The following is a 118,280-nucleotide window of genomic DNA, read 5'->3' as shown; positions in this document are numbered from 1 at the left end:
TTTTTAAATAATTTTAATAGACTCTATCATAAGAAAATCTGTCTCCTAGTTCAACTCTCTTGCTCCATGAGAACTGGGAAAAGAGTTTATGTAAACCAAGACTGTTCCACAAAACAAATATCCTAGTAAATGATACAGAAATTTCACTGATACAGTTTGCACAACACTAGCTCCAAGGGTCCTACAGAGACTATTTTGTTATGCAATTCAGAAAATGAGTTATCTTTAATTTAGCCTGAAATAAAAGGCAATGACAATGGCTTAGAAATATCTTAGTTATACAGAGATAGTCAAGGTGACGGTATTTATTATTGTCAAATTATACTATTTCATTGTGAATTTTTTTCTTCCCTATATCTTTAAATTATAAAAGACTACTAGTTATTTTATTCTGTGGAGCTGATGGAAGCTACAAAAAACAGTATACTTTTCCTTTCATATCCAAGTCCATAGGTTTAGAATTAAGGAAAAGATTCCTCAGGATGAAAGTAAAACATCAGCAATAACCACTCACACGATCTTTTTTCAACTGGGATTTTCCTATGATTTGTTCATTACTGAATTCCCAGCACCTACAGCTATTTGGAACAAAGAGATAGTCAAATAAATGTTAGGCGAATTTCTGAGTTACAATTCTCACATTCATGCTAGTCACCACAATGCCAATGAAAATGAATACAATAAATTCTGGACTGTTGGCTAATGAAAAGTCTCCGAAAAAATAAAAATAAAAACATAGCCAAACAACTTTCCTAAGATAATGGTGTTTCTTTTGTTTGTTAGAGGTGAAATGTGGCCACAGAAACAGACATGAAATGGTTAACAGCAAAATTCTAGGCTGCTACAATTAGGAATGGCTTTGATCACTCAGAAAAGGAAGTCACCTGGAGTCAATGACCCACGCAAAATCGGTCATCACATGACCCAAAATTTTTTACTCAATGCTCGACACATAAATTATTGTTCAGAAACCACCATGGAGGAGAAGGAGTATCTTTAAGTTCTAGACCTTGAAAGGGGCAAAATAAAAAAGCATTATAAGCTTAGAAATTTTGTTGATAAAGGCCTTTAAATCAACTTAAATCAATTTTAGACCAAAAGACTATGAAATCTCTACCATTCATATTATAACTCTGATATGAGTAAGAAATGATGATGCAACTCAGATTGATATTGGCTGTAAGTGTGGAACCCAGTAGATTAAATGAGGCAGAATTTCTATACATTCCTAGCGACTTCAGCTGTTCCTCAAATCATGTGATTTCCAGCTGCTTCACCATCGTGGGGCTGTAATGCTTTAAATAGGCTTCATTGTCTTAAAATATGACATTGAAGTAGGACATAATTGCGATGGTTAATTATGTCAACTTGCCTGGGCCATGGTGCCCAGATAGGTAGTCGCACATTATTCAAAATGTTTCTGTGAGGGTGTTTGGGGTGAGGTTAACATTTAAATTGATGAACTCTGAGTAAAGCAGATTGCCCTCTATCATCCGAGTAAGGCCTTATCCAGCTAGCTGAAGATCTGAATAGAACAGAAGACTGACCTCCATCAAGAAAGAGGGCCATCTACCAGCAGATAGCCTTCAGACTTAAACTGCAGCATTAGCTTTTCCTTGGTCTCCAGCTTGCCAGTCTACCCTGTATACTTTCATTTGCCAGCCACCTAAATCACATGAGCCAATTCCTTAAAATAAATTTCCTTCTAAAGATACATATACCCATCTTATTGGTTCCGCTTCCCTGAAAGACCATAATATGAGAAATATGCAGATATTTGTCCCATAAGCTTGGACTACCACAGAGAGACTATCCCTAGTCTCAGATACAATGAAATAAACAATTATTAACACAAGATAAAAGACAAAATCCAAATGTAAACCTGGAGTGGCAGATAAAGGAACAAAACCAGAGGATTACATTTGTTTTTAGCCGGCACATCATTCAACTCATATTTGAGCTTATTTTAAAACAAACAAACAAAAACCTTCCATGAAGTCAAGTTAAAAAAAAAAAAAAAAATCCACCTCCCTGCTTCTGAAGTATCTAATCACCATGCTGCCTGAACCTGTCTAGAAAGCACTTTTATTTCAGGTTTGACCTGCAACATGGGCTACTTTTTTGTTATATTACCCTTTGCCAGTTGCTATAATACCCAATGACATGTTTTGTTTACCATAAATACCTCCAAGCCAACAGATGGTCCCATTGCCCAGAACTGAAGTTTATTTCCAGTCCCCCACTTCCATCCAACCTGGTTAACTAAGTCTTTCTCACCCACATATTTGACATACTATGACCCATCCATTACTCTGAGTGTGATTTTTACACATAAATATTTGTACATAGTCATTCATTCATTCAAACGCATTTATTTAGTATCTGCTATGTGCCAGGCACTGAGCACAGAGCCATGATGTATGGAGTACAGAGCCATGAACAAGACTGATATGGCCCTGCCTTCATGAATCTTATATTTTAGTGGGGAATACAGACAATCAATAAGGAAATAAATTATGATAAATGTATGCTAGAAATAAATGGAGTGCTGTGAGAAAGAAGTACCCTTAAGTTGAGAACTGAAGATAAAGAGAAATTAAAGTGAGGGAAGAGTGTTTTAAAAAACAAGTACAAAAAATAAAATAAAATAAAATAAAAAGAGAAAAAACAAGTACAAAAGCTATGAGGTGGGGAAAATTTGGTGTATTTAGAAAATACCAGAAAATCTATGTGGTTGAATTCTGATGATTGATGAAAAGGGTTGAAAATGAAAATGAGTTAGGAAACATAGACAGAGACAAGATCATGGAGGGCTTTATAATGAGTTTACTTGGGCAAAGAATGGAGCCCTCCTGAACTTAGAAATAAAATTACTTTCTGAGAAAGTGAAACCATGAAAGATCAAAGTATAATGAATAAGAAACACCATCTGTGGAAATGACTACAGTCAGAAAAGAAAGTGTATGTGTGTAGAATTTGAGAAGTGTACAGTTCTTTTTTCTACGTCTAGGACTGCCATCTAGACATAGAGAATACTTTAGTGACTAAAGTATAGCCATAGAAAACATTGATTAGTATATTATTATAACTTAAGCTGAAACCTAATCAATGATATAGAATCCTGCCAGAAGAACTAACCTGTTAAAAAGTCTGAGATATTCCTTAAAGCAGGAGTCTCCAGCCCCGAGACCACGGACAGGTACCAGTCGATGGCCTGTTAGGAATCAGGCCACACAGCAGGGGGTAAGCAGCAGGCAAGAGAGCGAAGCTTCATATATTTTTACAGCCACTCCCCATCGCTCACATTAGCGCCTGAACTCCACCTCCTGTCAGATGAGCCGCAGCAATAGATTCTTATAGGAGTGAATACCCTACTGTGAACTGCACATGCAAGGGATCTAGGTTGCACACTCCTTATGAGCATCTAATGCTTGATAATCTGTCACTGTCTCCCATCATCCCCAGACGGGACCATCTAGCTGCAGGAAAATAAGCTCAGGGCTCCTATTGATTCCACATTATGGTGAGTTGTATAATTATTTCATCGTATATTACAATGTAATAGTAACAGAAAAAAGAGCACAATAAATGTAACGCACTCGAATCATCCCAAAACCATCCCCACTGCCCCAGTCCATAGAAAAATTGTCTTCAATGAAATCAGTCCCTGGTGCCAAAAAGGTTGGGGATCGAGGATCGCTGACTTAAAGGTAACCTCTCCAGCCATCATTTGCTGTGTGTGAGGGAGAGGGGGTTGGAGACAAAAAGGAAAATATATTACTCAGCTGAGTTCTCAGTATGTTACTGTCTCTTTTATATATTGGGCTTCCATTTTAAGAAAGTTAAAACAAAATTGAAAGCAGTTTTCAAATATAGACATAGTAGCAGTCATATTCCCAATATATTTGCTATTAATCAGTTATATATATAGCACATGTATACATGTATATTTTATATATTATATACAAGTGTGTGTGTGTGTGTGTGTAAAAGATTAAAGAGAGAAAGAAAAGGATGCCAGGCAACCACAGTTTTTGATTGTCTTAGAAGAAATACACATGCAGAGGAAACGAATGCATAAGATTACATAGTTTGATTAAAAACACCCAACAGGCTGCTTTTGTTCTTATTTTGGGCTCACAAACAAGCTTCTGACTGAAGTTGGCTTTCCACAGGAGAATATATTGATACTCAATATGAGTTTCTGATTCACATAACATTTATAGTTCACCCTTAATACATTGTCAATGTGATTTGTAAGTCAGTGTTTAGTTTGGTTAGTGTGTATCAGTATGTCGAGCCTTACTTGAATTTCTGCACTTGAAAAACTTATGATCACTATCCAAAACTCAATCTACCTCATGGAACTGCCACACTGAGACTTCCAAACAGTGATTAGCCAGTCTCTGCCTGTGACTTCTGTGGCTGGTCCCTTTTCTAACTACAACTAAAGGAACTGTAAAGAATTTGATTCATTTAAAGAGACCAGCCACAGTAGGAATCCACACTTACCAGTACTGCAATACAATAGGAAAATAACTTCATACTGATTTCATAGAAAAAGAAGCACACTGGCTTAAAGGGAGACATGCAGTTTTAGCACCTGAACTGTTTTCATCATAGAACAGTGAATGTTAAGGGTTAGATCTCAAAGTTCATCTCATCCAACCCCTTAGTTTTAAAGGTGGCAAGAGAGGCATGGAAGATTAGATTATTTACCCAAAATACAGCTGGGACTTCTGGGCTAAGCTCTTTCCACTGTGATAACTCCCTATTTCACAATAGTTGCTCACACTCTTTATTTATTTATTTATTTTTTGAGACAGAGTCTCGCTGTGGTTTCCCAGGCTGGAGTGCAACGGTGCCATCTTGGCTCACTGAAATCTCCACCTCCTGGGTTCAAGCGATTCTTCCTGCGTTCAAGCGATTCTCCTGCCTCAGCTTTCTGAGTAGCTGGGATTACACGCATGCGCCATCATGCCCAGCTAATTTTGCATTTTTATTAGTGACGGGATTTCTTCATGTTGGTCAGTCTGGTCTCAAACTCCTGATCTCAAGTGATCCGCCCACTTCAGCCTCCCAAACTGCTGGGATGACAGGCATGAGCCAATGTGCCCGGCCCTAAACTCTTAATCTTCTTGTAGCTTTTAAAACTTCATATTCTTATTCTATGCATTGACAGGTAAATTTTAAAATGAAATTATGTTTCCTAAGAAATAAAAAGACATCCTATAAAACTTTCTCCATTTTATTATGAGCAATAGGTATTTAATCAATTCCTGCCTAGATAACAGCCAAAGTGATACTCTTATAATGAAAGGCATAATATGCCCTCCTCCTTAAAACCCTGAAGCTGCTCCCAACCACTAGCAGTAAAAGCCAAGTTCTTGCAATGGCCTACAATGCCCCACACCTCCATCCTCCATGCTCATTCTGTTCCTGCCACACTGTCTTCCTTGCTCTTTCTCAAATACATCAAATACCTTCCTGTCTCAGGACACTTGCATTGGCTGTTCCCTCTGCCTGGAACTCTTTTCCCTCAAACAAGTTGAATGACTGACTCCTCATCTACTTCAAATCTTCGCTCAAATGTCACCTTCTTAATTACATCTGCTATAACTAATCAAAACTACTACACCCATCCCCCTGTACTTCCAATGCCCCTTACCCTGACTTACTTCTTTCTCTATAGGATCTATCACCTTCTAATACATGCACTATATCATTTACTTACTTATTATGTTTGTTACTCATTATATGTCTCCCTCCAGAATATAAACTCCAGAGAGGAAGGAAGGTTGGTATATTTTTTTCACTATTATATCCCTAACATCTAAAATACAGCCTAAGCCTCAAATATTTATTAAATGAATAAATTAATGCATTTGGCAATTTGACCATTATGTCTACAGATAATCAAAGGCTATATCTAAATGTGGCCCAGATTAAGGTTAAATCATTGCCCTGATATCCTGGATCTTCCAATGAATTCCATTAAGAAGGGCAATATACTAAGCCAGTAATATATCTCTACTCTCTGAAATTCTCCTTTAGTGCTGCCATCAATAAAATAAAAAAGAATTAGTGTTTAAAAATTAGAAGATGACCAATTGCTTTCATTTAAAGGAATATCTAAATTGCATTTTAAAAATCAAAGCAATCCAGAATGTATTGACAAAGAATACTATTTATTTAGCATTAAACTTTCAATTCTTTTGATGATAATCCTGACATGTTCTCTGACATAGCATTCTGAGAAATTGCTACAAGAATCTAAGAATCTAAGAGGGGTGTGTGTGTGTGTGTATGTGTGTGTGTCTTTAGGAACAGTCATGACCAAGAACCTGATGATAAGCATCTTAACCTATTCCTTATCAGTATTACATACATCTTTCGACTTTTCTTCTAACAATCATGATAGATTTAATCTGAAATACCTTCATTCTATTTCTTCATCCTTTTTGTAAACAAAGACAAACATGAAAGAAATGCTAGCTGAGACTAGCACTGCAGATGGTCACTACAGCTGGTCTAAAGTTGCACATCTCCAGGAATGCCCCATACATTGAACATGGATTATAATGTAACTGTATCACTACTCTGGCCCCTTGTCCTGGATTTGTGCAATATTCACCTCTGGGTCTGTTTAGAACCATGTTGAATTGAAATTGAAATCAGTAATCTTTCTTCTTAGAAAAAAATAACTCAAGATTACTAAGTTAATCAATTCTAATGAGATATGAACTGATTTAAATTAAAATAATATCCTCAAAACATTTATCAGTCACTAAAAGGTGGAGACAGTGTTAGAGATACAATGATCTCAAAATGACTGTATATAATAGGGTTACAGTTCCCCATCCCTAAATCCTTGTTTAGTTAGCAGGTTTTCTGGTGGAGGATATAAAACTGGATACCATGATGATCTTATAGCACCCTCAAGTGGATTAGACTGACAATGTTTTTCTTCTTGAAGAAAGGTGTTGGCCTGTGATATGAAAAAGAAATAAAAGCTGGGAGAATCTTTTCAAGCATAAACTACTGGAATGAATGAAGATGTGCCAACATTTATCAGAAGGGCTTGCAGTTTGAATTATTCCTCTAACAATGGGGATAGATATTTGGCTGAGTTAGCCATATCTTCCATTTAGTATTCCTCATTCTTTCTTGAGTCACTTAAGGACAGCTTTGAATAGTGTTGAACATAGACAGCTACCTTATATGGTAGCAAATCTGTAATCTAAACCTTTTACACCATGTGCTTAGAAATGAAATCAAGTGGCCCCATCATGGGAATGAAAGAGTTCATGGTGATCTTTAGATAATAACATAACGATGGATATTTGTATTAGAGTTCACCAGAGAAACAGACAACAGGAGATATACACACACACACACACACACACACACAATGAAGACTTAGCTCATACAATTATAGAGGATTATGGAGGCTGAGAAGTCTTGTGATCAGTCATCTGCAAGCTGGAGACCCAGGAAGACTGCTGGCATAATTTAGTCTGAGTCCAAAGGTCAACCAGAACCAATGATATAAATCCTACTCTGAGGGCAAAAGAAGATGAAATGAGATGTCCCAGCTCAAACAGTGAGGCCAAAAAGGGGCAAGTTTTCCCTACTTTTGCCTTTTGTTCTATTCAGGCCCTGAATTTTTTTTTTTTTTTTTTTGAGACACTCTCACTCTGTCGCCCAGGCTGGGAAAGGTTCAGTGCAGCCTCAACTTCCCAGGCTCAGATGATCCTCCCACCTCAGCCTCCTGGGTAGCTGGAACTACAGGCATGTGACACCGCACCTGGCTAATTTTTGTATTTTTGGTGGAGGCAGGGTTTTGCCATGTTGCCAAGGCTGGTCTCAAACTCCTGGGTTCAAGCAATCTGCCCTCCTGGCCCTCCCGAAGTGCTGGGATTACAGGATAAGCCACTGATCCTGGCCCCTCAATGAATATGCTGATGACCAACTACACTGCAGAGGACAATCTACATTACTGAGTCCACCAATTCAAATGCTAATGTCATCTAAAAACACTGTCACAGACACACCCAAAAACAGTTTTTAACCAACTATCTGGACATCCCCTGATCCCGTGAAGATGACACATAAAATTAACTACAGGTTGAGCATCCCTACTCCAAAAATCCAAAATCCAAAATGCTCCAAAGTTGGAAACTTTTTGAGCACTCACATGATGCCACAAGCGGAAAATTCCACATCTGACCTTATGTGGTAGATCCCAGCCAAAATGTAGGAACACGACACCATGTTTACTCAGCGTCCCAAGGGGAAAATAAAATTACCTTCAAGTTATGGGTATAAGGTGCATATAAAACATAAATGAATTTTTTGTTTAGACTTGAGTCCCCAAGGTATCTCATTATATATATGCAATTATTCTAAAATCTCAAATTCAAAACACTCTGGTCCCAACCAGTTCAGATAAGGGATACCTGACCTATGTCATAATTTTTTTTAATAAAATAAGTTCCATACAATATTTTAAAGCTACATCCTTAAAGAGCATGGTTTCACTGACCTTCTAAATGGCATGGTATGGTAGAAAGAGTACTAGAAACACAGCTAGACAACATGTATTCTAAAGTTACTTTTTGAAAAATGAAAGCATTTATTAACCTCTCCATATTTGTTTCTTCATTTTTAAAATGGCAGAGTAGAAAAAGCAAAGGCTACTAGTTGGTCGTTTCTTAGTGTATTAGTCAACATCCTTGGTTCCAAACTACAAATTTCCTCATCTTGCTTAAGCAACAAAAAGGGACTATTTTCAGGAAAATAAAGAGAGTAATTGGAGAAGAACAAAGTTGGAGAACTGGCACCACTTGACTTCAACACTTACTATAAAGCTATAGTACTTAAGACAGTATGGTATTGGCAAAAGAATAGATGAATAGATCAATGGAACGGAATAAAGAGCCCAGAAATAGACCTACATAATACATAAGTACCGTCAACTGATCTTTAACAAAAGTAAAAAGGCACTACAATGGAGAAAAGAGATACTCTTTTCAGGCAGTAGTGCTGGAACAACTGGACATCCATATGCAAAAAATGAATCTATAAACAGGTCTTACATCCTTCACAAAATTAAATCAAAATGGATTATAGATCTAAATGTAAAATGCAAAACTGTAAAACTCTTAGAAGATAACATAGAAGAAAATCTAGATGACTTTGGATTTGGTGATGACTTTGGATTTGGTGATGACTTTTTAGATACAATACCAAAGTCATGATCCATAAAAGAAAAAAAAACTGATAAGCTGGATTTCACTAAAATTAAAACTTTCTACTCTGCAAAAGATACCACTGGGAGAATATAAAGACAATTCACAGGCCAAGAGAAAATATTTTCAAATATATATATACACACACACATACAAAAAATCTCTTAAAACTCAACAATAAGAAAACATACAACCCAATTAAAAAATGGGCCAAAGACCTTAACAGACACCACACCAAAGAAGATATACAGATGGCAAATAAGCATATAAAAAGATGTTCCACATCATATATCATCAGGGGAATGCAAATGGAAATAACAATGAGATACCACTACACATCTATTAGAATGGCCAAATTTCAGCATCCTGACATCAAACACCAGTGATGATGTGGAGCAACAGGAACTCTTATTAATTGCTGATGGGAATATAAAACGGTACAGCCACTTTGGAAGACAGTTTGGTGCTTTCTCACAAAATTGAACATACTCTTACCACACAACCCAGAAACTGTACTCCTTGCTATTTATGCAAAAGAGTTGAAAACTTATGTTCACCAACAACATGCACATGTATGTTTATAGCAGCTTTGTTCATAATTGCCAAAACTTGGAAGAAACCAGTATGTCCTTCAATAGGACAATGGATAAATTGTTTTATAAATCCAGCAAATTGAATACTATTCAGCACTAAAGATAAATGAGCTATCAAGCCATGAAAAGACATGGAGGAAACTGAAATGCATATTACCAAGAAACCAGTCTGAAAAGGCTATATACTATATGATCTCAAACATATAACATTCTGGAAAAGGCAAAAATACGGACACAGTAAAAAAAAATCAGTGGTTGTCAGGGGTTCCAAGAAGAAAAAGAAAAACAGAGCACAGGGGATTTTTAGGGTGGCAAAACCACTTTATAATACATCATAATGGTATATATGTCATTACACATTTGCCCAAATCCACAGAATGTATGACATCAAGAATGAAACCTAAGATAAACTATGGACTTTGGATGATAAAGAGGTGTCAGTGTAGGTTCATCAGTTTAACAAATGTACCACTCAGGCGGGGGATGTTGATAATAAGGGAGGCTACACATGTGTGGGGGCAGGGGATACATGGGAAACTTTTTACTTTCTCCTCACTTTTGCTTTTAACCCAAAATTGCTCTAAAAAATAAAGTCCATTTTTTTCTAAAAAGAAGACAGCCGTTAAAAGATACTGAAAAATTAAAGTTAGAAGTATCGTAATAGACTTCTAGGACCTTATTTGGTACCCACCATCCCTGACAGACACACACTCCAACCTTAACCACAGCTAAAGGTGAGGCCTTGTTGAAACTGTTGGCGTCAGGATCAAGAACCAGAAACAATCTATCTACAAATATTTCTCATAAAGTCATGGATTATTTGTATATCCTTAACAATTGGTTATAAAAGTTTCTGAGATGTTAAAAAAAAAAAAAAAAAAGACTTTATCTTTTGCAGATGATGTCACTAGCTGCACAAGTTATTTGTGGAAACTTGGGAGATCCAAGAAAAGCTAAAATGAGATATGCTGCTTCTCCCACTTCTTTATGTGGCTACCTTGCTTCCCCTAAGTTTCTGTGTTCTTTGCTAAAGAAATCAGGAATTTACTCTGTGTGTGGGGGTGTATGTGTGTGCGTTGTACGCACAGAGAGGCACCAGGGGTTTCTTCCCACCAATCTATAGCCTACCTGAAATGACACACTTACATAACCAAATGTCTATAATTAAAATATCCCTACCTACCTCCATTTCACACTTGCTGTCTCCAGAATGCATCTTGCTTCTTCACACCTCTACTTCTTTAATTATATTGCCCTCTGTGCCTGGACTGCACATAGTTGCCTCCCCCTCTCTCTTCTTACCCCCAGCAACTCCCACTACCTCATTTCACAGAAAAGAGGGATCTATGCAGACACCCTAGTAGGCGTCCACGATAGCACTTACCACTGTGCCATTATGTGTTTCTTCTTATGTCTAATCCTGTGTTGGACTGTGAACCACTCAAGAACCAGAATTGTTTTCTTCACCTTTATATCTCTAGGGTCTAGAGTGTTTATTAAAGAATGTACCTATGTGTTTATTTAGAAATGGAATTTAACACTTACAATAAAAATAGGCAAAGGAACCAGACATCAAAGATCTGACTGCTTTAAATGTCCTGTCTTCTTCCCCCAACCCCATCCCACACTTTCCCCTGTCCCTCTCCTCAACATATTCATTTAGTTATTCATATTGCTTAATCTGGAAACATTTCTCGAAAAAGATATTTTTTAAGGTAAAGCAAGAAGTAAAAAAGAAAAACAGTATTTTCTTCCTCACCCACTTGAGAAGGCCCATATGTGGGACTGGTTTTTCTAAAATGAGAAGCAAAGCTAGTCCCATTTCCTTTCCTCACCCCCTCCAGTCCTATGTCAAAGATCCAGTGCTCTGTCCCCTTCTAAGGCAAAGGGGTGTCTGTCTCAAAAGAAAATTCAAATACACCTGTAACCGTAAAAGGCTTTATCCTCTGCGATGGGAGTGATATTCCGGAAGTAAAGAATAAGACTGCCTTTGGCACCCAACTAATGGGGCTACTTTCACATAAGGAACTAACCAAAGACAGAAAATCCCACCCTGAGTTTTGAGTACATTTGCTTAAAGTTCGTTTCTTCTGTCACTACTATACGAAAAATATCACTCCAGATAAATGCTGCATACCCCCTAAAAGGAGCTGCTTTCTATGTTCATGGCCATTTTAGGTGTTCAAGATATGAGGTGGGGGAGGGTTATCCTAGTCTTGGAATTAGGAAGAAGTATAGACAGATCCCATAGTGATAAAACCATGTGCTACTAAAGAATGGCCTCAGAAGGTGACATTCCCAGGCTAAGTAACACTGTTTGGCATCCGGTTCTCAGACACTGGTTTCTTAGTCCCTCCAAAAAATGAGGTCCTCGATCACAGATTGACTCTAACACAAATCACGTATTTACCAAGCTGTCTATAATCATTTTTAGTGGTCAGCTTTCCTTTTCAGTGACAGCACTCTTTCCTAAAAACAACCATTCTCTAGAGTTATGGCTTAAAACCAGTCTGTACCATTTATTAAAGTTGATATGCCTATAGAAGCTTGAAATTTATTTATTTATTTTTTTTGAGATGGAGTCTCCCTCCGGCACCCAGGCTGGACTGCAGTGGTACGATCTCAGTTCATTACAACCTCTGACCGCCGGGTTCAAGCGATTCTCGTGCCTCCGCCTCCCGAGTAGCTGGGACTACAAGCATGAGCCAGCACGCCCGGCTAATTGTTGTATTTTTAGTAGAGATGGGGTTTCGCCAGGGTGGCCAGGTTGGTCTCTGAACTCCTGACCTCAAGTGATCTGCCCTCGGCCTCCCAAAGTGCTGGGATTACAGGTGTGAGCCACCGCGCCCAGCCCAAATTTATCTTTTACAGTTGCATTCTTGTTTGTTGCATTTTCTCAAATTTCAATAAACTGTTTACCTATTTGCCTAGGTTTTCCACAAAACAGTGTGTCACTATCGATTATGTTCTGGACTAGATTTCCTATACAAAAGTGGTAACACAGTGAAGGGCAAGTTGATTTCCTCAAAGACACATGGTGGGAAGCAAGGAGACTAACTGCCACCGTTTGTTTCTGCTCAAGAGGACTATAGTGAACTATTTGCACTGCACATATTTAAATGGTACAAATTTTTTACTGGAATAAAATGAAGCTACATGATCTCAAAATTAGGGTTGAGGCCTTCTATATGATAAAGTACTCAATCCAGCAACTCTGCCTGAGAAGATCAATTAATACTTCATTTGGAACCCTAACTCTAGCCTCTTACTATCTGTGTGACATTGAGCAATTTACTGAGACTCTCTGAGCATGTTTCCTCGTCTTCTAAAATGAAAAAGTATAACAGCTATCGTAGTGGTTGGGTTCTCAAGTCAATAAGCAAGGGGATGGAGGACCTAAGTTGAAATTCCCTTTGAAAATCACTTCAATTGTCCATAAGTACAGTATATTGACTTTTGCGTACACATCACTATACAGTAAGTCCTACAGACACTAAATTTTGAGCAACCATTGAGATAAACTAAATAAGAAATGAATGTATACATTACAGTTACTGTAACACTTGAATGGCATATGCACATGTCGAGACATTAAAGCCATCCTAGTTTTAGAACTCACAATCACTAACAGTACTTGGGGTATGGATGGAGAATACCACTCCAGGTGCTTAACAAATGTCCGTGTCCTTCCTTCCTTCTGCACGTTAAAAGACCTGGAAACGTTCCCGGAGCAGCCGGCTGAATGCGGTTACGTCAGAGACATAGGTATTGATTTACACAGAGTACTTCGAGGGAAGAAGCTTGTGCGACTCGTTTGGGGTTCTTACCCTGGTATTGGCACTTAGAAGCACCTTGATGAATACGAAAAGGAATTATTGTTTACCCTAGGTTAGCGCTCGAGCTATTTCGACGCAATAGCGACTCCACGTACATTTGAAAAATGAAACTTCTCACATACATCACTTCCTGGAAGCCCTATTCAGACTTTAGCCCAAGCAATGCTGAGCGCAATCCTTCGGCCTTCCGTAGTCTCGCTCGGTTTCGCGAGACCGAGGCTGAGCTCCGCGCCGCCGCCGTGGGGGCGGCCCCAGAACACTTCCGGGTGTAACTGGTTGTGCTCTCTGTGTACTTCCGGCAGCCTCTAGACGGTTTCTTCTGCTTCCCGTACCACCCGGCTCAAGTAGAGGACACGGAACCGGGGACCATCAGCCCGTCAGCCTCCGGGCCCTGCAGTCTCTAGCCATGGACCGGGACCTTCTGCGGCAGTCGCTAAATTGCCATGGGTCTTCTTTGCTCTCTCTACTCCGGAGCGAACAGCAGGATAATCCACACTTCCGAAGCCTCCTGGGGTCGGCCGCCGAGCCAACCCGGGGCCCGCCGCCCCAGCAGCCGTTGCAGGGCAGGTAATGCGACGTTGGTGCCACTGCGTCACGGGAGAGGGGACGCAGCTCTGGCAGCCACTACCGCAGCCCCGAGTCTGCGTCTGGAGGAAGTGGAGCCGCGGCCGTGAGCACAGGAGGATCGCGCGCTGGTGCCTTGGGCTGGGTGGAGGGAGGGCGCTCTTGAGGTGTGCAATGCGGTTTGCGGGGTGAACTTTTTCTATGGCACTGCTTGCTAGAGGCGCAGATTCCTTAGCTAAAATCCCTTGAGCTTTCGTATCTGGGTTGGAGGCGTCATTTTTTAAGTTTCCCGGTTCTCCACCTCCAGGTTAGTTAATGAGAGAATGCCTAGTTAAAACTTTTTCTCTGAGATTGCATGATCTGGAGCTTGGGATGGAGAGGAATGGCCGATGAAAGCCGTAAGCAGAAGGTTAGAGTTTGTAAAAAGGCTTTGCAGATAAACCAATTTTCGTATTTTTTTTTTTTCTTTTTAAGAAAAGAGAAGAGAGTTGACAACATCGAGATACAGAAATTCATCTCCAAAAAAGCAGATCTGCTTTTTGCACTTTCCTGGAAATCAGATGCACCTGCAACTTCTGAAATTAATGAAGATAGTGAAGGTGAGTTTAGCCTTAAAACCTTTAAGATTGCCGTTCTATTTAACAGTACTTCAGGTGAAACGGAACTCAAAACTATCGTTAGTGATTTTGTTAATTTTTTTTTTTTTTAAGATCATTATGCAGTCATGCCACCTTTAGAGCAATTCATGGAGATACCTAGTATGGATCGAAGAGAGCTGTTTTTCCGAGATATTGAGCGTGGTGATATAGTGATTGGAAGAATTAGTTCTATTCGGGAATTCGGTTTTTTCATGGTGTTGATCTGTTTAGGAAGTGGTATCATGAGAGATATAGCCCACTTAGAAATCACAGTAAGTTATTTTTGTTATTTGGATTGCTTCTGTTTTTGTTAATTCACCTCAATGCAAGAATTATATCTTTGCATGCAGTTGTGCTCAAGTATACCTGCCAAGATACTTTTGGAAATTAAATGTTAATTGGAGAAAAATCGTTAACAAAAATTAGTGAAAGTTACTTACCCAGTTTGTCCCTCCAATTCTGGTTTTGGGGATTTTTTAGATTTAAACTCTGGTTGGCAGGCACAGTGTCCTTTTTTAAGTGCTCAAAGAGGTATTAGTGGACATAGTGAGGTTGATTGGTATTCAGACTTATTTCTTGTAGTTGAACATATGTATTCTTAATTAGTTAATATTTGGCATTGTATATTTTCATGTGGATAATTTAGAAATTTCTGTCATTTATATATTTACAATAATACTTTGCCCAAGATGGATAGTCCTGAATTTGAACTAATGTGTCATGATAAAAGATTGGGTATTTGCCATCTATCCAGGCGGATAAAAAGGAAGAAAAGCAGAAGGTATTACAGACTGGATAACAGACAAAAACTTTGGAGAATTCACATTTCATTTTCACTGGAATCCTTATACCTTTTAGACAAATTTTAGTTTGCTTTTGATGCGTGTAGTATACTGTCATAAGCCATCATATTTGGTTCCTAAACTAATGGAAAGTTTCATGAGATTTTAGTTTTTTAACCGAACCAGCAAACATATTTTACTGTGTTTGGACACAAAAATTACTTTTAACTAAATCGTTATTTAAATTTTTACTTTAGGTTGTTCATCTACTAGCTGTTTCATACCAAATAGCGAAGATAAAAGAAGACACTGTTCTTACCAAAGCTTGAAATGTCTAGTGTTTTAAAATACTTCTCATTACAGGCTCTTTGTCCCTTAAGAGATGTGCCGTCTCACAGTAACCATGGGGATCCTTTATCATATTACCAAACTGGTGACATCATCCGAGGTGATTAGTTTCATCATACTAATAAAAAAGTAATGATTGTTGAATTTTTGTTTTTATTAATTTTAAAAAATACAGTCTAAGTGGGTAGTGTTTGGGAAAGTTTATATTTTTTATGTTAGTTTACGTTTTCTTACTAATAAGCTTAGTTCTCTTTTTTTTTCTTAAGCTGGAATCAAGGATATTGACAGATACCATGAAAAGCTGGCAGTATCTCTATATAGCTCTTCTCTTCCACCACACCTATCTGGTATTAAATTAGGTGTAATTAGCTCTGAAGAGCTTCCTTTGTACTACAGGTAATTTATATTATTTCAACAACAGTTCATTACGAAAGTCTCTTGCATTGAGGAATACCAAATTTTGTGAAACTTTTGACAACAAAGGGGAATTTTAATTTCTCTTATTGCAAAATGTGTTCATGTTATTTTTATAACAGTTAAACTACTTCAGACTTGGGAAAAGGTAACCATATCATGATATTGCCACACCATCTTATGCAAAAAATGGTATTAATATTTAAACCTCAAATGATACTATTTCTTTATTCTTTACTATTTGTCTGAAATGGAGTGTCAGATTAGTCATTTTACAATTTTTGTGTTTGTATTTTCTTTTTTTAAGGAGAAGTGTTGAACTAAATAGCAATTCTTTGGAGTCCTATGAAAATATCATGCAGAGTTCCTTAGGATTTGTTAATCCAGGAGTAGTTGAATTCCTTCTAGAAAAACTAGGAATAGATGAATCTAATCCACCATCTTTAATGAGAGGCCTACAAAGGTATAGTAAATCAGTATTATTCTCTTAGGTGGTGAGGGGAGTGGTGGTAAGCTCAGAAGCTGCATAGCTGAAGGACATATTTGACCGTCCTAAGCCACCTAGTAGCAGGCATATGCCAAAGGTTGAATGAACCAGGTGATCCCATCTTCTGGACTGGACTGTCTTATCAGTGATTAAGATGTATACCATGTAAACAAGTAGAGAAGGATGCAGAAACTTTTTATAAGAATTTTATGTGTATGCTAAAGAAAAATACTGTTTTTTTTGTTTTGTGAGACAGAGTCTCGCTTTGTCACCCAAGCTGGAGTGCAGTGGTGCAATCTTGGCTCACTGCAAGCTCTGCCTCCCGGGTTCACGCCATTCTCCTGCCTCAGCCTCCTGAGTAGCTGGGACTACAGGTGCCCGCCACCATGCCTGGCTAATTTTTTTTTTTAATTTTTAGTAGAGACAGGGTTTCACCGTGTTAGCCAGGATGGTCTCAGTCTCCTGACCTCATGATCTGCCCGCTTCGGCCTCCCAGAGTGCTGGGATTACAGGCATGAGCCACTGCACCCAGCCAAGAAAAATACTGTTTAACAATAATAATCATTTCGAAAGTTCAAAGATTTTGGTATGTAAATAGAATGCAAATTTCTTGCTTGGGATTCATACTTTCAGTGTTGAGTGCCTGTCAAGCAGAATTAAGTATAGTTACTTAAAAAATATTTGTGGTTTAACTTTTTAATTTTTATTTTCTTTAATAGCAAAAATTTCTCTGAAGATGATTTTGCTTCTGCATTGAGAAAAAAACAGTCTGCGTCTTGGGCTTTAAAATGGTATGAAGACTGTCTTTCAACAGTTGCATTATATCTAGTCTAAAAGCTTAGGGCAAAGCAAGCATGCTTATGTCATCAATAAGACAAATTTGAGATGAATTAAAGTGATGCCTTTTTGACATGAGCTTTTCTTTTATAGATGTAAGTAGTCTTACATATTACACTTACCAGGTTTTACACTTAACAGATAAGTTTTATTCAGCGTTTCTGTTTTCTCAAAAGGAATTAGTATATTGATATCTGGGTTTCACCAATATTTATTGTGAAAATGTCCAAAGGCAGAAGAATGCTCCTTAGGTATATTGTGAGTATTCTGAAAAATAAATATTTGCCAAGTTTGATGACATTTGCTTTTAAAACTTAGTCACGCTAACATTTTATTTAGATAGTGTTTGAAGTGTTTGTGATGCTTTACAAATGTCTGTCTTAGTGTGAAGATTGGAGTTGATTATTTTAAAGTTGGACGCCATGTGGATGCTATGAATGAATACAATAAAGCTTTGGAAATAGACAAACAAAACGTGGAAGCTTTGGTAGCTCGTGGAGCACTGTAAGTGAATCATACTTGGATTTTAAGGAATGTTTACCAGGTAAATGCAAACAAGATTTATGAAGAGCTTGTGAGATACAGCCCTCTAATTTTGTTTCATGTCTCTAGATATGCGACAAAAGGAAGTTTGAACAAAGCAATAGAAGATTTTGAGCTTGCATTAGAAAACTGTCCAACTCACAGAAATGCAAGAAAATACCTCTGCCAGACACTTGTAGAGAGAGGAGGACAGTAAGTGTCAGATTTTGTTTAATAGTAGAGGTCTTATGTTCAACCAACTACTAAAAAATTTTGAACTTAACATAAGGAAATAGTTTCTTAAGCACTTAATTTAGAACACTCTTGGTTTCAATAAATAAATGGAAAAGTACAAGAGATTAGGCAAATACTCCTTCCCTGGATAATATACTCAGATTTTTTGGTTTAATGGCTGTACTATTTGTATAGTCATTCCTGTTTGTGATCACAAATTCCAAGTTAGTTAAATTTTGCAATATTCGTTGATAATTCATAGGAACTTCTATTTAATGATTGGAGCAACTTTTTACATTCTTACTAGGTAGAAAACTAGTACCTATTTGTATGTGGTTGTCTTATAGCCTTGTATTGGTGTCTTTTAGCTGAGTGAATAGCAATACCTTGCAGTTACTTAAGCCAGAGATATTGCTCATCTTTGACTTGTCCTTTGTTTCCCATATCCAGTCTACTGACACAAAAGTGATCCCCTTGTATTTGTTTTACAGTAATTTCTTTTTCCTTCTAAGAACCAAAAGCACTTTGCAACGTCCTTTGACTGCTCTGTGTCTAAACTTTCTCATTCTGGTGTTTCACAACCCACACTTGTGAGTTTCATTTAATGATTATGCTATTTACAGGCTCGTTGTGATATATGTGTATGTTGGTATTTCCAAAGATTTCCAAAATTTTCTATAGATAATTTTTCATAAACTGCTAGGGAAAAGGAGCCTGCTGCTATAATTACGTGCTACAGTTCAAGATTATACTAAATTTGTGGACACCTATTTATCATGGGCTTTCATGTATTACTGCCAAAATGTGCCAATATTGGATATTAGTTACTAGTAATGGATTTCTGTTTATGTGGTCTTTGAAATAAATTACAGTAAAAAGCATATTATTTTGGTATTTTATTTTGGAAAATAATTTACTAAATGTGGCTTTTCCCTAGTAAGCTCTCTCTTATAAGCCTCTGACCTGTATGCATATTTGGATAGTTTTGTTGTTTTTACAAAAAAGCTAAATCTTTCTTTTAAATTTAGGTTAGAAGAAGAAGAAAAGTTTTTAAATGCTGAAAGTTACTATAAGAAAGCTTTGGCTTTGGATGAGACTTTTAAAGATGCAGAGGATGCTTTGCAGAAACTTCATAAATATATGCAGGTGATTCCTTATTTCCTCTTGGAAAAATTTAGTGATATTTGAAATAATGCCCAAACTTAATTTTCTTCTAAGGGAAACTTCTAGATTACTTAAGTAAGGCATTATGAAAAGTTTCTTTTTAGGTACGGTTCTTCCTAATTGGGTTTGACATTGCTTCGTAGTGCCTCTGTATTTGTCCGTAATTGAAAGTAAAAATAGCTATGAGAAAACTATTACCTAAATTTGGTATGTTGTTTTGAGAAATGTCTTTGTAGTGAGCTTACCTGGTGGTTGTTAAATTACCATTGTTGCTACTATAATTGAGTTAATTATAAAAACCTTTATGAGACATATTTTAAATTGTCTTTTCCTGTAATACTGATGATGATGTTTTCTCATGCATTTTCTTCTGAATTGGACCATTGCTGCTGTGTCTGTGACATCTGGTGCTGCTCATCCCCATCCACAAACTGGAAAATGATTTCCTATGTAATCATGCATCCAACTGGGCTGTGCTATTTTTTTAAATGGTTTGTATTTGAACATGGTGATTCCTCCTTCAATTCACCTTAATGGAATGTCTTTATTTGAATTTTATTTGTAAAATGTGTCCTGTTTAAATTTTTCAATTTTTAAAAATAATTTTTATGTACTTTTTTTTTTTAACCTTTCTTGCACTCTGGGTCATGGGTACCACTGCAATGGCTTCCCCTTTTTTTATGGGATACCAACTGCAATATGGTCCTCAATGCTGTCCTGGCCATTTCAATGACTAATGCCAAACATCTGTATGACTAATTTTTTTATGTTAAAAAAATACTGTTCAATGCTGGCTCTATGGTGATTTGGTTTTACTAAATTGGGTTTCTGGCTGGGGGTGGTCTTTTGAATACTGGGTTTTATATATGCTGCTATTTTTAACGTGTGGTTTTTTTCGATATCTGGGTTCTAAAAGAAATCTTTGGAATTAAGAGAAAAACAAGCTGAAAAGGAAGAAAAGCAGAAAACAAAGAAAATAGAAACAAGTGCAGAAAAGTTGCGTAAGCTCTTAAAAGAAGAGAAGAGGTAAACTATAATATTCAGTATTTTTAAACTTAAGGCAACTACTGAATTGAACCCAAAGTGCCATACTGGAGGTAAAATAAATAAAAATATAGAAGTATTTCAAGTGATAATCAATGACTGTTAAGAATCTTTAGCAAATATGTGTTCCATGTATTTTCCTATTAAAGAGATGAAGTGGAATTTGAGGCTAGAATTCTACCAAAAAAATGTATCTTAGAATTAAAATATAGAATAAGTTACTTTAATTATATTTTAGGAAGAAATGTTTTAGAACTAGAGCAGTGGTTCTGAACTAGGGGGGGATTTATTCCCCCGGGGACATTTGACAAGATCTGGAGACGTTTTTGATTGCCATAACTGAGGGTGCTACTGCATCTAGTGTATAATGGTCAGGGATGCTATTAAACTTTCTGTAATGCACAAGTCAGCTCCCACCCCCACCCCCAACAAAGAATTATTTGGCTGAATATACCAGTAATCAGGTGAAGAAACCATGAACTAGAGGTAGCCAAATAAAAAACTTGAGTTCTCCTTTATGTGTTCAGTAGTCTTAAGTTTTTAAGGTAGTGTTGAAAAAGTCTGTCTTTCAGAAATGATGGATTTGCTTACAATGATACCTGTCTGCAAGCATTTTTCCCCCAAAAGTGCTTAATAGTAAAATCAGATCTTGTAATAGCCGAGATTATTGTATCATTTATCTGAACCACAGCTTTTATAAAATCTTGAAAGGAAACAAATCGGGCCCACATCTTTATGAATAATTTAGAAACATTTTTGTACATATATGACAGGTTAACTGTTTTTTTTAGGCTAAAGAAGAAAAGAAGAAAATCAACTTCTTCCTCTTCAAGTGTTTCTTCTGCTGATGAATCAGTGTCTTCATCATCATCCTCTTCCTCTTCTGGTCACAAAAGGCATAAGAAACATAAGAGGAACCGTTCAGAGTCTTCTCGCAGTTCCAGAAGGCATTCATCTAGGGCATCCTCAAGTCAGATAGATCAGAATAGGAAAGATGAGTGCTACCCAGTTCCAGCTAATACTTCAGCGTCTTTTCTTAACCATAAACAAGAAGTGGAGAAACTACTGGGGAAGCAGGATAGGTTACAGTATGAAAAGACACAGATAAAAGAGAAAGATAGATGCCCTCTCTCTTCATCTTCACTTGAAATACCGGATGATTTTGGAGGTAGGTCTGAAGATCCAAGAGATTTTTATAATAGCTATAGAACCCAAGCAGGTAGTAGCAAAACAGAAAAGCCATATAAATCAGAAAGACATTTTTCTAGTAGAAGAAATTCCTCAGATTCCTTCTGTAGGAATTCAGAGGACAAGATTTATGGTTATAGGAGATTTGAAAAGGATATAGAGGGAAGAAAAGAGCACTATAGAAGGTGGGAACCAGGTTCTGTGAGGCATTCTACCTCGCCAGCAAGCTCAGACTACTCGTGGAAGTCAGTTGAGAAATACAAAAAATATACTCACTCTGGATCACGTGATTTCAGTAGACATGAGCAAAGATACCGATTAAATACAAATCAAGGAGAATATGAAAGAGAGGACAATTATGGGGAGGATATCAAAACAGAGGTTCCAGAAGAAGATGCACTAAATAGCAAAGAACACTCAGAAAGCAGTGTTAAAAAAAATTTACCTCAGAATTTACTGAATATATTTAATCAGATAGCTGAATTTGAAAAAGAAAAAGGAAATAAGTCAAAAAATTAATACACCAAGGATATCAGCACCATTACACAAAATGCCATTAAGTTTTTGGGTGTTTTAGTCATAACAGTTCAGTGCAGAAATCTCTGCTCCTAAAATTATTTGTAGAGATTACAGGAAACAAATGCTTTTAAGCTTTTCTCAAATTTTGTTTCAGTTGTAGGTCCCTTGTCACAGCCTGGTTTTTAGAGTTTTTATGTATATGTTTATGTACAGTATATTACTCTGACAATTTGAATTTCTTCACTTAAAGATAATTCTCTGAAAGTACTGTTTCTTCATTCGATTACGGTATATGAGAATTCCTGGGTCCATCTTATCCTGCTGTTTGAGAGAAAAATTTGTGCATTGAACACTTGGATCATTTTTATAAAAATTGATTTTTCTGTTAAATTAAAAATCGTCAGCTTTTGAAAGATTATATGTTCGAATGTTTCTTGAACACTTTTATATTTATCAGTTTAAATATTACATTTTTTGCCCAATTTTTTTTTAATTTTTAAATGGTAGATTATATGTCTTAATTTTCCTCTAAAGCCTGATTTGATTAAAAGTGGTTTGTGAACAGTCATTGGCTTCCACCCAGCATAAGTGCCTTAGGAATAAGATCATAAAAGTTGAATAGAAGCCCATTTTGCTTATTTCTCCGTTATTATTTTTTACCTCATTGCTAGCATAGCCATAAAACGCTTTTTAACTTTAAATATTTGCAAGGCCCTTAAGGCCTGTATTCCACGCAAGGGTAAATCAGAAAAGAAAAAGAATCCTTTTAGCAAAAACATAGCAGTAGCAGACAAGCACATTGTAAATCTGCCTTTTTTGTAGTGAAAGAAAATTGGGAAACTGTCCTCATATTGCAGATGTTCAGTCCAGAGGGCATTAGGCATGTTTTTAAATCTGACCTGCATTTCTCCTTACCGCCTCCTGTGCCTTGATGCTTCTCTGATGACCCCTTTCTCAGAGTCTGAATAAATAAATAGACAAACTAGAGCCTGGTTTTACTCAGAATAAATTCCAGCAGCTACAGCTGACGAACAAAGAGACTTGGATTATAAAGATCCTCCCGAAATTGTGAAAATAGGGTAGTATATTCTTTGGGAGATAGAGATAGGAATCATAAGTACTGGGTTTATGATGTCATTGGAGTCTTTGCAGTTTAAGATTCTCAAGGCTGTAAATTATAATGAGCTTTAGATACTGTCACAGTGACACTAGATAAGTGGATGGGTAGCTGGGTATCTGCAGAGGTCTAAGTGAGGGAGAATAATAGAGGAAGAAGAGACTTATTCCTTGTTCTGTCTTGCAGTTCTTGCCAACAGTAAAATGTCTAGGCCTTAAGTACTGAGTGTGTATTATTTGTGTCTACCAAACTCCAGTGATGAGAGCCTAGTGAGAAATCTGAAATTTGTTTTACAAATGGAACAGTGAAAAGAAACCCTGCTCAAGAGCAATAGATAATGGTGGTAGAAATCGGCTAGTCACTCAAAGCATTAGTCTTTGCATCAAGAAGAAGATTCTTTAAGAAATTCGTCTTAAATGAGTCCTTAATTCTATGTATTAATAGCTCCAGTATCATCTTTACATAGTGTCCTACATTGTGGTGTTTATAATGAGTGAAAACTACCTCTTGGCATAGCCTTTGACATTTTGGAATCCCTAGTACAGCCTAAAATTTTAAACACAACATTTAAAAACATTTTTTTTTCCTTAATTCATATAAATTTAAGGGGTACAAGTACATTTTTGTTACATGGATATATCGTATAGTGGTGAAGTCTAGGTTTCTAGTGTAACCATCACCCAAATGATGTACATTGTAAACCCATTTCATAATTTCTCATCCCTCACCCCCTGCCAACCTACCAACATTGGTATAGGCACATTCATAATTCATACCTCAAAAGTGCAAGCAAGAGGGGCTGAGTACAGTGACTCATGCCTGTAATCCCAGCACTTGAGGCTGAGGGAGGAGGACTGCTGGAGGCTAGAAGTTTGAGACTGGTCTGGGCAACGCAGCATGACTCCATCTCTACAAAAAATTTACAAATAAGTTGGGTGTAGTGGTGCATGCCTATAGTCCCAGCTATGCGGGAGGATCGCTTGAGCCCAGGAGTTCAAGGCTGCAGTGAGCTCTGATTGTGCCACTGCACTCCAGCTTGGGTGACAGCCAGACTGGTTTCTTAAACACAACAAAAACAAAATGGGACTTAAGTAACCTACGAAGTTCTTGCACAGCAAAAGAACACAAGTGAACAGACAACCTGCAGAATGGGACAAAATACGCAAACTATGCATCAGGCAGGGGACTCATCCAGAATTTACAAGGAATTCAACAACCAAAAAACCCTATCCAAAAGTGAGCAGAAAACATGAATATTTTTCAAAAGAAGACATAAAAATGGCCAAGAAGCATATAAAATAATGCTCAGCATCACTAATTAGAGAAATGCAAGTTAAAACCAAATGAGATATCTCGCATCAGTCTGAATGGCTATTACACCCCATTCAGTGTAAGAGAATAGTACCTTATCCTATACGCTACCTGAATTTATTAGGTAGGTGCAAAAGTAATTGCAGTTTTTGCCATGTTAAGCAGAGTAGACAAACCAATTTCTAAGGAAGCTCATCACAGCAAAAATTACTGGGGATTTACATTGTCAAGAATCCCTAGCGACATCTTCAGTAATTTTTCTCAAGATCATATCTTGGTCTCCATAAGCAAATGAAGCGTGACTTTTGGATATGAGGATAAGTGTCCAGATTTGGAGATAGGTTGATCCCCTGTTGCACCATTTATCATTAGTACACTGAAGTTAGAACTGTTATTTAAGGATTAAATGTAGATTTGTATGCTGGCCTAAGAACCAAACCATTCCACAAATACTGTGCTAAGCTCCAGGTGGCAACTCGGTAAGTAGAGGTTGTTAGTGCAATTTCTGTGTGTCAAGCCCTGTGGATTTTTTTAATATCCAATTCAATAAACTTGTAGGTAACTTTCTGTGTCTATAGTACAAATGAGGAAAACAGGGAAGTAACTATCCAAGGTTACAGAGGCAGTAAGATACAACCTCTGCCTTCATAGAACAGTGTTTAATATTATTTCAAGTTTTAAGTAATTCCCAAACTAGCATAGGGCTGAGAATAAGAACTTTGATGAGCAAAGTGACTTTAATCAGTTTTTAGGTCTTATAAATCTCATGCATTAGAGCAGTAGTTTAGCCAGAAATTTTATTACCTAGTGTTTTTTTCTGCCCACCTTATTCTTTGGACTTTGCTATGCCTTTTCCTATTTCTAAAACAAAACAAAAAATAATCAGGAGAACTATTCACTACCACTACTGCTTTTCAGAAAGAAATACAAACAACAGTTCTAAAATAATGACAGTTGTAATGAGTATTTTTTCCCCAGGTTTGAAGGAGACAACATTTACATTCATGAATTCTAATACATTTATTTAAAATCCAGTTTTCTAATATTCCACACCATTCCAAGAGTACAAAGTGTTGGGCACATGTTATAATAAAGTATTAACTGGAAAAACTACTATATTTGGCAGTCTACCTCACACTAAATGAAATTTCTATTGCAAATCATGTCCTATCTAGCTTTCATTAAATTGTTTATTAAGAAAATTTCAAAATTATATTCTTTATACTTGGTTGGCAAATCTTTAATGCATATGATTTCCTTCAAGGTCAGAAGTGATTTTTATAAATTTAAGCTGCATTTTAAAATTGATATACAGTGTTTCTCTTATCAGTTGGTTTTTTGGGGGGGTGTGGGGGGTTGATGCTATTTTTTGGTTAAAAATTACAGCAAAAGAAGAAACTGCCTTTAACAAATTTCCTCCCCCAAAAGTCTGAGAAATAGTTACTTTGAATAAAGAAAACCTAATTTTGGTGTCTTGTAGGGTAATTGAGATTTTCACATTGTAATAAGCTCATAATAGTACAGTAAATTTTTAGACATTTCTTCTTGAAAGATTGTTACATTAGAAATGAGTGTAGTTTCGTGAAATAATGAAGCAAACTATTTTCTAACACTACGAACATCAAAATTACAGTGAAATACAGCATTTTTTCTATGCTTGTATAATATGTAGCCTTGTTAAGAATCTGCTATTAATGTTTTTCTTCAGTATGGAGAAAATGAGAACGTTCCTTTTTTTTTTTAACAAGTTTTACATTTACCACTAAGTTTTTACACTTTCCACTATCTAGTGGATAACACATTTTATCTAAAATGTGTTGGGTCGTTTTGTATTTTAAAGTATACTTTTGTTTTTGTGTTTACAACTTTTTCAGAAGAGATTAAAATGTTTATTTGCTGCTCTTTTTGCTCTTACCATTACTAGAGCTACTTCTACCACTAGTTGGCCTAGAAGGGCTGCCTATTAGTGAAGAAGAGGCCGGGAAGTTAAGCTCCAGTACTTTAATTGAAGACTGAGAAGTAGATGTACTTGTACTCCTAGATGACCTAGAAGAAAAACCAGAATTATAAATTTAATGCAAAGTTTGTATTTCAGTATAGACTCTATCATTATTGGCAAAATAATGATTCCATAAGTAAAGAGATCAAAAAAGTGCATATTAGTAGTGTTAATACGTTTTTAAATGACCATCAATAGATAAAAGTTTAAAGAGGAAAAGAAAGATGAACATACATGAGTTTCAAACCAGTAGAAAAGTAGTTCAGTAAGTATGTTCCTACATGGTAAAAATGCTTTGAACTATAATCAGTTTTTTAGAGTTGGAATCATTAAGCATTGAAAGTTTCCAAGACAGAGGAAAGAGGGCCAAGAGGATTTGGTGCTGGCAAAAATTATAAAATGATACCTTTTTTAATTTAAGCTGAAGAGAAGAGTGAGGCATATTGATGAATAAAATGGTGGGGTCATTTGAAAAACAACTAGCTATATAATTCTGAAATAAGTTTTAAATATGTATTTTATGAAAGTACAGGGATGTTCAATTATATAGAAACAGTTTTTTTACTTAAATGAAACACTGTTTATAGGGGCCTCTTCATGAAATTTTTACCTGGACTAAGGAATAGTAATTTAATAAGTAGCTGCTGAATGCAGGAGATTGTGAATTCTAAAATCAGGATCATTATTAATAAACTTTTGTCAGCAAAGCACAAGAATGTTGCTTTAAGCATCTGGTGATAGAACTGTGGATAACAACTGCAGAAGAAAAAAAAAGTTTCCTTTTTAGCAAAATAAAGCTTCATAAAGTCAAATCCTGATTATGTAAAATACCACAATGTGGTTTTAATCACAGAAATCGTGTCTTATATGTCTTTACATCTAAGCGGCCCTTATATGTTTTTTAAAAATTTCCCCCAACTTGGGGTTCACCCCCAAATGCTAGATGTAGCCCCCAAATTTATTTCTGTTTTATCCTACTGAAATAACTGATAGTCACAGAGCACTTGGGCTATACTAGAAATAGTGACACCAGCAGAAGTCAGAAGGAAATTCTTTTTTTTTTTTTTTTTTTTTTTGAGACGGAGTCTCGCTCTGTTCTGTTGGCTGTTTCTGCATCTAATCTACCTGATGCTGACTAGTGAGATGTCTGAGGGTGAAAAGAGCACTGGCCTTGAGTCCATGGGCCTGTCCAACAGCTGCGGTAATGTAGAAGTGGCTGGGATCACTTAGTGTACAGCTGTGAGAGTTAAGCAGATTTTTTTTAACCTTCCACTTACCTTGCTGATAGTAGTGAAGTATGTGAAGGAGATCTAGAACTCTGACGACTGCCTTTAATACTAGCCGTAGGTAGTTCTAACCCACTCTGGAGGAATATTCAATAGCAATCATTAGTACTACTTACTGTTTTTTAGAAGAGAAATATTTTTAATTAGCTTTCACTTCATGATGAATGTCATAAAAGTTTTTATTTTCATGAAGTGTTTAAGAAATATATTTAATAGAAGGTGCTGTATTACCTGTTGAAAGTATGTTTGAAGGATAATACGGATCTCAGCATTTTCTTCTATGATATCAACTAACATTTCATCAATAACCTTGTGAAACTGTTTGACCTCACGAAGTCTGATGTCTTGTTCTTCCAGTGTTTCATCTTTTGTGTCTTTCAAAAGACGGATTTCCTTTGTGAGTTTTGCACACTGTTGGTAAATAATAGTCAATTATTCTATAAACCTGTTTTCCAGAATTTAATATTTTTAATAGATGAAGGAGGATTTGGGACTTCAAAAATGTAAATATGAAAGGTCAGTTTTTAAAAGATGTCAATACCTGCTTGGTCACTCTTTCTAATTTTGGCTTCTGCTCCTCCGTTTCTTTACTTAGTTGAAATGAATAAGCCTGCTTCTCTGATAACTTTTCTTTGACATTATTTGCTAAATGTTCTATAACATTTAATGTATTTTCCATGCTCTGTAGAAAAAGTATTAACATGTATTTTTTAGAATCAGAAATTGACTTTTATATAACTTGTCATTTATCAAGTATTTGTTTAATTTTAATTCATTTATTTTTGTACATAATATACATTATTTCTGTTGGTGAGTAATAAGTACAGTGATGTATCTCTTAATGACATCTCGGTCAATGATGGACTGCATATATGATGGTGGTCCCATAAGATTATAATGGAGCTGAAAAATTCCTGTTACCTAGCGACGTTGTAATGTTGTGGCACAATACATTACTCATGAGTTTGTGGTGATGCCTGGTGTAAACAAACCTGCATTGCCAGTCATATAAAAGTCTAGCACATACAATTATGTTTAGTGCATAATACTTGATAGTGATAATAAAACATATTACTGATTTATGTATTTACTATACAATATACTTTCATTATTTTACAGTGTACTCCTATTTATTTAAAAAATTACCTATAAAACAGCCTCAGGCAGGTCCTTCAGGAGGTATTCCAGAAGAGGGCATTGTTATCATAGATGACAGCTCCATTCATGTTACTGACCCTGAAGACCTTCAAGTGGGACAAGATATGGAGGTGGAAGACAGTAGTATTGATGATCCTGACCACGGGTAGGCTTAGGTTTATGTGTGTGTATGTGTCTTAGTTTTTAACAAAACAAGTTAAAAAGTAAAAAAAAAAAATAGAAAAATGCTTAGAGAATAAGGATATAAAGAAAATTTTTGTGCAGTTGAACAATGTGTGCTTAAGCTAAGTGTTACCACAAGAGTCAAAAAATTTTACAAAATTAAAAATGTTTGAAGTTAAAAAGCTCTAGTAAGCTAAGGTCAGTTTATTATTGGAGAACTAAAATTATTTTATGAATTTACTGTAGCCTAAGTGTACATGGTTTATCATGTCTACAGTAGTGTACAGCAATTAGGTCTTCACATTCTCTCACCACTCACTCACTGACTCACCCAGAGCAGCTCCCAGTCCTGCAAGCTCCATTTATGGTAAGTGCCCTGTACAGGTGTACTGTTTTTTTAATCCATTATACCATATTTTTATTGTACCTTTTCTCTGTTTAGATTTGTTTAGATACACAAGTACCATTGTGTTACAGTTGCCTGTAGTACTCAGTACAGTAACACACTTTACAAGCTTACAGCCTAGCAACAATAGGCTATACCATCTATGTTTGTGTAAGTACACTCTTAATGAAGTTCACACAGTGACAAAATCACCCAAGGATGCATTCATCAGAACGCATTCCCATTGCAGTGCATGACTGTATAATGGTTTTGTGGATTAAATTTTGTATGTAATTTAACTGGAAAGTATTTTTATAGTATTTTGGAAAAAATAAAACAACAATGACAACTGAAATCATGGAATTTGCAAAGATTCACAGTATCTCTTCTTTAGCTTTATTAGTAAAGTCAATGTTTAGCACCTGCTTACAAGGCACATTCTTTTATCTTTCAGTGATTTGCTTTAGTAACTACTTTCTACTATATTATTATTTTTTCTTTCAAACTTTTTTGTTTTAAGGAGCAATCTTAATGTGATCTTTAAGAAATTAAAATTCATTAAAGGGTTAATGGGTAGATCATAATAACCATTATCTACCAACTAATAACAAGTAATTGTCAGGGCTTAGCACTGGGATTTTAACTAATTTACCTAAGACTTTGAGCACTTGTTTTTGTCTCCTTTAAATAGAGACTGTTATCTCTTACTATCTGCTTCCCTAAAAGAGATTCTAAATAACTGTCTTCTTGGTGGAAGAGCAAGAGAATAGAAGTAGCAGTAATGATAGTTGACTTTTATTGAAGGCATATTACTAAAATGTCTGTAGAATTTACCTGGATGTCTTCTTGAAGTTCCCTGATTTGTCTTTGTTTGTATCTGTATTTTTCATCAACAGCTCTTTTTTGTTCTTCTAGTTGAATTTTTAGCTCATACTCATCACCTGAAATGTAGAACATTTTTAGTTTAAAATTTCAACATGCTATGTAGAAATCAAATTTTAAAGTGTTATGTAAATTGCACCAATATTTTTGTTAAGAAAGGTTAAATCTTTTATATCCACTTGTAGAAAAACACTATGGGCATGTAGTAGCCATTTCTTGTTTTGTCAACATAGAGGAGCAATATGCTGCCATTTTTTTCAGTTTTTGAATTAATTACCCTAGAGAGGTGATATGCCATACAGAACCTGAACTAATAATGGAAGTAACACCCTAGAAAACCACATAGCAAAAAAACGGCATGGGGGGAGCAAAGAAAAGGGATTAGTTTTTCTGACCCAATCAAACATAGTATACTTTTGTTCTTCATGTCTCACAGTATTCCTTTTAACCATGCACTTGTCACTGTATATATGTATAAAAAATTTTAACTCCTACATACTAGATGGAGTCACTTTTTTAAAAGATTGCTTGTAATTGTTGTTACAGCTATTCAGCACTTGCAGGGTATTTTCTAGAGCGTAGATTTCTTTTTCAGCTTTGTTGATCTTAGCATCCAAACAGTCACCTTCCCTTTGAAGTTCTTCTTTTTCTTGAGCAGCCTATGAAGTACAGAATAGAACTGGTTGAATAAAAGCATTTACTAGGAGAAGAAATGCCTAATGGCTGTCTTTGGGGCAGAAAATGGTTAACTTGTGACAATAACAGTTTATCTTGTGGCCTACATACAGCACCAAGCATTTATTTCTTGCACTTGATTTACAGTGGAAGCCCAAATTATCAGGCCTTCAAAATATGGCACATAGGATACAGAATTCAAAACCATCATGGAAATGTAGTAAGTAACCAAGGCTTACATAAAATTTTCCAGCAAAAATTGCCAAAGAGTTAATCAAATATAAATATTACTGGGAAGAGAGGGAGAGAGGTTTGATACTAGATATTAAACCAGAAGAATGTTTCTGGCCTGAAGGAGGTTCAGGAACACTTTATTTCAAAATTTAGGAGTAAAAGATATTTTGCCACAATTTTAAAAATAATTTTAAAAAAAAAAGATCATTGTAATAAATGTGGCTGAAAAAGATGAAGTCTATGAATTGCTAAAGACCAAAATTATTTCCTCTAAGAGTGGACATACTCGGTGACTTTCTACCAGGTTAGGGTAATGCTGTCACTGGGCTAGGTTCTGTAGAGCTGTACCTAAACAGTTCCAAAGAACGTCCTAAAGGCTGACATAGATAGTATGCATATATATACATATATGTGTGTATATATATGCAAGAAAATTTTTAGTCAAAATCACTAATAATTTCATTTTAATTTATTCAGTTCTGAGATGTATGTATTTAAACTTGAATGTAGTCAATTAAAAATATAAAGTTTTCTCCGATTATTTTTATTTGTAAAAAATTATGGAGTACAAGTATATTTTGTTACATGGATATATTGTGTAGTGTTGACTAGTGTACTACCCATCATTGGAATACTGTACATCATACACATTAAGTAATTTCTCATTATCCGTGTCCCTCTGATACCCCCACCATGCTTCTGAGTCTTCCATGTCTATCACTCCACACTCTACCTCCATGTGTGCGCATTATTTAGCTCCCACATATAAGTGAGAACATATGGTATTTGTTTTTCTGTGTCTGAGTTGTTTCTCTTAAGATAATGGCCTCCAGTTACATTGTGTTGCCGCAAAAGACAGGATTTCATTCATTTTTCTATTTGGATAGTATTTCATTGTACCTATATACCACCTTTTCTTGATCCAGTCATCCATCAATGGACACTTCCGTTGAATCCACATCTTTGCTATTGTAAACAGTGCTGCAATAAACATAGAGTGCAATAAACATAAATTACATACAAAATTTTCTGTCTTTTAATGGCCATTCTGATTGTTGGCTTTAATTTACATTTCTCTAATGATTAGTGATGATGAGAAACAACTCAGACACAGAAAGACAAATACCAGAATTCTGTTATGTTGCCAGTGATTCCTTTCTCTCCCTCTTTTGTTTATTTGTTTTATAAGACCTTTGAGTCCTATACTTTTGTGTGTTTTCATGATGGTGAATACTGACATTTTGTTTCCATTTTAAAACTCCTTTGAGCATTTCTTAGAGGACTGGTCTAGTGGTGAAGAATTCCCTTAGTGTTTGCTTGGCTGGGTATTTCTTCTTCCTTTATGAAGCTTATTCTTGCTGGATATAAAATTGGGGGCTGACAGATGTGTTTTTGTTTTGTTTTGTTTTTGTTTTTGTTTTCCTTTTAGTGCTTTGAAAATTCTGTCCCATTCTTTTCTGTCCTGTAAGATTTCTGCTGAGAAGTCTGCTGTTACTCTGATGGGGTTTCCTTTATAGGTGACTAGATGCTTTTCTCTTGCGAATTTTAACTTCCCTCTTGCAGTTTCACTTTGACTTTAGACATTCTGATTACAATACACCATGATGAGGTATTATTTTGAAATGTATTTTCCTGGGGATTGCTGGGCCTCTTGTATCTGGATGTCTAACTCTCTCACTAGACTTGAGATGTTTTCATCAATTATTTCCTTAAATGGGCTTTCTAAGCTTTTTTCTCTCTCTTACCCCTCAGGCATAACTGATAATTTGTAAGTTCAGTCACTTTACTAGTTTGAAATATCTTGAAGGCCTTGTTCATTCTTTTTTATTCTTTTTTTTTTTTTTTAATTTGTCTGACTGGATTATTTTAAAAGACCTGTCTTCAAGGTCTGAGATTCTCTCTGTTGCTTGTCTTATCTATTATTGACTCTTTCTTTTGCTTGTGTAGTCTATTATTGAAGTGTCCAGTGTGTACTGTAGTTCTTTCAGTTTTTCAGTTCTACTTTGTTTTTTTGTTTTGTTTTGTTTTTTTAGATATCTCCCTGGTAAATTTTTTGCTCATACCCTGAATTGATTTCTGATTTCTTTGTGTTGGTTTTCAGATTTCTTTTGCATCTAATTGAGTTTCTATTAATATTTTGAATTTTTCATCTGGCATTTCAAGGATTTCTTTTTGAGTGGGATCTGTTGCTGAACAGTTGTCATATGGTGGTTCACATTTCCTTGCTTTTTCATGGTTCCTGTGTCCTTCCATTGATAGATGCATATCTCATGTAACAGTTGCTTCTGCTCATTTGTTTGAAATTGCTTTCCTAGGGGAGGATTTTCTCCTGAAGATGTACATATGTAGTTGATGCTTTGATATGGGGTGCCTGTGGTAGTGTGGTCTTTGTATGATTTCTTAGGCAGTACACAACGTCAGTGGTATCTGTGATTTCCTCAGTGACTTAAGGTATGGTTATTAGTTGACCTTTGTTGAAGTTTTGCTGCAGTCTAGGATGCCAGGTAAGCCTGTCTTTGGGCCCCATTGGTGGCAGTGGTGGGCTGAGTGTATCTATTCTTAGGCCCGAGAGTAGCTTGTGCTGTCACTGGTGTTAGTGGGTCCTGGAAAGCTGATTCCTGGGCCTCTGGGTAGCTTGCTCAGATGTTGGTAGTGGGAATGATGGGCCAGACATGTAGGTGGGTTTTCAGGCCCCTGGGCAGCTGGTGTGATGCAGGTAATGGCAGTAGTGGTGGTAAAGCAACTCACTGGAACCCAGAAGGTCCACACTGGTGTTGCTGGTAGCTGCAATGGGTTGGACATGCTGGTCCTCTGGCCTGTTGGTAGTGCACGTGAGTGGGTGTCAGCTGTGGTGGTATTGGTAGGTTAAGTTGCCCCAACAGACTATAGCAGGACTGATCATGTGCCAGCAGTGATGCACTGGGCTGGTAACTATCTGGGCCCCTGGATGGCATACCTTAGGACTTGGGGGATGGGTTTGGGCCAGCAGACTAGTCCTCAGGCCCCTTTGTAGTACCTTTAGGTGCTGGCTGTGACAGTCAGAGATGGGGTGGTTCCTGAGACACTGGCAGAATACTCAGGTATGGGCTGTGGTGGCTGTGCTGTAGGCCTGCCACCAGGGAGGGTGCAACCTTTCTCAAAGGTGCAACAGCATGAGTAAGAAGCTGTAGGAAGTCCCACAGCAGCCATCGTGGAGTGGCAGGAATTGTCACCAGAGTACGTGGGCGTGCCTGGTCTCTTTTCTCCCTCCTTGGATCGGAGACAGCTGCAGCAAGTCAGCCTGCACTTGGCCCAAATGGGCACAGTGTAGCATTAAACGCTCCAAATGGTGCTGGCTGTGGCCTTGCAACCAGAGAGTGCAGGGTCCCTCTTAGGTGAGGTGTGCAGGTGGGTAAGAAGTTGTGAGGAGTGCAGTCTTCTCACACCTCCGTCTCACAACAGCCAGTAGCAAGGTCGTGGGAATTGTCTTAGGGGTGGACTGGAGTGCCTGGTCACCCCTCTCCCACCTTGGACAGGTGGTAGCTGCAGTAGTGTTTTAAGGCACAGCCCAGCATTAAATTCTCAAAATGGCACCAGCTATGGGCCCAGGGCCAGAGAAGTTGTGGTTCCTCAGGTGATTTACATGGGTAGGAAGCTGTGGGGAGTGCCGTCTGCTTATATGTCAGTTTCACAGCAGCCTGCAGCAGGGCAGGGGGAATTGTAAAGATAAGTTTTATTAGTAATATTTCCATTCTTAACATTTTCACTGGCATTTGTTTTATTGTGCTTCAGATCATTAGTTACACATACTTTGTGATAAGTATTACATAATTTTAAAAAGTTTAGCAAAAAAAATTATAGAAGTTATATCTAATTTCTGTGAGTCTCAAATTGGTAACCCTATTTCATTTGAAATATAATAGTATAGTGGGAGACCGAGCTGGAATGAGCCAAACAGATTTTAGTTGTGGACTACTGGGTCAGTTTCTTCATTTTTCAAATGAAGGAGTTGAATTTGTTGATTATGCCAATTCCTGATATAATTCCATGTATAGCTTGAAGTTCTAAAATTCTGATTCCATTCACTTGTAAATCAGAGATGATATATCTTTCAAAAGTTTCTGTCCAACATTTTCAAGTAACTTTAATTGGACAGTTTCATTAAATTGTGGTCAGAACTAGACTGTTTCCTTGCAAAGACTAAGAGAAACTTGGAAATGAGGTTTGAAAAATACTAGTCCTTCATTGGTTACTAATTATATTTTTCAGTTTGGCCCTTAAGGGTCAGATATAAGAAGATACTAGAGTTGATGAAAAAGCCATGTATGCCCCATAGGACAAAGACCAAAGACAGGAGCTTACTACAAGACCAAAGACAGGAGCTATGGGTTGAGCTGTGTCCCTTATAAGAAGTTATGTTGATGTCCCAACCTGTGGTACCCCAGAAGGTGACCTTATTTGGAAATAGGGTCTTTGCAGATATAGTCAAGTTAAAATGAGGTCATTCGGTTGGTCCTAATTTGATATAACTGGTGTCCTTATTAAAATGGGAAATTTGGACAGAGGGAAAACTATATGAAGAGACACAGGAAGGAACACCATGTAAACATGAAGGCAGATTTCAGGGTGATGCATTTATAAACTAAGGAACACCAAAGATTGTCAGCAGACCACCAGAAGCTAGGAGAGAGGCATAGAACAGGTTATTCTTCATAGCATTCAGAAGAAACCAACCTTATCAACGCCTTTATCTTTTTTTGTTTTTGAGACAGAGTCTTGCTCTGTTGCCCAGGCTGGAGTGCAGTGGCGCGATCTCGGCTCACTGCAAGCTCTGCCTCCTGGGTTCATGCCATTCTCCTGCCTCAGCCTCTCAAGTAGCTGGGACTACAGGTGCCTGCCACCACGCCTGGCTAATTTTTTGTGTTTTTAGTAGAGACCGGGTTTCACCGTGTTAGCCAGGATGGTCTCAATCTCCTGACCTTGTGATCCACCCGCCTTGGCCTCCCAAAGTGCTGAGATTACAGGCGTGAGCCACTGCGCCCTGCCCGAGACATATATTTCTGTTGTTTAAACCATCTAGTTTATTGTATTTTGTAACAGCAGCCCTCAGAAACTAATAAAAAGGCTTGACAAGCTTTGTCTGTAAAGGGCCAGATAGTAATTAGACTTTATGGGCCATTCTACTTCATTCTGTCATTGTAGCATGTAAGCAGCCATAACAATGTATAAATGAATAAGTGTATTTTGTCTCCCAGTACTTATTTACAAGACAAGTGGTGGGCAGCATTTGGCTGTAGTGTATAGTTTTGCTGAGGCCTAATCCACAACATTCAGAAAAGACAACAGTGGTTAGCATTGTAATCAAATTTCTATTACAGTCATAAACAATATGTGTTTGTAAACAATATATGTATCCATCAGGAGAGATCCCTTTGTAGGTAACATAAGAAGGATAGGGAAGGGAAAAAATTTTGAATTGATTATATTTAAATCCTAAATCTACTACATCAAGAAACAGAATCCGCTACATTGAAAAACAGATTTACATTGAAAAAACAAAAATTAACTTCTAATTGGCAAGGTTTTTCCCAGCAGTGAAAATGCCAAGATACTATTTTCAAATAGTTAAAAATTCTCATACAAATATGAAATGAACATTTATTAAAGGTTTTATTTAACTTGTTAATGAAGAGCCAGTAAGATGTTTAGACTATTTCAAAGAAGAATATGAAGAACAGATTTTATATTATAGACATGTAGAATCAGAAATGCTTAAGTGAATTTGCTGGTAGATGCAAAACATATTAATATATTTTAGTGTAATAAACTTTAATGCTTGGGTTATCTTTTCTACAGAGCAGAGTTGTATTTCTGCTGGCCAAAATTCATTTACATTGTTAGCAGCAAGAATCACTTGTGTTACTATCAGTTGTCTACAAGTTATCTATACCTACAGAGTTGTAAAATAAGTTAGTCGAGAGTCGAAGGTGTGCACTCCTGTAGAATCAGATAATACCTGGAGGGCCCACTAGAAAATGCCAGCACTTTGGTTTCACCCTGCACTGGCATCATTGCACCCATGGTTTGCTTTTCTCTATTTTTCAGGCCATAATTTTTCCTGATACGAGCTAGACTGAGTTTAGTTATTAAGTTTCATTTTTACACATCTGAGACTTGTGAAGTGTTATCAGTAAAAAGTGTAAATATGCTATACAACAACAACAAAAAAATGGGAATAACTGTGTGCCAAGCTGTGGATCCCAGATAAGATGGAAGATAAGAAATACAGCATCAGGACATTGAGGAAGTCACTGATAGCCTCAGTTCATTTAACATAATCATTATTCTGATATTTATCCAGCACTTTCACTGTAAACAGAAGGAATATTCTTCATATAAAATGTGCCTGCTTTCCTTTGAGTTAGGTTAATCAGCATCATCACAGTAATAACAATAATAACTAACATTTATTGAGGACTCGTTCTGTGCCAGACACCATCCCAAGGGTTTTACATGTATTTTCTCATTTCTCCCAACAAAAGTAACAGTATTACCTGTTTCATTTTCCAAGTGAGGAAACTTAGGCCTCACACGGTTAAGTAGCTTACTCCTGGACACCTGTCCAAGCAGTGGTAGGATATGGACAAAGGCACACTTAACACCAGTACTTTTAGGTAACCCATCACACCACTTGGTAGAGAAACTTAATTGGAATTGCAACATCTCCCTATTTCCCAACACCTAAAAAGAACCTACCCTTTATCCTTCAGGAACTTTTAAAACCTGAGAGGAGAAAAGTCGTATTTAGGCAGAAGCCTGAGGTATTACAGACTGACAAGTAATAAGAACATTTTGAGAGCTGGGACTGATTTCTCATAGGAAAGGCAGAATTTTAAACAAAGTAACAGGCATACCATACTTGCTGTATTTGTTAGGGGCAGATTTGAAGAAGAGCTACAGGAGAAAATTTGGCTAATTAAGTTGGTAGAAGTCAAATGGAGATAGCATCTACAAGAGCCATTCTCTGAAGGTATGAACTGGAAGATCATCTCACCCCTATTCGTGTAGGGTACAGGGAAATGAGTCAAAGTTACAAGTTCCATCCCTTGTTTGTAGCATTTTGAGAAATATCCTAGACCTTTCTATAAAGGAAATTACTCCTGTTCAGGGTATTTTCTACATGGGAAAAATGACTATACCAGTGCTTAGAAAGGGAATAGCACTCAATTCCACATCACTTAATGAATTTCCCCTTATGGGTTAAAGATAACCATGGGATGACAGACTACTGTCAAACATCGGGAAAAAAAAACAGATTCACCTGGTCTGTCTCCCTATAATATGAGGGCAGGGAAGCGCCCTCTTCTTCTCTGAACAGCTGCCTTACCAGGACTATAATGGTAAACTGGAGTTTAAAATTCAGAAGTGGTGTAGCTCCAAGAAATGCTAAGGTCCAGCTAGGGTGTGGCATAAGAGTGGGTGGCTATAGTGAAGTCAAGGAAACTTTAAGCCTCAAGTGTTGAACAGGTTGTCACATGCATACCAAAGACCCTTAGAGTGGTAATAGGTCTTAAAAAGATTACGAATCTTGACTAGGGGAAATGACATGCCACAAATAATAGAAAAAAAAAAAAGTGTCAAAGAATGGTCAAGTAGAATGACCTGAACTCAAAAGAGGAAGAGTTCTGGAGCAAGTTCGCAGTAAGTTTTGGGAATCAGAGGGCAGTGCTTGACCTCACAGACTGGAGGTATATAGAATGAATAGCGCTTTCAGTATCTCCATTTAGGAATGAATGTTTTGGCCTTTGTTAAGTGTAACAGTGGCCCTAACTAAGTGAAATAGTTGCTAGATTTCATGGAGGGAAAGTTGCAATTTTGTTTTTTTGTTTTTTATTTTGTTTAGAGGATTACAATGAATGAGTTAACAAAGAAAACATACCATCATAACTGTGAATCAATTAAAATTACCTTTATTACATAATAGGCCTGTGTTTTCTCCTCTTCTCCTTCAGGAGGCAGCATAACGACAGTCAGAATTTCATATCTATTCTTCAGCTTCTCAATTTTACTTAGCCGCTCATGAAACTCCGTGCTAATAAGAAAAAAAAAAACACTGAGAAATGAATAACATACTTTTAAATTTTTAAAGGACTATCAGGTGTTCTTATTGAAGACATTTGGATTTGTGTTACTACTAAAACAGCTTAAATTTGTTCTCACATTTTAATAATTCAGTGTGAAGGATCTGATATTTACCCTACTTGAAAGCTGACAAGTTAGCCTGCCACAGTTTCACTGTGTCTTTTGCTGGCAAAAGACACGATTCCTGTTTCAGAGACAAAGGACTTTATTTCTCATGACATAGCCATTGGTTCCCCTGGCTCCCTACATCCCATGGGGGCAAGAAGGGGCTCAGGTGGATGCTGCACATGGTAGATTTGCATCACAGCTGAGGAATCTCAAGCCTAGGTAACCCAAATATTTTATAGTGGGGAATAAGCAAACATGCCTAATTTTTGCTCCAGAAGGAGATATTACCTCTAGTTTCTGAGGCTGTTGGCTATTCAAACGTCTTTAAAAAGATAGTGCAAACAGGGCGGTTGAGAATTGTCTTCCAGCATTCAGATTCAGATTCTTAAATCTATTGGTTAATTTCTCCTTTTATTTTAGTAAATTTATATTTTTGAGCTATTTTTTAGAACTTAGTAATCTTAACATATGCATGGCAATATGGAGAGTGACACAATTGCCTGCCACAAACTCATGAAAGTAAGCTATCATGATGAAAAAGAAATCCTCAACCTACCCGTTTTTCTACTGCTAGAGAAAACTCATGGTAAAATATGTTTAAATAGTGTCAGAAGTTACAGTTTTTCTTATTTTAAATTATCACTCATTTCCTCAGAAAATATTTACTCATCCTGTATGTGATCATAAAACCTTGCTGGACTTCAAGATTATGGACCAGTCATAGTATATTGCTCTTCCTTTCTAAAATAAAAAAAAAGATTAAAAAAAAAAAAAAAAAAACAGCAACATAGCAGTTCTGAGAACCAGAAAGGTACAATATTTTTTCATGAATTCATGGGAAACAGATGGGGTAAGATTAATAGAAAAAAAAAAATAGATACAAACATGGAAGACCACTGCAGAAGCAGAAGCCATTTTCCACCAAAGAAGTCTGAAAAAAATCAAACTCAGAAATAAGAAAAAGAACAAGAGTGATCTGTGAGGCTATAATCAACACCTCTGGGCCATTCCCCTCAACCCCTCAAAGCATACAGAAATGCCAGGAATGCTTTCTGCTCCCGTGATAACCAGAAAGTTACCACAGTTCCTAGCATACATGTTGAAGCTAGAGAAAGAGGTAAAAACATGAAGTAAGTCTAGGCTTCCCCAACAGTGGAAGTAAATGAAAAAGAAAGGCAGTTCTACTTAGGAATGAGAGGAAGTGTTCATCACTCAAACACTTCCTAACTTTTTGTAACCATGAAATCCTAACCCTGCTTAATAGCTATTATGCTCTTTACAGGACAAACTAGCTCAGAGCCTACAATCAGCCCTCCTATTTAGAGGAGTAATCTGTTGGAGAAAACCAGAAATCCGCTTAATTGCAGAGGAAACCCTTACCAGTTAGCTGCCAATATCCACCAATTAATAAGAATTTATTAATATTAACAAAACAAAGGACCATCAAACATTTATGGAAAGCAAACAGCATAAATGAACAAAATGAACAAAGAACAGACATGAGATTAACAGATAATGCATAGAAGACAATGTTCAGTCTTCTAATTAGTACCCTCTAAAAGAGAAGAGGATATTGATTCCAAAAACACCCATAAAACAAGATGGGCTGCTATGAAAATAAAGGACTAATGAAAGAACAACAGTGCTTGCAAATAAGTTTTCGTTTTCAATGTAAGAGCAGTGAAGAATAAAGATTTAATGAGCAATCTGGAGAGAGAGACAAGGGGGGGAGATGAGGCAGAGGAGAGGGAAATAGGGAGAGAGAAAGAATATCTGAGAAAGTAAAATACAAGTAGAAAAAACAAACCTGGAGGACAGACCTAAAAGGGCCAACACAGTCTACTAAAAGTGAGCAACAAATGGAGAAAACAGAGACTATGATGGTAAGAAAAAAATTAAATAGAAAAATATTCTGACCTGAAGAAAAACTTGAATGAAATAACTAAAAGAAACCACACAGAAAGGAGTTCAGCCTCTCTTCCCTGGGAACCCCCATCCCGACTCTTCACCAGACAGGGACCCCAGCCCGTGACCACAGAACGGTCGCTCCACCCATGGCTGAGCATACCCACTGGTAGTGGACTGGAGTTTGCTGGAGACTCCCTGAGGCATATGATAGCCCCTCTGCCACGACCACAGCAGCAGTTCTATCCCTGCTGCCCTTGATTTGGGGGGAAAACAACCTGAGGACTATGCCTGAGCTTACAGCACACTACAGGCACCATGCAGAAAAGACACCACTGTCTTATCCCGACTCCCTTAACTCCGTACTCGCTCCCCAGCAAGCCACAAGCTCACACCAGCACTACAGCCTCCTACCCCACCAGCTGAACACTACCAGTAACAGCAGCTAAATGCTTCTCAGAGGTAGAACCGCCAGGGGCAACCAAAAGCCTCTGCCACTGGCTCTGCAGTGGTACTACCCCAGCTATCCTCAGATTAACCAAGGAGCAAAGACCCTAAGTACCTCATCTGTATTTGCAACAAGCTGTAATCCACCCAAGCAGAGGAAGCCAGTCCATCTCCCATGGATCACATAAACCCCTACTGCTCATCACCAGGCAGGGTGTCCCCAGCTTGGGCCCATAGCACAGACCACCTCATCCTGGCTTTATTGCACTCAGTGATTGCTGACCTGCAACTCTCTGGGATGAAGCCCTCAGGAGACAACCAAAAGACCCTCAGCCACAACCATTACTAAGGTACCTTCCTCTGCTGCCTCCAAGTTGGGAAAGAAACATAAACCCTGAGATCACCCCAGAGCTGTGGTGGGCAGCCCAGTAGCACCAAGCCATGATCTACAGCCAGCACTCAGGTGAGAGAGGAGCCCACACTTACAGAGCATTGAGAAAGAGCATGATGCAACTGTGAGGAAATATAGAGGAGCCACACAGCCAAGCAAGAGCCTACCTACTGACCACTACACCTAAGCACCACCTATTGGATCACACCCCAAAGCTTCAACACCAAAAATAACTTCCTAACATATCCTCCTGTGAAACCAAAGATAAGAAGTCAGCTACAAATAAAGACCCCACACAAAGCCTTGGCCCTGTGAAAACATCCAGAAAAGAAGTCTGTTGACTGTACTCAGTCTACACCACAGTTAAAGGAATAACCATTGTATTAGTCCATTTTCAAACTGCTATAAATATACTACCTGAGACTGGATAATTTACAACAAAAGAGATTTAATTGACTCACAGTTCCACATGTCTGGGGAGGTCTCAGGAAACATAATCATGAATCATGATGGAAGGCAAGAGGGAAGCAGCAGCATCTTTACCAGGCAGCAGGAGAAAGCAAGAGAGGGAAACTTCCAAACATTTTTAAACCATCAGATCTCGTGAGAACTTGCTGTCATGAGAACAGCACTGGGGAAACCACCACCAATATCCAATTACTTCCCACCACGTCCCTCCCTCGACATAGGATTACAGTTGGAGATGAGACTTGGGTGGGGACACAGAGTCAAACCATATTCTGCCCCTGGTGCCTCCCAAATCTCATGTCCTCACATTTCAAAACCAATCATACTTTCCCAACAATCCCCCAAAGTCTTACTCCAGCATTAACTCAAAAGTCCAAGTCCAAAGTCTCATCTGAGACAAAGCAAGTCCCTTCCATCTATGAGCCTGTAAAATAAAAAACAAGTGAGTTGCTTCCAAGATACAATGGGGGTACAGGCATTGAGTAAATGTTCCTGTTCCAAATTGGAGAAGTTGGCCAAAACAGAGGGGCCACAAGCCCCATGAAAGTCCAAAACCTGGCAGGGCACTCGTTAAAGCTCCAGAGTAATCTCCTTTGACTCCATGTCTCACATCCAGGGCACACTGATACATGGCGTGGGCTCCCAAGGCCTTGGGTAGCTCTGCTTCTGTGGCTTTTCAGGGTACAGCCCCTGTGGCTGCTTTCATGGGCTGACATTGAGTGCCTGTGGCTTTTCAAGGTGCATGGGGCAAGCTGTCAGTGGTTCAACATACACAAATCAATAAATTTGATTCATCACATAAACAGAACTAAAGACAAAAATGACATGATTATCTTAATAGATGTAGAAAAGACTTTTGATAAAATTCAATACCTCTTCATGTTAAAAAGTCTCAATAAATTAGGTACTGAAGGAACATAGCTCAAAATAATAAGAGCCATCTATGACAAACCTACACGATAGTAAAGGGAGAAAAGCTGGAAGCATTCCTCTTGAAAACTAGCATAAGGATGCCCTCTCTCACCACTCTTACTCAACATAGTATCAGAAGTCCTGGACAGAGCAGTCAGGCAAGAGAATGAAAGAGCATCTAAATCCTTGTTTGCAGATGACGTGATTCTATATCTAGAAAACCCCATAGTCTCAGCCCAAAAGCTGCTTCAGCTGATAGAAAACTTCAGCAAAGTTTCAGGATACAAAATCAACATATAAAAATTACCAGCATTCCTATACACCAACAACAGCCAAGCCAATAGCCAAATCAGGAACGCCATCCCATTACACAACACAAAAAGAATAAAATACCTATGAATGCAGCTAACCAGGGAGGTGAAAGATCTCTACAATGAGAATTACAAAACACTGCTCAAGGAAATCAGCAGAAAGCTGATTTCTCATGGATAGGAAGAATCAATATTAAAATGGCCATACAGCCCAAAGCAACTTACAGATTCAATGCTATTTCTGTCAAACTACCAATGACATTTTTGTAGAACTAGGGAAAAAACATTTTAAAATTCATATGGAACCAAAAAAGAGTCTGAGTAGCCAAGGAAGTCCTAAACAAAAATAACAAAGCTTGAGGCATCACGTTACCCAACTTCAAAGTACACTACAGGGCTACAGTAACCAAAACAACATGGTACTGGTACAAAAACAGACATACAGACCAATGCAGCAGGAGAGCCCAGAAATCAGGCTGCATCCCTACCACCATCTCATCTTCAACAAAACTGAGAAAAACTATCAATGGGGAATGGATTTGCTATTCAATACGTGGTGCTGGGATAACTGGCTAGCCATATGCAGAAGATTGAAACTGGACCCCTTTCTTACACCACATACAAAAATCAAGATGGATAAAATATTTAAACGTAATACCCAAAACTATAAAAACCCTGGAAGACAACCTAGGCAATATTATTCTGGACAGAGAAAAAGGCAGAGATTTCATAATGAAGATGCCAAAAGCAATCACAAAAAAAAAAAAAAAAAAAAAACAGTGACAAATAGATATAATTAAAACTGAAAAGCTTCTGCACAGCAAAATAAACTATCAACAGAGAAAACAGACAACCTACAAAATGGGAGAAAATTTTTGCAAGCTCTGCATCTGATAAAGGTCTAATATCCAACATCTATAAGGAACTTAAACAAATTTACAAGAAAAAAATACAGCCATATTAAAAAGTGAGCAAAAGACATGAACACTTTTCAAAAGGCGACCTACATGTGCCAAAAAGCATATGAAGAAAAGCTCAACATACATTAGAAAAATGCAAATCAAAACCACAGATACCATCTCACACAAGTCACAATGGCTACCATTAAAAAGTCAAAAAAAAAAAATGACAGATGCTGGTGAGGTTGCAGAGAAAAAGGAATGCTTATACAATATTGTTGGGAATGTAAATTAGTTCAGCCACTGTGGAAAGCTATGTGGTGATTCCTCAAAAAACTAAAAGCAGAAGTATCATTCAACCCAGGAATCCCATTACTGGGTATATACCAAAGGAATATAAGTCATTCTACCATAAAGACACATGTGCACAAATGTTCATTGTAGCACTATTCACAGTAGCAAAGGCATGGAATCAAGTAAATACCCATCAGTGACAGATTAGATTTTAAAAACGTGGCACATATACACCATGAAATACAATGCAACATAAAAAAGAATAAGATACTGTGTTTCACGGGAACATGGATAGAGCTGGAGGCCATTATCCTTAGCAAACTAATGCAGGAACAGAAAACCAAACACGGCACATTCTCACTTATAAGTGGGAGTTAAATGATAACTCATGGACACAAAGAGGAAAACAATGGGCATTGGGACCTGTTGGTGGGTAGAGAGTGAAAGGAGGGATAGAAACAAAAAAAATAACTATTGGGTACTAGGATTAGTACCTGGGTAATGAAATAATCTGTATAACAAACCCCCATGACAAGTTTACCTGTATAACAAACCTGCACGTGTACCCCTGAACCTAAGATATATATTTTTTTAAATCACTGAAAGAGTTCACCCAGGAAGGGTAAAGCAAGAGAAACTTTAAAATGACAAAACACCCAGAAACATACAAGAAAATTATGAAACACCAAGGATAGAGTGTCCCAAAGCTTCCAGAAAGAAAACAAAGCCCAGTTTCCCTACAAAATAAATGTCATTAATCTATAATCAGACTTCTCATAAACAACACTGTAGTCAATGCTTTACAATGTTCTGACATTCAAGTTTAAGGGAGAATAAATATATATTAAACATACAAGGACTGCAAAGTTTCAGAAAACATCAGTTTGAAAAAACATTCAAAATCATACTCCAGAAAATGAAATGAAATCCAAGAAAATAGAATGATGACAAGGGATACATGAAAAAAAAAATTAAATCAAGAAACAAAACACATAGGTAATTTTAAATTATTGCTGACATTTGTATCTACAGCTTAGTGCACATTAAGGAGTTTTTTAAAAAGTAAAGACATAATATTAAAAACAATAGCAAGAGACTATCATCAGTATTTCAACAATATGTGAAAGATGGGAAGAGGAAAAGAAGAGGTAAAAGATGCTAAAAGTAGTATTTTTAGGAAGGGGAAAATAATAGAAACTAATCAATTTTCAATATTCATATAGAAATGATTAAAGTTTCTTTTAAATCTAAGAATAACCAACAAAATAATTAAAATTAGAATGTTTACTTTCCAAATAAAAGGCAAAACAAAATTCAGTAAAAATAATGAAAAGCTGGAAAGACAGAAATAATGAATACATGGCAATTTCTTAATGTTTCCTGAAAAGTTAAATATATACCTACCACATGATCCAGCAATTTTACTCCTAAGTATTTATCCAAGAGAAAAGAAAGCATATATTCATACACCAAGAACATGTATGTTCATAGCACCTTTGTTTATAATAGCTAAGAATTTTAAAGAACTCAAATGTCCATCAGCAGGTAAATGTATAAACAAACTGGAGTAAACACGTGCAATGGAATACTGCTATTTAACCAGAGAAAGCCAGGGTCAGCAAAGCATCCTGCCTGCCACCTGTTTTTGGATAGCCCACAAGCAAAGAATGACTTTTAAATTTTTAAGTGATTAGAAAAATAAAAGAATTCTATTTCATGAAAATTTAAAATTACAATATTCATAAAGTTTTATTGGAAAATAGCCATGCTTGTTTTTTGACATATTGTCATGGCTGCTTTCAGTCCATAATGACAGAGTTGAGTAAGTTGAGTTATTAAAACAATGACTGGAAGCAGCCTAAATGCCAATCAACCAACAAGTGGATAAAGAAAATACACTATGGAATACTACTCAGCCACAAAAAGAAACAAAATTATGTCATTTGTAGCAACTTGGATGGAGTTGGACTCCATTATTCTAAGTGAAGTAACTCAGGAATGGAAAACCAAATATTGTTATGTTCTCGCTTATAAACGGGAGCTAAGCTATGAGGATGGAAGAGCATAAAAATGATAAAATGGACTTTGGGGACTTGTAGGGGGTGGAATGTGAGAGGGACCTGAGGGATAAAGGACTTTGAGTACATTGTACACTGCTTGGGTTCATATACACCAAAATCTCAGAAATTACTGCTACAGAACTTATCTGTGTAGCTAAAATCCACCTGTTTTCCAAAAATTATTGAAATAAAATTTTAGGAAAAAATTAAAAAATAAAGACCATATGGCCTGCAAGGAACTGTAAGTTACTCACCTAGCTCTTAGAGAAAAAGTGTGTCAACCCCTGATAAAAAGGAATGTATATGGATATACACAACATGGGTGAATTTCAAAATAATTATGCTGAATGAAAAAAGCCAGACAAAAGGCAGACCTACTATTGGATTCCATTTACATAAAACTCTTGAAAATGCAATCCGAACTATATGGATGAAAAGCAGATCAGTTGTCTGGAGAGAGAAACACTGGGGAAGGACTGAAGGGAATTACAATGGGGCACAAGGAAACTTGTAGGGGTGACGGATACCTTATCTTGATGGTGGTGATGGTTTCTCTGGTATATTACATATGTTAAAACCTATCGAATGTACACTTTAAATATGTGCAACTTATATATCTCAAGTATACCTCAATAAAGTTCAAAAAGTAAAGTCTATGACAATTGAAAGACAGGAAAGGCAAAAAAGAAAAAAATGGCAGTATTAATTTTTTGTGGGATGCAGCTAATATAATACTCAGAGGGTTTTTTTTCAGACTTCAAAGCTGAAAATTAATAAGCTAAGCATCTGAAGAATTTAGGAAAAGAACATTAAAAACCCATATAAAAGAAAGAAAAAGTAGTAAAGGCAAGATCAGAAACTAATGAAATAATGGACAGTAGAAGATACCTAAGATTCTTTCCAAATAATGTTAAAACTGATTAACTTGTGAGAATTATCCTACCCCAAAAGAATGCACAAATAACCAATGTCAGGAATATAAAAGAAGTCATCTCTAAAAATACTACAACTATTAAATAATAAAATTATAAACAACTGTTCATAATTTATAAATTATAAATAACTGGCAATAAATTTGAAAATTTAAATATAGAAAATTTTTCCTAGAGAAAAAATATAATTTGCCAAAACAGAATCAATAATAAATACAAAATCTGCATTGTCCTATAACCAGTATATAAGCCAATAGTTGAAAATGTTCCCCCATAGAAAACTTCGGGTTCCCAGTGGCTTTTTTTTCCAGTGAGGTCTTTGAAAGACAAAGATATAATTCCACTCTCTTAGAAACATATTCCATGTACAGAAAAATAAGAAATACACAAAAGTCATTTTATGAAGGCAGACATAACCTTAATATAACCTTAATAGCCTGATAACCTGACAAGGACAGTAGAGCAAGGAGAATTATGGGTCATTTGTACGCATGAACATAGATGCAAAAATTGTATTAAAATATTCTCTAACAAAATCTAGATGTATGCAAAAGACAATATGAAACAGACAAGTTGGGTTTATTTTAGAATGTAAGGTTGGTTTGACTGAAAAATTGATCACTATGATTAAACACATTAACAGATTGAAGAAGCTACATCTTGTCAATAAGTGCTGAGAAAGCATATAATAAAAGTCAACATCCATTCTTGATTAAACAAAATAACCTCTTAGTAAAGGATAAAAATAGATAGGAGCTCACTTAATATGGTAAAAGGTATCTAAAAAATAGAAATAAACAACAGTAAACCTTATACTTAATGCAAAAACAACGAAAGCTTTCCCTTTGAGATCAGGTAACAAGACAAGTATACCTGTAATCAACACTGCTCTTCAGTATTGAACTAGGGAAAAAAGAAAAGTTATAAAGATTGGGAAGCAAGAAATAAAACATAATTATTTGAAAATAATATAAATGAAATACAGTTTATAGAAAAGTAGAATCTACTGATTGTTAGAACAAGATTGATTGTTAAGCAAGGTTGCTGAATACTTAATATGCAGAAATTAACTGCATTTCTACTTTCCAGCAACAAACCAAAAATGAAATTGACAGTAACATTAAAGAAAAAACATGTAGCCAGAAATAATCTTATAAAAGATGTACAAAATCTCTATGGTAAAATCACTTCAATAGATGCAGCTACTGAATATCTATTTTTAAAAAGACATGTTATTGGACTTTATCAAAAACCATACATAAAAAGTAATTCCAAGTAGATTAGTGATCTTAATGTAAAAGGGACAGCCTAAAGAATGAAGAATTAACCAAAAGAAGAGCCTAGATTTATGGCTATAACATGCCCTATGTCTTTCTTACATGAAAAGCCATTTCAAATGAATATGAAAAAGATGCACAGCCAGTTCTCCTGACATCACCCTCACTTTTTTTTTAATTCCTCAGCAGTTTTAAAACTAAAAATTACCTTATGTTTTCCCGTTCTTGATCAATATATCTTATTTGTGATGCAAGCATTGTTTTATGAACCTTAATTTCTTCAGTTCGCTCTTCCATTGCTGTGTATAATTGCTGTTTTCTTTTTTCTAGGGAAAGAACTTCTTCTGCCTTACTGTGAAGCATTTCTCGAGTACGCTTAACTTCAAGTTTTAAAAGACTGTCCTCTATCATCAAATCCTATCAACATAACAAAATGGTCAAATATTGAAATTATTTTTTATTGCAAAACCAAAATATTTTTCCTTTTATGGCTATATAAGTAAAACTTGAAAATATATATTTTTCTAATTTAACCATTGACTAAGATATTAACTAGGGCTAAAATTAAATTGATCAGAGTCATAGCCTTTTTTTTTTTAAGAAAAGGGTTTATAGTTATTCCAAATCTTTTTTATAATTCAATTTTAAAGTCAAGCTTTGCTATTATAAAAAACAAAGGGAAGAAGTTATTCCTGAAATTAAACTTACACTATCCCAAAAACACAAAGCCCTATGAATGGCCATTTTTATACTCTGAATCTCACAAAATAATGTGGAAATATATTTTTATTTTAAGACATAAGAGTACACATATTAATCAATTTTCAGAATAGAAACCCCAGAAGAAAAACACTCCAGAATGTAAGATTTTATTGTTTCATAAACATAGCTTTTCATTTGGAAAGATTAGATACTTACATCTCACGTGCACCAAAAATATATTCTAGATGAATGAAAAATCTTAAGAGATGAAATCAATGTAACTACTAGAAATAGTAAACATTTGTGTGATTTGTAGTGTAACCAAGAAGTTTCTAAGCATAAAAATTAAAAAGAAAATAAAACTAAAAGATTTGATGTTTAAAACAACTTTTATGTCACAAACACTGAATAAAAATGTAAAAGTAAATGGTGAAAATGTTTACAATATTTATGACAGATAATATTTTTACATATGAAAATTTTTTATAATTTATATATGTAAACCTCCCAGTGGAAAACTGGGCCAAGAATACAAACTAGAGCTCCAAAGAAAAAAAAATATGGAACATGACATAACAGAGAAAAGTGTTTTAAACATTTTTATTTAAACATAAATGTTTGAAAATTTATCATTAAAATATTTTTAAACCACCAATTTTAAAAATGCAGACTAAAACAAAGAGATACCATGTTTGACTATCAAATTGGCAACAATTTTCTAAATTAGGACATCCAGCCTCAGTGGTAGTGAATAAAATAGAATGCTTACACACTACTGATAGGAGTATTAATGGTAGGTACCCTCTAGTAGAGAATTGGGCTTAAAAATAGTTTTGAGACACTAAAAATATTCATTTCTTTCTGAACCATAATTATATAGCTAGGAATTTATCCAAAGGAACTAACTGAATAGAACTATACAATGAACAACTAATTGAACAACTGCATTATACATGTAGTACTATTACAATAGCCAAGCATTGGAAAGAAACAAAAATCTAAAAAATAGGGGATGGTTAAATATACTATGGTAACTTCATGCAATGGACTTATAGAAAGCCTTCAAATATGTTTTTGAATAATGTTTTAGGATACATGTGATATATAGAAGTTTTTTAAATACAACATGAAAAGCCAAATTTCTTAAAAGACTGGAGGGAAATAACAGACTTTAACACTGTTTATATTGGGTATAATGATTATAGTGACATTTTCTTTTTCATAATTTGCTATATTTTTTCATTTGTCTATGATTAACATGGAAACATGGTTTTCAATACTATATATGCATACAATTTTACTGCACCTGCTTAAAAGCTTTGGCTTTATCAAGTTCTTTCTGTGATCTGTCAATGAAAAGGTTTAGTTCATTTATTTTGGTCATAAGGGACTGTTTTTCTTCACTGTTTTTACTATATGACTTCTTGATAAAATAAAGATCATTCTGCAAAAAGAAAAAAGATATATAAATGTATGTTTTAAATATTAACAAAAGTATTAAATACATACTGTATCATATGTATCTTACATAAATTATATACTCAGATATTTATAATAATCCTATGTTTTATTATCTCTCTTCCTGCTATGTCTCTAATATAATATACATGGATAGTCACATAGGAACATTTTCATTTTTATCATCAATTGATGTTTTGGATTTAGTATGAGTTCAGTAATTCTAGGAAATATATACTTCCAGTTCAACCTAATGAATCACAGTCATCCCTCAGTATTCTCTGGGGATTGGTTGCAGGACAACAGCACTACCACCACCAAAAGGTATGGATGTTCAAGTCCCTTATATAAAATAGCAGTGTTTGCATGTTATCTACACGCATCCTCCTGTATAATTTAAATTATCGTTATATTACTTATGTAATAAAATGTAAATGTTATATAAATAGTTGTTATACTATATCATTTAGGGAATAATGACAAGAAAAAGGTCTGTACATTTTCAGTACAGACGCAAATCACCCATTTTTTTTTTAGTATTTTCAGTCTGCAGTTGGATGAATCTGCAGATGTGGAGCTTGTGGATACAGAGGGCTGACTGTGTTAGGGGACTGCCATTTATGAGGAGATGGGAGCATACACTGGCTCATTACATGGTTCACCACTCCCATACTGGAGTTCATTGTTTGATTCTATGCAAGTCCCAGATAGTAAGGACATCAACAGTCTGAGAAAGCATAGGGTGCTGTTTAAGAGTACCAGCTCTTAGAATCAGATGGCCTTAATCACATACTAGCCATCTGACCCTAGTATGATGTACTCTTCCTCAGTTTCCTCATCTCTAAAATGGAGATGAGGACAGTTCCTACCTTCCTGCATTATTGTGAAGATTAAAGATGTTACTGTCAAAGCGTGTGTATAACAGTGCTTGACACATAGAACTTCCCTGTAAATGTCAGCTATTATTAAATTACATACAAAACTGCATATTGCTAAAGAGAAAAATGTTTGGTTAGATCCAATTCCATCATATGCATAAATAGATCATACATACGCAGATACCAGTTTTCTAGTTTTATACCTATTTATATCTCTCTTTCCACCCAGAACCCAGAATAAGGTTTATGCTCTTATTCCCTTGTTTCCTGAATCTGAACTTTCCAGTTCCAAGATCTCTTTCTCTCTCTTCCTCCCTCCATCAGTTCCTCCTCTCCTGTCTTTTTAATTGCCTGTATTTCTCTGAAGTATCGGGACCTAAGATTTCAGCAAGATAGTAAGAAGGAAATTTGTTGCATAAAAATGTGATTTTATGAAATTAAATTTGAGAAAAAGAGTTAAAACAATGTGATTTTCAACCTGAAGAAACTAGTTTCTGTATGTAAAATTAGATGGAGTGGCATGTGAGAGGGCATACAGGATGACTTTACAATCTGTTGCTACTATTGAAAAGAGCAGCTCTTCATAATGACCAAAGGCTAACTAGCTTTAATATAATTTATTAATTCACTTACATTTCTATTAATTTACGTACCTCTCTGTTAAAACCAGAGTTGGAATAGGCATAAGCACTTGACAGTGGTATGATAGAGGGAGCAGTCAGAGTAGTTCAAAGGGGGAAGAACTATAACCATCCCCACACAGCAAAACAGACACACTCCAGGCCAGGGGCAAGGAACAAAGTCATACCTCTAACATTGTATAGCATTAATATTCTCATATTCTAAATAATCAAAACAATACCACATACTGAGTACCTACTAAAGTATTGTGCTAAGATATAAATTGCTTCTAATTCTCCCAAATGTCCTAAAATAAAAATTTTCCCCCATTTAATAGACGAGTAAACTAGAGCTCAGAAAAGTTAAAATAGTAGTAGTGGTATAGCCTTGAAATTTAAAACTAGTTCTATCTGATCCAAAAACCGGTGTTTTTCCCCACTAAGCAAAGATAACCATTTTAAAATATTTCATCAGACTACAAACTACTCCAAACCAAAATTTTGTCTTCTTAAAATAAGAGAAAAAAATAAGTAATACCTCTCCACCTTTTGTAGCCCTCAAGGATAGGGCAATTCTTTTTATAACCACCAGAGGATACATCAATAGTCTTTCCAGTGGTAAATAACATTTAGACCCTGTTAAGTTCTCACCCCATTCAGGTCCATGCTCAGTCTCTCACTTTTACTCTCTAGTCAAACTTTAACACAGTTTTTATATTACAATAAACATAATAAAATTCCTAAAGATGAAGACATTCTTACTTTATTAACAGAATCCAATCATTTCAAATATTATAACTAAGTAAAGATTTGAATAACAACTGCTGACTCATTAAAGAGCAGTTTCTTTTTAGATGGTGTTTTAAAGACAAAGGGCAATCAAGCTATTTTTTATGGCAGTTATAAAATAGAAAACTAGAACTTATCAATGTTCTAAACAGTGTACTCTTTAAGAGTATTTAGAAGTCAAATGCAGGAGGGGTCAAATCATAGTTCTCTGTGTACTAGCTGTATAACCTGGACAAATTACTTACTCTATAAAACAGATAATAGTATCTTCCTCACATTTGTAAGAATTATATGAAATAAAATACTAGAGGCATGTCATACAATATTTAGCATATACTAAATGCATCATCAATGGTAACATTACACACTAATAGCACAAAAATAAGAACATTGTTCATACACTTGTTATATATGTGTGTAGACTGGCAATCACCCTATTCAAAGTAGTCTTAGGAACAAGTCTTAAAACAGAATGACTAGGATATTTGAAACATAAAATGTATTTTGGCTAAGTTACATGAAGCTTCTTGATCTGTGTTTCCAAAAGGCCACATGTAGATTTTTTCTCTTCCAAAGACTTCTTAAGTTCAACAATTTTTGCTTCAAGGGCTTGTTTTTCTTCTGAATTAATTTCTCCCTTTAACCGTGACATTCTCCGTTCCACTTGTTGAATGTGAAAATCCTGTTACAGTTAAAAAAAAAAAAAAGTTATTACAAAGAAGCAAACAAAAGCATTTCTATAAGTGTAAAAACAAAGTGAATACTTTCTTATGAGTTTGGACTGGGCATTATCATGTAATAAAGTCACTTTAGTTTTTCAGTCATTCAGGATAAAATCCTTTTCACTCTAAGAGGAACAAAAATAAACTGTATCTCAACAATCAAGGTCCATGATAGACACAGAAATAATCTTCTGAAAATATGACAAAGTTGGGGGACGTTTATCATACTACCATGATGGAGTCTCAGTAAATTCACTGGATTTACATGAATTGGGATTCCTGAGGGCACATTATCTAAGGGATACAAAACAGGTAGTCACTAATTGTTAGCCATGAAAAGTTCAAATAACATCTAATTAATTATTCTTAATATTATATTTTAACATCTGTAATTTTTAAAAACTAAGAATATGTATTAGATGAGAAAATTAAGATGTAGGGATGGAGAATAATAAGACATTAACACAAATATATAAATAGAACAAAATAAGGAAAAACTGAAAAAAAATGCTTTTACTCTATTAGCATGGGAGTGAGGGTGGTGGTGCATAACTAAGAATCAACATACACTTTTTCTCAGTTTCAGATATCTCAGGCCTTCTTTTGTTTTACTCTGGATGCAAATGTCTCAGGTTCCTTTAAAACAACGTTCTCACTCTAACTAGAGTTCTCTCTCCTCTTGCCTGTTTATTTCAGACTGAGAGGAAAAAAATAACTTTTAAGGCTCCCTCACCCTACTACTGAACTAACATGATGTCTCACCTTCAGCATCTGTCTGTCCTCCACAAGAGTACTTAGAATTCTTTGTTTTATTAGAACATGGTGTATCTTGACCATCACAACTGTAATAAATCAATATGGAAGATATTCATAAAATAATATCTACCTGACTGTACATAATTTCTTGCTGCTTCAAGGTTTCAAAATCCAGTTTTTGTAACTGATGGTTGAGATGTTTCAGAGAGGAACGAGTTCCTTCAATTTCTGATAAAACCGCTTTTTCTTTCATTGTCTCAGTCTGTAACTCCTGAGCTTTCTTAAACAGCACATTTTTTATGAGGTTCAGTTGAACATCTACTTCCTGATAATAAGGAAGTGATTAATGAAATTAAATATACTGAAATGTTGTATTTCATATGAACATAATAACTTAGAAACTCAAATAAATTTGAACCCTCCACCATTTTAGCCCCTTAGAAGATAAAGCTCTTCCCACAGTTTTAACAAGTCCCTAACATTTCTTATGGTCTACTCTATTCTAGTAGACTAGGGTAGTTTTTATACCTGTGTCATACACCTTGACCTGTCATCTTAATTTCATCCCATGCTCCCCTAGCCTAGCAGTTGGCCATTCCACTGATTTCCTCAAAAAATAAAGTCCACTGGAAACATACAGCCTGTACATTCACAGAGTTTACTAAAGTCTTGAGGGTGCTATGGAGAAGAAATCACGTCATTCAATCTCCCACCTTTCAGGCACTATCCAGTGGTAAGCAGGTAAATGTTTAACCATCATCTCTCCAGGAGATGAGAGGCTAGGGGGAGAATCTGATTTCCATGGTATAAATACTCCCACTATGGCCAATTTCATGCTACTAACATGATTCCACTAAAGGCAGAGTTGGGAAGAAATTCACAGAAGCAGACCATTTTGTGCTATTTCCAACATACAGATAAAACAGACATAAGTAACCTTAAGAGCACAGAATAATAAAATATTTGGAAGTAATGAGTGCTGAGTATGTATTACTTTTTTTGTAAATGCCATTTATTTAACTGTGATTTTATATATTTTCATTTTTAATCATAGGTGTATTTAGGAAAATTTCTAAAAATTTAACTATTGGCTCTTGTAAGCTGGTAGGAGCTGGCCCCAGCACACTACAGGAACTACCTGTCACTCACTCTTTGCCTCTAGTTGGCCTCTCTACCATGTGCAGCTCTAGGAAATAGAAATGAGTCCCCCATCCCACTGCTCCTCTCTCAGGAAGCAAACCTGTCTGGTCCTGGAAGCCTCACGACCAGTGTGTTCTAGGCTTTAAATTGATCTACCATGCCATGATCAATTGAAAATTATCATTCTTAAATGCAGAAATAATTTGCCTCTGTGATCTTACACCCAAATAAGCATATTTTCCTTTAGCAACCAACAAACCTGAATATGACACAAAACAAGTCTGTGACTGGTACATTTAAATATTCGCATAAACAAGAAATATAATCTGATATTCAATGCATTATTTTACATATAATAGACAATTTTCAATGGACTTAAGATCTTCTCAAAGATTGCCTGGCAAAATTTTAAAGTCAATGCTTAGTGGTGAATAACACAGTATATCTCCAAAAAAGATAGGGTTGGGATTTTTTCAAACAAACAAAAACCAACAGCAATGAAGAAAACCCCAAGACTATGAACACAGCCCTGCTGAAAAAACAATCAGTACACCCTGCTACTAATATTAATTTTTCTAATTTAGCTAGTTCTTCAAAAATGTCTGAAGTTTTTAATTCTCTGTGATGAAAAGGTCTATTTCATATAAATTTCACAATGTTTACAAGTTTCTGATAACTACTAATACATATCATCTGTTACAGGGAATCATGCTCTTAGGAAAAAAACACCAAAACTTTTGAAAAATAATGTGTAATTTGAATACCATTCATGTGAAGACTGCAGCATGATTTTATTACTTAGAAATTTTACAGCACACTGAGGAAGTTGGATCCCATCCAAATATAAGCGGAGCCAGATGAGATATAAGCCTCATATTGGGAGATTTTGCCACCATCTTCAACTACCCGTTTTTCAGCCCCCCGAAATGCGTAAAAGCAAGAAGTAGTGTCAGGTCACACTTAAAGTTCACACTTATAGTTCACTTTGAAGTTTTCAAAGAGGAAATGTTGCACCAGCCTTTTCCAGCTCCTCAAAAATTGGCTTTAATGCCATCAACATGCCAAAAAGACTGAGGTAGAAGAGGGTGCCAGTAGAGTTAGCGAAGTGATAACATTTCAAAGGCAATTTACCAAGAAAATTTGCCAGATTTTAAGGGGTTAAAGAGATAGTAGATGATGAAGAAGTACAAATCAGAAATGTAGATGATGATGGGAATTTGATTACAAAAAAAACAGTGATAATCATGTAGAAATCAGTTGTAAAACAAAGCCACTTTTCAAGCTATTTATATGCAATAGACTAATAGATATATGGATGATGGCAGGGACACAGATACAGTAGGCTTTGGGAAGGAATGGAATCCAGGGCACAGTGGGGGAGCTACTTTTTTAAAAAGACACCAAGCCAGGCATGGTGGCTCATGTCTGTAATCCCAGCACTTTGGGAGGTGGAGGAAGGTACATCACTTGAGGTCAGGAGCTTGAGACCAGCCTGGCCAACATGGTGAAACCCCATCTCTACTAAAAATACAAAAATTAGCCAGGTGTGGTGGCACGTGCCTGTAATGCCAGCTACTCAGGAGGCTGAGGCAGCAGAATCGCTTGAACCTGTGAGGCGGAGGTTGTAGTGAGCTAAGATCATGTCACTGCACTCCAGTCTGGGGGACAGAGTGAGACTCAGTCTCAAAAAAATAATAATAAAATAAAATAAAAACTAAATAAATACAAAGACATCAAAATTAGTAGTTTAAGAAGAGAGGAGGCTGGCCGGGTGCAGTAGCTCACACCTGTAATCCCAGCACTTTGGGAGGCCGAGGCAGGCAGATCAAGACCAGCCTGGACAACATGGTGAAACCCCATCTCTACTAAAAATACAAAAATTAACCGGGCATGGTTGCAGGCACCTGTAATCCCAACTACTCGGGAGGCTGAGGCAGGAGAATCTCTTGAACTTGGGAGGTGGAGGTTGCAGTGAGCTGAGATTTTGCCATTGCACTTTAGCCTGGGTGACAAGAGCGAGACTTCGTCTCAAAAAAAAAAAAAAAAGAAGAAGAAGAAGAAAAGAAGAGAGGAGACTGAGAATAACTTCAGAAGCAATGCATCAAAAGTCCAAAACCAGATTATAAATGTGATCATACCAAAAAGCAGAGCTTCTCACAAGACCTCCTCGTCCTCTGATCCTGAGTCTAATTAATTTACTGTTGCTAAATTTTCTATGATTTAAAAAAAATTAAAACTAAACTTTACCTTCACATCTTTTTCCTCCTCCTTTAGCATATCTTCCAAATTAGTAGCTTTCTCTTCTACAGACATGGTTTTCTCAGTTATCTCCTTTAATTTTGTTTGTATTTTCTCATTATGATTTTTAGTTTTTTGTAACCTGAAGAAGGTTTATCACAAGATAGAAAACGTGCCTAAAAAGCATTTAATACAAACAAATAATAGTTTATCCTAATATTTATTTGTATAACTTGAAGGGGTTTTTTGCTGTAAACCTTTTTATTACCACTACATATTTAATAGACCATAAAAATATGGCTACTGAGTCTTTGTGATGAAAATATGAGTAAAATTTTTTTAGGTTTAATAATGTAGTAGCTGGCCAGGTACGGTGGCTCACGCCTCTAATCCCAGCACTTTGGGAGGCCAAGGTGGGCGGATCATGAGGTCAGGAGATCGAGACCATCCTGGCTAACATGGTGAAACCCTGTCTCTACTAAAACTACAAAAAATTAAAAATTAATTGGGTGTGGTGGCAGTCACCTGTAGTCCCAGCTACTCGGGAGGTTGAGGCAGGAGAATGGCATGAACCTGGGAGGCGGAGCTTGCAGTGAGCTGAGATCGCACCACTGTACTCCAGCCTGGGCAACAGAGTGAGATTCCATCTCAAAAAAAAAAAAAAAAAAAAAAAAGTAGTAGCTAAAATCTTACAGTTATTTAACCAACAAGTAGTCTTAAATATTTAATAATTTTCTAGATATAGTAGAATTAATCATAAACATATTTAAATAGCTTTTTTCTTACCTTGCTGTTTCTTCATGAATGTCCTTCTTTATCTTGGAAATATTTTTCCTCAGAGCTTCTAAATCACTGGAAGTTCTATTCACAGTGGCTTTTAAAGAATCCAGCTATTTATTAGTTAACAGACAGAAATTATATATTTACTCTGTATCTTATAACTTAATTTCATTTCTGAGTTTTATTCTGCCTACTTTAAGTTTTAACCTACATCACACCCACAAAAATAGTAGCCATTTTCTTATATTTAATATATAAACAGATTTCCATACTGATCTGATACCAAATTGTAATCGGCTTTGTTGTATAATCCTAGAAAATTATAGAGAACATATATGTGTTGAAAGTAAATGCAGAAATGTCTAATATCACTAGACCTGCTCAGAAAGAGCACATCCCCAAAGTCAAGATAAGCTAATATATATGTGCTCATAAGAATTATAAGTTTAATTGGATTTGAAAAATCTCAAAAGATTCTAATACATCAGACTCCTAATAACTACATTTTACTGTTAATCAACAGTAAACTGCATTTTACTATTAATCGAAATTATGAAAACAGAAAATCCAAGATACAAATTTTCTTTTTCATTAAGGACCTTTGCAAAAACCCTAAACTCTCCACCAAATACTCTCAGAACAGACACATTCAGCAAGGTTTCTGGATACAAGATCAATATACAAAACCAGTTATATTCTATACACTTACAACAAGCAATCCAAAAAAAGAAATCAAGAAAACAATCCCATTTACAATGGCATCAAAAAGAATAAAATATTTAGGAATAAATTTAACAAAGGAAGAAAAAGATCTGTACACTAAAAACTATAAAACATTGATGAAAGAAATTGTAGAGGACATAAAGATATCCTGTGTTCATGGGTTGGAAGAATTAATACTGTTAAAATGTTCATACTATTCAAAGCGATCTACAGATTTGTAAAAGTTGTCAAAATCAAAATGGAATCACTTGTGTCAAACCCTGACAAAATTGAGCTAGGGAAGGCCATGAAGACAGAGTTCTCACACATATTTGCCCAATAACAAGAGCTATCCCAAGAGACACTGCCAGAACCACAGCCTTGCATAAAGACCACTGCAACCTTGCACAAAAACCCTTCTACAAAGATATCTGCCCAGTAACTGACTGATCAACCTTGGACTGACACTACCCTTATTGATTCCTATAGCCAAGGGTTATTATTTTTAAACAACTTAGGTAAACTTACTCATTTTACCTTTAAAAACTTTTGCCTTCCTTTACCTCCCTAGATATGCCTATAATCTGTCATAGCCTGTATATACTGGATTTTCAAATGCCCTGCTTATTCCTAATTAAGCTCAATATTTTTAGAGGGCCTCTCTCTGTTATTTAGGTTGACAGATTCAATACAATATCAAAATTCCAATGTCATTCTTCACTGAAATAGAAAAACAATTCTAAAATTCATATGGAGCCATAAAAGATCCCAAATAGCTCAAGTAATCTTAAGCAGAAAGAACAAAGCTGGAGGCAACATACTTTTTTATTTAAAATTGTATTACAAAGCCAAACTAATCAAAACCAAATGATGCAGTCATCCATTGGCATCTACAGGGGATTGGTTCCAGGATCCCTCACAGATACCAAAATCTACCAGATGTGTAGGTCACTTATATAAAATGACATGTATTTGCATATAACCTATGTACATCCTCCTGTATACTTTAAATAATTTATTGATTATTTATAACACCTAATACAATGTAAATGCTATGTAAACACTTTTCACATTTTTAAAATTTATATCTTTTTATTGTTATATTATTATTTTTATTGGGTTTCTTTTCTGAATATTTTTCATCAATTGTTGGTTGAATCTGCACATGCAGAATCCATGGATAAGGAAGGCTGACTGTACTGGCAAAAAAAACCAGACACATAGAAAAATGGAACAGAATAGAGAACCCGGAAATAAACTCATGCATATATGATCAACTAATTTCCAGCAAAGGTGTCAAGAATACACAATGGGGAAAGGATAGTCTCTTCAATCAATGGCGTTAAGAAAACTGGATAGCCACATGCAAAAAAAAAAAAAAAAGAGAAAGAAATTGGGCTGTTCTCTGGTACCACATACAAAAATTAATTCCAAATGGATTAAAGACTTAACCTGACACTGTAAAACTTCTCAAAGAAAACATAGGAGAAAAACTCCTTGACATTGGTATCTGTAATGATTTTTTGAATTTGACACCAAAATTACAGGCAACAAAAGCAAAAATAAACATGTAGGACTACATCAAACTAAAAAGTTTCTTTAAGGAAAAGGAACCACCAGTAAAATGAAAAGGCAGCCTACAGAATGGAAGAAAATATTTGCAAACCATTTATCTGTGATGTGAATGGCACCCCGTGGTGCTTAATTAGGGGCTTAATCAGAGTATCCCAAAAGTTCCACTAACAAAGAGACATTAAAAAAAAACCCAAGAAACTAGAAGCTGTTTCTTCATCATAGGAAAAGCTTTATGCTTATTTTATATTTTATAGTAATTTGTCATGAACATACAAGCCAGTCTTTTTTAGTTGACATACCTCACCCTTCAGCTGAATTCTACTAGTTTCATGGTCTTGATATGCCGTTCTACTTTTTAAAAGTTTACGATCAGCCACAGAAATTCTTTTCTCATACTCTGTGTTATTCCCAATCTCATTTTCCAAAAACTTGATCTTTTCTTTAACCAAATTTTCTTTTTCTCTTGTTTCCTGCTTTATCCTTGCTAATTCCTAGGATTAAAACAAATGTATTTACTTAAATATATGTTTAAACTGACAAAACTAAAAGGAATTTAGTTTTTATTTTTCTATTATTACATTTAGTACTTATTTTACCAAAACTTCTTAGAAAACATTTTAAATACTTTTATATTAATAAAAACAAAATATTAGTATGCTACATATTAATGTCTATAAATTCATATTGTTAAATGTCTCTATTTCTTTCATATATCTGGTATTTTGCTAAAGAGATGAGAAAACAGTTATACACGAAAGGTAAAACCTACAAATGTAACAGTGTTGAATATTTTTCAACTGGAAAGCGGGGTTTCAGTGAAGTTTCCCAAATATTTTACAGGCTGTTTTTTTTCATGTTTTGAAAATAGCATTTTAGTTACTGGTTTCAATAGGAATGTCTTCATTCAGGCCTTTTACTGGTCATAGAGACAATAATAACTAGAATACACAAAGCACTGTAACTGAAATGTGGACAAAGTACCATGGGAACAAAGAGATGATGAATTATTTCCAAGAGGAGTCATTAGATGACATTACACTTTCCTGGCTTTCCAGGATAGGGAAGAAAAGGAAAAGAAAAAGAAAAAGTAGAAGAAGAAAAAAGACGTGCCCAAGAGGCATCATTTGAGTCAGGCTTACAAACATGAATGGGGTTGCATAAATACTCTAATGTAGTTAAAGTGTAGGGTGGGAAGGCAAGGGTGCAAAGGGAATACATTAAGAAGGGTTGGGGTCCAGATGAAAGGCATAAAGCTGGAAAAGTAGGGGTTAGGGCCAAACTGTGAAAAAATTCAAATATCATGTTAAAGATTACCTTTTAAGTAATGTAAAACAAAAAGATTTCAAAGCTGGGAAATAAAAAGATTAGATGTTGTGTTTACAAGTGATGCTGATGGCAATAAGTTGGATGAATTAGAAAAAAATTACCCTAATATGTATTACTTGCATGTATTCCAAAATGAAGTCCTTCCAAACAACTAATCACGGGAGACTGGGGGAGGAGGTATGTGTTCTGAAATCAGTAGATTTTAGAAATGCTGCATGTATACATGTTAGCATATTAAATGGCTACACATCTGAGATATAACATATTTTAAAAAGGAAAATTTAAAGTTGTTTAATTTTCAAGTTGTTTAATCCAGTTTTTAAGTTGTTTGATTATAGAATTAGCATTCCATAATAGTAGCATTCTAAATATTTACTGTCATTCACTCAAAAGACACGTCAAAACTTCCTAAGTTTAAATATTTCAAAATATGAATCCAGAGTTTCTTGCCTTATGATTTTTTCTACCACTTAATCAGATGCTTTAATTCTACTTTAATATCATACTTAATAGTGTTATTCATCACAAATTTTTCATATAGGTAATACTAAGTAATATTGTAAAACTTCTACACTGTAATAAAAGCATAGTAGAAAAATATTTTTCCACTTCTCCACATGGTTTCTTTTAAGAATACAATTTCAGGATTTTATGACCAGACCCCTGACAAGAAAATGCTGAGAAGGCAGGAATGAATTGTTTTGCAGGAAGAGGAACAAAAGAGTTCAGTTAGGAGATAAAATATGCCACCCTCAAATATGCTACTGTCAGAGGCATTTGAACCAGAGCAACTCCATCTTCCTTGAAGAGGAATAGCGTAAAATAAGGCTGTGACCTACAGGGCTGCATTCCCAGACAGGCAATCTAAGTCACAGGATGAGACAGGAGGTTGGCTCAAGATACAGGTCATAAAGAACTTGCTGATAAAAAAGATTGCAGTAAAGAAACCAGCTAAAACCTCCCCTGACCAAGATGGCAAACAGAGTGACCTCTGGTCATCTTCACTGCTTATTATATGCTAATTATGATACATTAGCCTACTAAAAGAAACTCCCACCAGCACCATGGCAGTTTTCAAATGCCCTAGCAATGTCAGGGAGTTACCCTATGTGGTCTAAAAGGGGGAGGCATGAATAATCTACCCCCTTATTTAGCATATAATCAAGAAATAACCATAAAAATGGGCAACCACCAGTCGTCAGGGCTGCTTTGCCTATGGAACAGTCATTCCTTTATTCCTTTGCTTTCTTAATAAACCTGCTTTCACTTTTACTCTGTGGATTTGCCTCAAATTTTTTCTTGCATGAGATCCAAGAACACTCTTTCAGGGTCTGGATCAGGACCGCTTTCTGGTAACAGTATGAAAATAATAAAACCATAGAAATCAGAAATCCTATGTATCAGGGGTTTTTAAAAAATGTGTTCTGTTTCGTTTTATTCTCAGAGAGCAGTTGTCAAACACTTAGAAGCATCCCGCTGCCAATGGAACCACCTCTTAGCACCCTCCTTAGTCCCTGACAGCACAGCGAGGAGATGTCAACATGTAAGAAAGGAACCTCTGTGAATGTAACTAGGGAGCTATTAGTTGTGTATTCTGCCAAATCAGCTGACTGAGTTACTTTAGCCATGGGGTTGTATGAGAAAACTGATTGTGGATCCATAATTGGCACATGACTTACAGAGAGGAAGCAGTCATGACTTGAGAAAAGAATTTTTATCTGAGAATTTTACATTATCAAGCCCAGAAAGGCGTTAAAATCAGACAGAAATAACATCCCACTCAACCTCTTTTATGAGCTGTGTATTCATCTCTTGATACAGCTTGCGATTGCCACAAGTAGCTGTAAATTAACCTAATAATGCCTCAGCAGATGCTATAACCCACACCCCACAGCTTAACAATGTATAGCCAATCAATAGCTGATGTTATTTCAATGTAAATTCTTGATAAACAAATCAGGAACTTCCTCTTTTTTCCCCCTTTAAAAATCTACCTGTAACTACTGCTAATTGGAGTGTATATCAGGGCAACTTGAATCTATACTCCCAGGCTGCAATCCTCAAGCTTGGCCCAAAGAAACTCTGCTCCATTAATTTTGCTTCAGCTTCTTCCTTGTAAGTTGACAGCTTAATGTTTGAAAGCAATGAGAAGTTAAGAAATATTAATAACAGACCAGGTGTGGTGGCTCACGCCTGAAATCCCAGCACTTTGGTGGGCGAGCGGATGGCCTGAGGTCAGGAGTTCAGGACCAGCCTGGCCAACATGATGAAACCCTGTCTCTACTGAAAAAAAAAAAAAAAAAAAAATTAGCTGGGCGTGGTGGTGGGAGCCTGTAATCCCAGCTACTTGGGAGGATGAGGCAGGAGAATTGCTTGAATCCGGGAGGCAGAGATTGCAGTGAGCTGAGATCACAGCATTGCACTCCAGCCTGGGCCACAAAAGTGAAACTCCGTCTCAAAAAAAAAAAAAGTAGTATCAGCATTAAGAATTAAGAGAACCTGGGCCGGGCGCGGTGGCTCACGTCTGTAATCTCAGCACTTTGGGGGGCCAAGGCAGGCAGATCACGAGGTCAGGAGATCGATATCATCTTGGCTAACACAGTGAAACCCCGTCTCTACTAAAAATACAAAAAAATTAGCCGGGCGTGATGGCGGGCGCCTGTAGTCCCAGCTACTCGGGAGGCTGAGGCAGGAGAATGGTGTAAACCCGGGAGGCGGAGCTTGCAATGAGCAGAGATCGCGCCTCTGCACTCCAGCCTGGGCGACAGAGCAAGACTCCGTCTCAGAAAAAAAAAAAAAGAATTAAGAGAACCTCATAGTTAAGATTGGTTGTCCTTTGTCCCTCCTAGGGAGGTATAACCCATTTTGTTGGCAAAATGTTGGTTACTTACAGAAATTGAAAATATAACAACCAAAAGTAAACCACACCCAGATACCAAAATTTAAACTCCCAGTAGCCTGAGCTGCTTGCCAAATGCCTTTCCGTGGAGTAGATGGAATTTAACCCATCTTCTCACCTGACTCCGAATTCCTTCTCTTTCTCAAATCTTCCCACTTTTACTCCCCATTATTTCACTCCTTGATGATTTTCCAAAAACATTATCCTAAATTACTTCTGAAAATAACAAGAGATAACACTTGGTCTGTGTTATCAGTGCACTATTCCCCCCTTCCAAGCCTCTATGTCATTACTGGTGTCTCAGCTTCAAATTGTAGTCTAGGTTTCTTTTCTGACTCTCTCTCCTCGTCCCTTGGTTATTCATGGAGGTTCATTTTCCTATTGTAACTTACTGCCAAATAGCATACACATTAAATCCAAGGGACCTTGGACAGCCATGTGTAAGTCAGGGCGTTGGTTTTATTGCAACAACAGTATCTACTGACTCTCTCTTGTTCCACAATTCTGAGATGACAGGATCCAGTGTTTGGAGTTATAATACTACATGCAAATAATCTTCACCACATTTCCAAATGCATATAGAGTCAGCTTTCAAAAATATTTACCAAAACTACTCAATATTGCTACAAAATTGACTTTCAAATAACAATGTGATTTACATTTGGAATAATGAGTTAAATACAAAAGAGACAAATACAGCTGAACATTACAAGGACCAAACAACTACTTTACCAAAGCACTGTTATCTATGTCTCCATCCCTCTTCCGCATCTGTTCTATTGTGTTCTCCCACTGTTTAATGAGTTCTTGTCTTTCATTATGAATCTTACGAAAATCTTGTGCCGCTTTATCCAATTCTAACTGTCAAATAGAGAGCAAACAACATTTCTGTAAATTTAAGTGGTTTTGCAAACATCACCTTGAAAATTAAGAAATAAAAATCTTCCTTAAACTAACCTGTGCACTTATAGTCTCTGTAAGTTCGTTGTCAAGTATCTTTCTTTTTTGATTACATTCCAAAGTAAGTCTTTCTAATTGCAGAGTCAGTGCCTATAATGTAATTATATACAAAGATACTTATAATTCTCATTCTACTAATTTAAATGTTATTAGTGTATCTAACATTAAATAGTATTACACTATACATATACATTTATTTGATATCTAAAACTGTGAAATAATATCTTTCTTATCTTTTAATCCCAAAAAGCTAATGTAATGTGTTTGCACATAGCTGCATAAAAACTCAATTGTTTCTAAAATGACTTTTAATATTTTTAAAGTAAATTAGAAAAAACTTAAGTTATAATTTGCTATTTGAAAGTTTTAAAATAATGCATTTGGTATTAAATCTACTAGAAAATAGCATGTTTTATAATACTAGCTTTATTAGTATCACCAGATATAAGTAGATTTTAAGTGATTTTTATAACATAATCAATAGCACTACAGTCTCAAATCAGCAAAAACTACATGTAATATTCAAACTACATTTTAGGCAAAATAGCCAAAATACATTAAAATACTTCTAGTAGAAAACTTTCTCTTCTGAAATGCTTTTGAGCATCCTTATAAATCAGGATATTCTTAACCTGCGGTCCGTGGATCCTCAAATAATCAAAGGGAATCAGAGAATCTATAAAACAGTCAGTAATATTTTATGGGCATTTGAATATAGTCATTTTTTCCTACAGAGAAGACATTTGGCTTTATTAGCTTCTCCAAGAAGCCTCTGACTTAGAAGTTTCAGAATTGCTCCCTTAAAAATCGTTAAGTATAACTTTAGGTAAATAGGTTGACATACTATAGATTTAGAGAAAACTTAACAGTTACAATTTGTAATTTCTCACCCTGATTTTATTATCATCTTGTTGTGCATACTTCTGAAGAGTGAGAGCATCACTATCTTTATGAGCTGATTCTTCTAACCAGGCCTCCAATGCTTGCTGGTCCCAGTTCATTTGACATTTCAAACCATCCAATTTTTGAGTGGCTTTAAATATGCCATTCTAATTTCCAAAGAGAGAGAGAAAAGGGGACATTAAAAAACATTATTTACTATACAGACTAAAATAAAACATACCTTTATATACTATGAAGCAAACTTTTAAAAGAAGAAATCCTGTCCCTGCCTTCCAGATGTTTATAATATGCCATATTTCAATTATATAACTATTACACTTGTATCTTAATTCTTTGATTGTAAAATAGAGGAGAGATGACCATACAAAGTCAACAACAGTAGTTGAGCCAAGGGTTGCTTTAAAAGGCTTTAGGCTTTAAGGTAGCTCCCTCACAGCAACTGCATTAATCATTCCACCAAAGCCACCCCAAATATATATGCAATAATAGTTAAAATAATATGTTTGGTATGCTAACTCAAATCCAAGACAAATATCCTTCAGCCCCATTTCCAATCATATTGTTTGCCCCTACGAAGTCTCTTATAGAGAATGTTGGAAACACTTTCAATCGAAGTAAATATAGTAAAAGAGATAAAAACATTTATGTACTAAATTTAGTCACTTAAAAAATCTAGACTCATAAAAAAACGGAGAAGACTATATAAACAAATACAAATTAATAAGTATGTAATTATATACAAAGATTACATTATAAAATATGTACGTGTATTTCCATATGTATATGCACATGTAAAGAGAAGAATCAGAATTTGGAAAGAGCTCCCAAATCAAGTAACTATAAACAAAAGAAAACACAGAAATAGGTTAAAGTAGTTTAGTGTTAGAGTCACAAAACTGATAAATCAATATGAAAGGTCAACATTTTAAATGAAATTCAAAACTAAAAGTGATTTTTTAAAATGTGGCTATTAAAAATATTACACTTACATATAAACCATGCCTGGTATTTTATAACAGGCAGCAAGCATGGTACTTACAGTAAGTCTCAATAAGTAGCTGGTGAATGAATAATGGGAAAAATGTAATATTCCATTATTGTTTCATTCAAATCACAGCTCTATGTACCTTTCATTGTCCAAAAAATATGTAAGGAAACACTAGAAAACTAATATATGCCTTTCCCATACAGAAAAAAAAAAAAAAAATTCAATGCTCATTTGGTGATGGAAGAATGAGCAGTAGCACAGAATTTTAAGTAATATTTCAACATATACTTCTTTATCGCTTTTCTTTTCCAGTATTGAAGCCATCTCATTTTCCAGTCGTTGAATTTCATCTTTCACTCGTCCCAATTCTCTTTGAGCAATGGCCTTAAAATGTTCTTCACTTTCAGTCTCACGCTCCCTTGCTTTGCAAAGAGACTACAGAATAACACACAAGGTAAAAAGGCTTTTAAAATTTTAGAAATTTTGAATAAAAATATTTATAATAATCCATTAGATTAAAACAAAGTTCCCATAAATTGCTTACATTAAGTACTATTAATTCCACTAGTCTAAAACCTACATTACATTAGACTGTGATTACAATATAGTTGGTGTTGCTCACTAGTTGTAAGAAAGTCAATGAACTGTGCTAGGAGAAAATACTGTCAATAGTTTTCACATCTACTTTGATCTAGGAAAACTAAAGAAAACCAAAGGTTTGATTAGACTTAAAACTTATTATCTACAAATAAGAAATATCCATTAAAAAACAATTGAGAAATGAGATGTTTTATATGAATTGATCAAATATTCTAATTAAGACATTATTTTTAAATAATTATTTAAACACCAATGGTTGTAAATATTCCCTAGAATATATTAGCATATAATCACACCTTTGTGTTCAGTTGTATGTAATAAAAGAGTATGTGTTAACTTTATGTAATAAAAGAGTATGTGTTAATTTTACAGTGCTTCAAAGTTATCATTTAGTATTAATTTTACAGTACTAAAGCTACCATTGTTGGAGGCTTATTCTTCTTTTATCTCTATTACTCTATTTATTTGAAGTTCGATGATAGTAAGATACAACTACAGAGTCTCTGCCTCTCAAATCCCCAGCTCAGTAGTTCAATAACTTAAGGAAAAGTGTTGTTCCAAATAGTTAATCAATTACTCAACCACATTGAGATTCAAGAATTCTGAGTTTGTTTTTGAGTTTATTAGATTTGTAACTTTCTAATAAGACTTGTAAGCCATGTAATACTTACTTATCTATATTGATTATAAATTGCTTTTTAAAATATGGCACTGTTCATTTTTTGAAACTGCATACTATTTCTCAGACAGTAGATGCACTTTTAAAAAAAACTAGTTTGAGATAGAAGTTAGGAAATTTTCCAATGCTGTTTGCTGAGCTGCCTGGTTTGCTGGGCATCATTAGGGAGTGAGTTTCTATACTTGAACAGATTATTTATAAAACAAGCTTACTTAATCACCAGAAGTTTTAATTTTTATTATATTTATGTTAACATTTCTAAGATGCCTAATGTCTTCCCCAGTTATCTTAAATAAAGTCTCTTGAGTATAATTTAACTTTTTAATCTCAGGATTATTACTAAGAGTTTCAATTCCTGAACAATGCTAAAATGCCGTATGTGTAGACTACTGGCCTCCACTCAAAATGGCCCCAGTGAGTTGTGCTGATAAATTAAAAAGGAGACAAATTTTATTACGTGATATATTAGCTCTGTTTCTGCTTATAGTCATCATTTCTCATCACCATCATTATACCTTTCTCAAATAACCTGCTGTCTAATACAGATTGTTTGAATAATGATTTCTCCTTTCATATGGATTAATTTTTTGTTTAAAATCGGAGCAGTAGCAGCACTTTGGGAGGCTGAGGCGGGCAGATCACCTGAGGTCAGGAGTTCGAGACCAGCCTGGCCAACATGGTGAAACCCTGTCTCTACTAAAAATATAAAAATTAGCTGGGTATGGTGGCAGGTGCCTGTAATCCCAGCTACTCGGGATGCTGAGGCATGAGAATCACTTGAATTCGGGAGGCAGAGGTTTCAGTGAGCTGAGATCATGCCACTGTATTCCAGCCTGGACAACAGAGCAAGACTCCGTCTCAAAAAAAAAAAAAAAAATGGGTCAGTAGTTAGTTCCTCTAAGCCTTTTTCTATCTACTTTCATGTTCAAGGTTATGTTCACAGTAGTTTAACTATGCTAAGCCTTCCTATTAGAGCTGTAAAAATTACAGATGTAAATGTACTATGAGATATTTCATGACTATACATGATATAATCAACATAAATTTCAGTTACTGTACCTGTGTAATTGAGAGCTCTTGCTTAACATTTTTGAAGTGAGAAGTCATAGAATTAATACGCTCTTCATAGTCACGTAACTCATCTTGCAAGCTTGCTCTTTCATCCTTCAGTTTTGACAACTGTAAATAATAAATACTATGATTAACCAAAGTTCTATTAAGTTTTACCATATGAAGGACTTAAAATCGAAGAAAATTAAATTTTCATTTACTTGTCTCAGTCAATTTGGACTGCTATAACAAAAATATCATAGACTAGGTAGCTTAAATAAAATTTAATTTGATTCATGAGAAATTCCTCACAGTTCTGAAGACTAGGAAGTCCAAGATCAAGGTGCCAACTAATTTGGTTCCTGGTAATGGCCTTCTTTCTGATTTGCAGACAGATGCCTTCTTGCTGTATCTTCACATGGCAGAGAAAGAGATCATCTCCCTCTTGTCTTTTCTTAAAAGGGCACCAGCACCATTCATGAGGGCGCTACCTCTATGACCTATTTACTTCTCAAAGGCTTCACCTCCAAATACCATCACATTGAGGACTGAGACCACCATATGAATTTTGGGAGGACACAAACATTAAAAACATAGCATTTTGTTTCTTTAAACGTCCACATGAACTTCTAAAGTCTACTAATTCTTTAAATATTATAAAATAGTGTTGTGATTTGGAGATTACTGTGGGAAAATTAGCACCATATTACACGGAATAGAAACCTCTCAGATTTGCAGTAGTAGTAGATCTACTCAAAAACGCATTTTTCATACAGCAATACTATATTTTTATAGGTCAAAAATGAGGTTCTATTCCATTATTAAACCACAAGTATCTTTTTTTTTTTTTTTTTTTTGAGATAGAGTCTTGCTCTTGTTACCCAGGCTGGAGTGCAGTGGCGCGATCTCAGCTCACTGCAACCTCTGCCTCCCAGGTTCAAGCGAGATTCTCCTGTCTCGGCCTCCTGAGTAGCTGGGATTACAGGCGCCCACCACTACACCTGGCTAATTTTTTTTTTTTTTTTTTGGTATTTTTAGTAGAGAAGGTGTTTCACCATGTTGGCTAGGCTGGTCTTGAACTCCTGACCTCAGGTGATCTGCCCGCCTCAGCCTCCCAATGTGCTGGGATTACAGGCATGAGCTACCACGCCTGGCCTAAACCACAAGGTATCTTAAGTAAACAAGAGCATACTAACAAGATGTAACAAAAACACAGAGCAGGAACCATAAATTTGAATAGTCGCTAGGCACTAAGCATGATTTCTTCTCCAAGAACTCCTTTTCAAACCCCATTGAACTGGGCTAAGCTTAAGAGAACAGAACAACTGACTCTCATGTACCTAGAAACTGTTCTTATTTTGTTTACCTTTGAATTATAACTCTGACTAGAAACAAAACTGCGTAAATGTTAAACAAAATAAATCCTTGGGAAATTGTAAGACAGATTCTCAGGATTATTAGAATATACTATCCCTCAAAGCAGAATATAAGATCAACAAAATAAAAATATGTTTTCTTAAGGTCTGGAGCTACAGTCCCCAAAGTCAGGGATATCTCCTGAGGGTACACAACACAATCCACTGCAGTGTGAAAGGAAATACTAGAATTTCTATTTAAGAAAAAAATACTAATTGACTCATTTGTATGTCCTATACTAATATTACATACATATTTTTTTGCTTGTGTCATCAAACTTTTACTTTTAATTCCCTCTCGTTTCTTGTTCTTTTTTAAAAAAATTATTAAACTGAGTTCTTAGCTTCTTTACTTTTTGTCTTAATGATTGAATTAAAAAGGCATTTAAGGCTATATGTTTTCTTTAAAATTTTTGCTGTTTCCCATGGATCTGGGCATGAAGCAGTCTCTTTTTATTGTTTTCTAAAAGGTGATTTTTCCGTTTCAATTTCTTTTTCATATAAGGGCCACTGAAGAATATTTCTCAGAAACATGCCTAAGTATTTAATATGGAGGATCATTTTTAATTATTTAATACATAATTTTAAAAAACAATTTTAAAATTATTATAAATTATATTGGCTTATTATCAAATAATGTGACCTACAAAATGTTTGTATAGCATTTTAGGGATTATAATTTTTTAATTTTGGTAAAATATACAACAACATAACATTTTCCATTTTAACCACTGCTATGTGTACAGTTCAGTGGCATTAAGTACATTCACACTGTTATACAACCATCACCAGCAATCCATCTACAGAACTTTTTCATCTTCCCTGAACCTCTATAAACACTAACTCCCCATTCCCCACTCCTCTCAGCCCCTGACAATCACCATTCCACTTTCCATCTCTATGAATTTGACTACTCTAGGTACCTCACATAAGTGCAATCATGCAATATTTGGCCTTTTGTTTCTGGCTTATTCACTTAGCATAATGCTTTCAAGTTTCATCATTGACTTAATGCATTAAGATTTTTATTTTGGTATAGTATATGATCCACTCTTGTAAATGTTTTATGGGTATGTTTTAAAGTATATATTCTCTATTCAAGAGATAGATGTCTCTATGTTTTTATTTTTATTGTATTATATCCCTTTTATCCTTATTTTTGTCTAGTGAGTTGTCTAATTCTAAGGTGCTCAATGAAATAGCTCACTGTAACTGTACTTTTGTCAAATTCTACTTGCATTTATAATAGGTCTTGCTTTCATGTAATTAGCTGCTGTGTTTGGTGCATAGAGCTTTATGACTTTTATTTGCTTCATCAGTTATGCCATTTATAATTGCATAATGTCCCCAGAGCAAACTTCTGACTTTTGAATGAAAGCATAATTAACTCTCCACAAGTTGAAAAGCCCTTCCCCATAGAGTTCCCAAACAACATTTTATAGCTTCTTTCTTAAATATAAAGGGACATGTACCAATCACCAGATATTTATTGAAAACTTACATCATGTGCATGATGCCAAAATAAACAAACAAGATCCCAGAAGAAACAAATAATTCAGAACAAAAAAGACAAGAACTGAACACATACACACACACACACACAAACACACACACACACAATCAGACTGGAGAAGATATTTTCCCCCTAAAACAAGACCATAGTGCTACAAAAAAAGCAACAAAGAACTTGAAAATATAGTTCACCTATATAGTTTCCCAAATAAAACATGCAATGGAAAGATAAAACCCTAAATACTTTCAGAGTTTTTTTAAAAAAAGGTAAACTACAAAGAAACAGAAATCAGACTAATAGCAGATTACTAACTGAAACACAGCTGGAAGATAATTGATACATTCCAAATTCTGAAGTAAAATTATTTTCAACTTAGAGTCTTCCACCCAGCCAAACTACCTTCAAATGTGAAGGTAAATAAAGATATTTTCAGAGATTCAAATATTCAGAGTGTTTACATCTCATACAGCCTTCTTATGGAGACACAAGAAACTATTCTACCAAAATAAGGGGATAATACAGACATACTTCATTTTATTGCACTTTACTTGATTGTGCTTCTCCAATAGCACATTTTTCACAAAGTGAAGGTTTGTGGCAACCCTGTGTCTAGCAAGTCCATTAGCATCATTTTTCCAACACCATGTGCTTATTTTGCATCTCTACGTCACATGCTGGTACTTCTTGCAATATTTAAAACTTTTTCATTATTATTATATCTATTATGGTGATCAGTGATCGGTGATCTTCGATGTTACTATTGTAATTGTTTTGGGGTGCCACAAACCATGCCCCTATAAGACAATGAACTTAATCAAAAAATATTGTGTGTGTTCTGACTGAGCCACTGACCAGGCATTCCCTCATCTCTCTCCTTCTTTTGGGGCCTATTCATTGAAACACAATATTGAAATTAGGCCAATTAATAACCTTGCAATGGCCTCTATGTATAAAAATCAAAAGCTAGAAATGATGAAGTCTCAAAGTTGACATAGGCCAAAAACTCAGCTTCCTGCACCAAACAATTAACCAAGTTGTGAATGCAAAGGAAATGTTCTTGAAGGAAACTAAAAGTGCTACTCCCTTGAACACACAAATGTTAAGAAAGCAAAATAGCCTTATTGCTGATATGGAGAAAGTGAGTTAGGAGGTGGGTCTAGACTCCAAAGGCAGGACTCAGACACCAGACCAAATTGAGGACTAGCTAAAACAGGGACAGGTGGAGGCAGGTTTCTATAAGACATGCTCAGCAGTGTGCCTTGTGAGTTCACCTTTGCCATGGCAACATCCAGAAGTTATTACCCCTTTGAACCAGGCACAATGGCTCACGTCTGTAATCCCAGCATGTTGGGAGGCCAAGGCGGGCAGATCACTTGAGACCAGGAGTTCCAGACCAGCCTTGCCAACATGGCAAAACCCATCTCTACCAAAAATAAAAAAAAAAATTAGCTGGGCATGGTGGCACACGATGGTAGTCCCAGCTACTTGGGAAGGTAAATTAGGGGGATCACTTGAGCCTGGGAGGCAGAGGTTGCAGTGAGCTGAGATCACGCCACTGCACTCCAACCTGCCAACAAAATGAGACCCTATCTCAAAAAACAAAACAAATGAAAAAACCAAGGTGTCTTGGTTTTTATCTGAAGACTTGGGGTCTTCAGATAAGCTGGCCTCTCTTCCTAGAACATTTTCCTTCCCTAATGGCTAGTTCTATATTATTATTCAGGGCCTCATATTCTTCAGTTTGTATATAAAATTAGAGAGGCTGTCCCTGCCCATTTAATTCAATACAGTTTTTCCCAGTTATTTTCTCTCATGGCAACCTTTTCACATTTAGTAATTACCTTCAAACAACTTACCACAATTAGTAACTATGTTTCTATTTGCTTGTTTATTTTCTATCTTTGCCACTAGATTATAAGATGAATGACAACAGGAACCATATGCATTCTTAAAAATTTTGTGCTTAAGCTTAATGGCAAGAAGCGTATGCATTTTGTTCACCCTACATTCAGAATCTAGAGTAATGCCTAGAACATAATAGCACTCAATAAAAATCCACAGAGAGAACAGATATAGGAATTACAAGAGTTTTAGATTTGTATGTAGTTATATCTGTAGTCTTTTCTTTGGTGATTTTTATGTTTTGTGCTACACTGAAGAAGGCCTTTCCCAGAAGATTATTTTAAAAGTCTCCAATAAATTCACGTAGTACTTTTATACATACTCTACAGCAAAATTTGTAACACATATGAAATGTATGTTCATGTGTGAGAGGAAGCAGATTCATAACTCTTTTTTCAAAACAAATAGCAATAGACCATTTATTAAATAGTATATCCCTCTCCTTTGGTTGGAAATGCATCTTTTTTATACTAAATTCTCATACATGCAAAGATGTGCTTCTAGATGCCGGGTGTTTCATTGATTTATCTTTACAAAAGTGCCACACTGTTTTGAGTAGCATGGCTTTTTAGTATGGTAGGGCAAAACACACTATCACCACCATCACAACTATTTTGTTTAGTATCAAACACTTTCACTTCCAAATGAACTTTGGAATTGACTTGTCAAGTTTTGTTTTAAAAGGGCCCTAGGCATTTTCATTGAAATTTTCTTAAATATACAGAATAATTTAAGAACTGAAACTTTTATCATATTGTCTTCCTACCCAGAAATATGTAAATGTCTGTTTGTTCAGATCTTCTTTTACGTAATTAATTCTCAATATACTTGCACATGACCAGATTCAGAGCATTTCTATAACCCCAGAATTAGAAGAAACCTCCAAGATTGCCCTGACTACAAAATGTACATCAGCAACATGCAGTGCTTTTACACTTCCTGAGGTACTTACTACCTCCTGAGGAAATGCATTTTATCACAATAGATAATGAAATAGATAATGACTTGGATAATCAAATAAGTCTCATAGGGAAAATGCCAGAGGGGTCCTCTAATTGTCCTGTTTCACAATTTGCTTATCTACACAAAATGCTTTTTTAGTGATGATTATCTTGACCAGTATCTATAAAAATTTTTAAACATGTACACTTCACAAGGCTGTATCAGATTGTTGACTGTTCTGTTGAGCACTGTTAATGAAAGAGATGGATATAAAGTCTTTATAAAGGGGCACTGACTTCACAGCCAAATATTTCAGAAATCACTGTTACTTTTTTTCAGTGTTTTCATCATTGTTCCTGGCACATAGTAATCTCTTCATTAATACTCACTGAATTAATGAATGGATCATTCTTATGGATTTATTTCTCCTCATAACAGGGGGACATAACTACGTTAAAAAAAAAGTTATAATGCAGAGAAACAGTAAAGACCTCTCTAACTACAGACTTTCAATATCCTTTTCTGGGAAATACACATTCACAATTTGTTTTTGCCCATGACAACCACTGCCTCGTAAAAAATATATATATATGTAATTTATTTAATATTTTTAAGGACATGTACAAGTATTATCATGTAATTAAGTTGGGTACAGTGGTGTGTGTGGAAGGGGTGTGTATGTGTGTTTCTAATTAATTCCTGAAGATGAGTGACATTAAACAAAAGCTAACAACTTTCTATGACTATTTCCTAGAACTCAAGACAAAGAAGAAAAGAAAGGTTTTTATATCAAAGTATTCTCACCTATAAGTAAAATGGTCCTAAAAATCAAAAGAATTGGTTAAACCAATACTTTAAGAAGCTTTGATATTCAGAGGTCCACACTTTTACTAGTGGAAAAATAGACTTTACTGATTGTATTCATTTACTCTGATCCCACAGATAGTACTTCATGTCTGTATTTGTAAAGTATCACAGTGCCTTTTTTTTTTCTTTTCTTTTTTTTTTTTCGCTTTACTTTTTTCTCTTTATTTAATTTCTAAAAATAAATCAAAAGTGCTACTCCCTTGAACATATAAATGATAAGAAAGTAAAAAAGCCTTATTGCTGATATGGAGAAAGTGAGATACGAGGTGGGTCTAGACTCAAAGGCAGGGCTTCGACACCAGACCAAATTGAGGACTAGCTAAAGCAGGGATGAAGGGGAAGCAGCTTTCCATAAGACATGTTCACCAGTGTCCCATGTCAGTTTACCACTGCCATGGCAATACCCAGAAGTGATCATCCCTTTGGGCTGGACGCGGTGGCTCACACCTGTAATCCCAACATACTGGGAGGCCAAGGCTGGCGGATCACTTCAGGCCTGGAGTTCAAGACCAGCCTGGCCCACATGGCAAAACCCTATGTCTACTAAAAATACAAAAACTAGCTAGGTGTGGTGGCATGCACCTGTAATCCCAGCTACTTGCAGGGCTGAGGCACAAGAATGCTTGAGCCTGGGAGGCGGAGGTTGCAGTGAGCCAAGATGGTGTCACTGCACTCTAGGCTGGCTGACTGAGCAAGACTCTGTCTCAGAAAAAAAAAAAAAATTGTTCCCATGGCAACAACCCAATGACTAAGAAATTACCACCCTTGTTTTAGAAATTGCTGCATAATCTGACCCTAAGTATATGTATAATTAAAAGTGGGTATAAATATGACTACAGAACTGCCTCTGAGCTGCTACTCTGGGCACCTGTTTTCAAGCATTCCTGCTCCACAAGGAGCAGTACCTCAGCTGTTGCATCCTGACACTTCAAGAAAAGTTGCTGTATAACACCACTGACTCACCCTTGAAATCTTTCCTGAATGGAGCCAAGAACCCTCCAGGGCTAAGCCTCAATTTTGGAGTTCACCTTCCCCGCATCAAAAGATTTAGTGGTCCAGATAGAAGATTAAATCAGCCACAATCGGCTTACAGATGCAGTGGTGTGATCTCAGTTCACTGCAACCTCCACCTCCTGGGTTCAAGCAATTGTCCTTCCTCAGCCTCCTGAGTAGTGGAGATTACAGGCATGCACCACCATTTCTGTAAGCCAAAGCCTAATCCAGAGCAAGGCCCTTAACTTTCTTCAATTCTATGAAGGCTGAGAAAAGTGAGGAAGCGGCAGAAGAAAAGTTTAAAACTAGCAGAGCTGGGTTCATGATGTTTAAGGAAAGAAACCATCTCCACAACACAAAAGTACAAAGTGAGATAGCAAGTTCTGATGCAGAGACTGCAGTAAGTTATCTAGAAGATCTAACAAAGATCATTGATAAAGGTGGCTACACCAAACAACAGATTTTAAACATAGATGAAACAGCCATATATTAAAAGATGCCATCTATGACTTTTATAGCTCAGTAGGAGAAGTCATTGCCTGGCTCATAGCTTCAAAGGACAGGTTGACTCTTTATTAGGGGCTAATGCAGCCAGTGACTTTAAGTTGAAGCCAATGCTCATTTACTATTCTGAAAATCCTGAGGCCCTTCAGAATTATGCTAAATCTACTCTGCCCGTGCTCTATAAATAGAACAAAAAAGCCTGGATGACACATCTGTTTACAACTTGGTTTACTGAACATTTTAAGCCCACTCTTGATTTCAGCGGCTCAGAAAAAAAGGAATTCCTCTCAAAATATTACTGCTCATTGGTCGAGTGTGGTGGCTCATACCTGTAATCCCAGCACTTTGGGAGGCCAAGGCAGGTGATCACTTGAGGTCAGGAGTTCAAGAGCAGCCTGGCCAACATGGTGAAACTCCATCTCTACTAAAAATACAAAAATTAGCCAGTCATGGTGGCACATGCCTGCAATTCCTGCTACTCAGAAGGCTGAGGAAGGAGAATCGCTTGAACCCAGGAGGTAGAGGTTGCAGTGAGCCAAGATCACACCACTGTATCTCATCCTGGATAATAACAGAGTAAGGCTCCCTCTCAAACAAACAAACAAAAAAATTAATGCTAATTGACAATGCACCTGGTCACCCAAGAGCTATGATGGAGACATACAAAGAGATTAATGTTTTCATGCGTGTTAACACAACATCCATTCTGCAGCCCATGGATCAAGAAGAAATTTTGACTTTCAAGACTTATTTCAGAAATACATTTTGTTGGGCTATAGCTGCCATAGATAGTGATTCCTATGGTGGATCTGAGCAAGGTAAACTGGAAACCTTCTGAAAAGGATTTATCATTCTAGGTGCCATTAAGAACATTCATGATTCATGAGAGATGATCAAAATATCGGTATTAATAGGAGTTTAGAAGAATATTTCAGCCCTCATGGATGACTTTGAGAGGTTCAAGTCTTCAATGGAGAAAGTAACTGCAGATAAGGTAGAAATAGCTAGAGAACTAGAATTAAAAGGGGAGCCTGAAGATGTGACTGAATTGCTGCAATCTTAATAACAAACTTGAACAGATGAGGAATTGTTTCTTATGGATGAGCAAAGAAAGTGGTTCCTTGAGATAGAACCTACTCCTAGTGAAGACGCTGTGAACACTGTTGAAATTACAAGGATTTAGAATATTACATAAACTTATTTGATAAAGCAGCAGCAGGGTATGAGAGAATTGACTCCACCTTTGAAAGTTTTACTGTGCATACAATGTTATCAAATATTATTGCACGCTACAGAAAAATTTTTCATGAAAGGAAGAATCCATTGATGCAGCAAACTTCATTGTTCTCTTATTTTAAAAAATTGGCACAGCCACTTGAACCTTCAACAACCACCTTGATCAGTCAGCAGACATCAACATCAAAGCAAGACTCTCCACCAGCAAAATGGTTACAACTCCTTGAAGGCTCAGATACTTGTTAGTATATTTTTTAACAATAAAGCATTTTTAATTAAGGTATTTTTTATTGAACACCTAATAGACTGAAGTAAAAGTAAACATAACTTTTACATGCACTGTGTGACTTGCTTTATTGCAACGTTCACTTTATTGCAGTGGTCTGGAACTGAACTCACAGTATCTTGAAGGTATGCCTATACAAGAAAAATGAAGGTATGTGATCTAGGAAATACAGCCTCAACTCAGCAGAAGAATAAAGAGAATTTCTAAGGCAACAGTTGTAAAACAGGTCTGTGGGAAAATCTGTACATATTGTAAAATAGGGTACTCCAGAAGGAAGTGGGTGGGAAGTAGGGGGCAGAAGGAATAGAAGAGTACCTTGAAGATCTGATACTTTGATTTAAGATGTATAAACTTAAAGCAGGCAATGCAAGGAAGTAGACTGGCAATCTAGGATGCAAGAAATTAAAATCACAGTACTACGGGCCCTTCTTGCAACAATCATTTGAGGATAAAATCCAGCCAGCCAAAAGACAAATCAAAAGAAAAGTTCAAGAAAGATAAACTGAATAAAAGTGACTGCAGTAAGGACCATTAAAGCAAATCAAGTATAAAACTAACACTAAACACTTGTGATAAATTAAGGGCATTGAATCAAATGCAAATAAAACTTGATAATATTAAAAATGATAAAACCATTATTTTTAATAGGGGAAGAGGACATGGGAAAATGTGTAAGAGTGCTAACTTATTCTTTAAAATCAGAGACATTCAGTCATCTATAATTGAAATATAGAGTTCTTAAAAACTATTTTTTCTTAAGTAGTTTTTCTTAACTTAGAGGAATTTTTTAGCAATCAGCACCTCTTGTGATCAAGTAATATTTACCTGAAATTCAACAACTGCCTTTTCTTCTCTCAAATACTAAAATTAATATTGTGTTAAAAACAGCATATATATAACAGAATTCCATTATAATACTCCTCATTTTTCTCTTTCTGTATATCTGTATACCAAGATGTCTGAAATGTGTGTTTAATGCCACGATAGTCATTTCTACAGTACAGCGGACACTTTAGGGAGGGAATACCTTATGTTTTTATCTCATACCCTTCTATTCTGTTTGAATATCTTAAATTTACAGGAGTTGCTTTTTAAATGTCAGAGTTTATTTATGTAATGCAATTGTGGTCCTCTTTTTTCTTCACTATACGGCTCTGTAATTTTTAAAAATAGCTAATATAGGTAATATGTACATAAAAATTCTGTGAGACACAATAAGCAATAATACTAAAACCTAAAATTTGGATGGAGCTTTAACCCATATTATGTTCCTAGAGCCCGCGAAGTAATTAGTTTGTTTATCTCCATCTCCACTTTACAGAAAAAGAAGCAGGATTAGGGTTGGTAAGTAGGATCTGAACCCAGGGCTGGATACTTAGTATTAATTCCTCAGTACTCAGTGCTAGATTTCTTCTATTTCTTAATATTGCCCTTCTTTGGGGAAAAATTGCAGTCTTCTAAATTACACGAGTAAATAGGTCAGAACGTTTTAAAAAGTATTTCCATTCTTTTCAAAAGGTAGAGTCACGGGATTTTCATTTTCCTTTTTTAGAGCTGAGAAAACTTTCTGTTCCGTTTTGTAAAGTTGTGTAAGCATCATCTGTTATTCTTGAACCTTCTTCTACACAAATCACCACCACAGTTTTTCAAAATTTGCTGACCCGGCTGCAACTTTTTATTTTTTTATTTTTATTTTTTCGTAGAGACGAGGTGGGAGGGGTTTGTGGGGGGTCTCGCTTTGCTGTTCAAGCTGGTTTACTTCTGGCTTTTAGGAACCCTCCGCCTCAGCCTCCCAACGTGCTGGGATTACAGGCGTGAGCCACTGCGCCCGGCCTGCAATTTTTTTTTTTTTTTTTTAACAACTGCTATGAATTGTAGTGAGTATAAGTTCGTCCTTACAACGTAAAATTTCTTATGTCAATCTGTGACAACTCAGTCTTCTCTTTGAAAAATTGTAAACTGCACATTTCACATTCTTACTGGGCTGTTCCTGTTGAAAACATCTCAAGTCACTTTCAGCTTTAAACATTATAGACGGAAACTCACAAAGAAACATGAACCTTCTAGTGTTTAATTTATAAACGTGCGCAAATAACCGTTGCTATGCAAACCTCAGAAGTTCTTTTCCAAGCAGCTCTTTAATTTTTGAGCAAGCAAAAAGCGGGCGTCAGAACCAGCCTTTCCTCTCCCGCCAGGAGGAATGAAATAAGAGGAATGGGCATGAGGAAGTAATAATTCGAGCTTTATAACCCTAAATGTCAATTATGGTTTTAATAACATTTTTAAATGCTTAACAATTACTGAAATAGACAGGGTAAGGGAGGACGGCGATGGTGGGGAGAGTTTTAGAGGAAGCACAGGATTAGGAAAGGAGAGAAATAAAAGGGCTGGGGTAGTACTGCCAACCAGAAAACGCCCCCCGGCAGGCCCTCTCTGCTTCCTCCCGCCTTCTTCAACTGATCTCACCTGATCTTCCAGTAGCTTGTTCTCCTCGTTCGCCACCGGGATGGCGAACCCATCCTCCCAGTGCAGCTCAGCCAGGAATTCGCTACTCATGACTGCAAACGGATAGAGAAGGTACAGAACAAAGATCCGCCTTCTTGTACATCGGGTGAACAGCACCCGCGTCAAGCCCAGGCACCTGCACAGCGCCGCGGTAATTGCGGCGGGAGCCCTACCAACCTTCCCGCGTCCTTAGTTACCAAACAGGAAGCGCTCCAGACCAAAGGCGAAACTTCCGGTTGAGAAATCCCTGCCTCCAGGCCAAATAACCTTTTTTTTTTCACCTTGAGCACTGAGGGAAGAGCAGCAACTTACCCCTCCCGAGGTTCCCGAGCTTGCCAGGCGGCAGCATAACTTTCCACGAAAAGGCGGCTCTCAGATCGCTCCCGGAGAGTGTGAAACCTGTGGCCCCCGGAGCGGGCTGGAGGACCACCGGGCAGGTGACTGGAAGTAAACCACAGGATCCTCCGATTGCCTGGGGGAAGACGGAAGCCAACAGAGATAATAAACTACGTTTCATTTCAAGTTGTGTTTGCTGTGTTGTGTAGATTTCATCAGCTACTACAGTAGGTGAAAGTAGACCGGGGTGAACTGGTGTTTGGAAACAGAACTCTCTCTCTGGCATCACTGGGATGTTGTGATCGTCGCCTCTTTCAGTCGGCCAGCCTTCCTCACCGTGCTTACTCACCCCGTCGCGGTCGACCGCAGACACTGTCCGCTGGGAGGCCGCACACTTGTAGCGCGGTATGGTGGCCCCTCTGGCACCACTCCCATGCTTGCATTTTTCTTTGCATTTTCGTTTGCTAACATTTAAAGTGTGGAATTTCGCATAAACTTCTGTATTTCCTCCGCTTAGAAAAAGGGTAGGTCACACAAGCCCCATTATCAAAAGGTAATGTTCCGCTAGAGAGCCGCCCCCTTTAGACCGACAAGCACTTTACCAATTCACTAATTTGAATTACCTGCTTGGCATGGGTAGGCATTTGAGTTATAGTCTGTCTTGTATAGTATCTCAGAACTAGAAAGGACAAAACAATCAACTAATCTAATCCTTTCATTTTCTGGGTAAATTAAACTGAGGCTTCTTTAGGCAAAGAAGGGATGTTGTGCATGAATTAATTTTACGTATCCAATAGCCACCTGTAACCTTTTTTTGCTCTTTCGAATTTTATTTTACCTAGACATTATTAAACTTTTATTATAAATATTTTAAATGTATATGGGAATAGAAAGCAAAGTATAAATAACTGCTATATACGCATCACCTTGATTTAGCATTCATATTTTGCCATATTAGCATCATCTGTATCTTTTGCTCAAGTAAAAGATAATCATAGACATCATGACATTACATCCCTAAATACTTGAGCATGTATTGGTAGAAGAGTGGTTAATGTTATCTAACAAGCACAATATCATTATCACATCTTAAAAAAACAACGATTCTTCAATATCATCTAATAACCATTTCAGATTCATATTTTGACTGTCTTAAAATGTATTTTTACAGTCGATTTGTTACTATAGTTCTGAAATCCTCCTGTAGGAGCTTTGTCTCTTTGTGCCTACATTGTTTTCTATAAACTTAATCTCGTGGACTTTGTGCCTGTAAAGACTAGAATTAGCAAAGCATTTTATTCCCCCTTTCTACAATGATTAAAGGTTGGGGAGAAAGGCTCAACTTGTAGAAGAAATTTTAACCTGTATGGAATAGTGGAATTTTAGATATAATGATATTTAATCCTTTATAAATGATCATTGCTTATTTTATAATAGTGTAGTCATTCCAACTAATGAAAATGTTAGTATTCAGCTTATGTTAAGATGGTACATAGTTATTTATACTTGAGATTTGTTATGGCAATGCGGCTTCCTAAAATTATTGGTGTTGGGTCAAAGGTGGGGAGGAAAATGGCAGAACAAAAGACTTCCAGCAATCAGCCCTCACAGAAACATCATTTGAACAACTCTGCACCTATGAAAATACCTTCACAAGAGCTAAGGAAACCAGTCACATTTAATTACATTTTAATAAAGCAAAAAATAAAAATAAAATAAAATAATTGGTATTATTACCACCCATGTATCTTAAAATTACCTAGTTTACCATCCCAGTTTTTAATATGAATACTGAGCTGCCTTGACCTGTGCCAATGAGTTGAAGCACCCCTCTCAGTGTCAGCTGTAGCTGCCAAATGCATGACTGTGGAGTCTTTTTCATCTTTCCATTAATTTTACTTCTAGGAATATGTCCTGCAGAAACAGTTACATAGGTAAGTTCCATGCGTTTACACCACATGGGCATAAGAAGTCTAGCAACTGAAGCTCTGAGAGTCCCATGTCTCATTTGTCAAAGATTCCATTTCCTGAATTTGAGGATAACAATTATGTGATATTTACTTCTAGATGAAATGCCCATGCTTTCTCCAAATTCTACAATTCTGCCTTAAAATGGTATCCCTGCTTCTCTACCTCATCATCACGACATCTCATATCACCTAGTTCTCACTCGAATTCTACAAGTTCTAGACCATAACTCTATTTGTATTCATCCAGATCTAGCTTTGGAAATAAAACCCATAGTTTTATAAGCTTTGTTGCTGAAATGCTCAATTTATTTCCAACATGCTAAAGAAGGTGTTTTACTATCTTATTCCCTTAAATTTACCAGATCAAGTTGCTAAGGCTAAAACATAAAGTTTATTTGTTCTGCAAAAATAATGTTATCTTTGTTTAAAAAGATAGAAAAAAAACTTCTATTTATGAAGTAAAAGAAAAAGATATATTTCACCTCCATGCCAATCCTCCTTGTAAGAGAGTACCACTGTTTAGTGTTTACCTAACCAGCATTTTAAAATGAAGCTTTAAATATTTACATATGTCAATTTTGTCCTACATAAATATAATCATATAGTAAACATTCTTCCGCAAATCCATTCTTTTCACTTAACAATAGTGGCCATGTTTCCATGTCAGTACATTTGAATCTACCTTAGTCTTTTTATAGAAACTTAAAATTCAGCATTATCAATTATAACTGTTAAACAATGCTGCAATGCACATCTTGATAACACTGCATTTCATCAATTCTGGTTATACTTATTTTCACATTTTAATATCTCTGAAATTGAGATGCATCTTTTTAATCAATGAAGTTAGATTTGGTGAAATAAGATATAATCTTGCATACCTATGTAAATGTCTCTGCAGGAAAAATTCTTAGAAGTAAAATTAATGGAAAACAGATATAAGCAATATTATTTTGATGGGTAACACTAAATTATTCTTCAAAAAGGCTTTACATATTCTCCAAAAATATGAGAGTATCTCTGCATACCTGGATATTACAAAATATTAAATATTTTACAATATAAATAACAAAATGTGGTATCTCGTAGTTAATGGACATTTCCCTAATAAGTGAGACCAAGCATCAAATTTCTTCTAAGAATTTCTTTATCATATTCTTTGCCCAGTTTTTCCCTATTCAGTGATCTTATTGAATTATAGCAGTGCTTTCTGTGTTACGGATAGTATTCTCTCTCTCTCTCTCTTTCTCTCTCTCTCTTTCTGTGTGGTGTGGTGTGTGTGTGTGTGTGTGTGTGTAAATATTTTTCTCCCAGTCTGTTTTTGGAGGCTTCTGTTTAACTTTGTTTTTAGTGTATTTTGCCATGCATGGCTCAGAAACTACCCTTGTTGCCATCAGCATGCTTCCTATTCAGCGAACTCTTTCATCATCAACTTACCCAATCTAGCAGCAGCATTAAACCCAGCTGTTCCTTCCCTGTTAAAACATTTTCCTCTTTTGGCTTTTATAACTTTTTTTTCCTGTCAGTTTCCCATTAACTTTATTAATCTCCTTTGCTGCTTTATCTTGGCTCATTTGGCCACTCAACATTGGTATTCCTCAAGACTCAAAGCTGATCCCTCTACTCTTACACTTGCTTCCTAGGTGATGATATCCATTTTCATGTCTTTAAATGCCATGATAGGTGTATTAGTTTGTTAGGAGTGCCATAATAAAATATCATACACTAGGTGGCTTAACAGAAATTTATTTTCTCACAGTTCTGGGGGCTAGCAATTCAAGAGCAAGGGATGGTTTCTGGTGAGGCCTCTCTCCTTGGCTTGCAGATGGCCGTGTCCTCACATGGTCTTTTCTCTGTGCACATGCATTGCTGGTGTCTCTTTCTCTTCTTATAAGGATACCACCAGTCCTGTTGGATGAGGGTTCCGCAGTCATGACCTCTTTAAACCTTAGTTCCCTCGGTAAAGGCCCTGTTTCCAAATACAGTCAAATTGGGAGTGGCTTCAACATATGAATTTGGGCAGGGGAGGGATCCAACTCAGTCCAAAACTGCTGATATTTTCTTGATTTTACTCTTAACATTTCTCTAGCCCAGATCTCTCTTCTGTTCTCCAAACGTACATCCAGCTGCTTACTAGACAATTCCGTCAAGATGTCTTATAGATATCTTAAACCCGATTCACAGGTCTAAGATAGAATTCTTGATTTTAACTGCACATATTTCAAACCTGTTTCTCTGTCTTCTCTACACAGCCAACACACCACCATCTACTGAACTGTATAAAATCAAATCCTGACTGTGATTACTGATTCCTTCCTTTTCCTCACCTCCCATCTTCAATCCATCACTATTACATCTCACTTTCAGCCCCCGAAGCTGTACTGATCCTACTGCTCTCCATCTCCACTACCACTACTCTAATTTAGGCTTTCATCACCTGTCATTACATTACCAAAATTGTCTCCCCATCAATCTGCCCACTTCTGCTCTTGTTCTCCTAAAATCCATCCTCCCCTCAGCAATTAAGGTAATCTTTTCTTTCTGACATCAAATTCCAAAATGTTTTTAACATAAAAAAGGCTGAAATAATTTTACCATGAGCACCAATGACCTCTAGATCTAGGTGGTACCTAGATCCTGCCATTAATATTTGCCTCTTCTTGTGTTATCATACGTTTATCTCTCTATTCATCCATCAATCCATATTATTTCTTCATGCATTTCAAAATAAATTATAAGAATCAATAAACCTCCTTCTTAAATACTTTACCATGCATATGTTAACTTTTGTTTACATTTTTCTTCTACAGTGAAATTTACACACAAAGAAATACACAAATCTCGCATTTTGACAAATGCATGACTTGGTTAACCTAAACTACTCTCAAGATATAGAATATTACCACTACCATAAAACATTCCCTCATGCCTCTTTCTAGTCAGTCCCTGCTCTCACCTCCCCAAATCCCCAGAGACAACTATTTTTCCAGGTTTTTATTTTTCTATTGTAAGTTTTCTTTCTTTTAAAATTCCAAATAAACAGAAAGGTACCATATTGTACCAGTTAATAATTTATTGCCTTTCAGCTCCAAATTCACCCATTTTGCCTGTTCTGTTAAAACTGTATGGGCCCTTTACAGAGTTCTCTTTTGGCTGTTGGCATAAAATTAAGCTTTATCAACAGAGGGTACGGGAGATACTTTGCAGAAGGAAAATAGTTTGGTTTTTTTTTTGTTTTCTTTTTTTTGCTTTGTTTTTCTTTCTGGTTTCCATGAGCTCACCTGGCAGGCTCCTGTAGCACACAGAGCTTCTCCAGCCCCTGGCTCCTGTGTTGCACACAGCTTCTCCAGTGTCCAGCCCCTGCATCACAGGCATTTTCTCCAGCATTAGGCTCCTGCAGTGCTTGTGACTTCTCCAGTTCCCAGCTCCTGCAAAGTGTAGCAGGCAGCAGCATCCAGAAGCTTTCCTTAGCACCCCACCCCACTCTGAACTCTTCACTTGGGCAGTTCCGTAGCAGAGTGCCTCTGGTGAGACATCTTCCAATTAACAGATTTCCTAGCATCATAAAGAATAGATTTTCAGTCAGTTCCACTGCACCAAAACAACTCGGCCATTCTCTGAACCCTGCGGTGGGGGAGGGAAGGTCTCTTCCTTGGGTACTGTATTTCAGCTTTAGGGATACTGGCTGCTCCTTATAGTTGCTATTTTTATATTCCTTAGAGTTCTTTACATCTTAATAGTCAATCATTGTGACTCTTATTCTCTGTTATAATGAACAATTTTTATATTAAACTTTCTCTATTAAGTTACTATGTGGTTTCTTTCTCCTCACTGGACCCAGACTCATACAAGGACAGTTTGTACTTTTTGAAATAACACACTTTTTTTCACTCTGCATAATGTTTTTGATATTTATCCATAATTGTGGTACATAGCAATAGTTTATGTTTCTTTTTATTGCTGTATTGTTTCCAGGTTTGGACAACTATGAATAAAGCTATTATAAACATCCTTGTACCAGTCTTTTTAACACGCTTTTTATTTTAGAATAGTTTTGGATTTACATAAAATTTACAAAGATAGTAAACAGAGTTTCCAGATACCCCTCACCAAGTTTTAGTTTCCCCAATGCTATTATTTCACATTATCATGGTACATCTGTCAAAACGAAGAAGCCAGCTGTGCTACATTACTATAGGCTACACTTGAATTTTTGTTTTGTTTTTTTTTAGATGGAGTCTCACTCTGTCGCCTAGGCTGGAGTGAAGTGGCATGATCTCGGCTCACTGCAACCTCTGCCTCCTAGGTTCAAGCGATTCTCCTGCCTCAGCTTCCAGAGTAGCTGGGATTACAGGCGCCCGCCACCACACCTGGCTAATTTTTGCATTTTTAGTAGAGGTGAGGCTCGTCTCGAACTCCTGACCTCATGATCTGCCCGCCTCAGCGTCCCAAAGTACTGGGATTACAGGTGTGAGCCACTGCGCCCAACCCAGACTTTCTAGTTCTTCCATTAATGTTCATTTTCTGTTCCAGAATCCAATCCAGCATATCACACTGCATTTTATTGTTTTATCTCGTTAATCTCCCTCGTGTCTGTAATGAGTTCTCAATTTTTTTCTTTTTCATTACCTTGACAGTATTCAGGAGCACTGACTCATCCAATATTGTGTAAAATATCCCTCAGTTTGATTTTGTCTGATGGTTGTCACATGGTTAGGCTGGAGTTAGGGGTTTTTGGAAAGAAAACCACAGAGGTGAAGTGTCCTCATCACATGAGATCAGAGGTATATGATGTCTCCATGACATCATTTGTGATTTTACCTTCAGTCATTCTGTTATGATAATGTTTGCCAGGTTTCTTCACTGTGAAGTTACTATTTTTTCCCATCCATACCCAATTACTTGGAAGCAATTTACTAAGTTCAACCTGGTCTCAAAAGAGGGAGATTAAGCTCTATCTCCTAAAAGAATAGTATCTACATATATTATTTAAAATTTTTCTGTAAATAACACTATTTCTTCTTTATTTATTTGCTCAATCTTTTTATGTTACTATGGACAAATGTATATTTTATATTTGGGGTTATAATCCAAACAATGTTATTCGTTTCGTGGCTCAATTTGTTCCAGCCTTGGCCATTGGTCCCTGTGTGTCTTTGACATGCCTTCATCCTTTTGTTTTTGTTTCATTTGGTTTGTTTTTGAGCATCTCCTTACTTTCTGGTACTGCATGACTTTTCAGGTTCATCTTGTATTTCTCCTAACCCAGCTCAAGAATCAGCCATTTCTCCAAGGAGCCCTGGTTCCTTTTATGGGAGAATGGTGTGTAGAAACCAATATCTGGAATCTGGGTATGTTTGTTTTTGTGGTGGTGTCATTGCTTTCAGGTCCCCTCAGAGTCAGAGCTAAATAATATACGTATGTACATTATTAACCCATGAATTCATACATATCTATCATTGTTTTTGCCTCTGTATGCATAAGCTAAACACTAGCACATATTGCTATCTCTGACTCTCACCCAGTACCATAAAACTTGTACTAGCCTTCCCTTTTTACCTATTTATAACTTCCCTGCTGGTCCTGAGAAATCTTGCTCCTACAATCCATTATTCATGTACTTATTTTGTTCAGCTCCAGTATACATTTAAAGTAGTTTCAGAATTATTAACCTGTACTTCCAGCACAAGTGTTTTCGTGGACGTATGCTTTTATTTCTCTTGAATAAATTCCAAGAAGTGCAATTGCTGATGAAAGATAGGTGTTTGGGCCAGCATGGGGCACACACCTATAATCCTAGCTACTCAGGAGGCTGATGCAGGAGGATTGCTTCAGCTCAGGAGTTTGAGACCAGCTGGGCAACGTACCAAGACCCTGTTTCTTAAATAAAATTGTTCTTAAAAAGATAAATGCATGATTAGTTTTATAAAAACACACCAGACCTTTTTCCAAAGTAATTGTGCCATTTTAAGGGTTGTCTTTTGTTAAATCAAATTTTTCCCAGGTTAAAACTCTTCAATGGACACCTAGTTTAGTTAGATTTAAATCCAAACTCCTTAACTGGTCTGCAAAGTCCTATGTGATCTGACCTCTGCCTATTTTTCTCATCCCATCTCTTGCCAACTCTTCCTTCACTAACTACGTTTCAGCCACACCGACTTTCCAAAATTGTTTCTCCAGAGCCTCAAAAAACTGACTGGGCATGGTGATCCATGCCTGTAATCCCAACACTTTGGAAGGCTGGGGTGGGCAGATCACTTGAAGCCAGAAGTTTAAGACCACCCTGGGCAACATGGCAAAACTCTGTCTCTACTAAAAATAAAACAAATAGCCAGGCATGGTGGCATATGCCTATAGTTCCAGCTACTTGGGAGGTTGAAGTGGGAGGATTGCTTGAGCCCGGGAGGCAGAGGTAGCAGTGAGATCACACCACTGCACTCCAGCCTGGGCAACAGAGTGAGACCCTGTTTCAAAACAAACAAACAAACAAACAAAAGGAGTGTCTTCAGATATGCTCGTCTCTCTTCCCACAACATTTTCCTTCCCTAATGGCTAGTTCCTTATTATTCACCAGGGCCCCATATTCTTCAGTTTATATATAAATTTAAACTGCCCATTTAATTTGATACAGTTTTTTCTAGTTATGTTCTCTCCTGGCAACCTTTCCACATTTAGTAATTACCCTCAAACAACTTACCACAATTAATAATTACGTTTCTATTTGCTTATTTTCTATATTTTCCCCTAGACTACAAGATGCATGACAATAGGAACCATATGCATTTTAAAAAAATTGCTTAAGCTTAGTGGCAAGAAGCATGTGCATTTTGTTCACCCTATATTCAGAATCTAGAGTAATGCCTGGAACATAACAGTGCTCAATAAAAATCCGTAGAAAGAATAGGCATGACAAGAGAATGACAAGAGTTTTAGATTTGTTTGTAGTTACATCTGTCAGTCTTTTCTTTGGTGATTTTTATTTTTTGTGCTACACTGAGGAAGGCCTTTCCCAGATTATTTTAAAAGTCTCCAATAATTTCTTCTCATATTTATGTAATTACATATTCTACAGCAAAATTTGTAATGCACATGAAATGTATGTTTGTGTGTGAGAGGAAGTAGATTCATAACTCTTTTTTCAAAACAAATAGCAATAGACGATTTATTAAATAGTTTATCTCTCTCCTTTGATTTGAAATGCATCCTTTTTATATTAAATTCTCATACATGGAAAGATATGCTTCTGGATGTCTAGTGTTTCATTGATTTATTTATCTTTACAAAAGTGCCACACTGTTTTGAGTAGCATAGCTTTTTAGTATGGTAGTGCAAAACATATTATCACCACTGTCACAATTATTCTGTCTAGTATCACACACTTACACCTCCAAACAAACTTTGGAATTGACTTGTCAAGTTTTTTTTAAGAGTCCTAGGCATTTTCACTGAAATTTTCTTGAATATGCAGAATAATTGAAGAACTGAAATTTTATCATATTGTCTTCCTACCCAGAAATATGTAAATGTCTCTGTTTGTTCAGATCTTCTTTTATGTAATTAATTCTTAATATAGTTGCACATGACCAGATTCACAGCATTCCTATAACCCCAGAATTAGAAGAAACCTCCAAGATTGCCCCTACTACAAAATGTACATCAGCAACATGCAGTGCTTTTACACTTCCACTGATTAGGTACTCACTACCTCCTGAGGAAATGCATTTTATAACAATGGATAATGAAATAGATAATGACTTGGGTAATGAAATAAGTCACACAGGGAAAATGTCAGAGGAGTCCTGTAATTGTCCTATTTCATAATTTCCTTATCTATACAAAGTGCTTTTTTAGTGATGATTATCTTAAAAATCTTTAAACATGTCCACTTCACAAGGCTGTATCAGATTGTTGGCTGTTCTGTTGGGCACTGTTAATGAAAGAGATGGATGTAAGTCTTTACAAAGGGACATTAAACTCACAGCCAAATATTATGCAATATTTCTGAAATCATTGTTACTTTTTTCAGTGTTTTAATCATTGTTCCTGGCACATAGTAATCTCTCCATTAATACTCACTGAATTAATAATGAATTAATGAATGGATCATTCTTATGGATTTATTTGTCCTAATAACAGAGAGACATAACTACATTAAAAAAAATTTCTAATGCAGAGGTACAGTAAAGACCTCTCTAATTACAGATTTTCAATATCTTTTTCTGGGAAATACACATTCACAATTTGTTTTTGCCCATGATAACCATTGCCTTGTAAAAAAAATTATGTACTTTACTTAATATTTTTAAGGATGTGTATGTCTATTATTATGTAATTAACCTGGATACAGGGGTGTGTATGTGTGTGTGTGTGTAATTAATTTCTGTAGATGAGTAACTTGAAATAAAAGCTAACAATTTTCTGTGACTATTTCCTACAACCCAAGACAAAGAAGAAAAGAAGGCTCTTTATATCAAAGTATTTTCACATACAAGTAAAATAGTCCTAAAAATCAAAGGAATTGGCTAAACGAATACTCTAAGAAGCTTTGATATTCAGAGGTCCACATTTTTACTAGTGGAAAAAAACACACTTTACGGATTTTATTCGTTTACTCTAATCCAGTAGATGGTGCTACATGTCTGTATATGTAAAGTACCACAGTGCTTTTCTCTCTCTCTCTCCTTTCTTTCTTTCTTTTTTCTTTTAAGCCAGAACTCTCATCAAGGTCTACTATTATAATGAAGATCATTATTCTTGACATCTGAGTCAAATCTTTGGGTGCAGCTTTAAAGATGTACTTAAGAAGAAAACCCCCTAGAAATAATTTTGGACCAGATACCAACCTAACAATTTATTAACATTTTTCCCCTCAGTTCATTTTTACTTTAAAATGACAAATCGTTGACCCCACACAGAACTCTGTGTCAATCCATGAAAAATCCAAAAAAAATCATAGTCCGTCTTATTCTTCTAAAAAACTGCTAGTTGCTATTGTTATAAAGCAATCATAATAATGATAATAATTAGCAATAAAAGTTTAAATTCAGGATCACAATGGATAAATCAGCTTGTTACTCAAGTTATAAACTTAGATATATAAAAATTTATAAACATGAAGTTTTTTGTTGAATCAGTGATTAATCTAGTCACATAAATTAATATTTCTTTATGGATCATAAAAAACAGAAAGCTTTAGAAAAGCAGTGATGATATTTAAGTGTCAGCACAAATAATCCATATCACTCTGCAACCTACAAACAATTAACTTATGTTTCTTATTTACTCTAAATACAACTAAACTTGACATATAATCTGAATCAGAAGTTATCCCTTTTTTGCCTCTTTTGAGTTTGCAAATTTATAATATGTTATCCCACACACTCAAAATGCTTTGAAAAGTGTCATTGCATTGTAAATCAAGGATAAGGGAGACATCAACTATTAAAATAAAAATTAGAATATTTTCATTGCTGTATTAGTTTACCATATTACATTTTGATTTAGTTCATTATGATGCAATTTCATGAAATTCTTTCAAATTTTTTGAAAATTCTTTTGCTCTTTTCATTGACTCAAAAGAAAAATGAGAGCTGGCCGGGCGCGGTGGCTCACGCCTGTAATCCCAGCACTTTGGGAGGCCGAGGCGGGCGGATCACAAGGTCAGGAGATCGAGACCACGGTGAAACCTCGTCTCTACTAAAAATACAAAAAATTAGCCGAGCGCGGTTGTGGGCGCCTGTAGTCCCAGCTACTCGGGAGGCTGAGGCAGGAGAATGGCGGGAACCCGGGAGGCGGAGCTTGCAGTGAGCTGAGATCCGGCCACTGCACTCCAGCCTGGGCGACAGAGCGAGACTCCGTCTCAAAAAAAAAAAAAAAAAAAGAAAAATGAGAGCTATGGTCACTAATCAGTGTTATAGATAATACAGGTATTCATAATCTGCTGACACAAGGCTTAATAAAATGGCTTTAGTTGATGAACTATACCCGTTTAAGGGTTAAATTCTGGTACAAATATAGGAAAATCAGAAGTAACCTTTCAGATGGCTTATCATTTATTCTTTCCTTCATTCATATCTCCTTCAACTCTTTTACCTATCTTTGAACAAACTCAAGGAAACAGGATATAATCGGTTACTCCTAGGTACGTTACACAAAATAGAAAAGCACATGATCTTCATCAAGAGAACGACAACTTAATGAAAAAGACCAAAAATATATATAATTAAAATGATCAATTATAATATAGGCAAAGTGGATAACATAAATCAACTTAAATATCTCTTGGTAGATGAGGTCAGAGTAGGGTGCTGCTAACACCTCCTTTGTGTAACTAGCCTAACTAGAGGTGGTAACATTGACCCAATGACTAGATGGGTTGTAAAGGGATAGAACTTCCCAAGTGAAGTAGCTTTTAAATTCTCACTTTTTTGAGATATGATAATTGTTATAAGTAAAGTTCTTCATTTATAAAAGAAACGTTGCATTCATTCAGACAGTGATCTAAGCCCTTAAGTTACAACACTGAAAAAAATGATTATCCTTTCCCTTGAGTTTACCATCAAGTGGAGAACTGACCACAGAAGCGGCCTCCTATCTGAACTCCTGACCTCCATAACTGAACTCTCTAATATCATCTCCATACCTCTGTCGAAGTGATTTTTCCAAACCTCAAATCTGAGTACATCACCCCTTCCCTGTGAAAACTCCTCCGTGGCTCTCTGTGACCCCGCTAACATGGCATATAAGGCCTTCCTGAACTGAACTGGGCCCTGTTTCTTCCCCAGCCTTATCTTTCACTCACCTTTACCTTAACACTACAATTTTTAGCCTGACTAAATTTTTTTTTTCCTCAAGTTCTCTCTCACTTCAGTCTTTCACACATCTGTTCCCTCTGCTTGGGTACTCTTCTCTCATTTGCCCAGCGAATGCCAACCTTCCCTAACCTATATGTGCCCCCTAATACATTATTTTTGATATCATGACATAGTCCTGCCTCCTTGAGTTTGTTGTACTTTTTATTTCTCCTGGTCTTCTATTACTCTAAAAGCAACATAAGTCAGACAGCATCCACCTTATTTAGCACTGGCTCCCTAGCACTAGGTACCCAGTAGACATTCATGCGTTCATTGTATTAACAGTCATTGAGCACCTAATACGTGACATGCTCTCAGTAGAGGTGATGGGGACATGTATCTGTGAACAAAAAAGACTAGAATGTTGCCTTCCAGAACTTTTGTTAAATTAACAAGAGCAGACCAAGTGCACACAGTATATAGCAGGGCTGTCAGGACTCATCAAGGCAAGCATTTCTATGTCTCCAGGTGGGAGGGCAGCAGAGGCAGAGGAGCCACCCAGGAAGAAAAGCCTCTTACCTGAAGCTTTTCAGATAGGAATACAAAGATTCCCATAAAAAGTTGGGTGAAAGTGCATTCCAGGTGGTAGGAATAACAATAAAAAGACAATAATGTAGAAACCCCTGAGCTTCGCTGGGGGAGTCCAAGGAACTAGTTGTAATTAGTGGAGAAATACAAGTAGTTTAACACTGCTGGTCACAGGGTGACTTTTGTGGGGTAACATTTGCCTGGGAGAATGACATGACATAAGACAGGAAAAGCTGAAAGATACCAGATCACAAAAATATTTTCTTGTAGACAATGGGCATAAATTGAATAATTTTAAATGGGAAAGATGAGAGGAAAGGAGAATGTGAAATAGGAGAAGAGAAAAGAGGCAGAAAGCAAGACTTTGTGACTATTTTAAAGTGGGGCCAACCAAGAGGATGCTCTTCTCATTGTGTGGGAAATATCAGGGACCAGGGGATTTGGGGTGAAAAAACTAACCCCCAAATCTGCCAGCAATATTGTGCCACAAGTAGCAAAGTTTTCAAAACCTCTTTACGATCACCTTATAAAGTGTAAGCATGGTTTTGCCTAACTTTTCAAATGCTTATATATTCTCCAATGTTCCTAACAACCACACTCTTTAAGGCATCAGAGTATCTGTTAACACCTACGAGTACCTGTATGTTTGTAAACATCAGCTAATTCTCCGGGGTCCACGGGAAGACCAGGCCTCAGCACAGGAAATAAAGAAAAAAGGGGCAGGAATTCTATGCCCCGTATGCTGCACTAGTTGTTAGTAAAAGAAATATTGGTAATGGCTTTCTTTGCTTTCAGTGTTGCTCTTCAAAATTACACTATCTTTCATTTCCTTCCTTACTCTTTCTTGAACTTTTTTCATGTTCTTTACAATGAGCATGAACTACTCCTATAATTAAAAGAAAAATACTTTCTAACAACAATAATATGCAAAAAAAAAAAAAAAATCCTTGGAACAAGAAGAAGTAGTGAAAACAGCAAACAAAAAACATACCCACCATGTAACCACTATATAGAAAAATGCAGGGTAAAGATACAAGGAAATGTGTGTTTGTCATGATACTGTACACATCATCCATGTGAGCACAGCACAAAAACAAGGCTGGTATGAGGCTTCAGCTTGAACTTCCATGCTGGTATATGGAAAAAGCAGCCCTCCACTGGGCTAAGACACTTGGCTTTCTCATAGCTAAGGCTTTAATTTAAGAGACACTGCAGAGAGGTGGCTTGCTTTTATTCTATGAGCCATAGCTCTCCACATAATATATGGGTAAGTTTACTCAAAGCACTTTTTATCAGCTGTCAATCTGTTTCTTAGCTTGTATTTGGCTACATTTCAGGTAGCAAAGGAGAAAACAGGGATTATTCCATGGCTCTTGCCCTGGGGGAATTAATTGTTGCTTGTTACTTGAGTGAATTGTATGTGGAAGTAATTGCTGTTCTTCTGCCATATTCTATGGTTTTATTCACATAAATCCTATGTAAAGCTCAAGTTGAGTACAATCTAGTCAGTATATTCAAAAGCAGATGAACTGCCTGTATTCATGTACCTAGATAGTTGGAAGCAGTTATTTGAAAAACTGTCTTACAAATGCCATCACATGTTGACACACCTGTGAAGTTACACTGACTCCATCCTGGAATCCGGTCAGTGTGTCTACCATGTCCTACCATAAGCTGAGAATTTTATGCTATCAAATTTTTTTCTTCTCTCCACACTCAACACCAATTTCCTATTATTCCCATATCATTATCTTACTCCAAACTCCTTTATGAGTGAGTTTCTTTAAGCTTCAGTGAGGATTTCTGAAGATACAAACTATTCAACCCTTTCTTATTTTCTTTTAACCCTGACTCTCACTAAGGTTCATTGAAGGGTAGCTAGTAATGGTAGGGGAGAGACAGCGAAAGAGGAAAAGAAAGAAAGAGAAAGAGAGAGAGATGCACACATTAACCAACAGTTTTCTTTAATGAACAAGAAAATTGGCCATTTTCCTATTAGCATATGAGGAACCTAAGAATGTCTCTTGTTGTCAAGGCAACAGCTATTCCTTGGGTAGCTGCAATAGAAAAGAAACCAGAGCAATCTTTATAGGATCAAGTTTTTTTTATCGTCAAATCATAGAAAGGAACCTTGGGCATCTACCTAGCCTATTCTCCTGCCTTTAGTTAAGACCCACAAAAATAATGTGAAACAAACACAAAAACAGTCCTATTTTATATGCTTGTGAAGATCTTGCATAGCTTTCCTTGTTAATCATTTGCAGTGTTTCTCAGGGCATATTGCAAATAAAATTTTTTCAATCATTCTAACTTAAATCTTTCACGCTGCAGCTTGAAATTTGCTTCCTACAGTTCCATTCTCAGTAGAAATAAACCATTGTACACTTTCCTTTCTAAGAATCTTGGCCAAACTTGAGAAAAATAACAAAATTATCTGTCTTAAACTCCCCAAAGTGAATAATGCTAGATCCTTTATCTTTCAAGCCATCAGAATTGTAGGTCTCCTCTGATGAGTCTTATACTCTACAAGACCATCTCTAATCGGGGAATCCAGTCCTGCCTCTTAACTTTCATAAAAAGCTGGCCAGCGGCACCCAAAAAGAACAGAACACCACCTAGTTTCAATCTGTCTACGCAAGTATCATTGGTAAATTTTATCTGTAGAGTTATGTTCATGGTCAGATGGTTTTAGTTGTTGTTTTGCACAGAATAGCTAATACAACTTTTGCTGACTGGTTTGAGCACAATCACTAGTTCCACATCTGATACTTGGATAACTGATTTTATTCAAAGGACTCTGATACATAGACTATTTTTCCTTGTAAAATCATATTTTCTTGATTCTTTCTTTCAAGATGAAATTCCCTCCTTTCTGAACGCACAGTGACAAGTTTAGTAACCATCCTTTCGGTTCCCCTGTACATGTCTCTGACAAATACATGCTGAGCGCTAGGCACAGGAAGGCATCCTGACATTTTTTAAAAGATATCCATATTGGCCAGTCAAGCAGAAAATATTTATCATCCAGAACCAAATATTTCTTTTTTCCCACTTGATTTCTTGCATCATTTTGACCTATTACCTTAATGCTTCAGCCATAGATGCCATATTTTCTGGTCCTAATTTTCCTCATCTTTGAAATGAAGAGACAGCAAACATAGACTAACAGCATTTATTGATCCCTTACTCTATACTAGGCATTTTTAAAAACATAGACTATCAGCATATATTGATCCCTTACTACTAGGCACCATTTTTTTGTTTGTTTGTTTTTTGTTTTTTGTTTTCTTTTTTTGAGGCGGAGTTTCACTCTTTTGTCCAGGCTGGCGTGCAGTGGTGTAATCTCTGCTCACTACAACCTCCGTCCCCCAGGTTCAAGAGATTCTCCTGCCTCAGCCTCCCAAGTAGCTGGGATTACAGGTGCCCACCACCATACCTGGCTAATTTTTGTACTTTTAGTAGAGACGGGGTTTCAGCATGTTGGCCAGGCTGGTCTCAAACTCTTGACCTCAGGAGATCCATCTGCCTTGGCCTCCCAAAGTGCTGGGATTACAGGCATGAGCCGCCTAGCCTGGCCTACCCTAGGCACTTTTTAAAGCACTTTATATTGTCTCAGTTTGGCTTCCTATGAGGTAGATATTTATTGTCATCACCATTTTACAAAAAAAGAAAACTGAAGCTTAGCGTGTTCAAATAGCTTTCCCAAGATAACACAGATACTGGGTGGTTGAGCCAGATTTTGAAATAAGGTGATCTGATCTCTCATACTCTTAACCACTATTCCATGGGGACAGGAAAATGAGTACTCCACTTACATGCTGCTGTAAGGAATAAAGATTGGAGGAATCTTTCTGGAAGGTAATTTGGTAATATGTTATTAAAGTCTTTTAAAAGATGCATATCCTTTGCTCCAGTACTTTTTTTATTTTACAAACATCTACGTTGTATTTGCAGTGTGCCAGTCACTGCTCTAAGTGTTTTTCATATAAACAACAAAATAATGACCACACAATCAGGTAGGTACTAATATCTTCATTTTGTAGAAAACCAAATGGAGGCACTTAGAAGCTAAGTGATTTTCCCAAAATCTCACAGTTCTTAAGGTGTGAAGCTGAGTTATAGCTACAGAATCTAAGTGTCCTTAATCACTGCACTATCCAGTAGTTTTAATTTTAGAAATAAATTCTTGAGAAGTAATTATGTATATACACAAGAAGTTATCATTATAGCTCTGTTTCTACAATAAAAAAGTGGAAAGAAATGGTTGTAAATTCATATGGCACTCTGTAACAAATAAATACTTTGTTGTAGAGGAAGCAAGTACTATATTAATAACATCATGCATATATTGATAATAAAAGACAATAAATGAAATAATATTATGACATATCTAGTTTTTATTTTAAAAGTAGGCATATATAGGCACAGAAATAAACTAGAAGAATATACAAACAAACTAGAAGAACAACAAAAAGTAAACAGTGGTCTTTGGGTGATGAGGTGATAGGTGTTTTTTTATTGAATATATATTTTTTTCAAATAATGAAAGTATATTTCTAAATAGCAAATCTTAATTTAAAAGTAATTTAAGGAGGTTGTAATGGAGCATGTCTGGGGTCTTTTAGACAGTGGGGTGGTGCTTACATTGTATATTTATAGGAACAGCCATGCTTTAACAAACATTAACTGGAAATCTAATCTCCCTGGTCAATCCTTTGTTGATATCATGCTGGCAAAAAAGAAGGATTACTTGGCTTGTTTTAATGCTGATTTTATGTAATCTGAGTAACTCCTAATGACAATTTGGAAACTCTTGCCCCAGATCTATCAAGATGACAAGCCATTTAACTCCTTTTGCTATGTCTCTGCATTCTGTTGGTGTTAGTGACTTTAAGATCGAGTAATGGTTAAGTGCCAAGTTCCAGGCATCAGTCCTCTTTGGTTGCATTCCTAAATCCAACACTTAGTTTAGCCATATGACCTTGAAGTCTATAGGCTTTATTTTCCTCATCAGTATATAGGGATTTTTGAGATAATTAACTGAGAAAACATATGTAAAACACCACTATGTAGGGCAAATAGTAGTTACTCAGTAGATGGTAGCTATTTTTATTAATAGCCTTTGTTATTGTTCAGTGCTCATTTTTAAAAGTGCATGTGAAGCATAGTAGCTCACATCTGTAATCCTAGCGCTTTGGGAGGCCGAAGTGGGAGGATAGTTGGAGGCCAGGTGTTCAAAACCAGCCTGAGCAACATGGCTCGACCCTGTCTCTACAAAAATCAATAAATCAATAAAAATAAGAAATTGAGCTTGTCATAGTGGCACACAACTGTAGTTCTAGCTTCTTGGGAGGCTGAGGTGGGAGGATCCCTTGAGCCCAGGAGTTTGAGGCCACAGTGAAATATGATTGTGCCATTGCACTCCAGCCTGGGTGACAGAGAGAGACTTTGTCTCTTAAAAAAAATGTGCATGTGAGATTCTCTAGTAAAAGCTACTATGCACTTTTTAGTTGGTGTTCTCAACTGAAGAATTTAAATTTTTCTTTGGCAGAGAGATGAGGAAAAGCAGGGTATCATCTATGAGTGGATCTATTTAAATTTGTTAAACTCTGCATGTTTTAAATGATCCCTGTGGTTTTCTAAGGCCAGTTTTCATGATCAATGTGATTAACATATCTATTTCAGTTAAAAAATAATGATTTTTATGAAACTATTTCAAATTCATAGTCAATATATACTGATTGTTTTAACTATGCTATAGACTATTTGCTTTTACATGTAGATAAACTCTTAAATCAAGATGTGGACCCTCACACACCCTAATTATCATCAGAAACCAATGCTATATTGTTTGATGACTGCCAGTTTCCATGGGAAAGGATTATCAGGTTAAATTATGCATCTTATGTGCAAGAAGAATATCAGTGAAATACCTTTATCCCATAGCACTCTATGGCTATTTCCAAAAAAGACTTCCATGTTTATATGCCAACATAAGGAAGGATGAATGCACACAGACACACACACACACACCCACACACACACACCTTTTTTTCAATAAATGAAATTAAGAGAGTGGTATTCACCTCCTAACACTGTTTCCTCTGAGCTCAAAAGAAACAGCTTTAGAAAAACTTCAGCTGTCTTTTACCGATAGAGTTGTCCACCAAAACCTGAACCGGCTTTTCAACTGGGTCTGGTTGTGTGAGGCAAAGCAGGGCTTGTGTTGTTAGACATCTCTCTACCTCTCCCCATGCTCCACATTAGCTGAGCCTCACTGCCCTTCACCATAATCCTCCCAGGCCTGCTCTCCACGTTGGTTGAGCCTCACTGCTCCAACAAGTAATGCACTTCCCACACAATGGAGGCATGGCAGGAGCAGTGTGAAGGAAACCAGATAATGCAGTCACAAGCTTGACAGACTTGCTCCCTTTTGAGTGGTACATTATGAACTGGCCAAGTGAAACATGAAGGTATTATCCTGTCTTATCTGCTGGTTGAATGGGGTGCAGCCTCCTTCATGGTAAGGTTTTTGGCTTGTTGCCAGAGGATTCTCACTTTAGCTGCTTCACATATTTACCCAGAGTGCCGCCTCTTCACCTCTGTTAACTATTTTGGCTGTGACTTGCTCCAAAATGAGAAATGAGGACATGTTGGGTCCAGGTGATGACTCTGTCAAACAGGTTTTATGAATCACAGGTCAATTCTGGAGATGATTTAGAAACATCTGCCACTGGAGAGTGAGTTTAGGGAACCAGGTTACATTAAAGAGAACTTGGGTTTCCTACACTTATCTGCCTCCACAGAACTGGCTTTAGTCTTTTCCCAGAGAAATATATCATTTTGGGTCATAATTTCCTACCTGAGAAAGGAGATTGTAAACACACACACACACACACACACACACACACTCTTCAGAGTCTACATGAAATGGATTCAGGGTTGGAGTTTTCAGCAAGATTCCAAAGTGAATATGATGCCGAATCTGTAGCTTGAGAATGACTGCCCATAGAATTCCTAGTCCCAACTAGAGACAAACTCAAGGACTAACTTTCTAAGTTTATGAGCCATTCTGATAAAGCAAAAACACCCTTAAAGCCTAAAGTTCCTTTTATAGGTGGCAATAATTAACAATAAAATATATAGCACTGCTTTTGATAAGACACCCATAATGGGTGCCTAGTTTTTATAAACGTTGTAAGTAAACAGCTGAGTCTGCCAGAACCAAAAGCATAGCCCTTTTTACATAATAATTAATTATACAAAAGATCAGCACACAGACCATCATCCAGTTGTTCCTTGCGTGATCCTAAAGAAAATTACTTGACGTAGCTAAGGTTTAGTTTCATTATGGGTAAAATGTTATCTCTATCTCATAAAAATTTGCTAAGGATTAAAGGTAGGTAAAGAGCCAAGCCCAACACCAACTGGTATAACTTACGTACCCAGTTCAGGTCAGCTTCCTTCTCTTCCCTTTACCTTTGACTTATTTGCCAACAAGTAGATTGTGTATCACTGTATCAAGAGATCTTAATCACAGCAGACAGCAATCAGCATAATAAAAAAGGTCTATAAGAGCACAGTCCAATTTACTTATTGGTTCATAATGCTGAAATAGCCGCTGGATTTAAAGGCTCAGGAAAGTAATTAATGCACACAACCCTAGGATTTCAAAGGTGTTTATAGGTACTATTTCATTCAACTCTATAAAGGTCTGAAGTTGAAGGCAGCACAGATTCTCATCTTCATTTTACAGGCACTTGAATTTTTTGAGACTGTGTGCTTCCAAGAAAACAACCAATCTGTGACCAAGATGTAATTAAGACGCATAATTTCTAATTCCCAGGCTTTGACTCCAACCTCTGAAAATGCTTCAATTCAATGAAACTAATGGCACTTTGGTCTCTGGAATTAGATCCTGTTATCAATGACTTCCACATGGAAAGATCATTCCAAAATGTGTAATTAACCAAGAAAATGCAAATAAACCAATTTGTACCTGCTATTTAGAGGTAAGACACAGAAATGGCTTGAGTTTATGATTTGAAAACCTAACCTTTTTCCACTTTGAATGTAGCTCATGTTCTCCAGTTCACGTATTTTTTTGCAAAATTTACATTTTCAGTGAAATATTTTAATCATTTGTGATTCTGTTATCAGTGCAGAGTTTAGAATGGAGAGAGAAATACATGTCATTGGGCACAATGTGAAGACACAAAGGTCTTTCAATGACCTTTCACAATTCAATTCAATAAATATTTTTCAAAATTCGACTCTTTACCAAGCTTTATGCTAAGTAGGGTAGGAGTCAAGCTTTCAGCCTAGCACAGTCAGAAATATGGTAACATTTGGCCAGCATTACTGAATGAATGAACCTAGTGGAATGATTAAATACGTATGCATACCTTCTAAAAAGCAGACGGTAATCAGTATAATAAAAGAGGTCTATAAGGACACAGTCCAGAAAGGCAACCTAGTGAAAGAAATATTTAAGCAGGACCTGGAAAACAATTTCTTTCAAGTGACAGAGGTTCAATTCAAAGTAGTTTACGAGAAAAAACAAAACAGAGATTATGGTTTGGCACTGTCAGAACATGGCCTGGAACACATAGACTCTCCTAGTCTCTTTCATTCTATCTCTCTGATTCTCCTGAGTCATGAAGCATGGTGGCCTCATTTTCTCCTACTGTATGTGAGCTTTCTCCTTGTATTGAAGAACATGATTGCTGGCAGCTTTAGGCTAACGTAATTCCGAATTAATGACTCAGAAGGAAAGAGTAACTCTTGCCTAACTTCAATCTAGGAAGGACTCCATTTGGCACATTTGGTTACTTCTTTATCCTTGGATCAACATTGTGGTTGCAAAACTGATGACTTACCTGGTCTAGGTCATGTCACCAGAATTGAGTCGCTGCTGTGATGACAAGGCTTCCAAAAACACATTGTTGCAGTGAGAATAAAACCGGTTCTTAAAGGAAGAGGGGTTCCGGATAAACAAAAAGAATGAATGCCAGTGCAGCCTAGAAGACAGACTGGCCACTGTTAAACTAACATGGAGAAAAAGATCACTCTAAGCAGGGAAGAGAGTCTCAGTAAACAATAAGAGGGAAAAAGTGTGTATTAAAGGAATAGATGGTATTGGTTAAACACAGCAGGAAAGGATAGAGGGTTGGTTAGGGTCAGCTAGATGTGCATATTTGACCTCTATAAAGAAATTGGCCCCGTGTTCTCTGAGCAATATTAGGGTTTTAAGGTTTTGAGAGTCACACGATATAGTTTATATTTTATAAAGGTAACTCTGATGATATTGTGGAGTATACACTGGACAGAAATGATGAAGACCAGGAGTTGAGTAGGAAAGGTATGTCAGGCATGGGGTTTCTTTGTCTTGTTTTGTTTTGTTTTGTTTTGTTTTTTGTCTGAAAGCGTTAATTTCCTGAAAGAACTTCTCTGCTTTGTCACAGCGTCCCACATAACCACAAGGCAGGGCTAATGTTGTGCTGTATTTCCTGGGACACAGTAATTAGTTCACGGGTAAGCATATAACTCAAGCAGGACCAATCTGTGTCCCTTCTAAGGTTTAATACCTGAATCCTTTCAGACAGCATTCTCCAAGAATGTAGACTTAAGTTTCCAGCAGCCATCTTGCCATTACATTGAAGCCAACACATGAGAAAAATCAAGGTGAAAGGAAAAAAGAGGCAGAACTCTATTGACATTGCTTCAGTCCTGTCTTGAAATTATCAATTACATGTGTCAATATTATCCTCCTTTTGTTCAAGCTCATTCGAACTGCATCTCTTTCATTCAGTGACTAAAAAAAGTCCTGACTTAAAAGAAAAGGCACTTGCCACTTATTGAACACTTATTGTATACAAGGCATGGTGTTGGGTACTTTATGCACATTATTATACCAAATCTTTATAATAACCTTGAAATGTAGATATTATGACTTCCCATTTTACAGAGGGAAAATCCATGAGTCAAATAAGAAACTCCCCAAAATTTAGTTAGTTGTTAAAAGTTGGAAATGACGTTCTAAATATTTGTTCACCTCCAAAGTTTATGCCCTTTCCACTTTACTGTCTCTATGCTACATTGCTTCAGTATCATTAGAAATCAATATTCCAGGTGAGAAGTAATAAAAGCCTGAACTAAGGCATGGCAGTGAAGACAAGAAGAAAAGACAAAATCAAGAGGTATTTAAGAGAGAGTCTAGTGATTCTAGATTCCTGGTGAGTTTATCAATGAATTTTAAATGTTGAGGAACAGTTAGAAATCTAAGAAGATTCTGAAATCAGGTTAACTTAAGTAAGTATAGGAAGAAAATCTGGCTGGAAGGAACAAATCATGTTTCATCTGAAGTGCTTGTTGAATATCCAAGTGGAACCGTCCAGTTGGGGGTTATTGTTTATTTGTTTGTTTTTCAGAGAAAAGGTCTCATTCTGTCACCCAGATGAGAGTGTAGTGGCTTGATCATAGCTCACTGCAGCCTCATATTTTTGGGCTTAAGTGATACTCCTGTCTCAGCCCACCAAATAACTGGGATTACAGGCACACAGCATCATGCCTGGCTAATTCTTGGGGGTTTTCTTTGCATAGATGGGGTCTCACTGTGTTGCCCAGGCTGGTCTCAAACTCCTGGCCTCTAGGGATTCTCCCTCTTCAGTATCCCGAAGAACTGGGATTCCAGAAATCAGTCAACATACCGGAGAAGTGGGTTGTTAAGAACACAGTTCATTTTGCACGGTTGCTCTGGGGGATTAAAAAAAAGAAAAATTAAAAAAAAAAAAAAATACAGTTCTGCTGATCTGTAGGAGGGTCCCAATAAAGACATAGGCTTGAAAGTAATATATCTACACCAGTGTTTATAGTCTCCAGAATGGATGAGATTGTTCACAGACAGCCCCTAAAGTGAGAAGTAAAAGAGGGTGGAAAATGGACTCTCTATAGTCTAAAATATCAGCATTTAAAGAATAAGCCTTTGTTCATGATAATCTCTCAACCTGGAGTGGTCTTTTTCCTTTGCCTATCTTATGAATATATATTCATCTGAGATGATAACACGCAATCATAATATCTCCATGAGGTTTTTTGGATCTTCAGTTTTTCATCCTCTAGTAGAATTTCAACCTTTGTCCCAGGTCCCTGGGGCTTTGTACAGTAATATTCTTTTTATACTTCTTATAATGTTCTTATCCTATAGCACTGAGACAAGAAAACAGACTTCAGATTTTGTACAGATCTGAGTTGGATTTACACTCCACAATTCACTGGTCATGTGGCCTTGGGAAAATTACCCAAGTCATAGTTTTCTCCTATGTAAAAAAAAAAAAAAAAAAAGAAAGAAGGAAAAAAGAAAAAAAAAAGGCAAGGATGTGGGGTTCTGCTTGGGGAAAGTGAGGTTGAGAAAAATACCTCCTTCACAAGGTTGTTTTGAGAATAAAGAAGATAATTGTGAATCTTTTAATAATATACTGAGTAGCACATAGAAAACACTAGGCTAATGGTAGATATTATTTGTTTATGAGTCTGTTTCTACCTACCAGACTTCTTGAATGCAGGTTCTGTGCCATTCATCTTTGTATCTCAGTTCTCTAACAAAGTATCTGGCACCTGACGGTCACTCAGGAAATGTGTGCTGAATTAATACCTGAGTAGATACGAAGTCAGAATGCTTGATTATGTATTGTCTTATTTGTTCTCCACTGACTGTGTCACAAATTGATGAGCTCCTCACTAGGTCTCTTTCACCATCCCCACTCTATTGGGCTGTGATAGGTGCTATATGCTCAGTTGGTGTGAAGAGACATCAGGCAATTGTTTATTATGACAGGTACACCTATGGCTCTATTTGAAATGACTAAAAAACCAAAAGTCACATTTTCTCTTTTTTCAATAACTGGTATGTATCCCTGATTTCAGGGCATTTTTGAAACGTTTCTGTTTTCTGAGAACACTCATAGTTTTCTGGGAACACAGGGAACACTCGAAATATTCATATAAAACATCAGGTCAATTTGGCATCATCTATTAAGAGACTTAACAGATGTGAATAATTTGATTTAGCAATTCCACTTCTAGGAATTTATTCTAAGGAAACAAACGCTAATGCTGCATAAAAACATGTTCATTGCTACAGTATTTATTGTAGCAAAAAAAGAAAAAATAACCTAAATGTTCTTCAATCGGGAAATGGTTTACAGATTATAGTACAGGGGATGATTATCCAGTCAGTACAATCATGTTTCTAAAGATTATATTATGACATAGGGAAATGTATAAATATAATATTAAATAGAAAATCAGAGCACAATCACACATTTGACTTGTAGCCAATTTTGTGAAATGTCTACATTAAAAGATTGGAAGGAAATACAAATATTTCATGCTATCCAAACTCATATCAGTTTCCGAATTCAGATAACAAGAATTTAGACAGTTAGAAATACCTGTATATTAAAACATTTTAAAAGTATCTGTCTGTGAATGGAGGAATGGGAGATTACTTTCATTTTCTTCTCTCTACTTTTGCAAATTATACACATTTGCTAAATTAAAATACGCTAAATGCACTGCTAAATTAAAAGTTACTTTTCCTTCTTTGCTGTCAAGTGATTAGAGGAAAACATGAACAAAAGATAACTAAGTAGTTAATTAACCTACCAATGACCCAGCCACATGTACCATTTAGGGTCTTCTCTCTTCTTGGGCCACACAAGTCATCCAACTCTTCCATGTTCCCTTCTTGAAAATCTTTGAATCTGTCTGCTTCTTTTCATTGCCACCACTGCTATGCTAACTCAGTTCACCACCACCTTTTTCCTGGACTTGTCTGCATGCTTTCAGCCTCCCTGCCCACTGCCCCTTTGATAACTCTGCAGGAAGCAGAGTTATCATCCTAAAGTGTAAATCGCACAAAGCAAACACCTGCACAGGCTTCCCATTCCACTGTTCAGTGGTTAACTCCTTAACATGGTTCATGAAAGCCTCACCTTCTGGGGTCTGCTTACTTCTTCAGCCGTATATCTTCTACTTTTCACACATGGATACTCTTGCACCAGAACCCCTAGAACATGCCATGTCTTCCCTCACCTCTTGCTGAGTTTCTATGTCAACAATGCATCTACAGTGCTTTTCCCTTCTCCCCTTCCCTCTGTGCCTAACAGTAGCTGGCATCCGGTTGTCCTATGAGCCTTAGCGTGGATATATTTTTCTCCAGGAAGCTTTCCTTGACTGCCTGGTCTGTGTAATACTTCCTGCTCCTATGGCATCCTGTTGTAGGCACTCATGCATATTATGATATCATAAAGTATGCTATGATAATATATGGTGTGGAATATATGGTAATAGCATTTTATCATAACTATTTTTTCTTGATATGTTTATCTGTTTACATTTTGTTTGTTTGTTTGTTTTTTGGTCTCTCAATGCGCAGTGCAGTGCCTGATTTCTAGCAGAGGCTTGATCATATCATGGAATGATTGCGTAGACAAATGAAAGAGGCATCTCAAATACAAATACAAATGGCTAGTCCCTGGGTTAGCACAAGTAGAGAACAGCCACTGTTCCACCACTAGCACAGACACAGCCCCTATTTCACTATCAATATGGAGGAAAAGCACACTGGTTTATACAAAGCATACTATATAACCTATAAATCAGAGGCTTATTTAAGAAATGAAATAAAAAAGGCTGGGCGCGGTGGCTCATGCCTGTAATCCCAGCAGTTTGAGAGGCTGAGGAGGGTGGATCACCTGAAGCCGGGAGCTTGAGACCAGCCTGACCAACGTGGAGAAACCCCATCTCTACTAAAAATACAAAATTAGCCAGGTGTGATGGTGCATGCCTGTAAACCCAGCTACTCAGAAGGCTGAAGCAGGAGAATCGCTTGAACTCAGGAGGCAGAGGTTGCGGTGAGCAGAGATCATGCCATTGCATTCCAGACAGGGCAACAAGAGCAAAACTCCGTCTCAAAAAAAAAAAAAAAAAGAAATGAAATAAATAAATAAATGTTTAGTTAATAAAATAGTTTCTAGCAAACTTTAAAAATACCACTCAGTTTTAACTGCAACTAAGTGCCCTTATTTTATCTATACCAGAATTTGAAGTCATCCATGTTTTTTTTTCCTTTGATTTCCTTAATTTTGTTCATTGTCTTTTCATTGTAGGAGGCATGGCACTTCACTGCTATCCTCAAAAGGGCATTCTACAAAACAAGTGGCCTTTGGTATGTGTTGTGGAAAAAGGAGGTATAGGCAAAGTAAATTGGGATTGTGTGGCTTATTATTTTCTGGCTGAGAAAAATTTGTTAAATTTTTTTGAAGCCTGAATTATCAAACCTGTTTGATCTTGAAGCACAGGTAAAATGTTACAGAAAATACTGATATATGGGTACAGGACTGGATTCAAGGTCAGGAGACCAGGCTCCACTCTTGACTACGCCATCCTTCACAAGTCACATTAGTTCCTGAGCCTCAGTTTCCTGATTTGTAGAATGAGAAAGCTAATCTAGTGTCAAAGATTTCTTTAGACCTAAAATTCTATTTAATCATGTCAAATCATATGTTGATCTACTCTGCATGAGAGATACTTAAGAAAAATATATGTCAAAGATTATTTAATACAATCATGGAGAAAAGAATTTTATTACACTTACATTCTGCATTTTAATTTTATAACATCATCATCTACATCTCCAGATAGATATTGAGACACCTGAAACCTATTTGATCCTCATTCATGAAAATAAAAAATAGTTAATTTAGCCCTCCATGCAATGGTCCTCTTAACTGCATAGTGCCATTTTTTTCTTTTCCCTTCTGATAAGTAACTGAAATAAAACTAATGGATATACAAGTACAAAGATATCATAAGGTTGGGACCTCTGAGTCTGACAAACAAAAAGCCGATTCTGCGTCTGCAGCATGCTGTAGACACATCTGGCTTACTTTAGCTCACAATGGGGTAATATGAATTGTGCTAAAAAGCACTATTTGTGCAAATGCAAATAATATTCCATCTGCTCAGGATTTTTTTTTCCTTATATAGCTTTTGTTCCAGTGTGGTAAAAGCCTGTTTCTTTACCCTGAAGTGCTCCTGCTGATGAAGAGTGAAGTACATCACAATGAACTAAAATCCATTATCAAACAAATACAGTGAGCTTTTCAGCAAGTCATCACCGGGAATGTTGCCTTTTTCTCTGGCATTAAGTTGAAAGCAATTTGTGCTCATGCAAATAAGACAAAGTGGTAGGTTAAAAAAAATTGTGTGTGTGTATATATATCTATATATAACTATATATGTGGAATATATATATATATCATATATAGAGATATATATACACATACATTGTAGTTTGTTTTGTAAATCTAACATTTTTATCTCTCCTTTTTGGTGGGGGAGGGCAGCAGCGAGATAGTTTGGCAGCCTTCTTTAGATTTCCTTACGGTTTGAGTCATGTTAAATTCTTCAACAGAAGAATTTAGCTCTGCCTTATATTGTCTTGAATAACTTACTTGGGATTTGGGAGAACTGCTTTCCCAGTTCCTGAGAGAACCTAGGGCAAGTTAGAAGAAAACTTAACTCCTGTGTTGCTGAAAGAAAACTATAAGTTTCAAGAGATCCAATTTCAGGATTTGCTGGTGGTGACAGTCAAAAGGTAAATCATCCAAGTTCAATCTAAAGGTATACATTTCTGCGTGCTCATATATTCCATTCTGTGTTCTGGACCTTAATCTGAGGGCTTTGTGATAGTTATACACTTTCTAATATTAAGAGGCCATTTCTCTAGTTTTAGGAGGAGATAGAAATGCGGGACAATTATATGACTATTACACAAGATGTTGATCAGCCAACTCCAGAGAACACCAGTGTTTGGGAAAATGTATTCCATCTTCTTTTCAGTCCACTTGGTCTTCAGCTTTGTCCTTTGATTTACTTCCTTGCCCCCTTTCTCCTGAGATCTATGATTTCTATTTTGACAAAACAGAGAAAAAAAGCAAAAGAACTTGATCCTTTCTTCCTAAGATCAGGGAAGAAGTGGGGCAGAAGAAGATTATAAGCTTGTATGAGCATGAAAACACACTTTTATTTTACACAAAAATTGAAAGCTCATTTTAAAGCATTTTTGGCTGTTTTATTTATGCCTGATGATTTTATTCAATACTAGTTGGATTTTAAATAATCTAACTAATGTTTTCCTCTTCATGAAATTTGAAGATTATTCTTTTATGAAACAGTAGTTTTGGAGTTTTGCTTTTTTAAAATGTTTGCAGTTTATAGATTTCAGAGATTATGCATTTTTATTTTCAGTTCAGCTTTATAATGCCATTTTCAATGAGCATTTATTTGTAGGTTTGAAATATAATGGAGCACATACACTTTTATTCTTTTTAAATATTTTTGTCAAGTTTCTACATACAGCATTGATGAAGCACATATAGTGATGTCAAGAGACAATGAAGTCATAGATGTAAAAGCACTTCAATTATTAGGGTGAAAGATGTTATAGGTATTTAAAGCATTAATTCTATTAATACATACAACTTATAATTCTGGAATAAATAATTGACTGAAAATGAACAGTATTTTCTTTCTAGAGCACATAGTAAACATCAACAGCTAATTTTATTATAGCTTATTTTCTATGATATATATTAAACTACCTTTCACAGTTCAAGTAAAACCTGAAATTAAGCACTCGAGTACACAATTATGTCACACCAACAGTTTTGCTGTTAAGCTATCTGCAGATATTAACATCATTCCCCAAGCGTTCTATTTAACAGCTAAAACTGTGATCTAAGTGAATTAATAATTTAGACTATAGTAGTTATCTTTACATAGTGTCTATAATTATATTTACAATCTTGCAGTGTATTTTAGAGCTACTCAGAATTGTGAAGCGATAATATTTGCCCTAATAAGACCATTTTTATCAAAGGTGATTTCCTTTTATGTTAAGACAAGATAACTTTTCACTCTTGCTGACTTCAAAGGGAAACACATTATTTCAAATATATTTTAAACTTTTAACATAAAAGCCTTACACATGAAACCATTAATATGTGGTTGGTGAGGAAAATGTCTTATTCCACTCACAATAATGTCTGACTTTAATTAGACCCTGAAAAGTAAAGGATTTAAATTCAAATCCTGGCCAACATTAATTATAGAGTTCTTAATATTGTAGCATGCCCTTTACTAAGTTTCGAGAATTTGTTCCATGCTAAATAAAAAAGGAAATTCACTTCTGGGGACAAGGGACTGCTTATTTTTAAACCTTATATGTATTGATATGTGATATACCATTGTAATGGCATCTCCCAAAATCCAAAGTGGCAAGGTAGAATTCCTTGTCTGTTCCAGTGTTCTTTTTCCACATAGATAAGGAGCCAAAGGCCTGCCCTGAATCTTGAACATTTTTTCATCTTATTCAGTAGGAAGATGATTCCCTTTGCCACTCTTTTTATAGTCCCTCCTCAATCTTAGTTAAATGAAGAGTTCGTTTATTACATACAGCTGTGACTGCTACTGCCACTGCCAAAGAGGAGCATCCCTGGGTCCATTTCATAGACAGTAGAAATGGGACCTAAGAGTGGCTGAGGATGAAGATTTATAGGTGTAAGCCAGGTCCTCCCAAGGCCTATTATGAGACACTTTGCAATCCCTACTTACTTAATACATGAAGATTTACTCTTTCATCAATCAGTCAATCACCTCAATAGTTTTTTATTAAGCATTCATTCTCATATCAGGAGTTCTGTGAACTGTATCCCAAGGCAGCATGCTGAAGGGTAAAAAGCCCTGGGCTAGATTTAGCATTCCCATTCAGTCCTGCCAATCATAAACCATCTATGTGACCTGATCAGTCTCTTAACCAGTCTTAAAGTGGCTTAGTTTTCTTACCTGTAAAATAGTTATAATAACTGCCCCATTTGCCTCTTGGCTTTGTTCTGAGAATTAAATAAGTTATGGAGAAAATGCTCTAGAAATTCTGAAATACTAAGCAAACAAAAAGTAGTAGTGGTATTGCAAAGAAAAAGTCCTCGTAATTTCTAAATTGCAAAAAAGAAAAGAAAAGAAATCTATTGTAAAAGATGCTTTAAATATCGAGTGAACACTATCAACTCTAATTTTAGCAAATATTCAAGTAATTTGAAAGTTACTTTGGGACAAGCAATAAATACATTTGATTTTAGTTATTTACTATTTCATTCATTCACCTCTTAGTTTATTTCAGCCAAAAATTTAGGCAGTCGCTTTGAGTTTCTAGAAGTAAAACAAACAATTCTTAGTCAATCAGTATTCTGTAAATTTGGTTTTAGACTGAAGGAATTATAAAAATTTGATAATGTACCATTTGTGTTTCAGTGTGGGACTCCTTCCTGGTATTTCTTAGGATGTTTTCATGTTTTTCAAAATACCATATTCTAAGAAAAAAAATTGAGAAACTGGGAAGACAGGAAATGTGTTATGATTATCCTGCATGAGTTAAGACTTCACGATCAACATAGACAAGTGCCAGATTTGAAGGGATCCACTGACAAGAAGTCAAGACCAAGAGCAGGAAGCACTGCATGCCTGAATAGCAGTTTGCCCATTCTGAAGCTTGAGTCTCTAACCTCCTCACCAATCTGAAAGCCAAAAAGAAAGGTTAAGTTGTTGAAATATATATTATAATATCCAGACAGTAAAATTTACACACTTTTCTCGTAGGAGAGACTTTATATCAGTAATCAAAATCCATCTACTTCCTAATGGACATTTCTAATTTGTTCCAAGGTCAAAAATGATTAGAAGCAGCAGATTAGGAAGGGAGAGAAGCGATGTAGATGGATATTTCCTACAAACAGACTTCGGTATTTTAATAAGAAATGACAACATAGAAGAAAAAGAAAATGGAGAAATGCCACAAAAAATAAAGCAAGAACTCAAAAAAGGCAGGTATGTAGAGACATTTAAGAATATGGTAGACGGTCTTATATACCTCAGAGGAGCCCTTTATAGTTACCTACTGAAGACTCTTGAAAATGTCTGCATTGTTAGTAAACAAAAGATTGACACTCATACTGGAAAAATTTTCAATCAGAATTATTGAAATACATATAAAAGGGTTGTCACAGCTTAGTCCTTAGGAAGCAAAAGTTTACCTTTAAAAATATAACTCACTTGCCAAGAATTCAAAGTACCCAAATATAATGGTATTTTTACCTTAATTTTCAAACCAGCTGAACTCTACAAATAAATATTATTGGCTCTCTGCTGATGTGGAAAGTATTTAAGATAATACTGTATGTGGTTTTGTTACACCGTGATAGATTTCTAGTTCTGTCCCCTAACTAGCAGAAGTGATCATTGGTTTAACATTGCTTTTCCTCAATTTCCGTGCTAGCACTGACTACTCTTGTTTCATGCTTGTGACTATTATTGCAAGGTTTGTAATCAATACTGTGGCTGAAATAACGAGACCCACTGCATTCATAACAGTTTATCAGCTGGAATGGTTTATTGCTTAGAATTTGTTTTTCAATTGTTTTGACATATTATCTCATGATGGAAGTTTCTGAAAAAAAATAGATGCGTATATAGGCTTTGTTAATTTTTTTGTGGCAACTCACAATTTATATCTAATTAATGGATTCCACTGTGGGTGCTCACAAGCCGAGAGCATAAGACGATTCATTGACAGGTGAGAAGAAATTATGAATTTATATTTATTTTTATTTTTGTCTTAGAAATAAATTATATTAATATTTAATAAATGGTTGACACTGGCATCCAAAATTGTTCAGCCTTTCATAAAACATTTATCAGTTTGCCTGAAGGACGTGTATAATTATAGCAAGGCAAAGGGTTGACAGGAAAGCTTTTATCTACAAGCTTTTAGCATATAGTGGTCTACTGCAGTCTATGTCTGTGGATAAATGTACATATAGATATTACTTTAAATAATAGAATCTTTACAATATCTAGAGTTAGATTGGAAGTGACTACAAAAATCCTGGCATATTGGGAGGCAGAGGTTGCAGTGAGCCGAGATTGCACCATTGCACTCCAGCCTGGGCAACAGAGCAAGACTCCATCTCAAAAAAAAAAAAAAAAGAAAGAAAAAAATTCTAGTATGTTACAGATGCTTGCTAGTAGTCTCTCCAAAAAGTACTTAGAAGAGTGTTTGAGCTTAAAGATGAGTTGTGGCTTTTTTAAAAACAACTGTTCTAAATTTGTTGACTTTTACTGAGATGATAAATATTTGGCATTGGGTATTACCCAGCAGACATTTTTATAAAATAAATAAATTTAATGATGATAATGATGATGTTAGTGGGAGAAAAGGAGTTTTCTGTAATAAGTAAATAAACAAAATAAAATTATGTTTTAAATAACTACTTCATTTTTATCCCTTATTTCTTTTGTGATTTTGTATATTTTATAGCATATATAATATACATTACATATATTATATGCTATATTTTATATGTATATATTTGTAGAGCAATGTTTCTAATAAATAAATGTATTGAAGCTGCATGCTCAAACACTTGTGACTGAGATGTGAGATCAACTAACTCATGCATAATGGCAGCAACATTTTTGTCCCTAAAGAAATCTTATTAATAACAATTGCCATGTTCCTGGTGATAGTCTATAGCACTCTAGAATCATGCTTTTATTTGTTTATCACACTAGACTTGGAAGACTTAATATGTATCAGTCACGATGCTTTCAATTGCAAGTAACAGTAATCAGCCAGAGGTAATGTGGGCTTCAGACAAAGGGATATCAGAGTACTAGGCTCCACTTCATGTTATTTTCTTAGCTTCTCTCTTCTCTTTGAGTCAGTTTTGGTCTTTGGTCCCTGGGCTGACTTGCCTCATTATCTCAAGATGGTTGCCAACAGTAGCCAGG

General features: G+C 36.2%; 2 protein-coding genes across 3 annotated transcripts; one reads left to right on the top strand and one right to left on the bottom strand.

Annotated features, from left to right (window-relative positions):
* The first annotated feature begins 13,960 nt into the window (after nucleotides 1-13,960).
* TTC14 (tetratricopeptide repeat domain 14) lies at nucleotides 13,961-30,197 on the top strand. 2 transcript variants are annotated; one of them, XM_025376953.1, is made up of 13 exons: nucleotides 13,961-14,247; nucleotides 14,719-14,843; nucleotides 14,955-15,154; nucleotides 16,028-16,112; nucleotides 16,279-16,408; nucleotides 16,734-16,889; nucleotides 17,633-17,704; nucleotides 18,135-18,254; nucleotides 18,363-18,485; nucleotides 19,535-19,652; nucleotides 20,587-20,696; nucleotides 21,506-21,882; nucleotides 29,254-30,197. In XM_025376953.1, the coding sequence occupies exons 1-13, from the start codon at nucleotides 14,087-14,089 to the stop codon at nucleotides 29,439-29,441; spliced, it is 1,965 nt and encodes a 654-aa protein (XP_025232738.1). In that variant the 5' UTR covers nucleotides 13,961-14,086; the 3' UTR covers nucleotides 29,442-30,197. The 2 variants fall into 2 exon arrangements, with proteins under 2 accessions (XP_025232738.1, XP_025232737.1); XM_025376952.1 differs by lacking the exon at nucleotides 29,254-30,197 and having other exon boundaries at nucleotides 21,506-22,989.
* On the bottom strand, nucleotides 25,855-83,848 carry CCDC39 (coiled-coil domain containing 39). The gene is made up of 20 exons (XM_025376951.1): nucleotides 83,645-83,848; nucleotides 71,530-71,649; nucleotides 69,480-69,626; nucleotides 68,191-68,349; nucleotides 67,298-67,390; nucleotides 67,073-67,201; nucleotides 62,415-62,606; nucleotides 59,845-59,948; nucleotides 59,068-59,200; nucleotides 55,811-56,005; nucleotides 54,720-54,884; nucleotides 51,764-51,901; nucleotides 49,964-50,172; nucleotides 39,578-39,701; nucleotides 31,221-31,380; nucleotides 30,674-30,780; nucleotides 28,676-28,816; nucleotides 28,366-28,545; nucleotides 28,126-28,211; nucleotides 25,855-26,895 (listed from the first exon to the last, which is right to left on the bottom strand). The coding sequence occupies exons 1-20, from the start codon at nucleotides 83,732-83,734 to the stop codon at nucleotides 26,739-26,741; spliced, it is 2,829 nt and encodes a 942-aa protein (XP_025232736.1). The 5' UTR covers nucleotides 83,735-83,848; the 3' UTR covers nucleotides 25,855-26,738.
* Nucleotides 83,849-118,280: the final 34,432 nt, after the last annotated feature.

This window comes from Theropithecus gelada, chromosome 2 (genome assembly GCF_003255815.1).
Source record: "Theropithecus gelada isolate Dixy chromosome 2, Tgel_1.0, whole genome shotgun sequence".
Taxonomy (NCBI): Eukaryota; Metazoa; Chordata; class Mammalia; order Primates; family Cercopithecidae; genus Theropithecus; species Theropithecus gelada.
This window is presented reverse-complemented; position numbering and strand designations above follow the sequence as displayed.

Excerpts from the sequence above, each read along its gene's own strand:
- TTC14 (XM_025376952.1), top strand. The coding sequence starts at position 14,087 with ATGGACCGGGACCTTCTGCGGCAGTCGCTAAATTGCCATGGGTCTTCT. Across the intron at positions 18,486-19,534 it reads CTTGTAGAGAGAGGAGGACA|GTTAGAAGAAGAAGAAAAGT; the intron begins GTAAGTGTCAGA and ends TTTTAAATTTAG. Across the intron at positions 19,653-20,586 it reads AACTTCATAAATATATGCAG|AAATCTTTGGAATTAAGAGA; the intron begins GTGATTCCTTAT and ends GGGTTCTAAAAG.
- CCDC39 (XM_025376951.1), bottom strand. The coding sequence starts at position 83,734 with ATGAGTAGCGAATTCCTGGCTGAGCTGCACTGGGAGGATGGGTTCGCC. Across the intron at positions 50,173-51,763 it reads AAGCCAAAGCTTTTAAGCAG|GATTTGATGATAGAGGACAG; the intron begins GTGCAGTAAAAT and ends TTATGTTGATAG. Across the intron at positions 28,817-30,673 it reads AACTTCAAGAAGACATCCAG|AGCATGGAAAATACATTAAA; the intron begins GTAAATTCTACA and ends CTTTTTCTACAG.